We start from the raw sequence: 140,956 nt of genomic DNA, 5'->3' as shown, positions 1-140,956 counted from the left end.
AGGAGCATGGGATATATATTTTCTTTTGGCTGGCCCCTAACAGTCACACTGGTTATGTTTCTGGCTGACCCCTGGCTCACACAGCTGACTCTGAGTGGCACTCTAACTTGAAAGTCTGGTTGACCCCTGAGTCACCTGGCTGATACCTATTGAACTCCCAACTGCCCACACGGGACCCTGGCTACCCAAACTAACCCTCTCCTGCGCTTCAGGGCTAGCATTGGTGGAGTGGGGAAACCCTGGCCCTGTTTTCTTTTGTTACCTCTCCTACATGGAGGGATAGATTTGAGGGGAAACAGTCCAGGTAAGAATTCTTATCCTTAGAGGGGAGGATAAGGTGGTTCTAGGGTAATATGTCCGGGGCACTTGGCAAGGCAGTGTCTACCCACCCAATCCCCAGGTGGGCCATGTCTCACAGGTCTCAGAATGAGCCCATTTTCACAGCTACTGTCAATAAGATGACAGGGGCCCCTGTCTTTTTTGTGTCTCTCTGACATAAAAGCATGCATTGAACACCGCTATGTACTGGTAGGCAAACACAGGAAGATGTCAAGTCTGCCCCACTGTCCCCAGCAGAGCAAACAGGGAGTCACCTACTTGGCTGTAGTGGGTGGGTAGGCCTGAGAAGCTCCCTGTCCCCCCAGACCATGTGGCCAGGCACCCCACCATAAACCTTTACAACCTCCTCTGCTTTCCTGGATCTCACACATTCCCTCTCCATGTGTGAGCCCTGCTGAGTTACTTGGCATAGAAAATGTCCCCAAGGGCACCATAAATGTCATCAGCAGTAGATGCTATCAGTGACAGTTACCAACATCCAGAGCTGGCCACCCAGCCCACAGCCCTGTACTGGGGCCAACTGGAGACTGGGTGGGGACAGCTCATCACTCCGCCCCTCTGGCTGCAAACTTCACGAAGCTCTAATCATCTCTGGGCTGGCCTTGCCACCTTCCTTTACCCCCAAGCGGGGTTTCAGCCACCTTGGCCTGAGCCCAGGCACCACAGAGGAACACAGGTCTATGTGGATGCTGGGTCACTGGGGACCCGGGCTCTGCAGAAATGAGTTCCAGACAACCACAGAGCACCACAGTTCCTTCCCCATGGAGCAAGATCTCCAAAGGCCACAGATCAGCTTCATAGTCCTGCCCCCAAGGCGCCTAGGGCCGAGTAGATAGGACAGAAGGGAAGTTCCTAGGGCAAGTCCCAGAAGCTCCTGGGTCCTACTCCAGGCAGGATGCCTCTGGCTAAATGTCAAGCCCAGAGCTCCACACTCTATCAGCCTTCACTTCCTCATGGGAGCCAAACTCCTGGCCTGCCTGGGCTCCGCATCTCTCAGTACACAGCTGTATACATTTGTCCAGCTCCCTCCACATTGCTCCTGCCTATCTCCCTGCCAGGCCCAGGCTGTGAGTCCTAGCAGCCCATATCCCAAATGCATGGCTCCAGTCCCTTGCTTGAGAGGCAGGTGGCACTTTCAGGATCAGAGGCTTATTCCAGGCATAATAGACACGTGGTTCTCACCTTGATCATAGTTTGAAGGATGATGTGGGAGGTCCTTCTGTATGTGTTGTTTTATTGGTTGATGAATAAAGCTGTTTCAGCAAATGACTCGGGCATATTTCTAGCTAGCACTTATATCTTGAATTAACCCATTTCTATTAATCTGTGTATTGCCATGAGGCTGTGGCTCACCAGTAAAGGTCTGACATCTCCCTGACTCTGCCCTCTCTCTCTTTCTCTCTCTCTCTCTCTTTCTCCTCTCTCTCTCCTGATTTCCTGCCTGGCTTTACTCTGCTAAGCAGAGTTGGCCCAAACAACTTTATTCATTAGCCAATGGTAATAAAACATATTCACAGCATACAGAGGGGAATCCCACATCAGAAGGACACCCTGGCCAGTTGTTCAAGCAGTGTGAAGCTCCCATTGCTAGCAGTACACAAAAGTCTAACGTGTTCTGACACGCTTCCACGGGAGTCCAGGGGGCCACATCCCAGCCAGTTTCCCTACAGAGCAATGTTTGTGTAAATCCCTGTTCTTCAGCTTGTCTCTTAGATGCAAGGGTGTGCCTCTGGGGGTGAGCTTGCCTCCAGATAAGGACCCCCACCAGTGGGAGGAGTAGGAGCCTCTGGGAGTCCTCCCTGGCTCCACCCTGGGATGAACCCCTCTAACATGAGGCTCTGGCCCCCCACAGTCAACCAGCACCACCTCTTCCTTCTCCTTGGTCAGTCAGTGGCTCCTCGGCTGTACTATTCACATGGCCAACAACCTTAATGCTCTGGCTGGATCCCCAGGCCAAACCTCACCACAATTAGGCTCTCAGCTAGGAAATCCTGTCACTGCATCAGGAGACCAGACTTTGTCCCCTGCCAGCCCCTTCCCCATCCTTGTCCTGCTTCCATACCAGGACTCCTCTGCAGCATCTCGCTGGACCCCTGCTCTCTGCACTTGTGCCCCAGATGGCTCTCCTCGGGGAACCACCTCTCTCTTATGCCATCGGTTGTCACCTCTTATTCTCTTTCTTATTTACCTTGGATAGGGTTTTTTGTGTGTGTGTTTGTTTTTCTTTTTTATTATATGTATTTATTATGTATACAATATTTTGTCTGTGTGTATGTCTGCAGGCTAGAAGAGGGCACCAGACCTCATTACCGATGGTTGTTAGCCACCATGTGGTTGCTGGGAATTGAACTCAGGACCTTTGGAAGAGCAGGCAATGGTCTTAACCACTGAGCCATCTCTCCAGCCCTTGTTTTTGTTTTTCAAGACAGGGTTTCTCAGTGTGTCCCTGCCTGTCCTGGAACTCACGCTGTAGACCAGGTTGGCCTCAAACTCAGAAGTTCGGGTGCTGGGATTAAAGGTATGTGCTGGAGCATCTCGTCATTGCTTTCTTGCTGCCTCCTAACTCTGCAGGTGGATAGGATCTTTTGTTCTATTGTGCTTTGTTGTGATTTGTCCACCAAGGAACTGATTCCTCAGGAGCCTGATGGTAAGAGGTAGGACCTTGATGATCCCAGCAGGAAGTGGTTGAGTCACTGGGGTCCTCCCCTTGGGATGAATTAGGGATGTTTTCATGGGATCCCAGTTTGTTGAAGCCAGACACTGTGTTGGGATGAAGTCATGATCCTCCTCGCACTAGTCACCCTATGGCCACTCTGGTGACCTCATGCTGGCCAAGCCTGGCCAATATGGCAGTTCATACCTAGTATCCGTCCTCCCTACCAGCAGCTCCCCAGGCCTGTGCCATTCTGAGCTGACCCAGGGTCTGTCACTCTGACATGTCCATGACTTAGTGTGTCTCCCTGCCATGGCAGGGGCTCCATGTGCCAACCTCACAGAGCCTCTTCTCTTCATGTGATCGTGGTGATGGGATCGAGGCTAGTAAGGCTCACTTAAAGACCAAGTGGATTGTGTGAAGATGGTTGGGGACATGTTCCCCCTGTGAGACACACTTCCCTTCACAAAGGCATATCCTTAAGTGCTAATACTGACATCCTTAATCTCAGTTTTTGCAGCAGGAGAATAAGCAAGGCTCTTGATAAGTGCTTACTGGATGGATGGGTGGAGGGATGGAGAGAAAAGAAGGAAAGATAAAAAGAGAAAATAAACAGTGAGAAAAATAAGAGAAAGGAGAAAAAGAGACACATTTTAAAAAACAGAAAAGGAAGAAAGAGAACAAGAAGGGATGGGAGGATGGCTCAAGTCATCCTGCTGAGTTGCCTGCTGATTGCCCCGTCAGCCTAGCTGAATCAGAGAGCTCTAGGTTCACTGAGAGACCCTGTCTCAAAAAAGTGGGGTGGAAAGCCCTGGAGAAAGACACCAGACACCGCCCTCTGGTCTCCACACACAGTGCGCAGACAACCACATCTGTGCACAGACATGCAGCACACACACTGTGCACGGACAACCACATCTGTGCACAGACATGCAGCACACACATACACTACATACACTTTTTTTTGGGGGGGAGTCTATCACTCAAATGAAAAAGAGGGAGAAGGGGCTGGAGAGGCGGCTCAATGTTTAAGAGCACTTGTTGCCCTGGCAGAGCCCTGGATTTGGTTCCCAGCACCCACATGGTAACTCACAACCAGCTGTAACTCCAGTTCCAGGGGATCCGATTCCTTCTTCTGCTTCTGCAAGCTCCAGGCACACGCAGAGTGCACACAAACATCCGTGCACATAAAATGAAAGTACATTTTTAAAAAGAAGGGAGCTAGAGAGAGAGCTGCGTGGTTAAAAAAAAACACCTGCTGCTCTTGCAGAGGATCCAGGTTCAATTCCCTGCATTCACAGAGTGGCTCACAAACCGTCCGCAACTCCAGATACCCTCACCTGCCCTCCATGGGCACACACGGGCCACATATACATATATGGCAAAACACCCATATGTATAAAATAAAAACAAATCTTAAAAAAGGAAAAGGAAGAAGAGGGAAAAGGCCAAGGAGAGAAAAAGGAAAGTGAGACAGAGGAGTGAGAAGGGGGTAAGGGTGTCTCCTGGGCAGAGGGGTTTCAGCGGCTGAGCCCCAGCCATCTCTAGGAAGAGGATCAGCAAGGACTCAGCACCATCTGTCCCAACTCCCCAACCTCAGCTCTGTCAGATCTGCTCCTACACGGCCTCAGGCTCCCAGCTCCACCAGCCTTCTGTTCACCACGCAGAGCTATTTTCCCATGTATGTGTGTGTGTTCTCATATAGGAGTATACATGTATGATAGTGCTCATATATGTGTGTTCATGTCCATGTGGAAGTCAGAGATTGACACCGGAGGAGACAACTTAACTCGCCCTGACTTGGGCATCATGTAATGTCTGTGTGGGAAGAGCATAGCACAGTACCCTATTAATGTGCATACTTTGTACCTATCAATACACAATTTATGTTGATCTCTGTTTTATAAAAAGCTGTCTTGGTAGGTGTGAATATTTGGGCTGGAAAGACCTGTTCCTTGGACTATCTAGGTTTGTTTTGGTATGGGGGATTGAACTCAGAGCCTCACACAAGCCAAGCAAGCACTGTGCAACTGAGCTACATCTCAGCCTTATTTTAAGACAAGTTCTCACTAAATTGCCTGGGTCAGCCTTGAACTCTTGATCTTCCTGCCTCAGCGTCCGCCCGTAGTAGCTGGGATCACAGGCCTGTGCCATGAACCTGACTTCAAGCTTAGCTGCAGCTGAGATTTAATTTGCACAACGTGCCTGACCCCCAGAACTTCATGTGGCCATCACAGAAAAACATGGTTTTGTTTTTCCCAACTAAATCTACTCATACAGATAATCTTTTTAAATTTTAAAAATCTGTTTATAGGCCAGGCAGTGGTGGCACACACCTTTAATCCCAGCACTGGGGAGACAGAGGCAGGTAGATCTCTGTGAGTTCAAGGCCAGCTTGGTCTACAAGAGCTAGTTCCAGGACAGGCACCAAAACTTCAGCGAAACCCTGGCTCAAAAAACCAAAAACCAAAACAAAACAACAACAAAAAAGACCCAACTTATTTAGGGGTTGGAGATTGTCTTGCACATGCTAAGCTGGTGTTCTGTCCCTGATCCACATCTCCAGCCAGTATTGGTTTGTCGTGAGTCACATGTGCAACAGAAACAAAGGGTAGCGCTGGAGCCCACACTTTCTCTAGCTTTCCTCCATCAGCTTCAGCGTGTGGCTTCCCTACTCATGAGCTCAAGATAGCTGCTGTGACTTTGTCATCAGATCTCGTGTTCCAGACAGAAAGTAGGTGAAGGGTGAAGTGTTCCGCAGAAGGGCGACCTCTCAGCATCTGGTCTTTGTCTGCTCATCAGAGGAGGGACTTTCAGACTTGTCATCCCTCGCTCAGAAAGGTGTCAGGTGGTCACGAGGCTGGCAGGTGGCCAAGAGAAGCTGACTTGGTTGTTTTTCGCTTGATTTCTTTAATGGGGTATGTGTGTGTGTGTGTGTGTGTGTGTGTGTGCTTGTGCTTGTGCATGTGCGCACTCCCACCATGGCACACGCATAGATGCCAAAGGATAACTTTGGGAAACTGGTTCTCCCCGTCCACCTTGTGGGTTCTGGTGATTAAATTCAGATCAGGCTTGGTGGCAAGCGCTACTCGCTGAGCCATCTTGGGGTTGGAAACTTTGTAACCGGCTATATGATTAAAAGTTTTGGCTTTGGGAGTGCCTCGGATCTCAGGGGTTGGAATTTTCAGATTAGGGATGTTTACCCCATCTGCCAAACGTCCTCTACTCTAAAACATGTCTAATCTCTGAATAGCCCTTTGGTCCCAAGCTCTCCAGGTGAGGAGTGCTCTGCGCAGCATACTGAACGCCGACCATTAGTGATGCTAAAAACCGCAAACACACAGAGTCCTCACACAACGGCATCTGGTCCTGGAGATGACAGAATTGGGCTTACTAGTGTATGACATAACCGTTTCTAGCAGAAGGCCCCAGAGGAGAGGGGCTTCCTTATCACGTCCTCCATCAAGGAACAAGGGAAGAACAAGGGGAACATGACAGTTACCCTTGTTACAGTCAGTGTGCTTCTGGCCCCGTACCATAGAAGAGGAGCAAATGGGGACAGAGCGCCTAGATCGTCAACTTCAAGATGGACAGGAAAACAACAGATGTCTGTGTTCTGAGAGCAAAGAAGACCTGACTCTGGGCCCGCTGGAGGGTTTGGTCCTAGACAGGCTGCTCCTCCGTGGACTGTTGCCATCATTTGTTGTGATCCTCCACAGGGAGGATCTTGGTTTAGAAAATTGGAGGAGCTGGGCGGTAGTGTGCACCCCTCAATCCCAACTCGGGAGGCAGAGGCAGGTGGAGCTCTGAGTTTGAGGCCAGCCTGGTCTACAGAGTGAGTTAGGGCAGCAGACATACACAAAGAAACCCTGCCTTGAAAAACAAAAAACAAACAAACCAAAAGGAAGTTGGAGGAGACTCTCTGGAGTTGCCACCCTATGCCAGGCACATGCCCTAAGGTCCTGTGCCCACACCCTTGCCTCACCCCAACCCGACTACCCTAAGCTCCTACAGGGCTCTTCTTACACCTCAGGGCATATCTTCTAGAGGCCCTCTCTGTGCCCCCACTCCACACCCCTGCCCTGACCTCTCTGCCCTCCCCACCTCCTCTCTCTGCTCCTCCTGGAATGTCCTCCTCTTCTCCTGCTTCCCTTCCTCTCTCCCCTCTCTCCCTCTCCTCATTTCTTTGCCCTCTCACTTTCCTTCCCACTCCTGTCCTTATTCCTGCCACCTACTGACAGACTGCAGCAGGAACAGCCCTGCACCCCTAGCCCCGGCGGTTTCCATGGATCTGGGCCCAATACAAACAGCCCAGGACCCCCCACCTTCAGCCTGGCCTTGGGAGTAGGGTTGGGTGGGCAGATGAGGTCATTGCCACAGGCCCCCCAGCAGGCCAGCAGGCCTGTGAGGGGAAGAAGTGTTTGTTTGGTCTTGTTTCCCTGGCAACTCGCTGGACCCCTCCCCCACTCCCATCCGCGAGCAGGCCGGCAAAGCTGCGGAGAGGACCACTGCCCTTTTCCAGGCCAGACCTTGCTGTGCTGAGACCCCGGGCCATAATTCAGAGCTGCCAGAAAGGACCTGTAACCCCACTTCTAGAGATAGAGGTTGGAAAATGAAGGCAAGACCAACCCTGCCCAGGGCTGAGGATCACCCTAAAGCTCCACCTGCTGTCCCTGGGTGACAGCATCTCTCTAGGACAACAGGTTGGGGTCAGCTCCAACCTTCCAGGAACAGAGCCGGCAGCGGATGAAGGATGGGACGGAACAGTGCCCCAGTGTGGCTAGTCTCCAAGCAGCTCCAGGGGCTAGGGTACCAGAAAGCCCCTGCACATGTGCCTCCGCCCCAGCCCCAGCCCCAGCCCCAGTCCCACAAAGTGAGCAGCAAGTCTCTTCGAGGTTCTCTTGTGTGCTGAGGGATCATGGTGGGGGGGCTCTCCCAGGTCAGACCAGGTCAACTCAGTCTCCAGTAAGCTGGGAGCGGGGGCACACAGGGCTTGAGTGTGCACATATGGGAAGACTAGACCCCAGCCCCAACTCAACTTGTTCATAATTTTCCACTGTTAGCACTTCCAACCCTGACATCCTGTGGGAGCTTACCATGAGCAACCCGGGCCAGGAACTGGGGTCCTCATGATCCTCAACACATCCAGGGTAACCAAAGGCTCACTTCAGGTTATAGGGGCTCCAGGGTCCAGCCTCCTCCTTTGCTTTCTCCCAGCCTGTCCTTTATCTATCTCATCTTATTCTTCCCCTTTCTCCCCCTTCTCCTTTCTCTTTCTCCCCACATCTTCCCTTTCTCTCTTCCCTCCTCCTCTCTACCTTCATCCTCGGTGTCTGAAATCAGCCTTACAGACAAGACGGGATCCAACCCAATACCTTCCCACTGCTGCACACTCAAGCCTTTCTGAGACATTACCTAAGTGCCTCCTTCTTACCTAATCCCCCAGCCATCTCCCACACCAGCCAGCCCCGCTGGGAGGAGAGCCAGATGCCTGCCCCGGTCCTGGTCCCAGCTCAGGGAGTTGCCTGGTTGGTCTCTGGCTGGCCCCTAGCACCTGCAGGCTCTGGGCCTGTGTCTCTACCTATGAAGGACCCTAGGGTCATACCACTGAAGAATCATCTCCTGGGATCCACCCCTTGTCTGTGCTCACTGGCCAGCACTCATGGTTGGATACCCTGCCGTGTAAGAATTGCTGGGGAACCTCTTCTCCAACCAAGAGTATGAAGTCCCTTTCAGGATTCAAGGGTGTCTTGTCCACTTGGGGCAGTAACTCAATGGGAGAGGTCTTTCTTCTAGCCTCAGTGGTCAATGGGAGCCCAGCCACTGAGAAAATCAGATGGAGGTGGATCTAAACCTCACTGTGGCGGATGGTTGTGCAAGGCAAAGACTGTGTAGGGGCTAAGGAAGTGAGCTACAGCCTGCACTGTGCCCCTACTGCAACCATATGCACACAAACAAATATGCATGCAGACACGTCACACATGCAGACACAATGTGCCACACACATATCTATGCACACATATACATGAAAGGACAGGCTTATGGGTGCCACGTGCAGTCACAAGTTAAAGAGATATGTGGACACAGACATGGGACATGGCTCCTATGTGTACATGCACAAACACATACAGACAGATCTACGGATACGGCCCCTCTGAACACATATAGACATCTGTGGGCACACAGACCTAGGCATACACACATAGGCATACTTACACTCACAGGGTCATGCTCATTGATCCTGAAAGAATAAGATGCTAGATGCCTAAGGGACATTATGCAAAAATGATACGGCCTACATACCTGGCAGCCAAGACTCCAAGAGAATGACCAGGACCCCCTGGGGGTGGACAATCTATATGCCTGAGTGGAAACAGATTAGACTACCTGATGGCGGGTCCTGCCTGTCCAGCAACTTTGCACAGATGGGTTCAGCCAGCACTCACAGTACCTACCCAGAAAAATGACCCCATGAAGCCCGCCAAAACCCCAGGAAGGAACCATGACCTCCTTACCCCTGCTGTCTGTCAGTCACAGGGTCCTGAGGATCTGAAGGGGAACACAGCTGGTGGGCTTCAGTCTGTGACCAGAGAGGTTCAGTGAAGGACCAGCATGGAGGCAGGGCTACAGATCTGAACATCTTGATCAAGTAGATGCTCCATAGTCCCTTAGACCTAGGAGGGTCCCTTCCTAGGCCACAGGATTAGAGAAGGCTTCCTTGAAGAGCCTCAACTCCCACCCAGCCTCAGCACAGGAGACAGAGACCGGCATCTGGGATGGCCACACAGACTAGGGTGATCAGTCCTTCACGGTTAGCAAGTCTCTTCACCCTGGGTCCTCCTGACAGAAAGATACTTTTTCCTTCTTTTCTTCCTCCTCCCATATTCTCTTTCAGTCTGAACCCTCCTCCCCATCCCCAGGCCTCCCTTTCCCTCCTCCTCCTGCACCCCCAGGCCTCCCTTTCCCTCCTCCTCCTGTACCCCCAGGCCTCCCTTTCCCTCCTCCTCCTGTACCCCCAGGCCTCCCTTTCCCTCCTCCTCCTGCACCCCCAGGCCTCCCTTTCCCTCCTCCTCCTGCACCCCCAGGCCTCCCTTTCCCTCCTCCTCCTGCACCCCCAGGCCTCCCTTTCCCTCCTCCTCCTGCACCCCCAGGCCTCCCTTTCCCTCCTCCTCCTGCACCCCCAGGCCTCCCTTTCCCTCCTCCTCCTGCACCCCCCAGGCCTTTCCCACATCTTCTTCTTCCCTGTCCTCTCAGGTTCCCCCACGACCTCTGTGAAAGAAGCAGACTCAGGTTGTCTATAATTTAAAATACATTTATTTAGTGTTTCCATTTGTTTCTGGTTTTGTTACACAAAGCTGTTAAATAAATACATTCTCTGCAGTCACTCAGGTTCACACCTACTCGCCACACAGATGAGGTAGAGAAATCACAGGCTGCACAGGACTCCACACACAGACCGCGCTCCCTTGTGTGTCCGTCGCCCTGCCAGGGAGGCCAGCAGCAGGCCTCGGAGCCAGCATACACTGGGTGGCCAGAGGGAGCGGGGCAGTTGCTCACCCGACTGCCCACAGAAAAGAAGATCCAAGAGGCTCTGGCCTGTGGGAGTTGCTTCATCCAGAAAGACATTCTAGTATATATTTATACAGAAACAAACCAGCCGGCAGACATTTTCATTCTGCCTTGTTTTAAAAAATACTTTTCTGAATATTGAGGACATAGAGCTAAATGTGGTATTCGATAAAAATATTCTTTCTCTGAACTGGCAGGCTCCTTTCTCCGGAGCTAACAGGGATGAAGCTCCAGACGGTAGTGACAGCGTGACTGGGTACAGACTTCCGAGAAGTGCGAGGTGCCCTCCCTACCCACCAGTCGCTGTGTATGCCGCTCAGGTTCTCATCCTGGGAACGTGGCATCCGTCGGTGGGCTATCACAAACCACAGGAGAATAAACTTTGCTATTTACACATCCAAGAGGGACCAGAGGCCCTCATCCACATAAATAGGTTTCCTTTTAAGACACAGTCTTACCACCACCCCAGGCTTGGGCATTCTGGACCCCTGGAACTCCAGGGGAGCCACCCCTTCCTCAGTAGTTCCTGCCTCACTGCCCACACTCTAGCCCACACATCCACGGGATTCCCACACAAACCTAAGGCTGGGCTTTCTGGGAACCAAGGAGTCACCATATTGCAGAGGGCACAGGCCAACTGGATGCTGGCCACGACAGCTCGAGTACATACACTCACATTCTCACACAATCCATGCACGCACACGCAACACCAGCTCAGTGTAGACATCAGCAAGACCTGGTGACAGCAAGTGTGTCTGTCCCTCCATACCTCCCTTGGTGACACAGAGCAAGCGTGGCTTCCTGAGATGGACATTCGAAAAGCTAATCCTGCCTCTGTCACCACGCCCATGCCTCCAGCACCCTAGACCCCACAATCCATATCCAGCAACCTGGTCACTACACCTGCAGGGTACAGAACCACACCAAGGGCCTCTGAACCCCAGGTAAGGTAGGATGGGGGGAGGTTCCCAAAAGCCCTGAGGGCCATGATTAGGCCCCATTGCTTCATTTCTTTCCAAACATGACATTGATTTAGTGGTTTCGAACTAGAGCAAGCAGGGAGAATACAGAGGGACGGAAGGCGGGGCTTGGTTGGCCCGGGGGCAGGTCAGAGGAAAGAGCCACAGATTAGGAGGCAAGGGGATAGAGAAAATAATAATTACTATATTAGTTAAATAATAATAATTTAAAAGTCTCTGATACTCCAAGGAAGTGCTCAGGGTCAGAGGGCCAGAGGCTGGGCCCTGGAGACGGAGTGGCTGCCCTCTCCTAGTGGTTTGGCTCTCTGAAGACAGTGCTGGCACCAGGCTGCTGGCCCAGAAGGGCAGCCATGTGATTATGATGGTGCACCTGCCCTCCAAGCCTCAGAGGAAGCCAAGAGGCAGGGAGGGGGCAGTTGACACACTGGTCCCTGACAAGGGCTGTACTCTAGGGACTGGTGTGTCAGGGAGGAGGCAACTGAGAAAGCATTACTGCAACGCTCTCGGGTCAAGGGGAGGAAGCTCGGGCCCAAGGCATAAGCAAAAGGGTTGAGGAGGCCAGACAGGGGCCAGCCCTGCCCTCTGGGCCTTTGAGAAGGAAGACAGCCAACCAGCTGTCGGCATACCAGGACCCAAGTGTGCTAGGGGCACCTCTCCTTCCTTGCAGACCTTCTGTGTTGTTTGTGACACCTGTGCCCCAGGCAGCAGGATAGGCTGGCCCTGCAGGGCTCACTCTGCAGGTTAAGACCCCGTGCACTATGTGCAGAGACTACAATCCCTGCGGAAAGGCTGGCAGAGGCCAGGGTCAGCTCCTGCGGGTGGAGAATTCTTCTGGTGCTGTGTACAAAGCCCATGCCGCTCGTGGCAGGGCCACGGGGCCTGAGGTCAGCCCTTGCAGGTGTAGACTTCCTCCCTCTGTGTACACTGCCTGCACTCCACGTAGCAGCACCAGCGCACCTGGCATTGGCAGGGCCTCGTCACCACACGGCTCTGGGTGTTGTGGCCACGGCCACAACAGATACTCTCGCAGTTCTTCTCACGGTGGCACCTGCGGCCTGCAGTGCCAGGGGAAAAGCGGCCAGCCAGGCAGAAGCTGGGCGAGTCGTCCAGGTGGACCAGCTCCGGCGTTCGGGGCAGTGGGTCACCACCTCCTGACCCAGAGGCCCGGCCCCGTGGTGGGGAGATGGCGCCGGCCTCGCCCGTGGCTTCATTGGTGGTGCTGCCCACCTTGAGCGCCGTCTCATATTTGTGTTTCAGGTGCTTGCCCACTTCGTGGAAGGGCGCCAGCTGCCGCCAACAGGTCCGCACTGTGCAGGAGCCAGACACGCCATGGCATTTGCAGGTGGTCTCTACTCCAGCCTTTATCACCTGCAGTGGGGAGTGGAAGCATGAGGAGCATGCCAGGAAGGCCCAGAAACATCAGAGAGGCCCCAACCTCTGCCTACCTTTATTGCCCACTGCGCAACCCTTGGCCAGCAGGGGTCAGCACTGTGCAGCACACAGGAAGCCCAGCAGCCAGGATCACAGGCTGGCTCTTTCCCTTCCAGTCAGGACTGCCAAGAGACAGAGGCCTTAAGGCCAGTGCCTTGATTTCCAGGACGGACCTCTACACCTCTAGGAGCACAGGCTGGCCCACAACCCTTTGAGACACTTCCTGGCTAACCTTATAACCATTCCTGCCCTACCATCAATAATTCCAGCCCTGCCAGGGACTCCTACTTCTGATCTTAGCAGTGGCTCATTGGGCCGGTGAAGACAAGGCTCCCTCGGGGCTGTCTTGGCTGATCACAATCCTCCTCAGTACCCAGCTCCACGAGGACATACAAACTCAAGCCCTACCCCCTTGAGGGCCAGCCTATGAGGGGTGGATGCGGATGCACAGGAAGGGGGGAAAATATGCTTCAAGAAAGGTAACTTCTTAAGGAAATGCTGCTCCTAGAAGAGCTTCCAGGGCTGACTTCCCAGGAGAGGCTGCACCCCGTGCCCCATGGTAGGAGCAGGCATGGCTGAACACCAAAATTCCAAGTCTGGGTAAACTGCCAGGGAACCCTGGCCAGGCCCTTCCCTTCTCAGGGCTCTGCCTGAGGGATCTTCTGCCTGGCCTCTCATGCCCAGGGTCCTTTCAAATGCTGTTTCAAATCTCAGAGAGTTGTGGGGCAGAAGAATGTCAGGGAGGGGGGAACCTCTTCCCAGGTGGACCCCAAGCCAAAGCTGAGCTCCCAAGCTGGCCCCCAGGAGCGTCCATTGGAGAGGGATTAAGAAATGGAGCTACTTCCTCACTCTCCTGCCAGGCAACCAGAGTCCCACTTAAGCACGCTTTCCTGAGAAAGCAGGGCAGATTTAATTAAAGCACGGCTGCCGGGGAGCAGTAAGCTGAGGGAGCACGTTCACACATTCTGACTTTTCATTAATAGCTCAAAAGGGTAAGGTGGGGAGGGAGGGTCCAGCAGGAAAGAAAAGAACAGCTCGGCCTTGAAGATTGAATCTGCCCTCCCGGGCTTCCCTCCCCACTAGCCTAGCCCTGAGAAGGCCCTGGCTGCAAAGGAGGCAGACCAATCCTTTAATAAGTGGGGGATTCAGAACTCCGATTACTCAATAACAAGGAGCTCAGGGCAGGAGGGGCTCTAATTACCTTGCTGTCCTCCTTAGACTGGAGATACAGAGCCAGGCAAGGGGAGGAGGAAAGGCCCCCAGCTCCCAAGGAGGGTATGGACCCTGTTTTCCCAAGTGCAGGCTAGAGTCTAACATTTGGGTCATTCAAAGATGAGGTGGGGGTGCTTGGGGTTCTATCTTGTTCCCATTCAGCAAAGGTAAACCAGGAGCTTCAGGGACGTGATATCCAAGACATTCAAGAGGCCAAGCAACTCCAGAGTTTGGCCATGCTCCCCAAAGACCTTCTAGAGAGCTACTAAAATCCCCCTTTTGCCTGTTTTCAGAGTTGGGTCTCCATCTTTCAGAACAGAGTCTTGGCTACACACATTACTGGGCACCCTGGGCAAATGGTTCTGTACCCTTAGCTCTTCCTTGGAACCTCCCATCTACTAGACTGTGGCTACCTTCTACTTCTGTGGTGACTCTGTAAGTCACTTTAGCCCGTCGGATACAAACCACCAGCTTCTGGGGCAGCCTGTCCATAGAGACGATCCCAGGCCCTTGCCTTGCCAGGAACAGGAGCAGAGAGTGAAGAAGACCCTTCCCTCAACCACCACAAGGCACCTCCATGACCAGTGACCCCATCTGTCCCGTAGCTCAGCAGGATTCCAGGACCCTGCCTGGCTGGAACTGCATGGCTACAAGAGCCAGCTCCTGCCCCCTCCCAGCCCCTCTTCTTCTTGGGCCCCACCCACTCACACTACACTCCCCCAGCTAGTCACCGGCTCTTCATCCACTCCATGCCCAGCCTCCCTGGACCCAGCTGCTCTCACCTGCCCTATGTAGGTCTACTTAGTGCCTGATGCTAAAATACTCACTGAGGCCCAGCTCCTCTCAGACCTGACAGTGCCCCCATCCTGCCCTGCGCCCCACCCATCCTGCCCCTGCACCCCACCCAGCTTGCCTTCACACCCACGAGGTTGTTATGGAAGTCCACTCGGGCTCGCAGATCCTTGCTAGAGCGCCGGCCCAGGAACTCCTTGACAAACTTGCTGCTGTACTTGAGGTTGTCTCCACAGCCACCCCACTGCCAGGCCTCACGGTTTTCCAGGTCTGGGGCCTCGTCACAGGTACAGCGTTCCATGCGCCCTGCGCTGCACGCCTTGGCCAGTGCGTGCGTCAGGCCCGCAGAGGAGATGGCATAGAGGAAGGCGGTCTCCTTGAAGCCTGGGGACAGCAGTTGAGTTAGTGAGGCCCAGTGGACAGGCAGGCACGGCAGTTTTGCAACCCACAGCCCAGTTTCACATGTGTGCTGGCTAGGTTAGGGGTTGGGGCATGTGCCTTTGGTAGGCACCTGGAGAGAAATGCCGAGGTTTCAGTAGTGTAGGACAGGTTAAGGAGTGGGTAAAGCTTCAGAGCCTACTGTGGTACCTCTAGCCTGGTAGTCACAGATCTCAACCAGGTCCCCAAAGTCTTGGCCTGTTCCTGGGGTCCTTGACAAATCCAGCCTTAGACCTGTGTCTCTACTAACCTGTGTATCATATTTTATCCATCCATCCATCCATCCATCCATCCATCCATCCATCAATCCATCCACCTACCTATCTTCAGCATCATCTACCTATCAATCATTTATTTGTATATTTCCTATTACCTACCATGTCTATATATCATCTATTTATTATCAATCATCTATCATCTACATATACAGGCAAGTACTCTACCACTGAATTAACCCCTATTCCCTCAAGTCTCCAGTTTTTATGAAGAGACTCCCATGAGCTCCTGTGCCCAGTGGAAGAAGGGGCAAGTAGGAGGATTTGCCCGAGGTGCGAGGCTTTCCGTCAAAGCTGATGGTAAGCTGCCACCTGCACACCTGTGCCAGGGAGAGATTGGAGGGTATGGCTGAAGGGGAGCCAGCAAGAGCTTACCTCGCTTGAGCAGGCTGGCTCGGTAGCGGCCCTCCAGGGTGCAGTTCCAGCGCTCAAAGCGGAACTGGTACTGGCACTCCAGGGCACTCATGCTCACGGCCTCCACCAGCGTCTCGGCCACACCCGGGTCCCTGCGGCACATGCGACGCTGCTTGCGCTCCAGCTTCAGCCTGTCACAGGCCTTGTAATGTGCTTGGGCTGCAGCCTCAGCCTCCAGCGTCAGGGGGAGGATAGTCAGGGGTTCGCTGCCTGTTAGTCTAGGGACAGAGAGGAGAGAGTGAGTGTCCATCACAGTGGGGGAGGACTGTCTGGGCTGTCTCCCCGGGAACAGAGGAACCAGTACACTCAGCCAATCAGGCAGTGCATAGAGACCTTCCCTGAAGCTGCCTGCTGTCACACCTATCAGCACTGCCTGTCCCCTACAGAATGCCTAAGGGACCCCCGTGGAACCCAAGGCCCTCCTGGTGCCCAGGCATGGCCTCTAACAGCTTTGCAGTTGTCCCGACAGTTACGGTTGACTCCAGCATTGACGGAGAAAGACAGTCCCCAGTCACTCTCGAGAGCACAGCAGTGTAGGACTCTACGGTGGGAAAGGGGCCAGGACCCCAGGCTATGTCCATACTGCCCTCCTCCCCTGGGTTATTACCAGCCAGAAGTGTCCTGGTCTCCCTCTTCTCCCTGACCCCCTGAAGCCTCTCTGGACGCCATGTGATCTGACTATGGTAGTGTCTCGGCCTCAGGACCGTGGGCACACTGGCCCCTGGAGAAGCAAGCCCCAAACCTTCACTGTTAGTGGCACTCTAAGGGTTATGTGGAGAGCTAGCTTTTAGACAGGTAGAGGGGAACAACAAACAAGAAGCAAAAACAGAAAGGAAAAAAGGGATAGGAACGAATGCTGAAAGAGACTGTATAGCATCCCCGATGCCTGGAGAGCCTGGACATGTCCAGACAGCATCAGTCCATGCTCTGCCTGAGGGGACTGAAGACAGGGTGCCCCTGAATTCCACCATGTAAACAGGGACTTGAAGAGACCAGGGCCAGCCTGCCCCTCTACCATCCTGCTGGGGCTGACTTTCTCTCAGAACCTTTTTTTTTTTTTTTTTTTTAACTCTGGATGGACTCAGTGCAGATATCTGGAAGGCATGTCATCAGAATGACAACATTCAGGGGCACAGAAATAGGGCTAGGATTTGGGGGTTTGGAGTGTCTGGGTGAGGGGGCTTGGAAGGAGGCGGGGACCACCTAGTCAGGGCAAGGTTGCTAGGAGACCACAAAAATAGCCCATGTGAGTGCTGGAAGAAAAGACGAAGGGTCATAAGATCACTAAGATGAAGTGTGTCTTTCCCTGAGACTGAGTGCAGGTGTAAGGGGTGGATGTATCTGAATACCTAAAAGAACTAAAAATTTTTGGGGTGTTGCAAAGGGCCCAGAAATAAGAGGACAACAGACAATCTTGAAAGCTGTTTTCAACTTATTTCCCAGAATAAACCTAACTCTATGACTGTGTGTGAGTATGTGTGCGCACATGTGTGCGCGTGTGTGCACATGTGTGGATAATCACAAAAAGCAGACAGAAGTAAGAGGTCCTAGTGTGGTGCTCTCTGAAAGTGACTGCATTATGCTCTGTGTGTAAAATGCCCTGGGCTCATGCTTTGGTCTCCCGCAGGTGGCACTGTTTTGGGAGCCTTCCGCAGCTCCAGGAAGTGTGGCATGGCTGGTAGATATAGGCCGTAGGGGTGGCCTTGGATGCCGAGGCTCACATCCTTGGCCTCCTGGCCCAGAGTGAGGTAAACAGCCTTGGCCACACTGTTTCACCACGCCTCACCCACCACGACGGACTGAAACCCTCTGACACAGTGAGCCTGAACACATCCCCCCTTCAGTTGTTTCTGTTGGGTATTTCAGACACTGGGATGCAAGCATCACCAACATAATAGATGCCAGTCATGCACTGTGTCCCAAAAAGCTAGAAAGATTTTGAAAATGGAAGAACTAAGGTATTTTAGTAGACTGCTTAGTCTTCAAAACCAAACAACACCTGCAATATGAAAGCATCACTGACTCCCCCTTAGTCGACACAATTTTTTTTTATGTATTAGTTGAAAAATAATGAAAATAGTTGGGCAGTGGTGGCGCACGCCTTTATTCCTAGCACTCAAGAGGCAGAGGCAGGCAATTCTCTGTGAGTTCAAGGCTAGCCTGGTCTACAGATCAAGTGCCAGGATAGCCAGGGCTACACAGAAAGAACTTGTTAAAAAAAATTTTCACAAGAGAGGACTGGTGCAGGGGTCAATGAGATGGCTCAGTAGGTTAAGGCGCTTGCTGCCAAGCCTGCCAGCCTAAGTCTGATACCAGAACCCACATGGTGGAGGGAGAGAACCAATTCCTGAGAGTTGTCATGAGACACCCACACGCATTCTGTGGCACACATGTGTGCTCCCCACCCCCAACACACAACACTTTAAAAAAATAAAATACAACTGCTCTTAGATCACAGGTGCCCATCTTCACTGAAAATAAAGAAACCAGCACATGATGGCACAGGCAGATCCCAAACATCCCAACCACTTAGGAGGCTGAGGGAGGAGTATTACGAGTTCGATGTCATCCTAGGCCAAAAAACGTGACCCAGACAGAAAAACAGAAAGAGGGAAAGGAGATGAGAAGAGAAGAGAAGAGAAGAGAAGAGAAGAGAAGAGAAGAGAAGAGAAGAGAAGAAGAGAGGTGAGGAGAGATTTGAGCTCCAGAAGGTCTGTGCTGGCCAATTTTATGTCAACTTGACACAAGCTAGGATCGCTGGAGAGGAGGGACCTCAGCTGAGAAAATGCCTCCATAAGATCAACTATAGGCAATCCTGTAGAGCATTTTCTCAATTAGTGATTGATGGGGGAGGGCCAGCCCATTGTGGGTGGGGCCACCCCTGGGCTGAGGTCCTGAGTTCTATAAGAAAGCAGTCTGAGCAAGCCATGAGGAGCAAGCCAGTAAGCAGCACCCTTCCATGGCCTCTACATCAGCTCCTGCCTCCAGGGTCCTGCTGTCTGAGTTCCTGTCCTGACGTCCTGATACACAGTGATGAGAAATAAGCCTAATAATCCCTCTTCTTCCCAAGTTGCTTTGGTCATAATGTTCCACCACAGCAAAAGTAGCCCTAACCAAGACAAGGTCCCCACGTAGAAAAGTTTGACTTTACAATGGCACAAAAGTGACAGGAATCCAGGAAAGATGGTACTGTGGATTTGCTTTTTGCTTTTTCCTGTGCACTGTGCAGCACAAAGCTCCTTGCAGCTGGCCCCAGGATCCTAAGAGAAACACCAATGCTCAGAAGTGACATAGGAGGTCAGCTTACGAAGAAACAGGCTTGGTGTTGATTCTGACCCACTAAGCTAGGCTCCAGTGTGTGCTGGCCTGAGCTGGGATGTTGGGAGGGTGGGTACATTCCATGCATTTTGGACTAATAACATGCCATAGGTTTCTCGGGACATAAGATATTAAGATTTTAAGTCACTGTGCCGCATGGCCCTCACACGCGACAGGATGCAGTGCTGGAAGAGTGTGCAAGAAGGAAGCAGGGAAGGGCTGGGTCTGCCTCATCCACTGTGCCCTGGTGTGAGCAGCCCTGTGCCAACATGGAGCCCACCCAACGCCCCACAGATGCCATGCCCCGCAGCCTGCAGACGGGCTTGGAGACAGAGGGAAACACTCAGGACAGGCCACCTGGGGAGGGGGAGCACATTCTTTCCCGCACAGCTGTGTGCGTCCCTGGGCACAGATGGCTTTTTTGCAAACACGTGGCAAGTGCCTGCCTCTATGGCTGTCTACCCAGAGGTTGTGGCCCTGGAGCCCAGACAGCATCCCCTGTATCCTGTCCTGGCATGGCATAGGCCCTACCCACCAGACCAGCTGCCTGCCACACACAGAGCACCTGCTGCCAGGCTCAATGCAGCTGCCGCCCAGCCCTAGTGGTGTCTGGCCTAACATGGCAGACAGAGCCAGCTGCACAGCTCAGCACAGTCACCCAGCTGGGCACACACATCTTTCCAGGCAGGGGTGTGGGTTTCTCTTTCTACATGGTCTTTCTGGCAACTAAAGTCCATACATACCATGTCTGTCTATGATTCTGTATCTCTCTACACATAGGTCCCTTATTCTGATCAGACAGACAGACAGACACACACCAATTACAGTGGGTTACACAGGGGGCTGAGGTTGCAGCTTCACTGGCAGAGTGCCTGTCTGGCATACAAAACCATGGGTTCTATAGATCGGGCATGAGAGCACACATCTGTAATTCCAGCACTTGGGCAGTAGAGGTAGGAGGATCAGAACTCGGCTACAAAGTGAGACTGAGGCCTGTCAGAGTGACAGAGACCCTGTCTCAGAAGAGACGGTTCGAGGGTTTAGAGCACTTGTTGCTCTTGCAGAGGACTGAGTTTTAATTCCCAGAATGCATATGGTGACTTACAATCATCCATAAATCCAGGGGATCTGACACCCTCTTCTGACCTCCACGGGCACTAGACGTGTGTGGTATACATACCCTCATGCAGACAAAACACTCATACACATAAAATAAAATAAATAAACCTAGAAGATGACGAAGACCAAAAGTGAATTACAATGACCTAAATCCTAGTCTAAAGTAACTACTAAAAATAAAAGGGAAATGACTAATCTTGGTAGTTTTGTTTGTTGTCTTCACATGGCCCTATAAGCACACCAAATGGAAGTAACAACAGAAAACAGGACTGTATCAAGGCAAGATGCTTCTACAGGACAAGGAAGCAATCCACAGAGAAAGAGACACCAGCAGAGCAGGAGGAAACACTTTAAGGAGCTGGCGTCCAATTTAGTAGCAAGAAATAACCCCTTGAAAACTATCCAAGGTGGGCTGGAGAGATGGTTCAGTAATTGAGAGCACTCTGTTCCTCCGAATGACCTGGGTTCAATTCCCAGCATCCACATGGCAGCTAACAGCTGTCTGTAATTCATCTCTAGGAACCCAATGCTCTCTTCAGGCCTCTGTGGGTGCTGTCTGGTCACAGTCCACAAGCATACTTGCAGGCAAAACACCAGTACACATAAAAAACAAAAACAACAGCAACTAACCAAGGAGATGACTCCAAAACAGACCTCATACAAGGAAAACATTCCTTGCTCCTCATGATTAGGGAAATGTCAATCAAAACCTCAATAAGAACCACTGGAAAGGATGGAAATTAGTATAGCCATTGTGGAAGAAAGCAGGGAGGTCCCTAAAGACAAAACCAAACTAGTACTATCGTAAGATCCTCTGTCTTTGTTACTCCTCTAGGGCTATGATACAACACCATAACCAAGGCAATTTATAGAGTTTATTGATGGCTCACAGTTCCAGAAGGTGACTCCATGATCATTAATGGCAGGGAACATAGCAGCAGGCAGATAGGCATGGTGTTGGAGCAGTAGCTGAGGCTGAGACACAACCATGAGGCAGAGCAGTAACTGGAAATAGCATGGGGTTCTGAAGCCTCAAAGCCCAGTGATACACCCACTTGCAACAAGGCCATGGCTCCTAATCCTCCCCAAACAGTTCCAAGTGTGGACTGAATATTCAAACATATGAGCCTAAGGGTCATGCTCATTCCAACCACCGTTCCAGCTACCCTACTGGGCATACATCTAAGGGAAATGGACTCACTACATCGAAGACACCTACATCTCTGTTTACTGCATTGTCACAAGAACGGACAAATGGAAGCATCCTTGGTGTCCATCAACTTCTACACAGACAGCAAGAGCACAGCACACCCACATCATGCAGGAGATCATGTCATTTATGTTTATTTATGGCATTCGTTTAGGAACTGAAGATCATTATGTTAGTGGAGTTAGTCAAGTACAGAAAGACAAGTACACTCAGAAGAGCAAGGAGAAAAAGCTCAATACAGAAGTAGTGGACAGTGGTTACCAGGTGTGCTGGGCAAGACGTTGGTAAAAAGATACAAAATCTCGATGAAGGAGGTGGAAGTTTGAGGTCTATCTACTGCAGGGTGACTATTGGAGCAGTCTGTGCAGAGCCAGTGAGGTCATCACAGAACAGAAGCTGGACAGTGCCCACCCTCATAGAGCATGTGGGAATACAGGCTCTTGAACACCGAGTTCACTGCCTTGAGACCTCCAGAAGGGAGAGGGCTGGTTCTATTTTTAATTTACTTGGGAATGGTTTAACTATTTTATGCTCCCACTAACTGTGCAAGGATATCTTTTCCACCCCAATGCCATTTTTTTTCCTTTGCTTCCATATAGCGGTGAGAGTCCTCAGCATAGTGTCACGGCATCAGCTGACTATATCCCACACTCAGCCTCCCAGCCCATATCATTGTGGTCTTTGGCTAGCTAAGAGTTGATCTGGGCCCCTGCAGCAGGTATAAAAACATACAGCCAAGCCCTCTAAGAGCTGACAGAAATACAGTCAAATCAACGTCACAAATCTGTCATCCAGATGCAGCCAACCTGACACAAGAATGGCCCCAAAGACATTAGAGAACAGAGAGGCAAGAGCTGGAACAGGTACCCACACATGTGCCCAGACTTTGGACCACTTCATGAAGGAAATGAGGCAGCTAGCATCTTCCCAGTGTCTACGAGGCTGAATCAGACAGTCTGTGTCACTCCGGAACATCAAAGGCCAGCTCTTGACATCACACCATTCGTGACAGGACCAGACACATTGAACAGGGTGCAACAGCTCTCTGGGTCTTCTTCCAGACACATCAGGGAAAGCCACACATAATCAAGAGTTGCTTGCATCTTTTGGGGAGTGAACACCCCCCTTATCTGCAGAGGAGAGGCACAGAAGGCCACAGCTTTGGCGGTGCCTCTATTCTGGAGCAAAGCCCAGAGAACTCGCCTTGGTCAGGGTGGCTCTACCTTCTGCATGACTAGACTCTGCCTGGGGGCCTCACCTGTGTGCCCTTCTCTTCCATGCTCTTTCTGTTGAGTCTCAGTTCTTAGTGAACCTTCTGTTGATATGCCCTGGAAGAGCTGACATCCGATGGAAGAATTTAAGAACAGCTTGAGCCAATTCTTTGGGAGAGTTCTCACTCCACTTTGCCACCTCTTCTCTTGTCACCTGTCACACTCATACTGATATAAATCACCTCCCACTAAATCCACACACTTAAGGACTGTTGATGTATCATTTACAGATACGTGTAATAATAGCATCAAATTCAGGACTTCCTCCATAACTGAGTGTGGTGGTGCATACCTTTAATTCCAGGGTTTGGGAAACAAGAGGCTGGCAGATCCCTGAGTTCAAGGCCAGCCTGGACAATAGGTCTAGTTCTAGGATAGCCAAGGCTACAGTGTTAAATCCTATCTCAAAATAAACAAACAAGCAAGCAAACAGAAACATTTACTTAGATAAACATTTATTTGTTTGTTTGTTTATTTATTTATTTATTTATTTATTTTTGGTTTTTCGAGACAGGGTTTCTCTGTGGTTTTGGAGCCTGTCCTGGAACTAGCTCTTGTAGACCAGGCTGGTCTCCAACTCACAGAGATCCGCCTGCCTCTGCCTCCCAAGTGCTGGGATTAAAGGCGTGCGCCACCACCGCCCGGCAAACATATATTTATTTAGGAGCTGGAGAGTTGGCTCTGTAGTTAAAAGGACTTATTGTTCTTACACATAACCCAGGCTTAGTTCCCAGCACCTGCATGGCAGCTCACAACTGTCTGTAGCTCCAGTTTCAGGGGATCTGACTCCCTCTTCCAGCCTCCATGGTTACTTTTATGTATGTGGGACACATACACATGCAGACAAAACAGCATTGACATAAAATAAAAACATTAAAAATTTTAATTTCTTTGTCTGGGGTGGTGGTGGTGTCTGTGTGCCACAGAGCATGTGTGGAGGTCAGAGGACAACTCGCAGTTGGTTCCTTCCTTCCACTACGTGGGTCTTGGGGTTCAAACTCAGTCCACCAGGTTTGGCAACCAGCACCCTTACCTGGTGAGCCAGCCCTCTACCTTATGTTTTGAGACAGGGTCTCTCACTGAATCTAGAGCTTGCCAAGGAGGGCAGAATGCCTAGCCAGCAAGCCCTAGGAACCTTCCAGTCTGTGTCTCCAACCCTGGGGTAAGAGGTATACACACACACACACACACACACACACACACACACACCCCTTCATGCCTGTATTTTTACATAGGTCCTAGGGGATCCAGGGCCCTGTGCTTGCACAGGAAGCACTTCACCAAGTGAGTGCTTCACATGAATGGAGCCAGGACACAGCTGTCCTTTGTGGCTGGTTTATTTCACTCGGTCACGCTCTCCTGGCTCACCCACGATAAAGAATATTGAGAGTCCTTTACTTTAGTAGGAAACATTCCCTTGTGTGGAAGGACATGCTGCTTGTTTATTCACTGATGGATGGGCACTGGGATTGTTCCTGCCTTTTAGAGATCCTGTAGACCTGTTTTGTTGCTCGTGGGTGTGTCCCTGGGATGGAATTGCTGGGCCAGGGACCTTCTAGGAACTGTCAGCGTGTTCTCCAAAGCAGCTGCCCCGCCTTACATCATCAGACAGGGTTTCTGAGTTCTCCTGGCCCTTCATCCAGGTGCAGCCACGGCCACACTCTGCCTCCAGGAGAGCGACTCTGCCACGGTCAGTTGTCTTCCCACGGCTGCCTTTGTATTTGTTTAAAAGGTTCTCACTGCTCCTGGCGGACTTCCGCTCAGTGCTTCCAAGCCTCACTCCACCTCAAACTCAAGCACAGAAGGCATCAACGGTCACCATTCCAGTCATGGCTAACCTGCAGCTTCATCTCCAGCCCCAGCAGGCCACACAGAGCCCACGTCACAGCACCATGGACCAATACAGAGCCCGGGTCACAGCCTTAGATCATACAGAGTCTGAGTCAGAAGCATACATGGATCAACACGGAATCCAACTCATAACCTGAGTTCATCCTACAGAGCTCACATCACCACGTCAGACAGCTATACAGAGCCAAGTCACAGTCTTGGGCTTTCACACAGACTCTGCCTCCCAATTCAAGGCTGTGCCGGAGTCTAAACCCGGTCCGATTTTTGTCTCTCTAGATTTCCCCGCTGTCTGTGTCCGAGTTGGTGTGTTTCCGCTCATGCTCTCAACTCCCACATCCTGATGTTTTGATGAGTGTCTCACTAGGAGCCTTCATCACACTGTGCTGGCTCACTTGCTGTTTGCTCAGTCTAACCGTGGAGTGCTGACCCTAATAAGGTCATGGTCTTGGCTTGCTGCTTTCTTTCATCCAGGTGTGGACCACACCTGTCCGCTTTAAACCTTCTCTTTATTCATTTTAGGGACTCCCCCCCCCCAACTTCCCCTCTTTTCATTTGCAGTTTAGTAGTTAATATCCCCCCCCCATTTTCTCAGCTCTCCTTGACAGAAGGTTGTCACTCATTCAAGCCCAATGCAAGTTTAAGTCACCTGTTCACATCCTTGCCACCAAGGATATGCTATTATGTACTTTAGGTACAGCTCAGGGCCAAGGAAACATCAGGTTAGTCAGCATTGTCTCCCCTGTCACTTCACAGAGGCCATTCTCTCTGTACTTCTAAGGATGGGGTGGGAGAGCCGCCAAAGTGAGTGTCAGCCCCTTGGCTCCCATGAACATCGTGTCATGTGTGTCTTGTTCTCTCTGGCTCTTCCACAACTGTCTTCAGTATTCACAGATGTACCATAATTGAATAAAATCCTGTGAAATTCACTCTTATTTTCTGTCTGGGTTTTACCCATCCACTGTTTCTTCTGCATGGCTTTATTTTCCCTCAGAACATCAGCCCTGTCCGGCTCAGCTCTCTCCTCTGCTTTGGACCTTCCCAGCAGGGAAGTAGCGCCCCTGTCCCACATCTGTCTGCCTCTCCACCAGCTCTGGGTAATTTCTTCTGACCGGCTCCCAGCGTGCTAATTCCCTTCAGCTGTTTTGAATCTGCTTCTCAATCCATCTGTCACTGGCACTTTCCCCCCTGGTTGTTTGGTGTTTCCAAACTGCTGGGTCAGTTTTTTTGTGGGTTCTCTTTGTACAGAGATTCCTAGCCTATCTGCTTTCATCGCAATTCCCCCACCCTCTACTTAAAGCACAGCAAGCATGAGTGTGGTGCTCTAGAGCCTGGTGTGGCTGTGGCTGCCTTTCCACGCGTGCCTGGTTACCCTGGCTATGTGCTGGTTGTTGTCTTTGACATGAACAATGTGAAATGAAGTATAAAACATGGAGATGGGGGTAAATGGTGACCCCACAAGACAGACATCTACCCAGAGCCTCAAGGAGCCATCTGGAATCTGCAGCTATCATGAAGGTCAGAGTCCTGAAGTCCAGTCCCCCGAAATGAGCAGAGGGCGTCCTTGTAAGCAGTGCTGGAGAGATGACTCAGCGGGTCCAAGGCTTGCTGTACAAGCATGAGGACCTAAGTTCAGAGCTGCAGCACTCATGTGAAGGCCTGGCATGGTGGCATGCGTCTGCAATGCCAGTGCTGAGGTGGGGTGGCTGAGCTAGGTGGATCCCTAGGTCCTGATGGCCAATCTAGCTTAATGACGAGCTTCAGGTTCAGCAGGAGATCCTGTCTCAAAACACAGTGTGGAGGATGGCATCTGGTGTGGACATCTGGCCTCTACATGCACATTCACATGTACGCATGCACTTACGTGTGCACATGCGCAAAGACACGCCACACAAAAGAAAACAGTGAGGGACCCCGGAGGAGACAGGAAGGATTTGCACAGGGCCTTTGGGAAGAGCCAATACCTTAAATTCAGACCTCTAGTCTCCAGAACTGACAGAGAACAAATTCTTGCTGCATTAACACACCACGCTGGTGTGTAGTCACTTGTACAGACTGGAATCCAACAACAGCCCACAGAAATGTTTCCCATGTCAGGTAGTCAGGTCGCTGTAGCCATGATAGTCTCAAGCTCAGAATAAGTTAAATCCAAGCAAGACTGGACCCTGGGCTGTGCTGGAGACTCAGATCATCATCAGGTGCCCTAGTGCTTGTTGGGAAGTCTTCACTGAGTGTTCCCTGCTATGTCAGGCACTGGCCCGGGCCGTCCTTTCTCCTGTGAGAGGCTCCAAGCCAACACTGTTTAATCTTTCTGGGTCTATATCTATGGGCTTCGCCTTATTGGCCTTTGATAGTTTTGACATTAACCATCCTCATACATGTATATGCACATACACACATACACACCAATATACACAGGAAACCCTACAGAAACATGCATACAGGTGCACGCGCACACATACCAAGACACATACAACACAAACGCATTCACAAAGAAACACACTCGTTCACGCACTTTTACACATGCCCATAGGCATACATGTACACACACACACACACACACACACACACACACACACACACAAATCCAGCTTCAACTCATTTCAACAAGATGGTGTGGTCCATCTCAGTTGCTGCAACTAAGGTACTTGTGCCCACAGATGTTCTCATTTTGATGGGCTGGTCGGTGTGTTCACTCCATACACAGACAGGACTCTATAGGACAGAGGCTAAAGTAACGTGGCCAAGACGCACTGTCTAGAAGGAGAAGCCAGGTAAGACCGGGATCCAACAGCAGCTCCCAACCTAGCCACAAACAGACCTGACTTAAGATTGCATCCTTGGCAAGAAACCCAACATGGTCTCCAGGGGATGCCCACACAACCCCAGTAACCCAAGCCATCCCAACCTGGCTCTCCTGCCTTCTCCATCATTCAAGTGGCAGCCATATAAGATATAAGATCAGCTTGAAAGAAGGAAGACGTTTGTAGCACACTGAACCACATGAGACAGAACTGCCAATCCAACCCACAAAGTTCCACGGAGTAGAACCCACGTAAGACTGTTGATCCCCGAGGGTGCTGAAAGGTGGGCTATCAAGAACCTGCCCCTCACTGGTTTGCAGGAACTTAGCGGAGACCCTTTTAGCTCTTTAGAGAGCTCATAGTCAGTGACTGCTCCTGAGTCTTGGACAGGCCTGAGGTTGTGATAGCTGAAGGACCTAGGAGCTTCTGTGGAGCACTAGCTGGTGATCAAGAGCTGAGGATAGCTCAAGACGGAAGTGCATCTCAATTCTGAAGCCCAAGCTGTTCCCCCAAACAGGAGCAGGGCAGACAGATGGGCAGTCCCCCTTATGACAGCAAGCCCCCAGAGTTGCTCCCACAGTCCTCCATCCCACCAACAAGCCAGGCCACCCCTGGGCCACCCTGCCAGGGAACCAGCTCTCTCCTGGGCCAGGGTGGAGGGAGCCAAGGGTACAGTTCCAGAAGCCACAGCGCCCAGCCGAGGAAACCTCAGCTCCGCCAGACAGCATTTAATTTCTGTGTGAAACAAAATCAAAACAAATTCCAGCACTGAGAGACGGAACTGAGATTAACCCTCCGCCCTCTCGCAGCCCAGCTTCCAGCCCGAGAACCTCCAAGTCCCTGGGGGTGGCAATGCGCCCAGGACAAGGCCAGAGATGTTTTCCACAGAGACACTGGTCGAAGGCTGCAAACGGGCAACCATCCAGTCTCCCTCCCTCACTGCCCACTGCCCTGAAGGAGCCAAGCTCCTGGGGACTGTGGGGTAGACAAGTACCATCCAGCTACCACCCTGGGATCCAAGGTGCTGTCCAGCAGACCCCATCCATCACAGGCACGCATGTTGTGGGGCCCCAGTGCCGTGCTGGCCCCTGGGAAGATAGGAGCAGAACTTCCCAGAACAGCTACCTCTGAGGCCAGCGACAGCCTTCAGAAAGGCCAGCCACAGGCCTTAGGCAATGAAAGCAGGCAGATCTGTGCGCCCCTCAGCAGCCATGACCTTACACAGCAGTTCTCCCGGGAGCTCTATACCCCTAGCTTCCCAGCCTTGTGACTAGGGTGCTCCCATCTCCATATCCCCATCTGCCAGGATGCAGATGGCCCCAATATCCTCAGGCTCCCGGAGCTCCTAGCAAGCATCTTGTCCCGGGCCAGACCTCCAGCCCACTTCCCCTAGCTGCTCCGACCTCAGGTATTGAGATGAAAAACAAACGCAGAACTTGCGGCTTGCCTTTTCCATCGCCTCGTCCGGCTGCCTGACCCAAGGTACTTAGGCTGCCAGCTGGGCAGCTGGGTTTCCTCCTGTGGGCAGGGGCATAGGGCCAGCAGGGACCTTGCCAGAGGGGCCAGGCCTGTGGGTCACAGGGGCAGGGCAGTCTGCAGCCACCCAGATCGGCGAGGACAGTGAGCCTATCCCCTGACACCTGCCATGGGGGCAGTCAGCCATAGGTGTACGTTCTGATTTTCCCAGATGGCCTCATAGAGCATGGCTGCCCATGAGTGTTCATCCACATGCCCAGGCCACTTCCTCATAATGACCTCAGACATGCCAGAAGGTAGGGTGGCATGCCAGCTGGGGAGCCATGAGCTTGGAGCAGGCAGCCACACCTCTTCTAAGACACATTTAGTAGGTGAAGTCAGGACTCCAGTCAGGTTAGGAGACCAGGCTAGACTATGAGATCAATAAGAAAGGCAGACACCCCCAGGGGAACAGAGGGTCCTCCACTGGCCTTAGAACCTAGGGGATACCGTGAACAGCTAAGAAGAGACTCATAGGAGACCCTCCTGTATGCTCCAGAGCTGAATCAGGCAAAGAGCAATACATCTGGTCTGTCATGGAAACAGTAAGCTAGGCAAAAGCTGATTTCACCCCAACTTCCTAGCAAGAATCTCCCCCCTAAACAGTCCACTTATGTGTTTCAAGGGGCCTGGCTTCATCTACAGGCACCTAAGGCTCATGCCAGAAGCTTCCCTGACTACACAGACAACTGTGCCTTGCCCAGAGCCTGCTGCAGCCAGCCGGGCACCAGCAGGGCACCCGCCACACGGTACAATACACAAAGGCAGCGGGTGCCCGGCAGGCTGGACTCAGAGGGCAAGTGCAGGGAGCCTGTCAACAGGTGTCGTCTTTCCAGCAAGGAGCCAGGCGGGCTTGGCTACCCCGCCTCCACCTACCCCTTATCAGCTCATCACACTCCAGGGTTCAGGGCCTCCCCGGGAGGAATCTATCCTTGTACATTCTTTCCTAGGATACAAATTACCTGCACACCTTACCCATGATGGCCAAACCTGGGAGTTGGCAGAGAGGCAAAGGCTCAGGCAGAAGGTGCCTGGGGCCTTAGGCCACCTAAATGCTGCCCGGCACCTACCAGGTCCTGTCCAGGACAGGCACCCCGAGCCACAAAGGCAGGAGGCAGAGCGTATGGTGAGGACAGGAGTAAGATTAGGTCAGCTGTCTCCCCATCCAGACGGCTGCCGGCTGTGAGTAGGACATCTGCTCACACAGCTGAGGGGGGCCAGGTGGCCCCGGGCTGGCCTCACCTTAAATCCCACCACATTGCTGCTGAACACCATTTCCTATTCCCTCAAGGCACACGAGGGACACTGCGCACACTAGTCCGGGGGTCTGAGCTCGACTAGTGTGAGGGTGTCCAAGGCAAAACCCGCCCCCCCCCCAATTCCAGGAACATGCAGATGGGAGACTCAGGGGCAACTGGAGTGGGAAGGTGTAAGGGGTTGCTAAGGCAGAATGAAGATAACTAGCTCCTACCTGGGGCTAATGCCACACCTGCCACACAGCCTAGCTGGGAAGCCAGGCAACTCCAACTTCAGCTGGCCACTTGTGGGGGCGGGGAAAGGTTGTTGTTCAGGGAGCTGCAAAGGAATGCTGGTTCCACCTCCACCTCAGCAGGCCACAGGGAGCTCTTCTCTCCTCATCCACATCCTCTGCCAAAAGGTCTCACCCACAGAGCCCCTTGGCAGAGGCCTCCAAGGCCAGCCTCTCTGCGCCCATTGCTGCCCTACAAAGCCCCACTGCCTGGGTGCCACACTTTGCTGACCTTCCAAAGACCTGTGAGCATCCTGGAGTGTTCTGAGCCCAGCAGCTCCGTGGATACACCTGACCCCAAGTACAACTGCCAACCCTGACCTAGGCCTGACCTTCCAATCTGCCCCTAAGCCTCCATGGATTCCTCAATTCATGCCTACTCGGCTCCTGGCTGGACCCAGACCCCTGGTTTCTTTGTAACCTCTTTCTCGCCTCAACACATACAGTGAAGGCTCCATATAGCTCTCAGGCCCAGCATCCTGTCTGGAACCCTTCCCAGCCTTCCCTGACTCTAGGGGCTACCGGGTGCCTCTAGTCCAAACAGCCATCAGGTTTGGGCAGATGGCCACAGGGTACTCCCATCCAGGCTCCAGGCTCCTGCCCTTCTGACCTGAGGGGATCTTTCTCTTCTAGTTTTCTGAACACCCAGAATTCCTATGAATAAAGGATGCCGCCTTCACCCTTACAGTCAGGCTGGGGCAGGCACAAGAACGGCAGGTAAGGATTACCACCACCTCTGTGTATGGAATGAAAGAACCCATTTGCTTTCCAGTCAAAAAATAAAACTTCTCTATCTAGGAGAGATCCAGAATATGTAAAGAGCTCTCATGTACAACAACAAACCAAATAACCCAACTTTTAAAAGGGCAAAAGAACTGAACAGATGGTTCTCCAAAGGAGGGATGCAAAGAAGCCTGCAAAAGCCATGCCCCTTAATCCCTTTAATTTCAGCACTCCAGAACAGTCAGGCAGATCTCTCTGAGTTGGAAGCCAGCCTGGTTTATACTAGTTAGTGAGTTCGAGGACAACCAGGCTAAATAATGAAGAGACCCCGTCTAAAAAAAAAAAAAAGAAGAAGAAAAGAAAAGAACACAACAAAACCCCAGCCAACCAAACATACAGCCTACAAAAGGCAACCAGTGTCGTCAGCCATCAAAGCCACAAGGAGACACGCTTCACACCCGCTAGGATGACTAGAATTAAAAACAACAATGAGAAAAACAGAATGTGTGCGGTGATGACATGGAGAAACTGGACCCCTGTACTTTTATGGGAGGGATATAAAATACTGTAACTACTTGGGAAAACATTTTGGCAGTTCCTCAAGAAGTGTAAAATAGAATTGCCTGAGGACCTGGCAATTCCACTTCTAGATAGGAACTCCCCAAGAACTGAAAACACAGATATGTTGGGGGGGGGGTACATCCACAGTCACAGCGACATCACTAGAAATAACCAAATGGTGGAAACGACCCAAAGAGCCATCAACTGACAAACAGGTTTGCTGTTGTACAATCAATTTGGCCATAAAAAGAAGTGAAACACTGATCCATGCAACAACATGGATGAGCCTCCAAAAATACGACACCCGATGAAAGAAGCCAGATACAAAAGGCCACGGAGCGTATGGTCCCACTTCTACAAGGAGTCCAGAGTAGGAAAATCCATGGAGACAGAAAGATTAGTGGTTGCCAGGGGCTGGAGGGAGGGGAGCGGGGAGTGACTGCTGAGTGGGTATGAGGTTTCTGGGGTGAGGAAAATGTTCTGGAATTAGACAGTGGTGATGGTTGACAGTTTTGTGAATATACCCCAAACCACTGAGCTGGGGGGCGTTTCTTGGGATGTGAGTTATATTCAATAACAAAAAGAGGGCCTTCGTAGGCTCTGATCCCACACAGCCCCAAAGAGTCCCTAGTGATCCCAAGTGAGGCTGCCTTTCAGAAGGGGACATACAGGCATTCCCTGGGAGAAATCGACGTACACGGCCAGAACAGAGAAATGAAGCGAGTCTTAAGGCTTATAGCGCACTTCCTAGTTCTTTACAAGAAAACAGGGTGAAAGTCTCCAAGCTCCCAGAAGCCTCTGCAGGAGCTCTTAATCCCTACCTCCACTTAGTCTGGGGCCTCCTTTCTAGATGCCAGGGCAGTTTAGCGGGGAAACAGTGTCCCGGGTCTGTTCCTGACCCCTGCGGCTCACACCAAGCCTCTAACCCGTCGATTTCCAGAGAGGGGTAGAGGGTGAACGAAGCAAAGCCTCCAGAGGGTCTGTGTCTGTGTCCCCAACCCACATGTGACCTCCGACCAGCCTCTGGAACACAGGCCTGCAGCAGGCAGCAGCTCTGGAAGAAACTACTGGAACTGCCACCTGCTGATCCGCTCAACCGACTGGGATGCAAAGCTGAGCCAAGGGAAGAAGAGAGGGGAGCCCCTTCCCCATGGCTGGTGGCCAGCCTGGAGGGGTCCAGCAGCAGGGTGGCCAGAGGCCTCTAGAAGGGAAGGGCAGCCAGCGCTGTAGGGTTGGGTTGCAGCTCTGGGAGGGGGTGGGGAGGGCTCCTGTAGCCACGTGACCCTCCCCCGGGCCAGCCTCTCCTCTCTGGGTTCCTGGGCTGTAACTGGAGCCGTGTTCCTGCCTGGGAGCCTCCGTGCCAGGCAGAGCTTTGGAGAGGGGGAAGGGAGAGGAGAGCCCCAGATTCCAACTCCTTCTCCCTACTCTCTACTCCCTCTCTAGTTGGGAAGCACAGCACATTCTCACGGTGGCACCCACAGGCTCCCCCTCCAGCTCCAGGCCGCCAGGCCTTTCAGGGTTTCCAGACTCATCTCCTTCCTTGATCGAGGCAGGGGTGGGCCCCCCCTGGACACAGAACAGCCTAGGACACACCTTGTGCCCCCAACAATACATACATACAACAACAACATCCAAAGAGCAACACTATACATACTCCTCAAAAGTCAGCTTGAGAGAGGCCCAAGTCAGCTAGCCATCCTCCTAGGCTCTTGGTTCAACAGGTATCCACTCTGCTCATCTTTGGTCTATTAGAGTTCTTCCTCCAAACCAAGAAAGTGGGTCTCTCTGGCAGCTGCTGGAGAAGAGCACTCAGCTTTCCTTGAGGAGCCCTTTGGGGCAGAGAGCTAGGAAGAGGTTGGCCCAAGCCATAGCAATACTGATGTCTTCAGTACCTACCTGCTTGGGAGCCAGCTGCCCTGTGCTTAAACCCTGCCATTGAATCAAAGGGTGCCAAGACCCCTACAGCAGCCTAGCCAGAAGACTTCACCAAGGCACAAGGTCTAGAGACAACAAGGAGAGGATGAGAAAGAGAGACAGACGAGGGGCAGTGCAGCCAGTACCCTAACCCCATCATCTGTAAATTCTGAATCCTGGGGCCACAAGACCAGCAGCAAGAGATCCCAGAAGGAGCCAAGTGGCCGCCCATGCAAGCCCAGGGCGTGTCAGGAGCCCGGCTGGGCCAGAAGAGAAGAAGGCACAGCTGGCTGATGGGCTGCTGTGACTCACGGCGGACCTGTGGCCAGACGGCCATCCTCAGCCCTCCCTCTTGCCCGCGGGTGAGGCTTAGGGCTGCACAGATGGCGTGCAGGGGCGTGCCAGGCCAAGGCCCAGGGGCTGGATCCACAGTGGAAGCCAGGGAAGCCAGGGTGGGAGAGACCCTGGGAACCGAGACATGGAACTGACCCTGGAAGACAACCCAGAAGAAATGGATAGACAAGGAGAAACGAGGAGAAAGAAAAACACAAAGGGAAATTTTCCCATGAAAATATTTTATTTTCTTTGAGAACAGGATACACCTGCAGGGCTTCTCGGCCCAGCCGCCTCTCCCTGCCCTGGCGGGTGCCAGATTCCTGGACCAACGGGGCCCTCTGCCGGCCACAAAGCTACGAGCGGGCACCGCAAGCCAGGGGCGAGGGAACAGGTGACCGGCGAAGGGCGGCGGCCCAAGAGCAGTTCAGGGCACCTAGGACCAGGGTTGCGATCTGAGGGGCCAACCAGGGCTCCCAGGGTGCGGGGGTGAGAAGCAGGGAGGGCGGAGAAAGATGGGACGCTGCCTCTCATGGTGCCACCCAGGACCTCGGCGAACTCAAAGTGCAGAGGGTATCCCTCTAAAGACCGCTGGGTTCAGGCATCCCAGACCTGGGAAAGGAGTAGAAGGGGAGGGACGAAAGGAACTAAAGGCGAAGAAACACGCCCAACAACGCGGCAAAACTGCTAGCGCAGAGACAAGCGAGTACGGGCGGCGACCCCGCGGGACAGCGGCGGCGATCACCCCCCGGACCAGGTCTCCCAGACGTGTTCCCGAGGGCCGAGGTCGGAGTCGGGCTCGGGCGGGCGCCAGAAGAAAGCGCAAGAAAAATAAATTTCTCCAGCTTGGAGGGTTTTTTTTCTCCCCTTTGGGGCTCAGTGCAAGGAACATCTGGATTTTGTACGTGTTTTTTTGTTGTTGTTAAATTAACTTTTCCAGAAGAGAAGGGGGGTAGTGGGCAGGGGCCAGGGAGGCTCCAGCCTTTTGGCAGGAATACCGCGGCCTAAGGCGGCTGCGGCGACTCGGGAGTCACCGTGGACCGCGGCCCCTCGCAAGCCCGTCGGGGACACCGGCCCCTCTACCTAGGGCGCACGGCGGGCAACGACCTGCGGACCGAGAGGCGCGCTCGCTGCCAACTAACAACTCCAAGCCACCCGTGCACCCCGCCGAGCACCTGGCGGGTGCTGCCCCGGACTCGATGCCCCCGTCCGGCCCCGCCGCCCTCGCCCGCCCTCGCGCGGCCGCCCGCCGCGGGCACCTACCCGAAGTAGGCGGCCGAAGGGCGCAGCGCGGCGAGCAGCAGCGTCAGCCCGAAGGCCGCGGCCAGCCAGCGCGCCAGAAGGGACCCATCCAGCATCTTGCCGCGCCGCGGCGGCAGACCATCGCGCTCCGGGCTCCGCGCAGGGCGCGCCGCGACCGCCGCCCTCTTATAGCGTCCGCAGCCGCGGCCGCGGGGCGGGGCGCCGGCCAGCTGGGCCTGGCCCGCCCGCGCCCCGGAGGAGGGGTCACGCCGGCGCCGGGGGCGGGCCGAAACCCGAGCTGCGCGCCCGCCGCCGCCGCCGAGCCGCTCGGCTCGCGGGGCGGGACTGGGGCGCGCCGTGGGGAGGGCTGGGCACGTGGCGCGGTGGGAACCCCGGCCGAGTAACGGAGCCAGGAGGAGCGGCGGGGCGGGGACCGGGTGACCGAGCAAGGGTAGACCCCGGGGCTAGGCGTCTGCAGCCGGGACACAAGTGCGAGCTCCGGAGAGTCTCCCGACAGTTGGGGCCGGCTGTTGGCCGCCGGGAAAGGCATCCGAGAGTCGAAGAAACTTGGACGACTGTGCTTGAGGGGTGGTGACTGGATGTCTTGGGGGCGATTTTAGCTACCGGATTACAGCGCTGGGGCGTAAATCCACTCGCGGGAGATGTTGCCAAGGAGGGAGCCACTGCTGAAAGCTGGGGTGCTGTGGCTGGAGGAATGGAAAAGCGACCCCTCGAGGGAGATCAAAAAGGCATTTCTGCAGAGCGGGGTTGTGGATAACATGGGGCGATATGGTCCTTAGGTTCCCTCTCACGACCAGCTGCAAATTTCACTGACACGGGGACCTCATCTCCCCCAAACAGGGCGGAAGATGAAGGGGGACTGCTGCTGACCGTGACTGGTGTCTGTGAAGCCCAGAGCTGTGACTCATCCTCATAGACTGCATCATCTGATAAGTAAGACCTGAACTAAGATGCAGAGAAACACAAGTGCCCAGAGCACCCAGGAAGCTACTTACAAGTTCCCTGAAAGGGGGGTGGTAGGATTTATGCAGGGACATACTAAGCGCTGGAGAACAAGACTGAAGAGTTGGGTTCCTTGGGGACCAACCATATGTCAGCCTTCCATGCTCGAGATGCACTTCTGTGCAAGACAGAGACCCACACACACACCAGAGCCAGGCTGACAAAACTCAGGGGCCACTAACACCAGTGAGCCTCACTGACCAGGGCTTGAAGGGGCAAGCTCCACTCCGGTGGAAGGCAAACCTCCCTACAGGCCAGCACCTTCTGAACTTCAAGGGGATGATTCTGGCTGAACAGAATTCCGCAGCTAAGGACTGGAGCGCCTCTGGGAGGCTGGGCTGTCTAGCTGAGCACAGCTACAGCTCAGTCACCTGTCACAGGAAGGGTGCTCCAAAGGAACCAAAAGAGGAAATGAGAGAGGAAAAAAAAAATCACATCAGCCTCCACCGGGGCCAGAGCCAAGCAGGTTACTCCTGTGGGTGTGGACCACCCAAGCGAATATGCTGTGTCCTGACAGAAGTTTCCAGATGTGGTGGGTGTTTGGCTGGATGAGGGGTGGAGCGAGCCCATCACTTCCTCTCTGAGCCTTGGTTTTCCCATCAAAGGCCCACTTTAGTGAGCAGTGTCTTTCACTCACGTTGTAGCCTGTACTCTGCCTTCCTAATGGGTGTGGTAGACTCGCATCACCCCCCCCCATTGCTGGGAACGCTTCCTTCTCCACCCACTTAGCCGTCCAGTGGTGCTTCTGCAGCAAAATGAACCCAGAAGGCAGCCCCAGCCTCCGCAGCTTTGGGGGCCTCGGCATCAGGAAGACTTCCACCTGGAGGCCTGGCTTCTGCTCCTGGGAAGAGGCAGGAGACTGGAGACCCTGAGCGATGACATATTTAAAGGCACGAGATTGCGTCCAAGAAAAATGATGTGTGAGATTGTAAACGAGTGTCGCCAGGCACTGCAGGCGATACAGACTCGGCGAGAGTGGAGCTGGCACCTCGGCCACCCAGCAAGTGCTGAGGAAGGAGGCAACAGCCAGGCAGCCCAGCACAGAGAGGCCTGGTTTCAGCCCCGGCCCTCTGTGGAGATGGGGTGTTAATAAGGATGACCTGTCTTTTAGATACTGGGGAGGGTTGATCATGACGGGGAGGTAGGGGCAGCTTATCTCTGAATGACCTGTCAAACTCAGAGCCCCGGCCCACCTCTAGAGGGCCAAGGCAAGTGGGTGGCAGGATGCATGCCCGGCATAAGAATGCCAGCTCTGTGCCTGAGGGCTACCCCAACCTTCCATTCCCATAGATGGGGAGATGGCAGTGGATGGTGGAGATACCACAGCTGTCCTACCTTCAACAGAACTTCGGGAGACGCGTGCCCCCAGCATACTCTCAAGCTGCATGCTGTCTCACCCAGGGCTAGGGCAGCCTTGCTCCGCAACATAGCTGCACGGCACGGTGGCTTTTCTCTGTCCCTCACAGGTCTTTGAGGTACTTCTTCATATAGAGCTCTGCCCTCCCACATACCCCCAAAGGAGCACCCCAGCCTACCTGTCCCTCTACATCTGCCCAGACTGTCACCAGTCAGCCCAGCACCGGGGCAGGGCAGAGAGAGCACCTGCCTGTGGAGGTTCTGCCCCCTTCCCCCCATGTCAATGTCTCTGCTGAAGACAGGTAGAAAGGAGGGGCCGCTGAGGAAGAGAGTGAAGAGATTCAGGAAACAGAAGATTCTGGCACTTTTCTGGTGTTGGTCAAAATGTGTGCCTGAAGGAACCACAAAGCGGTAGAAAGTGAATCGCTAAAGGAGCCTTGCTGGGTGGGAAACCGAGACCCCTGAGTTTGGTAGCACTCACCTGCCTAAGGTGCAGCAGGCGAGCAAGGGAAGCTTCCTCCTCCCTTTCCTCTTCCCTCCCATCTCTGCCCTCTTTCTTTCCTACCCTTCTTCCCTTTCCCCAGGTAGATGATCTCTTGGCTTTGCAGAGTGTGGGAAGGGCAGCCTGCTGGAGAAGGCCATCTCCTCCCAAATACTGTGCCCTGGCGAATGGCCAAGTGGCCCTCTGGTTTCCTTTTGGGTACAGAGTTGGAAGGCTCACTGTCATCTCCCTCAGTGACCACCTGGGCCTATGTAGCCATCCAAATACAGGGCAGGGGCCAGATGCTGCCGTGTTCACGACTGAGTCTGGTTGAAGATCTGAGCTGAGTTCACAACTCTTTGATGGATCCTCTGGCGTGAGCCCACTCACAGGCCCAGAACCCCCAAGTTAAGGGACGATCAGGTCCCTTTGACAAAGGACCCTGCTAGCTGCTCAGCCTGCCTCTAGCTCTTTTCCAAGGAGACCAGCCACGAAGGGAAAGGGAATGACCAGATATTTTCAAGATTACTGGGCTCAGTGTTTCTGAACTCACATGGATTCCTAGGGACCCGAAGGGTCACTGTCTTCCACTGAGAAAATAGACTTGAGAGGGACAAGTGCCAATGCTGCCTCAGCTCCACCCACTTCACAGGGGGTTCCGTGGACCCCACGGACGTCCTGTTACCATTCCTGCAGACCAGGGTTGCATCAGCACAGTAGGCAGGAAGAGGTTAAAGGAGTGGGATTTGTCCCGGTCCCGTACACTTGCTAGCATTTGGAACCAGGGGAGCCAATCTCGGGTGGTCTGGGAGGAGTGGGGCAAGGGGCCACTTATCAGGAAACACTGCCTAATTGAGAAGGTTGGGCAGGGGTCTCCCTGGGGGAGAAGTCAAAACCACGCATGAGTCATTTGAAATGAAGCTGGACAGAGTGTGAGGAGAAACGAACCCACCCAGATTGCCAGACACGGACAGAATGAGCTCATAGCTGTGATAGTGTGTGGTGGTGGTGGTGGTGGTGGTAGTGGTGGTGGTGGTGTGTGTGTGTGTGTGTGTGTGTATGGGGGGGTGGAGAGGGAGAGAGAGGGAGAGAAACACAGCCACAGTCAAGCATGGGAAGCTAAATTGCAAGGCTAGGCTGCCCTCTGCTGGTCAGTGAGAGAATGACCAGTGTCCTAACCAATGTCCTGGCTACCATCCCAGCCTGCATGTGCATACCTACTGTCTGGGCAGCACCCAGTCCAAGACCTGGCTTGGGATTGGGACAGATGCCAGGCAAGAGGCAGACTTGTCGAGAAAAACATTCATCCACACTACTAAATCCTCTGGGAATACAAGTGTAAGAAATTTGTTTTTTCCCCCCTTTATGTAAGACTTTTATTAAATTGTCTTTACAAAGCAATGTTCAGACTCCAGACACAACTCCCAGGCTCTGTTTTGCTGTGGGTATTGGCTGGGGCACAGAAAATGGCTTCCAACTCTTCTGTTGTGAAGGTGGGGTCTCATTGCTTGGTTTCACAATGCTTGTGTTACCAGGCAGGAATGTCTCAGTCTGGCATCGTGCACTCCAGAGAAGGATGAGCTCTTCTTTGATGCCCACAACACCTGGCTGAGCACATGGTGATAGCGGTGTAGACAGGATAGGATCTCCAATGTGGATCGCCAACCCTCATGGCCTTTGTCCGCAGTGTTCCCCCATCCCAACCTCAAAGCCCTTGGCTTCGCCTTCTTTGGTGACCCACAGAACACTATAACCAAAAAACCCCTTCCATGATCTTCCTTTCTTCCTTCCTTCCTTCCTTCCTTCCTTCCTTCCTTCCTTCCTTTCTTTCTTTCTTTCTTTCTTTCTGTTGTTGTTATTGCTTTTCTGGCCTTGAATTTGCTATGTAGCTAAGAATAATCTTAAATTTTCATCTTGCCAACTCTCTTCACAAATGCTGGGATTAGCTGGACATCATGCCAGTTTATGTAGTTCTAGGCACTGAGTCCAAGGCTTTGTGGCATGCTGGGCAAACACTCTGTCAATGAATTTCTCTACCCCCTCCAGCCCCCATCTCTTCTTCTTCCTCTTCCTCCTCTCCCTCTTCTTTGTTGTTGGTTTTTTAAAACAGGGTCCTGTATATCTCAGGCTGGCCTTGAACTCCTGAACCTCTTGCCTTCACCTCAGATGTGGAAATTACAGCTTTGCACCACTCTGCTCAGCTTCATCCCAAGAGTTTCTGACCGTGGGACGGTGGTGGTGCACACCTTTAATCCCAGCACTTGGGAGGCAGAGGCAGGAGGATCTCTGTGAGTTTGAAGCCAGCCTGGTCTACAGAATGAGTTCCTGGACATTCAAGGCTACACAGAGAAATCTTGTCTCAAAAACAACATAAAACACAAGTTCTGCCTAAGTAATGCACACATATTTTTTATGACTGCACTTTCAGTGTGAGGCTCCATAGGCCCTCAAAGATTTTGCTCATTTATCAATAGTTTCTTTCTTTGTTTTAAGGTTTTACTTTTTCATACAGTTCTCCTTCAGTGAGGGAAAGCGAGAGGAGAGAGAGAGAGAGAGAGAGAGAGAGAGAGAGAGAGAGAGAGAGAGAGAGAGAGAGAGAGAGAGAGGAAGGAGGAGGAGGAGGAGGAGGAGGAGGAGGAGGAGGAGGAGGAGGAGGAGGAGGAGGAGGAGGAGAATTCAAATCAGAATTTCTGGGCAGCATCCTGGAAAGGCCAGTGTGGAGGAGTGAGACAGGAACAGAATGCAGGATAATCCATGTATAGTAGAACAAGCCTGTAATCCCAACACTTAAGGATGAGGCATGAGATCATGAGATCTCAAGCTCAGGACTAGACCCTTATCTTAAATGGCAAGACTATCTTTTTTAAAAATTCAAGAGAGGATAGAAAAATGCCTCAGCAGTTAGGAGCACCGGCTGTTCTTTCAGAGGACACAAGTTAGAGTCTCAGTAGCCATATAGTGGCCCACGGCCTCTGTAGTTCGAGTCCCAGGGTCTCTGATGCCCACTTTTGACCTCTCAGGGCACCAGGCATGCAGTGGTGCACAGACACACATGTAGAAAAAACACATATGCATGCACACACACATATTTAAATAAGTTGGGTTTAAGCAGGGCAGTGGTGGCACACGCCTTTAATCCCAGCATTCAAGAGACAGAGGCAGGTGGGTCTCTGTAAGCTCAAAGCCAACCTGACCTACATAAAAGTTCCAAGAAGTGGGTTTGGTGAGATGGCTTCACGGTTAAGGGCACACTGGTTGCTCTTCAGGGATCCCGGTTGGATTTCCATCACATACATGGCAACTCATAATCCAACTCTAGTCCCAGGGGCTCATTTTAGTTCTTCATGAACACAGGGCACACACCTACTGCAAATCATATATACAGTCAAACATTCAGAAGATAAAGAGTAACTTTTTGGGGGGGGGAGTTTGAGGCAGGGTTTCCCTGTGTAACAGTCCTAGCTGTTCTGGAACTAGCTCTTGTAGACCAGGCTAGCCTCGAACTCACAGGGATTCACCTGCTTCTGCCTCCTGAGTGCTAGGATTAAAGGCATGCGCCACCACAGCCCGACAAGAGTAACCTTTTTTAAATTTTAAAAATCAAGAAACTTAGCAAACTGCCAATGGAAGAGACACAGGAAAGACCACACTATGATGTGAGCTGACCTGGCAATCACATCTGCACCTCTTGAGTGCCAGCGTTGATCTGGTTGATCTGGCTGTTGTGAAAGACCAAGGTCACCCTTCTCTCAGGTGTCATTCCTCAGGACTATTTTTTTTTAGATTTATTTATTTATTATGTATACAGTGTTCTGACTGCATGTAGGCCTTCAGGCCAGAAGAAGGCACCAGGTCTCATTACGGGTGACTGTCAGCCACCACGTGCTTGTTGGGAATTGAACTCAGGACCTCTGGAAGAGCAGGCAATGCTCTTCCTCTGAGTCATCTCTCCAGCCCCCTCCTGAGGGTTTTTTAAAAGATTTATTTATTTTGATTTTCCACGTATAAGTGTTTTGCCTGCACATGTGTGTTTGATGTCACTGGAGGCCAAAAGAGGGTGTCAGATGCCCTGGGACTGGACTTACAGACTGTTGTAAACTGCAGGTGGATGCTGAAGCCAAACCCGTGTTCTTTGCAAAAGCAAAAGGTGCTCTTTCCAGTTGACCATGTCTCCAGCCCAGCCATGCAGCTGTCTTTTGTACTACCAGTCTGCCTTTCCCTGTCCCTCGTGTCTCCCCCACACCCGGACTATCAATTTGTGCCACCTGGCCGTTTGTGTGGATGCTGACCTTGCTCCCTGTGCCTCTACAGCAGATACTTCACCGACTGAGCTAGCTCCCCAAGCCCTCTTTGCGCTCATTCTGTCTTCTCTTGGATGGTCCAGGAGGAACACGTGAGGAGAGGGAAGGCCCCTGGAAAGATGTGCTGAATCCGATACGGGGTGAGTGTGTCCCTCAGGTTCAAGCTTTGGGAGCTTGACCCTCTATGTAGCATTATTGGACAGCGTTAAGAAACGGTGCCTAGAAGCTGGTGAGATGGTTCAGCAGTTAAGAGCGTTTGTTACCCTTGCAGAGGACCCAGTCTGGCGCAGCTCCTGTCTTTAACTCCAGTTCCAGGAGAGCTAATGCCCTCTTGTGGACTCTGCAGGCACTGCACAAGTGTGGTGTGCAGACATTTCAAAATAAGTCTATGAAATAAATACATCTAAGAGGAAAAAAAGAAAGGATGTCTAAGCAAGGCTTAGGGGGGCTGTCACGCTTGCAATTCCAGCACAAAGCATGTGTCCTTTCTGACCACAGTGTCATAAAATGAGAAGTAAAATAAGAACCGGCTGGGAAACATCCCTTTAATAACAGTAGTCAGAAGATAGCAGCAGGAAGACTGAAGATATGGGGCCAGAGTTTGTTGTTGTTTTGCCAATCGTGGTGGCACAGACCTTTAATCCAGAAATCAGGAGACAAACAGCCTAGTTTTACATAGTGAGTTCCAGGCCAGTCGGGCTACATAGTGAGACTCTGCCAAAAAAATAAAAATAAACAAACAAAACCAAAAATATATATATTTTTTTATTTTTGAAACGTGAGGTCAAGAAAGTAGAAAGTGGCTGATTCATTGAAACTTTAAAGTGGCAGAGATATTTATGGTTCTAGTTGGTATCCAAGACTTTGTCTTTAAATCCCTCAATCTCCCTGGTCTCCTGATTTTCAACAAAATCTCTTCTGCCTAGACATGCCCCTGTAGTGATTTCATCTTCCCTCTCCAGAGGCCAGATGGGCTGCGGGATGCAGGACGTTCAGCCTTCCAACCTGTTTCTTAACTAAACCTCTTTCCTTTGGTGTTGTCTATGGGAAGATGGACAAATTCAAGAAGTAAAGGAAAGCCGGGCGATGGTGGCACACGCCTTTAATCCCAGCACTCGGGAGGCAGAGGCAGGCGGATCTCTGTGAGTTCGAGACCAGCCTGGTCTACAGAGCTAGTTCCAGGACAGGCTCCAAAACCACAGAGAAACCCTGTCTTGAAAAACCAAAAAAAAAAAAAAAGAAGAAGTAAAGGAAAGATGGAGAAGGTATAACCCCCGGGCCCTCCCCCAAAGAGAGAAACAGATTACAGAGAAATGAAACAGGATGGGAGGAGATGGAGTGAAGGCTCTGGAGGTGCCAAGGGCTCAAGTTCAGACCCCAATGTGTGTGTGTGTGTGTGTGTGTGTGTGTGTGTGTGTGTGTGTTCGCGTGTGCATGTGCGTGCGCGCGCGCGCAGAGGGGGGGAGAGGTGCAGTTAAGGGGAGGGGTCAGGTGTAGGCTATGTCAGTAGACAAGAATGGAGCCTTCCTGGGGTGTGGTATGCAAACCCCAGCGCTAATGGTGAGGTATTGGGGAAGTCTCGATCACATGGCACCGTCCTACCGTCTGCAGAATGGATTTTGTGTCGTATCGTCCCCCCACCTCCGTGACTTGATCTTTCTCCTGGGTTTAACTCTGGGCTGGAAATATTCCTAATGACAGAGCGAGAACAGTTCCACTGCAACAAGAGACAACACTGCCCCCTGCAGGCCCTAACTTGTACCCGTCCCTCATGAAGCTTGAGCTTACCTTGGCCTGGTAAGGTCCCCAGCTTAGTTTTTGTTCTGGCCAAAACAAGCTTGGCCCACAACTTCCAGGCCGTGGAGACAGAAGGGTTTAAAGCTGAGCTCACATCCTAAAGGTATGTCTGGCTTTCTCCCTGCTCTTGAATGGCTGGTCCACAGACGGAAGATGCAGGGGTAGGGTCTTGATACCTTGGTCTCCCTTAACCAGATGATAGCCCACGGGTGAGTCCAGTGACTTTCCCTGTCTGCCCCTTGCCCCACACTCCTGTTCTCTAGGACCAGGGCCCACACAGTCTACTTGCATGGGAGCGCCTCGGCCTCAGGCTCTGATTGACGCCTCCGCTGAGAGCCCTCGAGGCGGGTCTGGCCTAGTAACGGTGGGGCAGGAGAAAGTCAGAGCACAAGGGGACTTTTCCATTGTTCTTCACTCCTGCTTTAAGAGAAACATTTTTAGTTTCCCAATCGCGTGTAGGGCACACAGCACTTGTCTTTCTGTGTCTGGCTTAACTCCTCTATATACTGTCCTGTAATCCAGGTCACGTCACAAAAGGCACCCATTTTTACAGTCAGCAGATAGGGAGAGTGGACTACATTTCTCTTTAGCCATTCATCAGTCATGACCACTTGGATTGCTCCTGCTTCTTGGGCACTGTTGAATGGTGGTGTGGTAGACATGAGCTTGCTGACACCTCTTTGGCAGATTGGCTTCATTTCGTTTGCACACACACACAGCTAGTCTAGGGCACTAACCTGGCTCACACAGAGCCTGGCACGTAGCAGGGAGGCGTTTTTGTCACCACTGTCATGAGATGCATCAACCGCACAAAGCAAAATCTGACTTGGGCCACGGGAATGTTGAAAGTAGTAAGAGGAGACACCACCAAATCCATCCATCCCTAAAGGGATGGATTACCGCAAAGGGACAGGACACTGAGGATCCTTTCCAAGCTGCTTTGCCCCAGCAACTCCACGGGGTGGCAGTGTTGGCTGAAAAAGCACAACCGCGTCACTAAGAAAGGCTGAGTGGTCTCATGACTTCCTGCCACAGCCAGGGAACCAGAACTCCAGACAGGAATCTACAGATTCTGACCTGCTGGGACAGAAGTCTGGGTTCTAGAAAGCCTTCATGCTGTGATTTTTCTTAATCCAATTTCCATTTTTAAAAATCATTATGTAATGCTCCAACTATGGTCCTTGTTTCAATAATCAGAAAATTCCAGGATTCAAAGGTGTTCCGTCTACCCAGCTGCTTGGGCCCCAGGATCTCACAGCTCATCCACCCACAAGGGATTTGATGCTAGCTAGCTCCACTGACAAGCTGGAGTGTCCTGCGCCAGTAGAACTGAGATTCTGTCTGATTTTGTCTTCTGCATGGAGATCCACAATGCCACACCCCTGCAAGGAGGGTTCAGACAACTTGGAGTTTGCTCTCGGAGAAGAAGGCTGCGAAGTATCCAGCATTCCAGCAGACAGAAGGGACCCCCAGACCAGGGTCTAGAGTAGATCTCACTCTGCCACCTCACTGTGAGCCTGATTTTCCTACATGAGGAGGTGCTAGCCTGAGCCTCTGGTGACGTCCATGAGTCTGAGATAGCATCAGTATGATATGAATGCATTTCATGGGTTGAAATTTAATCTTCATTATGGGGTCCTAAGAGGGTAGAAATCTAATTGACTGTGATGTTCAGAGGGGTGGAATATAACCCTCAGAGAGGTGGGGACAACCTCCAGGGCACCGGGAGAGCTGCTGCCCCGTGTCCACAGAGCCCTGACAGAGGCCCAGGCCTACAGCAGTGCGGTTACTGTTCTCGTCCTCCCAGGGCCTTGGAGAAATCTTCTCACTGGAAGGCTGTATTGCACTAAGAATTTCCCCAGGAACCAAGAGAGCACGGAGTCGGAACTAGAGGAGGGAGATATACAGTAGCTCCCTGTAACCTTGGGGAACACTTTAAGAAAAACCGTGAATGCATGAAATCAACAATAGCAACCACATCCTGCATATATTAATTCCCCCTCACATACCTGTGATGAAGGTGAATTTATAAATGAGGCATACTAGGAGCTAAACAACCAAACTCAGATGAACTGGAGCTGCTTCCCGCCTCACGGCTCTGAAGACAGAAGACTCAGTCTTGTGCAGCTCTGAGCAGCCTCAGCAGAGAATCATTTTTCTTTCCTTATTGATTACTTTTACTGTTTCAATCAAAGGAAACACTTTCTAGCTTCTATCTGCATACTTGAATCCCAGCATCACTACTCTTTTGGGCTATCGAGGAAAGGAAGGGCCACTTGAATGGATTCTATCCATCTCCTAAGACTTAAGGAGAGGGTAGAGTCCACAGCATGGGGTCTTGGACAATGGGGTAACGAGGTAATGCCCATTCTGCATGAGGCAGATTCATCACACAGCATGCAAGGGAGCAAAATTTAAAGCTCATAAATCGCTTATTTCTGGAATTTTCCCCGCAGTATTTCTGGACTGTTGTTAATTGAGAGAGACTGAAACCAGAGAAAGTAAAACTTTGAATAAAGGTTGAAGGGAGGCGACTGTAAGCATTACTGTAAATGAAGAAAACAAAGCACTCGGAGCCAGTGGCATCATGACCAAGTCATCCATAGCTATATTACAATCAGCCTTGGATACAGGAGCTTTCTGTCTCAAAATAAATAAGAGGGAAGGAAGGAAGAAGGGCAGGCCCAATGTAAGAAATAGACAATCTGATAGAAGAAACACACTGACTAAGTCAGTAGGAGGAGATGCCAAAGCAAGGGGAATGGTTGAGGAAGCAGAACACCCAGAAAGCTGGTGGGCACAACATCTCAAATGGGACGGCTGCTAGGGCTGTACCTGCCCCGCACAAAACCAGACAGCAAGCAAGAATCCAGCCTGAATAGAGCACCGCATGAGCTGGCAACAACCGCAATGCATGCTGGGGAAAGGGTATAGAATAGACATAGACCGTGCAAGCAGCAACCTCGCACAGAAGACCAAGTGAATTGAGCCTCATAGACAGAGCACCCTGGGCTGGAAGCCTTGCTTGCAAGGGCCCTGCAAAGACATGTCCATGTCAGTGATAGCCACAAACATGGCCAAGGAAGTGGCAATGCTGTTGGTTCCTGAGAAGACGCAGGTGCAGGGGGCAGGGGAGAGACAAAGACGTGGAGAGAAGGGACAAGAAGAAAAAGCAGTCCCCGATGAACAGGATGCTCACTAGCTATGAAGAAAAGAACACACCATTAACAGGATAGAGTAATCCACACAGAAAGGCTAAGTGACTTAACAGAGGGTAGATGTGGGTAGAGGGAGAGCAGAGTCCAAGGTCAGGAAAGTTCAGTCTTCAAGGACAGATCCAGGAGCAGACGTGACTGAATCCCTTCCTGTCAGTCCCACCCACCCACACATCTGGGGCACAGTTCCACCTGCTTGCTCTAGTGCTGTCTTTCTTGAAGTGTGTGCCAAGGCAGCCCAGCGGGCCCCAGAAAGCTCCCAGTGTGGTGTAGAATGGTTTCTGCTCTCCAGGGAGGAATCTCTCTATTACATACAGGTATATTTCGTCTAAGTACAGATGGTTCCAATTTCCTCCCAAAGATTTTGTCTGTGTGAGGCTGGCCTTGAAGGCTGTTGCTACCACTAAAAGCAAAGACGGTGTGCACAGCAGCTTGCAGGCTCCACAGTGCAGAGCGATCAAGGTGCTGCCTTTGGTAGGAGGGGAACTACAGTTCATGGAGGGGAGGATGGAATCAGTAGGGGCAGTGGTACATGTTTTTGCTCCTAGAATTCAGGTGGCAGAGATAGGCAGACATTTATTTATTTATTTATTTATTTATTTATTATGTATACAATATTCTGTTTGTGTGTATGCCTGCAGGCCAGAAGAGGGCACCAGACCCCATTACAGATGGTTGTGAGCCACCATGTGGTTGCTGGGAATTGAACTCAAGACCTTTGGAAGAGCAGGCAATGCTCTTAACTGCTGAGCCATCTCTCCAGACCTAAGGCAGACATCTTTGAGTTAAGGTCACCCTAGTTTACACAGCAAGTTCCAGGATAGCCAGGATTGCATAAAGAGACCTTGTCTCAAACAGCAATAAAAGATGAACTTAAAGTAGCACGTGTGGCTGGAGAGATGGTTAAGTGGTTAAGAACACTTCCTGAGGACCCAGGTTCTAGTCTCAGCATCCACACAGTGGCTTGCAACCATCTATTCCAATTCCAGAAGAACTGGCACCCTCTTTCTAGCCTCTATAGACACTGCATGTACATGGCACACACACACACACACACACACATATACATGTAAACAAAAAATAAAAAGGCGGCTCAAAAGATGATTCAGTGATGAAGAACATTTGCTGCTCTTGCAGAGGACCTGGGTTCAGTTCCCAGAACCCACATGGTGGCTCACAAGCATCTGTAGCTCAAGTTCCAGGGAATGTAATATAATTAGAAGTTCCACTTCTAATCTCTTTGGGTACCAGGCACAAATGTGATTGTGATAAACATGCATACATTCAGGGAAACACTTAATATCCGTAAAATATAAAGTAATAAAATAAAAATATCACAATAACATGTGTTGACTGTGGATGTATTTCACTGTCAGCATACTTGCATGCTGAGTTTGGTCCCCAGCACCACACACACACATACACAAACATACATACACATACATACATACGTACACACATACAAACACATACATAAACACACACACATATATATACATACACACATTCACACACACCTGAATCAGTATGCATTTCTTTCAATCTATGTGGATTTTTTTTTGAGGTTTCAATATTTTATTCAAGTTTTATTTTAAGTGATGTTAATTACAGCATTTGAAGGGGAGGAGCTAATTCCACACAAATGGAAGACTCTCTAATGTACCCATTAAACTGCTAAAAAAAAAAAAAAAAAGAGTGGTGTGGCTTTAACAGGTCACTTTAGATCCCTAGTGTTGTCATGGTGACCACAATCACTTGCCCAGCTTAAAGCTGTCTCATACTCTAGTGCAATGGTGAGAGAGAGAGACAGAGACAGAGAGAGACAGAGACAGAGAGAGAGAGAAGAAAAAAGAAGAGAGAAAAGAAAAAAACCATGCCACAACACAAGAAAGAATGAAGTCCTAAATGATGGCTCCATCGGCCCACTCTCTCCACCCTAAAATGGCACAAAGGAAATAGCTAACCAGAAGAGTGCTTTTGGTGTAAAACAGGTAACTGGGCAAGGACAGGAAGAGGCCATGGAGATCTGTCTGGGAAAGGCCCTCTCACACAGGTATGTGTACACATGCTTCTCAGCAGTTAGGATCGAGACACCAAGGTTGCTCAGGAAGTCACAATTTCACCTGTGGACTCGATACAGATTTACAAAGGGCCCGCATATTCCGAGCTTCCACTTGTGGCCTGGCATCTCTAGAGGGTCTCCTCCCCAGACCACGTCTACAGCTAAAAGGACCCTTTCAGGAATGGGGTGTCTGCTGTACCTCTGAAATGGTAAACACCAGAAAGCCGAGTCATCCTTAACCTGGAGATCTAACGTGGTATTTATCGATTCTCGCATCCCCAACGTACAACATTAAAAGGTTCACTAAATTCTGAAGGTAGCTATACTGCAAAATAGTTTAAAATTAATGATTGTACAATATTCATTTATGCTTGAAATTCCAGTCCTAGACCAAGCTTGTGGCCACCTGCATTGACGTTCTTGCCATCCAGCAGAGCTGACAGCGTCAGCTTAATACCTGGCTTGAGGGTCTGAGTGTACCCTAAGCCTATCAGGCTAGAGTTGTTCTCTTTGGCCGAAAAGCAGGCGTCAGGGTCAACCTGGTACTTGGCTGCTATCCCAAAGCGAGTGTTACTGTTCCCCCGCTGTCCAGGCGAGATTGACAGCGGTCTCCAACTTCTTGTTCACCTTCTGGTAGATGGAGACACCAAACTCCGTCCCATCATTCACATTAGTATGAAGCTGAAATTCATCCATCTTGTAGCCAACTGCAAAGTTGCTCTGGGTCACTCGGGACTTGGAGGTCTCAAAATTCATTTGGTAGCCAGCTAGCCAGCCCTCATAGCCAAGTACCAGGGCACCCCGGATCGAGGGCCCAGCGATGTCAAAGTCCACATCACAGCCCAGGTTGATATGCTCCCTCTTATACCCTGTCTTGATTTTAGCATTTTTTTTTTCCCAGTGTTAGGTGAGAAGGATGAGCGCGAGCTGGTCTTCCACGGTGATCTCGGTACCCAGGGTGTTGTCTGTGTTCCACTTTTCTGTAAACATCAGGCCGTACTCAGTCCATCGATACTTGGTTTCCAGACTGCCGTTCACTTTGGTGGTCTCTGTGTTGGCAGAGCCTGAGCTGGTAAATTCCAATCCATTCTCCGACTTCGTTTTCAAATCAAGTTTTATTAAGCCAAAGCCATAGCCCTTGGTGAAGACATCCCTGGCAGACTTGCCAAGATCAGCATATGTGGGAGGCACAGCCATCTTCTGGGAGGTGGTGACGGCGGGAGGGAGCAGCGACAGCTACGGCGGGGGCTGCTGCGAGGAGGCTGCGAGCGCAAGGAGCCCTATGTGGATTTTTTGAAGGCAACTTCTGAATATTTCTTGGATCTAATTTCTCACTGCTTCCTTTAGCCTGGATGCAGATGAGCTCCAAGGACCCATTCCTGTAAAAAGGTCATGAGAAGGGCTCATAGGATTAGTGAGGGGAACTCCTGCAGGCTGCAGGGTAGGGAGGGAGGGGGCTGCCTCCTCTGTCCTCGAAATCCCATTCTGCCTGCTTACTAATTACTTCATTGGGACAAAAATGATTTTTCCTCCAGGACCACTCATACCTAGTGGAGTCTTGTCTTATCAAATCCATGGCTAGTTCTTTGCAGCTCAGCTCCAAAGTGGTTTCCATAGAAAAAATTCAAATGCCCTCCGACACCACAAACCATTTGTAATACTGGCTCAACGTCCTCACCCACATCTCTGCCCCATCCTAGCTCAGCTCTCTCAGTTATGCCCTAGGAGGTCTGTAGTTAAAGACACTTGGTCTCAGGCTGGCCTCGAACTCACAAAGATCTGCCTGCCTCTGTCTCCCGCATGCTGGGATTAAAGGCCTGAACACCCGGTTCCATTTCATGTTCTTATTTTAAAATGTTTTACTAGTTGAAAATTTCATGCATTCATACAATATGTATTGATCGTGCCCACCCACTCTTCCTCACTTCTTTTTTTTTTTTTTTTTTTTTTTTTGGTTTTTCGAGACAGGGTTTCTCTGTGGTTTTGGAGCCTGTCCTGGAACTAGCTCTTGTAGACCAGGCTGGTCTCGAACTCACAGAGATCCGCCTGCCTCTGCCTCCCGAGTGCTGGGATTAAAGGCGTGCGCCACCACTGCCCGGCTTTGGTTTTTCGAGACAGGGTTTCTCTGTGGCTTTGGAGCCTTGTCCTGGAACTAGCTCTTGTAGACCAGGCTGGTCTCGAACTCACAGATATCCGCCTGCCTCTGCCTCCCAAGTGCTGGGATTAAAGGCGTGCGCCACCACCGCCCGGCTTCTTCCTCACTTCTGCTCTACCCCGTGTGCCCTGTCTGTCTCCCAACTTCATGTCACCTTTTTCTTTAAGCTGTCATTAGTAATCACTGAGTCCAGTTAGTGCTGCACATGTGGGCAAGGGCTTGGGCATCTCCTGTGACTTGTGGAGCCTGCCAGTAGCTGGTAACTCTTCAGACAGTATCTTCAGAGGAAGGGTTCCGACGCCTCGTATATGCTTCCAAAATTCTTTCCAAGGCACTAAACTAATGCCTGAAGCTAATCCTCAGCATTTGTGTGAAGGACACCTGCCAGCAGAGAGCCTGCCTGGACACCGCGAGTACACATTATCTTCAAAAAAAAATCTATAGATTTCATAAAAAGATGAAATTTTGGTCGCTCAAAAGAAAAGAGAGAGAGAGAAAGAGAGAGAGAGAGAGAGAGAGAGAGAGAGAGAGAGAGAGAGAGGAGAGAGAGGAGAGAGAGAGAGAGAGAGAGAGAGAGAGAGAGAGAGAGAGAGAGAGAGAGAGAGAGAGAGAGAGAGAGAGACTTGGTCTCACCTTCCAGTATCCGCCATGTTGTATTCACCAAGTGCCCACCCACCCTTGTGACCAGGGTACAGATATTCTATCTCCTTACTTTCGTGGTTTGGCAGCATACTGGCTGGTTAAGCTCCTTCTGAGACAGCAGAGGGCGCTCCTAGGAACACGCTGACCCCCAGACAAGAAGGAACCCACAGGCAATGCAAGTGCATCCAGTAAAGGAGACAAAATGCAGGTGTGTTGTGGACTGCACAGCCTCCAAAGCCAGACTGCTAGTCAAAGAGCAAGCAAGAAACACTGGAAGTGATGGCACAGAGCTTCTGCAAAACAGAGGCTGAGGCAAAAGTCCAAGGCCAGACAGAGTTAGAGAGTGAGGGGAAGAGAGGCAGGAAGGAAAAGGCAGTGGTGAGCCAGGGAAGGAGGAATGCAGAAATAGAGGGGTGGAAGAGAGAATCCCAGAGGTTCTGGTGTAGTAGAAAAACCCTCTACTGCAATGGTCCACACCAACCGGGAAGCCGTCTCCCAGGCTCCACCGAGGCTGCCATTCTGCTGCCCGGTGATGAGATCCAGAAAAGGGCAGGGCCTCTCATATCTTGGTGGTTGCATACTAGCTGAGCAAACCTGGCATGGGGTCCTTGGAGGGCTAGCAATCCCTCAAACTTCTCCCCCTACCTGGGAAACCAAAGCGCTCTCTTCTCCCCTTCCCTCTAGCTGGTTGTGTAGGGGCCAACACTACTGCAGGGGGTCAAGAAGAGCCTCTCCCTGCACTGTCCTGGATGTCCCAGTCCCAAAACAACTCCCACCTGCCCTGGCTGGCTTTGCTCCATCGTCCTGAAGACATGGTGTGATCATTCAACTCCCCAGCAAAAGTCCAGCAGGACAGAGCCCCACCTGCAAACCCTGGAGGGGGCAGAGCTCAATCCTCACATGGGCTCTCAGTTCCAGCTCTCCCTGTACTGATAGGAGGTGGGGTACTGGCCCTTCACAGGTGGAACACAGGTGGCCTCTTACAGAAGGTGCCGAGAAACCTTTGTAGACATGAGTGGGAAGGGGGGCCTGAGGAAAGAGTACCTTTCAGATTCCATTCGGTGGAATCTGAAAAAGTTCTGTGGAGAACAAGGATGCACCCTGCTGGTGGGTACTTAGGGTAACCCTGTGTCTGGAGAGCCAGCAACCTCTGGAACGCTCCTCACCAATGCTCTAATCCCCAGACCACAGCACTGGGAAGGTGGAGGGGCTGGGAGTTTTCTGTTTGGACTCAGGTTTCCACACCATCCACAGCCCCGGTTCTCCCAGCGATTCGATAATTGGGTGGGATTTTCACTGAAAAAGGGACAGTTCAAAGTACTGATGAGCCAGCTCTCCTTCTGCCTCATTCCAGAGTTCTTTCCTCCTTCCCTCTGAGGATAGGGGTCTAACAGTGACTCAGACTAGGAAGGGTGGATGGAGGCCAGACTTACTTCAACCAAGTGGCCTCACAATAAACTTGGGTTTCCTGGTGCCATCTCCAGGTGACTCCTGGAGCCAGGGTCTATAAAACCACGGATGACATCCTCAACATAATGACCTCCCTTTACTGACGGTAACCAAATATGGACTTTGGGTGGGCAGATCCCGGGGAGCAGCCTGTTTCTTCATTCTGTACTAAACTTACAGAAACAGCAGGCCACCTCCTGCTCTGAGAAACAACGCAGCACAGGGTGCTCCCCCCATCCCACACCACCACCACAGACCACTTTATGCTCCCAACCCCAAGCCCCAGGGTGAGTCATAACTCAAGACCAAGGGTTCTAGAAATGGACAGTACACCATTAACAAGCCCGAAACTTGCTGGGCCGTGGTGGCTCTTTCTTCAATCTGAAATGTCACGAAATTCCTGCTGAGCTTCCTTCCTTCATAGCCTCAAGTGCCTGGTGGGAGGTGTTTCTTACCTGTCATACCTTTAGGTGCCCCAGGGAGAAGCTGGGCGCATCCAAACTCGTACTTTATTCTCAAATTACAAAACTTCTTAGGGTCTTTCCCTGGACTACAAAATTCTGCACACGGCTCAGTCAGGAGGAATCAGAGTGTGTGACTTTGGAAAATTCTCTTTGCCTGTCCAATCGACAAAATAATAAGGCTTGCCAAAATCGTCAGTTTGGTTTTTTTTTTTTTTTCTTTTTTCCTGAATAGGCTGATACTGCCTTGAACAGAACTAGAAGTGGTGGTTCCAGAATCTGAGCCCAAGAACAGCAGCTTCCTTCCAGTGGGCTTCTGTGTTCCCTTCCCTGGTTGGATGTGAGGGAGAGTGTTGAGGGATCAGTTCTTGAGCTTGGAGTCCCTAACTGCTACCTGCCCAGAGGGTTCCACAGTGGTCCCTGCTCCGGGCAGGTGGCTACAGAGCAGTAGGAGTCATGGACGAGAGGAGCTTCCACGCTGCCAAGAACAAGAGACAGGATGTAGCAGAACATTAAAAAATAATTTTTTTTTTTTTTAAAAAAGCGCTGGAGTGGTGGCTGTGTGTCTTTCTTGCCGTGAGCTCTGGGCGCCCAGGGTTGGAGATCCAGAGCCTAGCAGAGTGACCCCGATGGGTTGCGATCCAGAAAGAACCAAGACCAAGGACTGTGCCATGGGATTCCCCGCTGGCATAGCGCGGCGTTGGAAGGCCACTAACCCCATGCACAAGAACACCCCATGCACACCTGGGCAAATCCAACACCCTGTGCACCCCGGCGCGCATTGTACACCGGCACATACCTGCAGTGCCCCAGCACCCCGCGCTCACCCCAGTACCCCTCCAGGAACACCAACGCACTCTGGCACAGCGCACACACCTTCAACACTTCAGTGCCGGGCGCGCTCTCATTCACCCTAGGACCTCGCGCACCCACGGCCGCGGGAGGGGCCAGCGCCGCGAGGCTCCAAATCCCCAGGGCCCCGCCCGCCCCCCTCCCGCCCCGCCCCAGCCCTAGCCCCGGCGGGCGCCCCCCGCGGCGCTGCCCCGCCCCCGCCGCCCCGCGCCGCCCAGGGCCTCGGCCCGCCGCCCGGCCGCCGGCCCACCTGGCGCAGCGCCGCCCTCGGAGCCCGCGTACCGGTGCACACCCGGGAACCCCGCGCACCCCGCTGCCACAGAGGGCCCAGCGCCACTGCAGCCGCGCCACTTCACAGGGCCCGGCAAGCCCCGGCGCCCGCGCTCTCGGGGCGGACTCTCCGCCCTGCGCGCTCAAGCCCGCGATGGCTCCTCTCGGATACTTCTTAGTGCTCTGCAGCCTGAAGCAGGCGCTGGGCAGCTACCCGATCTGGTGGTGAGTGAGTCTATTTGCGTTCGCCCCGGCCCCAGTGCCACCCTAGGGCAGCCGCCCCCTGGGGCAGGGCCCCCACCGTTGCTTTGCGCACAGGCTGCGGGCTGGTTGTTTTTCTTGACTGCCACTTGGACCTGTTCGGGCCGCAGCTGGGACGCGGGTGGCGGAGCTTCCGGGGACATTGATTCCCCTGGCAGGCGGGGAGGGAGGGCAGTGACGGTCCATGCTGTCCCTGGCGTCGAACAAGAACGATAGAAAGCGGGTCAGCACATGACACTAATGCCGAGGCGATGGTCGAGGAAAGAGTGTAGAAGGGTAGCAGCGCGATGAAGAGGGAGACTCTTCTTAGGCACCGCATCATACACACACACACACACACACACACACACACACACACACACAAGCACACACTTTAAAACAAAGTCGGCGAGACAAGACCGAACAGCTCGGGGCAGCGCAGTTACGTAAAGACAGTCCGAGACCGGGCGGGGAGTGGCGCGGAGCCTGCGGCAAGGCGCACCGGGGCCAGCTGGGAAGCCCTGCGCGCTTCCCCAACGCCGTCACCGTCGCGTCTTCGTGACTGTCGGGGTGGGTGTAGGGGTTCATCTGCTGTCCACAACCTGTATCTGCTTGGCAAGGAAACGCTGCTGCGGGGAGGGATGAGAAGTAGGTAAAGCAAGGGATATGAGTGTCCCGGAGTGAGACCGGGTCCTGGAGAGGCTGGACAGCATCCTCCACTCCAGACTGGGCGCACTATGAGGAGACCCTTCTCAGCCTGGGGATGGAGAGATTGAGGAAAGGAAAGGTCCTGGTTCGCAGGCCCCATGTCCTCCTCGCATACCCTTAGCGGAGGATAAGTTGGGGCACCCATTCCTCGGGGTGTGTGACAGTCCCCCTCCCTGTATGGAGCTCAGACTTAAGGCCACGATCAGATGTGCAGATCCCTCGAACACAGCGCTAGAGGAATGCGGGCGCCAAGGGGCCGGGGCGCGCCGCTGGTGGAGACTCAGTTGGACAGAAGCCTCTCCACAAACATGCGCACCACCCCCCAGGAACACTCTCCGACAGCTTGCCTGGAATTATAATAATTACGCCGAGGGGAAGGGGGGACCCAGCAAGCCGAAGTACATCTAATCCGATAATCATTTTTCTCTTCGAGATACTTCAGGAGAGGAGCTGAGGAGCCCGGGGTGGGGATGCAGGGCCAGCGCCGCTGCAGGGATGGAGGGTGAGCAGCAGCCGGGAATCGGCTAGGGGCTGGAGAAGTTGCTGGGGCAGCAGACGCGTTCTACAGGGATCTAGCTGAGCCTCGGCTCTCGTGAGTTGAGCAGCACCTGTGGCACCTATGGCCTTCGGGAGCGCGGGCTGCGACCGGCGCTGCGTCTAGGAGCGCGGACACTTTGGGACGCGTCCCGCCGGTCTCTGGGAGCCAGGGGCAGCGCGTCCGAGAGAGCCCCGCGGGCTGCCCGCTCCTACATCAGGCTTCTAATTAGAACCCGCCGCCGCTGAATTCCTGGGCTCAAGAGGAAGCGCCTTCGCCCCCGCTCTACTCCCATAAAGAAGGGCCTTGTCGCCAGCCTGCTGGCTACCCTGGGATTTTTGTCCCTGAGGTCGTAGGGGGTCTCTAGTCGGGTCCACCCAACCCAACTGAAGCATAGCTTCCTTTTCACCTGAGCTGTTAGCCCCCCTCGGGTGCGCCCGGCATTCTCCAGGTGAGAGGGGAGGGGTGTGAAAAAAGTGAGGCCCCTAGCCTCCTCACCCCTCCCATCAAAGGACTGGGGCAGCCCTTTGGCCTCAGAAAGTGATGCGGAAGTCCACCTGGTATTCATAGGGATGGGTGACAAGAGTCACCTCTCCGCCCACCCCTACTCCCACTTTGTTCTCGGTAGGATTCTCACACTTAACAATTCTGCTTCCTGAGAAGCAGCCCCCCTCACTCGGGGATGCTGGCTTCCTGGGAACAAGATCGAGTTCCCATCCTGCCTCCTCGCCCCGGCAGGCTCGAAGTGTCAGCTATATCGGGCTTGCTGACAGAATGGAGAGGAGTCCCCTAAAAAGAGTAGCAGTGGCTGCGGTCACTTTATCTAGCATGATAGCTGGCTCTTTAATAAAGGTTGCTTTGCGTTTTCTACCTATCCAAGCTTCAAGTGTCTCCTCTTTTCTCCTGCCTACACTCTGGGTTTAGATGAGACATAGCCCGAGAAGCGGGGGGGGGGGGGGGGGGGGGGGGAGGACATCGTGGTCACTACTGAGTGGGCTACTGGTGAGCTCCACACAGAGGCAAAACTCTCTCTCTCTCTCTCTCTCTCTCTCTCTCTCTCTCTCTCTCTCTCTCTCTCTCTCTCTCCCCTCCCTATGATTTGTTACATTTACCCTCAACCAACCCATTGATTGTTTTACTTCACCTTCCATGGAGTCTGTGCCTCCCTCCCCTCTTCTTCTGGTCCCCAGCTCCCTTCACCTATGAAAGTGAAAGTGAATGACAGAGACCTCCTCACCTGAAGGAACCAAACCTGGAAATCTCAAATCAGGAGTAACTAGGCTTTTGAAACTGGTGTGGCTCTTAGGGGGAAGGAGGGAGAGAGGAGAAAGTTACTCCCCCTCCCTCCCCCCCCCCCCCCCGCTCTGGCTCTGCTCTGGGACCAGGAATGTCCACCACCTCCCCAGGACCTGCTTTTGGGGGATGATGTGTTCACCAATGCCAGTCCTGATACCACAGAGAGGCAGGCCCATCAAGTTACGACCTCCAAGACTGTCTCTTCTGGGATCTTCAGGTGCTGGGGCAAGGGGCAGGCAAGCGGACTTGACCAAGTCCCACAGAAGATCTCTGCCTTTCCCATCCACAGTATTAGAACTGATTGGAAAAAGCCCAAGGGAAGAGAAGAAATTCCATGAGGGTTAAAAGGATGTGGATTCCTTCAGAGGACAGTCCCCAAAGACACTGAAAGAACTCAGATGTGCCCCCCCCCTCGCTTCTGCTCTTACCATCTCCTGTCCAAGAGGTCAGCCTTGTGGCTGACTCCTGGCTTCTCCCTAGACTCTGAGCTAATCTCATGACTGCGAATTGACCTTATTCAAACTTACAAATTCCTCTGTGCCCACCCCTACCCCCACAGTCACTCTTCTGCATTCCCACCCTCGCTGGCCACTTCTTACCTCCATTCTCAATTCTCAGCCCACGCTTACCCCGTGCCCTCACTGCCACCCAGATTTCCTGTTTAGGAGCTGCTTCCCTCCTCCTTGCTCCTCTGCTGGCGGGAAAATCCTGTGTCCCAGCTCCCCTTTCTCCCTTCTTCATTGGGGCTCCTCTCCTGACACTGCCGAGTCGGTAGGGCCAGTGCCCAGATCTCTCACAGTTCCTCAATAGCTTCTACCAGTGTCCTTTCTGGGGTTCTCCCGAGTACCCCTGAGGCTATGTACTGTGTCCCAAGAACATTTTAGGGAGCCCCATCTCTTTAGGACCAACTCTAACTCCTCTCCTCAGCTCATGGGTCCCTCTGGCTTTTCACACTTCTGCAGCCCTGCTCCCATGCACTGCTGGGCAGACAGCCTCCTAGGAGCCAGTGCCCTTAGCCCTCTTTCTATCCCCCTTGTGGCCTAGTGACGGCTGCCAGCAGTATTCCCCACTGTGGGGACAAAATTTCCTGGTGGAACACACACGGTAGGTGAGAGAGGGAGTAATGGGAGGGGGGTACTGTGGCCCTGGGAGTGGGTCTAAGGTAGAGGGAAGGTTACAGATGAGGAGGGTGGTACATGTAGAATCATCAGGTTGCCATGGTGAGCAGGCTGCTGTATGGCGCAGAAAAAGAGATGAGAAAGCTTAGCTGAACGGAGACAGGTAGACTGAGGAAGAGTCAAGCTAAATTTCTTGGCTTGTTACGGGCAGGTGTCTACTCCCAGAGCTCTCGTTATTTATGAGCCTTCACCCCAGTCCAGCCCACGAAGCCTGCTTCTCCTTCACCTTCTTGCTCCTTCCTCCTCTGCCCACCTCTGTCTCTCGGTTCTCTATCTTTCTGTTCTCTTGCTCCCTCCTTCCCTTCCCCCTTCTTCCTTCCTTCTATCATCTCTCTTGATCAGTAACTAATATAAGACTCACAAAGCAGGAGAAAGCAAGACATTAAGCGAATTGCCACCACCATGAGTACTAAAGCTCCTAGGGCACTGGACTGGGTGTAGTCTCCCCAGAGCTGCCAATCATCAAACTTCGTCATTGACCCCAAAAGAAATATTCAAGGCCAGCCCTTTCCAGTGCCCAGCTTGCCCAGCTCCTTCAGACACTGGTTCTGATACCCTCCAAATGCTATTGGGGGGGGGATCTCCAAGGCTGGGTGTCTTCCTTTCACCAGGCTTCACGCTCATTTAAAATTACTTTCTATCTCATTTGCATAAAGCTTCCTAGATAACCTTTGTGGTCAGAGCAGAGGGTGAGTCAATACAGTAGCAGTGAGTAGACTCTTAGGCCATTGTTAATGGCCTGGAAACATCCCCCACATAGCAGACATTTGGTCCCTTGTACAAACCTTTAGCCTGGAGGGTCAGAAAATTTCAGTTCCTTGGCAACCCAGCCATCCTTCTTCTTGGTGTGGTCCAGAATTCAGGAAACCTAACTCAGATTTGTCACCTTGGTCCTCAGAATATGATCAGTGTTTCTTGATGCATAACCAGAGCCTACCTGTGAAAGAACCGCTTGTCTGTGAAGAAATGGAACCTGGAATTAAAAGCCCGCGCACGTATGTGCATGCATGTGTGTGTGTATGCATGTGTGTGTGTGGTGGAAGGAGAGGTTCATGATAGCACGTATGTGCATGCATGCGTGTATGCATGTGTATGTATGCATGAGTGTATGCATGTGTGTATGCATGTGTATGTATGCATGAGTGTATGCATGTGTGTGTGCATGCATGCGTGTGTGTGTATGCATGTGTGTGTCTGGTGGAGGGAGAGGTTCATGATAGCACAGCAGCTTAATGTCAGTGTACCAACAAGCCCAAGTCTCCTCTGGTTGATCTAGGAGGCATCTAACCCTGTGTGCCAGCCTGAAATCACTCATGAGCGGAGTTTCTCCCCCACCTCTACTCTGGGGACCCAGGCGTGAGGACTGCCGGCCCAGCCTTGGGAATTTCTGCATTGCCTTCTTTTCTGGAAATCTGAAGAATTAGGCTATTTGGCTGAGAGGCTTTGGTGAGGACCATTTGGATCTCTGATGGTCCTCTGGAGAAGGAGGTTCTGCCTTCTGTCTGGCCCCAGTAGCCGTGCCCAAGGGAGTAGCTAACGGACAGGAGGCCTCATGGTGTGAAAGGGCTTCCCGAGGGTTTAACCTGGTACCAGCCTTGCAATCTGGGAGATAATGAGCTGCAGAATTCGAGGCTGAGGAAGGGAGCTGGACACCCTCCTGCACTTGCAAAGGCTGAAACTTCCAGTATGCTGCTAATAGTGCAAGGGTCACATGGCACAGCCCTCGCCCCCAACTCCACCATGTGCACCTGAAGGAACTATGTCCTTGTGGTGAGCTGATGGACACATACTGTAAAAAGTCCTGGGACTAAATCTCAGCAAGGCACAGGCCCATGATCAGAGAGGCCTCAGCCACACAGGCCACCTGTCCCAGGAGCATTCCTCTTCCTTGACAAACAGCACACTCCCTACATCTACCATCAGGGCTGTGACACCATCAAGCAGACTCACTAGTCAAGCTGTCAGGGTGGTTTCCTGACCTTGCTTTTTGCCCTCTTCAGCCCATCAGTAAGGCTGTGTTGAATGGACAGAGTCCTTCCTGTGGAAACCGAAGGCTGCACCTGAGCACAAGAGGACACAGGGACACGTTTTAATATTCCTAAAACCTTCCCCCATCCCACCACATGACAACCCTGCAGCCCTGAGACCTAGGTCTCCCTCCAGGGCTCCTCAGGTGACACCCTGGAGGTGTCAGATCCATTGGTGCTTCCACATTCCTTCGGTAGCAGAACGTGCTGCTGCCGCCCAGGGAGGCTGGCAAACACATGGCCGCCGGCGCGGGAGCCTCCCGCCTGCCAGGACTCGCTCAAAGTATGTGTCAGTAATCCTGCTGGCCCGGCGGGGCAGGACAGGCGCTGGCTGGGAAGGCTTCAGGCAGGGCCCTGTGCAGCCTGGAGTGAGGACGTGGGACCCCTCCCCAACTCAGAAAGTGCTAGAATCTCAAGGAGGGCTCCTACTTTCTGGGGATGCTGTCCATCTGTGAGAAGATCGCTGATCCTTAAGGAATCTCAGGAACACAGGTACCCTGGGGGCAGCTTTCCATCCCGTTGATTCCTGGGCATCTCATTCAAAAGAGTGTGCTTTGGCTGTCCGTGAGAGAGTGAGTCCCATACCCTGGGTCTAGGGTATGAGAGCCTGGTGATGTCACCGAGAGACTCAGTACTCCAGAGAGAAAGGCCCAAATAGCATGGATACTCCATCAACCCACAACATACTAGCCCAGGACCCTTAACAGCAGAGTCCTCTCTACCCATGATCCTCCTTGTTCCCTCTGGGCCTGGGCAGAGCCTTGGGAATCCCACCTGTCAGGATCCAACTCAGTGTTTACTGTACCTGATTCCATTCTAGCAGAGAACCAGAGAAGTCAGACAAGTGAGGCACCCCCTGCATCAGATCCAGATGCAGGGAGAGGTAGACGGTCCCAGACAGGCAGGTAGCAGGGCCCCCAGTGTACAGGGCTACCCTGGGAGAGAGGCCGCAGAGGCTCTGTCCCTGGGATATGGCTCAGTCCCTCTAAACTCAGAAAAGCAATGGAGACTTTGGAGTAGACAGTTTATATGTCCCACTCCTATTCTAAAGCTACAGTGAAAATAAGCCGGGCAGTGTTGGCACACGCCGATAATCCCAGCACTTGGGAGGCAGAGGCAGGCGGATCTCTGTGAGTTCGATGCCAGCCTGGTCTACAAGAGCTAGTTCCAGGACAGGCTCCAAAGCTACAAAGAAACCCTGTCTTGAAAAACAAAAAAAGTTACACTTAAAATAAAGTCTGACCACCTTGATGGATAGATAGGAAACTGAGGCCCAGGATACGAAAGGGTGTCATAGTAAGCAAGTGGATGGGTGGATCGTAAACACTGTAACCTGGGTCCCTCACCTATGCCTGTCCAAATGCAAGCAGCATCAGCACCCGTGCCAAGTTGCCTCCTCACGCAGCCCCTCTGTGTCTGCCCACAAGTTTCCACCATCAATGGCAGTGGGTCCCCTGCTTGTTCTTGGAGACTCAACACTAACTAACATGAAGCCAGTGCCATGGCACAAGGATGGGAAAATTCACTCGAGATCAAATAGAAGCTGGAGACCCTTGGCCCAGGGAGGCCAGTGCTGGCCCAGGCTAGGCTGGCCTGCTGCCCATCTCACAGTCCTGGACCAGCCTCCTTCCTCCCCTGCATGTCACAGCCAGCGTTTCTGCTATATCCCTGGCCAGGTGCCCGGCCTTTCAACAGGAGCAAGGGAAGGAGGAGGGAGAAAAACCATTAGTGTTTGCCGGCTGCAGGCGTGGCTCACGTGGCTGCAGCCACAGGATGAAACCTTGAGTCTAGGGATGGGGCTTTATTCCAAAACGGAGTTCTGCATGCTCCAAGTTGAAGGCGATGCCTACTCCTTTAAAAACAAACTATGATTAAGTAATAATAAAAAAATTAACAGCATTAATGAAAGTAAAGGCAAAAGGAGTCTGTGATCTGATCGGCATGACACAGGTATTTTCATTGGTGTGGGTTGTTCTTGTTTGACCCACAGATACATGCTTTTGCAAGGTTAAAAAGTTCCAGTACTGCTTCCTATGGCTTGGTTTAAACACCTGCATTTTGGGAACTTTTTGATGGTGGCCTTGGCAGTTGCATGGGGGTCTATAGTCCTCAGGGGCCACAGTCTGTTACCTAAGTGTGGCTGCCAGTTCTTCTGCTGAGATCCCAGGAAAGGCTTGTGGGGAGATATGGCCATACCTCTCAGAGGAATGGTAGGGGAACCCTCTGACTTGGGGGGGGGGGTGTCCAGAGGACTTTGTAATGTGACATCCAGTTGGACAGTTAAAATTCTAGCTGGAAGTCGAGACTGGAGGCTTCTCCCAAGAGGCTGTCCTCCACCCTGGTTGGCAGAGAGAGGGGAAATGGAATGAATTCCTCCTGTAGTGAATCACCAAGGCCAGGTGCAGAGAAATGGGTGCAGTGAGGGCGTGCCGGCCTCCCAACTTCTCCCCAGGCCCAGGCAGGGCCCTCCTGCCCTAGCTGTTTCCATCACCCCAAGGCAGGGTTCAGACCTTACAGTGACCTCCCAACCAGAGGAGCTGGATATGGATTAGGAGGGACTGATTACGAGATCCTAGTCTCAATTCTCTCCTGGGTGAAAGATGGGGTCACAGGGCTCTTTGTCCTTGTCGGGACACTCCTTTTCGCACATCAGAAGCGTCTCCGTGAAAGGTCTTGGAGCTCAGGGTGGGCACTAGGGACTTAATAAAGACTAGGTTCATATTGGCCAGGACCTCCAGCTTGTCTGTTTAGCTTGTGGCCATCTCTTGGGGGCTGTGAGCAGACAAATGTGACTGGCTTACTGCCAGGGCTCAGGTTTCATTGGTTCCTGTCTTTTCTTCAACTCCTGGTATCTCTTGGGAGTTTAGACCCGATATGACTTGGCCTTTAAGAAGGACTGGGGCCGGGCGGTGGTGGCGCACGCCTTTAATCCCAGCACTTGGGAGGCAGAGGCAGGCGGATCTCTGTGAGTTCGAGACCAGCCTGGTCTACAAGAGCTAGTTCCAGGACAGGCTCCAAAACCACAGAGAAACCCTGTCTCGAAAAACCAAAAAAAAAAAAAAAAAAAAAAAAGAAGGACTGGGGACTCCAGAGAGGCCAGTGGGATTCCAGATGAAGGAACCTAGGGGAAACTGTGTCCATGGATAACTCCTAGGAGAATGGGGTAGAAAGAGCAGTTGGTAAAGGCCCTTCAGACCCGACAAAGACGCTCCGATGCTTTGCATTTGAACTTACGCCTTAGAAGGTTCCTTGTCTGCGCAGCGTCTTTAGAGCCATGGAACAATCAAGCTGGAAGAAGCCTCCGATAAACGGTTCAAAAGCCATGTTTCCAGCCAGGCAGTGGTGGTGCATGCCTTTAATTCCAGCAGTTGAGAGGCAGAGGCAGGCAGATCTCTGAGTTCGAGGACATCCTGATCTACAGAGCAAGTTCCAGAGCAGCCAGGGCTACACAGAGAAACCCTGTCTCAAAAAACCAAACCAACAAACAGACAAAAAAAAACATGTTTCTGGCAATGGGCCCACCATGCTCTAACCCAGTCACCTCCTATTTAGCAACAGACACTACAAGAGTCTCAAAGGGCAGATCAGGCTAGACCAGCACAGTGTGTGAGATGAGACGTAATGGTTGTGGCCACCACACTCATCTCTCTTGATGACTCTCCCTTGGTGAAAGTAGTGCTATTGCTGTATAGGGAAGCAGGCCACCTTTGTAATGCTATGTCACTGTAGTATGGTGGCTACACATGAGCTCTGTTTGATGTATGTCTTTGTACTGGATTCATTCAGAAATGTTATTTGCTTGGATTGGAGCTTAATACATTTTAAGAACGTCATAGTGTATTGGGGCCCAGAAGATAGCTCAGTCAGTAACTGAAGTACCTGCTATACAAGCATGAGAATCTTTGTTTGATCCTCGGAACACACACAAAAAGTGGAAGGAATATAGTGGCATAGTTTTGAAATACGAGTATTGAGGAGGTAGAGACAGGCAGGCCCCTGGGGCTCACTGATCAGTCAGCCTAGTCTAGTCAGTGAGCCAGAAGTTCCAATGAGAGGCCCTGTAACAAAATACAAGGCACAAGATTGACCCCTTGGGAGCCAATGTAATGGAACTACTGTCTTTGCTGTTTTTGCCATATTAACCTGAAATCTTGGCACAGGTTCTACTCACGAAGCCTTGGCTTCTTGTCCCAGGGGGCCTTGGGTTTACCTGTCCTAGTTTGTCTAGCTGGAGGGAATCACAGGCAGGGTCTACAAAGACATCATCCATGAGCTTCCACCCAGGGGCCCAGGAGACCTGGAGCAGAGCACAGGCAGAAACAGGGCAGGAGTAATGAAAAGCAAATGCAGTATGAGGTGATCTGTGCAAAGAAAGGTCCTGAGAAGCAGCAGAAAGGAACAGATGTTCACAGGCTAGCTCAACGAGGTAGTGGCATGTGCCCCCAGAGCTGGGGCACAAGGTGCCCTAGGAAGGTGGTGGCATCTTTCTTCTTCTTCTTCTTCTTCTTCTTCTTCTTCTTCTTCTTCTTCTTCTTCTTCTTCTTCTTCTTCTTCTTCTTCTTCTTCTTCTTCTTCTTCTTCTTCTCCTTCTCCTCCTTCTCCTCCTCCTCCTCCTCCTCTTCTTCCTCCTTCTCCCCTCTTCTCCCTCCTCCCTCTTCCTCTTCTTCCTCCTCCCCCTTCTCCTCCTCCTTCTTCTTTCTTTTGTCTGGGTGCCAGGATTCATGGTAGGGTAGGAGAATCTGGTGTAAATGAGAAGGACAGTGATGTGCTCTTTGATTCTTGCCAAAGTAGAACAGATGCCCACAGAATCAAGAAACTTTTGCAGCTCACAGGCATCAGCCAGACTGGGGACGACAATTCTCACCTCACTCACATTGTTGAAGGGGTCATTTTGTACGTTTTTAGGACTGTGTTTTTGTTTGTTTGTTTTTTTAGAGACAGGTGTTTTCCTTGTGTAGCTTTGGAGCCTGTCCTGATACTAGCTCTGTAGACCAGGCTGGCCTTGAACTCACAGAGATCCACCTGCTTCTACCTCCCAGTGCTAGGATTAAAGACATGTGCCACCACCCAGTATAGGGCTGAGTTTTCCAGGAATGGCTGGCTGTGGCTCTGGGGCAGCCCCTGACAGTCCTTCTGTGGTCTTGGGACAGGACCACTCAGTCTCGTAGCTAGAAACTTCGAGGCAAACTCCATACGTCAGACCCAACTTCTGAAAGCACGCATAGCTAGACAAACTTAGACCTCCAGACCTTGGTGTGTGCCTCCAAAGTCTCAGTAGGAGGTTCTAGGCATACTTCTGGACCTCAGAACTATGGGAACACATCAGGGTTTGGGGTGCTGCCAGATTCTGGGCTTGGAAAAGTTCTGGAGAGAGGGGACCCAAGCAGGAAGTTGTTTGTCCTAGTAAGCATCTACTTCCTCTGGGTGTGGAGTGGTCCAGCCTCTCAGTCTATAGTGGTAGAGACTGGTGGACATTCGAACATTGGAGTCATATTCCAAACGGGATGGGAAATGGAGTTCTCATTCCCAGTTCTGCTGATTGCCGTGAGGGCAACACGATGCCTTTACAGCCACGGTTTCTAACACCACAGAGAGACGGGAGCTACCTTCATGGTGGGTGATGATAGCTTGAGAAGAAATTACGGATGCTCTTGCTGTTTACAGTATATAGACGTCCAGCGCACACCGTAGCATGAACCCTACAAAATACAAACTCGCTGTCCTTCCTGTAGCTCAATTGGTGTGGTTCCTCATGGTTGTATTGTCTCCACTTTTCCATCTGGGCTATTTTAGTTTTTAATTTCTATTCTATTCTATTTATTTATGTAGTTATTGTATGTATCTACTTGTATTTGTGCACATGCCACAACATGCTTATGGGGTGTCAGAGGACAACGTCAGAAATCTGTTCTCTCTTTCCATGGTGTGGATTCTAAGGATCAAACTGACGTTTGTCAGACTTGGCAGTAGGCCCCTTTACCCACTGATAAAGCAGATGAAGTGCTCTTGGCTTTTACGTTGTAGTCAGTCTCCCCTCATGCTGGTGTTAAGAAAGTATAAATCAGGTGTGGTGGTACACATTTGGGATCCCAGATTAGGGTGGCTGAGCCTAGAGAATCATGAGTTTGAGGGTAGCCTGGGCTACCTAGCAAGAGCGTGTTGCTCAGTAATGGTTGCCTGGCCGGGCATTAGTCAAGAAGGGGACGGAGGAGAAAGAGACACTCAGTAAATGGTAAGCTGGCCAAATGTCTGGGAGGACACTTGAAATAGCACTGGAAAGAATCAGAAGCTTAAGGTCATCCTTGGCTACATACGGAGTTAGAGACCATTCTGAGATACATGAGACCCTGTCTCAAAAAGCATAAAGAAAAATAAATTAGTAAATTGATGTTTAGCTTTGTACAGCTATCCCTCATCCCAGCACTCGGGAGGCAGAGGCAGATGGATCTCTGTGAACCTGAGGCTAGCCTGGTCTACAGGGTGAGATCGAGGATGTAGTTTGGTTAGTAGAGGTTTTGCTGGTACACGTAAAATCCACACCTGCGATCTTAGCACTCAAGAGGTGGAGGTAGGAGGATGAAGATCTCAAGGTCACCCTTAGCAATGTGACAAATTGGAAGTTAGTCTGAGACCCTGTCTCAGAAAACAAAAAACAGAGAGGGGGGAGGGAGAAGGGAGGAGGAAGTAATTAAACAAACTAAAACAAAACTAGATTGACCATCAAAAAAATCACAACCCAATTGAAATCCCGATATTAATGACTCCGTCATACAGCAGGCACCCTACCCCTTGCTCAGCCCTCTGTGTTCTGCTCACAAATCTTTCATGCCTGGGCTTTCCTGATGGTCTAGCTCTCAAGGAACAAGAAATGATCCAGGCTATGATTCAAGAGACTTAAGGAGCCCTTGGGTCCAGAGAAGGCTCTCTTCTACCTCCTTAAATCCATGAAGGAAAGCAGGAGGATCCTGCTGGAGATGCCCACACCCTAGCCTACCAGGGGAGGTGGCAAGCAGGGACCTGCCCAGAGGAGGGGAGGTAGAACAGGCTGACTCAGCATCCCCAGGAAGTGGGCTGGGAGCAGCCATGGACCTGGGAAGTCCCCTCTGTGCCTTCCCTGGGGTGAGAAGGGGCTGAGGTCTGACAACTCTATGTCACCTGCAGCAGTTTCACGGCTATGTGCCTCTGCCGCATCCTCTTCTTTAGCTCATCTCCTGGCCCCACATCAGCACCCTGAATGAGCCCTGACTTCTGGCATCTAAGAAAGGAGACTACCCACTCTTGGGAACTGGCCTCTGGTCCTGGGCCATTCCTATTGTGAAAACAGGCATGGTCAGATTCTCGTTTTCCGCTATTTAAGAAACTCGTAGTCTAAGTCTCCTGGTTAACTGCATTTGGAAATGAGGATGGCCCCTCTTTTGGGAGGATAGGCAGATGCCCTTACCCCTTCTCTGGGAGCCATGGCCACAGCTCAGTGGGTAGAAAGACTGCCTAGCATGGATGAAGCCTGTGTTTGATCAACAGTACTGCAGAAACAAGTGTGGTGGTGCACAGACACACAGGGAAAGCACCCAGACCATAAGATAAAATAAAAACAAATGCTTTAAAAGAAAAAAGAAAAGAAAAGAAAGAAACAGCACTCAGGAAGCAGATGCAGACAGATCTCTGTGAGTTTTAAGTCAACCTGGTGTACATAGCAAGGTCCATGAGAGTCAGGGATATATAGAGAGACCCTATCTCAAAAAACAAAAAAGAAAGGAAGGAAGGAAGGAAGGGAGAGAGGAAAGAGAGAGAGAGAGAGAGAGAGAGAGAGAGAGAGAGAGAGAGAGAGAAACATTGCCTAACTAAGGGGAAATTCTGCTTTCCCACAGATGGGAGAGTCTCGGGGTGAGTGCGGGTGCGGAGGACAATCGAGGACTGGTGGAAGGAGAGACAAAGTCCTTCTGGATCTACTGTACTAGGAGGAAAGCAGAGGGGCCTGACAAGACATGTTGGGACCTTCTGGCTTTAAGGTGTTCAGCCAAAAGTGCACGGTGAAAAGGCATAGCAGTGGGTTTCCTCCTTGGTCTAGTCTCTCTCTCTACTCTGGAAACCTGACCAAGCCCTTTCTCTCTGCCATCCTTGAGGACAAGAAGCACAGATCCCAGTCCACTCCATATGCCTGCATGGCAACCCTCAAGCCAGGACCTTGGACAGTGATCTCTGCCAAGTGTCTGCTTTCCCCATTCTCAAAGGTGCCCATATGGTCCATCTAGTGCCTGCTGGGGCACACAGCCATGGTGATCTGCACCTAGAGAGGAGAATACAAGCTAATTCCTACTCCAGGCAGGGAAGGGGACACCTTTGAACCAGACTAAATACATAAGACTCAAAGCTACTGAGAACAGTCCCTGCCTGCACCAAGCCTGCCTTCCTGTGAACATGCCTATCATAAGCAGATGTGCATGTAAGAAACCTACCCACCTAGCCCACAGGCCTTATCCATACCAAGACAGAGAGGAGGAAGGAGCAAAGAACAGGCCCTCCCTGTCATGAGGTGAACACAGGGACACAGACTGAACAGGTTCCTTGAGTGCTTCCAGAGATAGGAGAGGCCAGCACTATGTGGAGTAGACCCCAGAGATGGATGTGTTGGGGATGTGAAAACCATGAATTGGGACTGGAGGTACTTGATGGGATGTAAGCGTCATTTGAGGAAGCCATAGCTATGAGAAAACTCTGCTCTTCCCTCGTGACCAGTACCCAAAGACCTAATCAATCTTTCTTTTAAGTTGTGGTTCAAAAAAAGATGGCTAAGCTGGGTGGTGGTGGAACAGGCCTTTAATTTCAGCACTTGGAGACAGAGGTAGGCAGATCTCTGTGAGTTCAAGGCCAGCCTGGTTTACAAGATGGCTGTGGTGATGCCTGCAATCCCAGCAGTAGAAGTCTAAGGATCATTAAGTTCCAGCCTGGACTACATAGCAAATCCCAGGCTAGCCTCAGTTACAGAATGAGTTTTAATAGTGAGTGTTTCTAAAAAGCGGTGATGATAGCCGGGCGTGGTGGCCCACAGCTTCAATCCCAGCATTCAGGAGGCAGAGGCAGGTGGATCTCTGTGAGTTTGAGAACAGTGTGATCTACAGAGTGAGTTCAGGACAGCCAGACCTACACAGAGAAACCCTATCTTAAAAAACAAAACAAACAAACAAACAAAACAAAACAAGCAAAAACAGGGAAAAAAGAGAAAGTATTTGGAGAAATCCCTGCACATGTGCTAAATGTGTGTGTGGTCTTCCTGCATCGGTATTCCCTGCAGTATAGTGTGACCCCACTGCGTTAGGAACATTGTCATCTAGGTTTGGCATGTACAGAAGGGTGTGCAGACTGTGTGCAAATACCATGCTATTTCATACAAAAGACCTTAATATCTGCTGTGCATAGTGCACGTGTGTGTGCATGCACACACGTGTATGTGTGTATGTATGTGTGTGTATGTAGGCCAAAGGTTGCTGTAGGGTGTCTTCCTCTGTCACTCTCTTTGTTTTGGAGACAGGGTCTCTCACTGAACCCAGACCTCACTATCTAGACTGGCTGTCTCTCTTCCCATTCACCCTTGGTGCTATGGTTATTGATATGTGCCAATCTGGTTTTTACATGGATGCTAAGAATCCTGTCTCAGGACCTCATGCCTGCCTGGCCTTTACCTCCAGCCTTCTACCCATGCCCTACTCCACTTTGAGGACATCTGTTTTTATATCTTGGGGTGAATAGTCCAAAGTGGGAAGGAGTTAATTTAGTGCAAATTTCATACCTTGCCTTGGAAGCTGGTGTCTTCCCTGCCCCAGATCTGACCATTCCCCTCCTTAGGGAAGACCCTGAACTAGTCACTGCCATCTGCTCTGGGGTCCACTGAGACCCCTTAGCCACCATCCTCATCCTCTGCTCTCCATCCGTCTCTGCATCCTCCAGTGCCACAGGCTCAGGGTCCCTGGACCTCTACAGGGCAGGAATACTGGGCTGGTTTCTACACACAGTAAACGGTGACAGCTTGATATCTGATCCCCATCTCAGTTACATACTCAGCAGCATCCTGTCTCTAGGTATCCTTCATGGTAGAAGCAGCACCAGTCCCAGCACGGTATGTACACAGCCAAGTGTCTGTTTCCAGTGATGCCCTCACTAACCGCCTTGTCTTCCCACCAGGTCCTTGGCTGTGGGACCCCAGTACTCCTCTCTGAGCACTCAGCCCATCCTGTGCGCCAGCATCCCAGGTCTGGTGCCCAAGCAGCTGCGCTTCTGCAGGAACTATGTGGAAATCATGCCCAGCGTGGCCGAAGGTGTCAAGGCTGGCATTCAGGAGTGCCAGCACCAGTTCCGAGGCCGGCGTTGGAACTGCACCACCGTCAGCAACAGCCTGGCAATCTTTGGCCCTGTTCTGGACAAAGGTAACCTGGGCGGTTAGGATCATCTCTATGTGGGCATCACAAGGCCTTTCAAACTCCACCTGGCTGGGTTTCTGCCCTCCTCCCCCCAACCAATGCTTCAGGAGGGCCTCTGAGTGGGGGGGGGGGAGGAACTAGGGTGGGAGAGGCTTGGAGTGTGTTGGGAAGGTATGCCAGCTAGCAGGGCTTAGGGCTTCTCGGCTGATTTGGAAAGGAGAACATGGCAGGAGGGCTGGGTGTTGGTTAGCCTGCTGGCAAAGAGCAAATTATCCTAAAGTGTAGTGGTTAAGGCAATAATTACCATGTGTTGACCTCCTGCTGCCGGGGGTCAGGGGCTGGGCTGTCTCTGCTTCCCGGTGCGTCCCATCCACATGCAAGTCCACGTGAGGCTGGCTCAGCACCAGGTGCAAGAGAGGGCTCTGAATAGGGCCAAGACTTCTTTCTGTGGCTTCTGGGACTCAGGACAGAGGCAGAGAGGCAGAATCAGAGAGACCAAGAGAAGGAGAAACAAAGACATGGAGGAGGATTGGGGACAGAAGGGGAGAGAACACACACCAAATGAAAGCTTTCTTGCCTTAAAAGAGAGAGAGAGAGAGAGAGAGAGAGAGAGAGAGAGAGAGAGAGAGAGAGAGAGGAGGGAGAGAGAGAGAGAGAGAGAGAGAGAGAGAGAGAGAGAGAGAGAGAGGAGAGAGAGAGAGAGAGAGAGAGAGGAGAGGGGGGGGGGAAATCCTATAATTTAAATCACTTTAGAACATACAATCTCAGCACACTTAGCACACCCACAGAATTGCGACACCACCTCTTCTAATTCCAAAATATTTTCATCATCTCAAAAGGAAACCCCAAACCCATTACGCAGTGCCCCTGGCAACCACTGGTTTGCTTCCTACCCCTGTGGTTTTCTTATTCTGGACATTTCCTCTCTGTGTAATTATGCACTCTGTGGCCCTTTGTAGCTGGCTCCTTTCACTGAGTGTGAGGTTTACAAAGTTCATCTATGTTACCACACACATATCAATGCTTCATTCCTTTAACGGCTGAATACTATTCCATTATATGGTGTGTGTGTGTGTGTGTGTGTGTGTGTGTGTGTGTGTGTGTGTGTGTATACACCTTAGAATTTTATATGTAAAAATTTATATGTATAGGATGATGCCATCTGTGAATTTTGTTTCTTTTTTTAAGTTCTATAGGCATATATTCATTGCACTGGATTTTAAGAGGACATTTTAATACACATGTAGAAAGTATTTTGACGTGACCTAATTCTCTTGGCTAGGACATCATTCCCCTGTGGAAGCAGTGGAGAGTGGGTAGACCAAAACTGTGAGCAATGGATGTCTGTGGTTGGTGAGCCTCCCAGCCTCAGGTGCTTGCTGCAGAGGCCAAAATGCACTCAGCCCTTTGTGAGCCCCCCAACCCTATGCATCTGCTGGATGTTTCCAAACTCGAGGTACAAAATGGAACAGCAACCAGGGCTTTGCGAGTCTGACTTGGAAGCCTGGACACTGGACACTGTCCTCAAGAACAGTCTTGTGGAGAGGGAGCTGGGGCTGGGCACCTGCGGCAGTCTCACTGTGACCTTGAAGGTATTTAAATTCTTTCTTCCAGTCAGATCAAGGTAGACGACAGTGCCAGGAGCCTTTGGGGGTTCAGTTCCTCTGCTCCCTGAAGTCTGATACCCTGACTCTGTTTCCAACAATCTGCTGTGGGTGTGGCTCCACCCAGTTCCATCAGCCTCCATCCTCAGCCCAGCTGTTCACCTCATATAATGACATCCTGCTGTCAGCCCTGACCCTATGGTTCCTCTGACCCCTTTCACCCAACACCACCACCCACCATTGGTTTTCTCTCCTGGTTACATCCAGAAGTGTCAGCGTCCCTACCTATCTATAAAATGGGAAACTAATTGCAGTTTGCAGCTTCAGAGCTGCCAGTCAGGCTAATTATGCGGTCGCTCCCCACAGGAACAGTCACTGCAGCACACAGGCAAGCTAGGGTTCCAAGAGTGGTATGCCGAAAATGACTTGCAGTATGTGTACATGTGGCCCATCCTGGGTATTCATGGCAATGTGATCTAGGTGCGTGCAGCAATACAAATGCTAGTGTGTACACATGTCTTCCTACTTGACTGTGTACAAGCAGCACGTGTGTATTTTGTTGTTTTTTTTTTTGTTTGTTTGCTTTTTGTTTTTGTTTTGCTACAACAGTGGACCTGATACAAACAACTTGAAGAGGGAAGACTGGCTTCAAAGAATTCAGTCCATGGCTGCATGGTTACATGACTGCACTGCTGCATGGTTACATGGCTGCATGGCCGCATGGCTACATGGCTGCATGACTGCATGGTTACATGGCTGCATGGTTACATGGCTGCATGGCCACATGGCTGCATGACTGCATGGTTACGTGGCTGCGTGGTTACATGGCTGCATGGCTGCATGGTTACATGGCTGCATGGTTACATGACTGCATGGTTGCAGGGTTACATGGCTGCATGACTACATGGCTGTATGGCTGCATGGTTACATGGCTGCATGGTTATATGGCTGCATGGCTGCATGGTTACATGACTACATGGTTGCAGGGTTACATGTTTACATGGCTGCATGGTTGCATGGTTACATGGCTGCATGGTTGCATGGTTACATGGCTGCATGGTTGCATGGTAAAATGGCTGCATGGTTACATGACTGCATGGTTGCAGGGTTACATGGTTACATGGCTACATGGTTACATGGCTGCATGATTACATGGCTGCATGGCTACATGATTACATGGCTACATGGCTGCATGGTTACATTGTTTCATAGTTACACAGCTCTGCTGCTTCAGGCAAGGCGGTTGGAATGCATTACACACAGCTGCTTACTTCACTGCAACCTGGAAGCAGAGAAAGCAACAGAAAGGGGCCAGGCAGGGATGAAGATACCTTCCCAGGGCATGTCTCCAGCATGCTTCTACCCTCTCCCCCCAACTAGGCCCCATCTCTCAAAAACAACCTGACATTATGACCCTGTCACATCTGTTAATTACTTCCCAGCCTGGGATCCGATCCCCTCTCCCCACCTCTTCAGCGGGCAACATTTCAGTTCACAGCATCATGGTATTCTGGCAGTGGTGCGTACATGCATGTGCACGCATGGCTTCTGTGTGGGGCTGCACTCACATGCAAACCCATATATGGCTACATGCAGTGGCACCTGGGGTTTGCGGCATGCGCACATGTATGTGGAGCATGCACATGTATTTTCAGTGTGCATGCAGAACAGCTGCTTTTTACATGGGTCTCAGTACCTTGTCATGTTCATGGTCCCCAGGCAGGAGACATGTGTACAGGGAACCCAAAGTTCAGCATGGAGGTTCTCAGGACCTTGTTTCTCTGATAAAAAGAAAGCAGAAGGGACTTTGGGGGAAGGTGGATGCCTGTTCCGTTTGAAGGCTCCACAGGTAATAAAGGATGGCTGTGTTGAGTGGGTGAGGAGAGATGACCAACATTTCCCAATACCTGTGGTTGGAATCTGGGGTGTCCTCCACAGGCTCATGTTCTGGACGCTCAGTCCCCAGCCTGTGACCTGATTTTGAAGACTGTGGGGCCTTTAGATTCTGTGGTCTGACTGGCAGGCATAGACAAGAGAGGTTGGCCTTTGAAAATTTCAGCCTCTAGCGTGTGCAGCAGTGAGCAAGCCTGGCTCCTCTTACCACAGCCAGAACCTCTCGCCCTCCTACCTCTCTGTAATGGATTGAAACAACTAGAATCCTGAGCCAAAGGATTCCAAAAACATTTTTTTCTGTTGAGTATTTTATCACAGCAGTTAGTAACTCATGCATCCACCTCCACTGGGGAGTCTGTGGAAGCATGCTACTAGCCCCGTAATGCATCCACCTCCACCGGGGAGTCTGTGGGAGCATGCTACCAGCCCCGTAATGCATCCACCTCCACAGGGGAGTCTGTGGAAGCATGCTACCAGCCCCGTAATGCATCCACCTCCACAGGGGAGTCTGTGGAAGCATGCTACAAGCCCCGTAATGCATCCACCTCCACCGGGGAGTCTGTGGAAGCATGCAACCAACCCTATAATGCATCCACCTCCACCAGGGAGTCTGTGGGAGCATGCTACCAGCCCTATAATGCATCCACCTCCACTGAGGAGTCTGTGGGAGCATGCTATGCTACTAGTCCCATAATGATAAGGTGTGTCTCTCACAGGAGCAAGGAAGGCACCCACATAACCCACCAACTGTGTTTTAACACTGAGGAAGCGACAAACTTTTATATTCCCATTGCTGACAGATGGGGGTTTAGGACTCAGTTCCCCCATTCCACCAGGACTTCCTGTTTTCTTGTAGGTGCCTCAGTGGATGTGAACATTTTTTCTTGAACTTTCGGTTATATGTGTCCTCTTTTGAAAAATACCTATTCTGTTCTTGTTTTTTAAAAGTAATTTATTTTATGTGCATTTGGTGTTTTGCCTACGTACGTATGTATGAAGATGCTGGATCCCCTTGAACTGGAGTTACAGACAGTTGTGAGCTGCCATGTGGGTGCTGGGAATTGAACTCAGGACCTCTGGAAGAGTAGCCGTGCTCTTAACTACTGAGCCATCTCTTCAGCACCCCCTATTCTGTTCTTTTATTTGTTTTTAATGGGTTTATTTGTATTTGGTTTGGGTTATTTGTGGGTTTTTTTTTTTTTAAATAACAGTTTTAGTTTCTCTCTCTCTCTCTCTGTGTGTGTGTGTGTGTGTGTGTGTGTGTGTGTGTGTGTGTGTGTGTGATTTATGCCTCAGCACATATGTGGAAGTCAGAAAATAGGGATCTGTTCTCTCTTCCTATGATGTGGGTCCCAGGGACTGAACTTGGATCATCAGGCTTGGTGGCAAGCTCCTTTACCCGCTGAACCATCTTGCTGAGCCTGATAATTTGGTTTTAAGAGTCCTTTATGTATCATATAACGGATATAACATATATATATAATATAAATAAAGGGCTCATACATACATGTGTACATATGAGTATATGTATCTACATACTATATAATCAACAGTCACCTCTCAACAGCCTTTTAGCAGACAACACTTCTTTGCAAGTCCCTCATCCACTACATAACTTACCAATATTTTCCCACAATTTGTGGGCTCTTTCTTTATCCTTGGCACTGGGTTTCATGTAGCCCAGGCTGCCCTCAAGTTCCTAATTTTCTTGCCTCCACCTCTTGAGTGCTGAGATTAATAAGCTTGCTTTAATACATTTTCTTGTAAGAGTCTTATAGCCTCAAGGCAGATGTGATGGCCTGTGACTTTATTCCCAGTACTCAGGAGGCAGTGATCTCTGTTAAGTTCAGGAATGGCCTTGTCTATATAGAGTTCCAGGCCAGTCAGGGCTACACAGTGAGAGTCTATATTTAAAAAAAAAATTAATTTTAAAAATAAATAAAAATAAAAGGTAGAGTCCTATAGCTTTAACTCTGGCATTTAAGTCTATTATTTTGTTTTAATCTAAAAAATATTTATTTTATAGGTATGGGTGTTTTGCACGCATATGTGTGTGTGTGTGTACCACATGCCTGGTACTCACAGAGGCCAGAAAATCACCTAGGATTGGAGTTACAGATGGTTGTGAGCTGCCATGTAGATGCTGGAAATTGAACCCGGGTCCTCTGGAAGAGCAGCCAGTGTTCTTGAACACTAAACCATCTCTCCAGCTCCATTTGATATTTTTTGAGTAAATTATTTTTGTTTATGGTATGAGAATGGGATCCAACTTCATTCTTTTCCACGTGGAAATGCAACTATTCAAACGCCATTTATTGGAAAGGGCATTGTTTCCTCATTGAGTGGTCTTGGTTCACTCATCAAAAATCAACTGGCTCTATTTGCATGTATCTATGTGCAGGTTTTCTGCTCTATTCCATTGGTCTGTAAGATCATCTTCATACTAATGCCATGCTGTTTTCATGTCTATAGCTTTGTAGTGTAGTTTTTTCCCCCTCAAGATTGTTTTGGTTATTTGAGGCCATTTATACTCCAAATGCATGTTAGGATTCACTTATAATTTTTTAAAGATTTATTTATTAATTTTTGTGAATAAATATTTTGCCTGCATGCATGTATGTGTATCATGTATGTTCTTGGTGCCCACAGAAGTCAAAGAGGGCATCAGATCCCCTAGAACTAGAGTTATAGACAGTTGTGAACTGCCATGTGGCGTTGAGAACCAAACCGAGATCTTCTGAAAGAACAACCAGAGCTCTTAACTCCTGAGCCATCTCTCCAGCTACCACTTGTAAAAATACTTAGTGATCTTAGGGATTGTGTAGGACCTGAAGGAGGAGGAATACTGCCACGCTAATAGTGTTAAGTCTCCTGATCCATGAACATGGGATGTCTTCATGGCCCTGCTTCCCTTACGTGATTCTTGATAGTTTCCATCTATGTCTTGTACATTGCCTTTTAAATTAGTGGTTACTAAGTATTCCTTCCATTTTTGTTCTATTGTAAATGATCTCTCTCTGTCTCTCTCTCTGTCTCTCTCTGTCTCTCTCTGTCTCTCTCTCTCTCTCTCTGTTTGATTTTGCTTTGGTTTTTCAGGGTTTCTCTGTGTAGTCCTGGCTGTCTTGGAACTTGCTTTGTAGACTAGGCTGGCCTCAAATCCACACTCACAGAGTTCCACCTGCCTCCCAAGTGCTAGAATTAAAGATGTGCACCACCACCCAGCTCTTTCTTAAAATTAATTACTGTTATTCACATGAGTGTTTTGCTTGCACATGTCTGTGCACCACACACATGCCTGGTGCCAAGGAGGTCAGAAGAGGGACTCAGAGTTGCAGACAGTTGTGAGCTGCCATGGGTGCTGGGAACTGGACCTCGGTCCTCTGCGAGAGCAACAAGTGCTCTTAACCACCCCAGCCCTATCTTGCTTTTCTCACAGTGTAGACCAGGCTGACCTCGAACTCACAGAGATCCTCCTACCTCTGCTTCCCGAGTGCTGGGATTAAAGGCATATGTCACCACTACCTGGCAAGGATCTTTTAATATATTTTTTATTTTATTTTATGTGTGTGTGTGTGCATGCACAAGTATGCAAGGGTCTGTGGAGGTCAAAAGGGGTCGTTGGATCCCCTGGAACTGGAGTTACAGATGGTTGTGGAGTGCCATGTGGATGTTGGGTCTTCTGCAAGAACAGTTCACATTCTTACCTGCGGAGCCATCTTTCCAGCCCTGAGAGAAATTTGTTTGTATTAAATAATCTACTCTTTTGATCTTTTGGAATGATGTCAAAAATTTTATGACAATCTATTATGAAAAGGTTTCTAGATGGGACGTGGTGGCACACATCCTTAATCCTGGTACTTAGGCAGAAGCAGGTGGATCTTTTGAGATATCATCTTACTATGTTGCCCAAGTTCTTGAATACCCCAATTCAGGCACTCCTACTGCCTCAACCTTCCAAGTAGCCGAGACTATAGACCCAAGCCATCTGTTCATCTTTCTTCCTTAAGTTTTGTGGAAAACAGAACTGGAAGGGACCAGAGTTTCCCAAGGTGCTGTAGCTAGTGGCAGCACCCCGTCCTTGATTTCTAGGACAAATTCTTCAGGGCTGAGCACACTCTAGAAGGACCCAGAAATCTTCCAGAGCCAGAGCTGGGACGTGAGAGGTTCTGCCAGTGGGTGTAGCATACGATAGTAACCCCTCATCGCACACTTCTGGTGCACACAGACCGTGCGTGTGTGACCAGCATCCTATGGGTACACCCAAGTGTGCGCTGGCATGTGAGTGTGTGGGATGGCTGAAAGGCAAGGTGCTGGTGCCTGAGGGTATCCTGGAGGGCTTCCCTGGGGAGATGGCACTTAGTCTGGACCATGAGGGACTTTCTCCTTTCTTCGCTTTCTTTGAGGAGGCCGAGACAGTCGTTCCCAAGAGCTGTTTGGGAATTCCGCATACAGAAGTTGGTAGAATCCTAAGTCAGGACACTGAAGGAAAATGAGAGCTCATCACCCTGGCTGCAGACTCTCCAGGCAGACAGTAGTATGATCACCCTGGGGAGGCCCAGGTGAGAGGAGCAGAAGGGCCAGGAAGGCAGCAGGCCTCACCAGTATGGTTGAACTGTTTCTGGCATGGCAGGAGCAGTGAGGAGAGTAGGTACGAGGGCTGAGGAAAGAGACAAGCTGTTCCTGAGGTGAGCAACCCATCACATTCATGTTGTTGGGTGAGGGTAGGGAAGTTGCAGAGTATTGAGGGTCTCCCCAGGAGGCTCTCGAACAAACACTCCAGGCTGTTTAGGGACAAGCAGCTGCCACAGGTACTTAGGCGGTTCTGCCCCAGAGAGCAGCTAGTCATGTCAGTTTTGGGGTTGAGGGCTGCACCTGCCCACATTCCTCCACCTCCCTCTCCTCCTAGAAGCCACCTTTGAGATAGAGTGTAGGGTGCCTGGCTTCAGGAGCCCATCCACTTTCCCCTAGCAGCACTGGAGGGTTTCCTGCTGGAGGGCAGCCTGCACCCCTGCACAGGAGAGCAGCCTGCACCCCTGCACAGTCCTCTCTGTGGTTTGCTGCTTCCTCCTTTCACTTTGTCCCCTCCACTCCCCCAAAGTCCTCATCCTCCCTCTCCTTATGTCCCCCTCCCTGTGTCCCCCTCCCTAGTTCTTATTCTCCTTCTCTTCTGGTGGCCAGGGGAGGAAGGAACCCTCCATGTGCCCCCAGAAAGGCTGGCTCCAGAAGCCCTTGTGCCCCCCACCCCCTGCCTGCACGCTGGCCTCAAAGTAATCAATCTGATTGGATTAGGGTCAGGGCAACCCTAATCGTGTCAAAGGTTACCCTAGGCTTTGTGGCAGGGACCACAGGGGTGCCTGGCCACCCCTGCCGAGGTGGCCTCTGTTGAACAGGGTTTAACATCTACCAGCCAGCCTTGAGGAAAGGAGCCAGCCTCTTGCATCCATGTAAGCGTGTATATGAGATTGTGCATCCATGTGTTATATACAAATGTGTGTGCATGTGTTTTATATATACATGTGTGTAGGAGTGTCTTAGGTGGGCATGTGCACTTGGGAATGTGAATGTGTTTAGTGTGCATATTAGCTAATATTTCTACATATGTGTCCATTCCTAAACATGTGTCAGTGTGCATCTGTGTGGCTGTGCCTGACTTACATGGGTATGTATGTGACTAGATGAATGTGTGTGCTGTGTATAAATGTGTGCAGGTGTCTGCATGTACCAGTGTACATGTACATTTGTGCACCTGTGTGTGCCTGCATCTATACTGCATGTACATATGTAGATGTGTAAATGGAAGTTACACACAAATATACATACATGTGTGCTCACATGCATTGTATACACACATGTGAGCGTCCAAGTGTCTCTGTGTAGGTGTGTCCATGTACACTGTACATGTGTGTGTGCATATGTGTGTGCACTGAGCATGCATGTGTGAATGAGGGCCTGTGTGAACACATGACAAAGTGTGTGTTCACCTCTGACCCAGTACCATCCACCCTGTATCTGTCTGACCTGAGACCTGGGCTGAGCCTGAGGAAGAAGCTCCAGCCCCTGGATGCTGAGCTAGAGTCTAGATTGCTCTGCCTTTTCATCTAAAGGTAGCAGGGAACTAACTACCTGCCTTGGGTCAGGAAGCATTCGAAGAATTTTGAGTACAGGATGATTTTGAGCAGTTTATAAGTCCCTTGGGGCAGTCCCTAGGCACTCAGAAGCAGGCAATAGGTGACTCTCCTGTCTTGACCTCTGGCAAGGTAAAATGGGTGGGGTGGTTGCAGGCAAAAGCTGGGCAGGGTAGCGGTCACAGGATGGAGGTCAATGAAACAGCTTGTCTGGCTAGGAAGGAGGCTGGTGAGAGGTGCAGAGGCTGCGGGGTCTCAGAGTCCAGGGCAAGGCTCTTAACGTGTGGCCTTGTAAGGGGACTGATTCTCCTGGCTGAGCGAGACAGTTACATCTAGAACATAAAAGAGCTTGGCCTGGAGTCTGGAGCCTGGAACCCACAGTCATGGAAACCGGGGTCTCTTCCTCTACCTACTGAGGTGACAGAGGTGGGTGCTTATAGACCTTAGGTTCTCAGTGTCTGCTGGGTATTTAGATCCCTGCCTTTGGTCAAGCCAGGGAGGAACTTATTTTTTTTTCCCCTAACTTACTCCCTGATCTACTTGGGGTCTGAGCAGGGAACTATAGCTTGGCTTCCTCCCCTCCCCCAGGCATGCCCCCTTCCTGATGACTGGCCTCAGCATCATGGCCCCTCAGGGGGTGGTCCTCCACCTCTCTGTGTGTGCTCAGCCTATGGAAGGACCAGCTCCAATGGGGCCAGTCCGCGAGACTGCCGGAGCCTAGGGCCCTGGAGGGACAGAAAGGGCAGCTTTTTAGGGAAGCATAGTCCCCAAATCCAGGTTGCGACCCCTGACCCCCCCATCCGAAAGTGTTACCATTTACGATGCGTTGGGGGTGGGGGCTCCCCTGGCTCTGGGGGCCTCTCCGGTATATCATTAACTCTCCGCTGTGGGAGGGGGGACCCCGGCCGACATCCCACTGAGCTCGGCTCTGAGCACAATGTCCCTGCGAGGACGACAAGATTAAGCACAAGGGAAAAGTGAAAATGCTGTTGGCGATTCACACGCCCTTCGGGGTGTTGAATTAAAGCGTCTGAAAGAGGATTTCCCCTCGCGCCCGACGGCGCGGCGGGCAGCGCATACTTCCAGGTTGCTATGACTGGCCGGCGATCGCCTAATCACCGGCCAGGGGGAATTTCATATAAAATATCGCTGGCCATTGTGGGGCTAACGCGGCGTGACAGTGTCGCACAAAGCCGGATTCATCAGCCCCAGCAGGTCAGCCAGGCGCCCGGCCGCGCGGGCCCGGGCGGTGTCAGGGGCCGCGGCCACGGTGGGGCACCGGCGCATTCCGCTCTCAGGTGGCTCCGGGGCCTTTTGTGCCGCCGTGTGATTACCAAATGCCACCGCGACACCCCCTCCGGGCCGCACGGCTCCTCGAGGCCAGGAAAAGGGCCTGGGGAAGGAGGGACGGTGGGCAACCTCGGAGGGGAGACGCCAGGGCGGGGCCTGGGGCTGCAAGCTACCAGCTGTGGCTGCACCGATCCTCCTGTCTGCCCTCTGCCTGCTGTGCTGAACGCTGGAGGGGGAAAAATAGTGGGTGTACGGTGCAGGGTGGCATAGGTAAGGGTACCCCTCTGCCTCCTGGGATTTTCTGGTTCTAGCCCCATGCAGGGTGGCTTCAACAGGTAGCTGGCCCTAAACACATACATAACATAACATACTATCCTAAATATATATGCACCAAACTTTGGTGCACCCAATTTCTTCTAAAAAAATAAAAGTAGTACTGAATTTAAAGGTACAGATTAACATCAACCCATTAATAGTAGGTAAACATACACACACATACATACAGGATGACTTTAAATGGATCCTCCTGCTTCTACCTTCCAGCTGCTGGGAGCTGGAGAGATGGCTCAGCAGTTAAGAACACTGATTGCGCCGGGCGGTGGTGGCGCACGCCTTTAATCCCAGCACTTGGGAGGCAGAGGCAGGTGAATCTCTGTGAGTTCGAGACCAGCCTGGTCTACAAGAGCTAGTTCCAGGACAGGCTCCAAAGCCACAGAGAAACCCTGTCTCGAAAAACCAAAAAAAAAAAAAAAAAAAAAAGAACACTGATTGCTCTTCCAGAAGAACCGGGTTCAATTCCAGTGCCCACGCAGCAGCTCACAATTGTCTGTAACTCCACTTCCAGGGGACCTGACACCCTCACACAGACACACATGCAGGCCAAACACTCAGTGCACATAGAACTAAAATAACTAAAGCAAATAAGAAAAAGGATGCCCCACCATGCTCAGCTCATCCCTGGTTCTTGAGAGCAGACACCTTGAGTATCGCTCATCTTGCATTTCTAGTTCTGAGCCTAGGGCCTAGCTCATTATGGCCGCTCATATTCTGGGAAGTTGGGTGGCTGGGTAGATGGGTGGTAGATGGCTGGAGGAATAGAGGATAATGGATGGGTGGATAGGTGGATGGATAGTAGGTGGATAATGGGTAGATGATAGGCAGATAGTAGACAGATAACTGAATGGATGGTGTTTGGTGGAGGATGGGCAGATGATAGTGAAACAGATGGATGGGCCTGAAGAACGTCTAGATGAGTAATGCTTGGCTTAAACCCAGTAAGACCACAGCAAGGCTGGTCTCTGGGATTGTTTCTTCAGGCGGAATTCACTTCCCACCTCCCAGGATCTGACTGAAGAGACACTGGCCTCAATTCATAACCCTCCCACCTCAACGTTCCTGTTGCTGGCATTTCAGGCATGAGCCATGACACCTAACTTGGAATTTGCTTCTCTTATAGAACAGTTTCTTCAGGGAATTCCTTTTCTTCATCTTTACCTATACCCGATGAATAGGCAGTTTTGGGACTGAAGACAGTAGGTATCTAGCCCCCAAATCTCATCTCAGCTCTGCCTCAGATGACTCCCGCAAATCGGCAGCCCTTGCCTGTAAGTCTTGAACTCAGCAGTCCACAGGCACCCACCTCTTCTTCATCCGAGGTCCAACACCCATTCGAAATGAGGCATGTGGCTACTGCTGGAACTGGTTCGCTTGTATCCAGGAGTGAAGGCTTCCCTCAGCCTTCCCCTTTCTGCTGGCCACTTCTGCTGAGTCAACAGAAGCTGAAACCACTAACGAAGCTGTTGCTGTGGCGGAAGACTTGGCAGTGTTGACTAAGCCACCGTGTCACTGTGTCTTCCCCCAGGGTCTTGGGAGAGCCCTATTCCCATTCTCTCTCTGCAAGGGAGATAGCTCCGGGACAGGGGTTTATTCACAGTGTTTTTCTAAAACCCTGTATGAGTCTAACGAAAGTAATAGATTTCTTCTCTGAGAAAACATGTCTGTTCCCAAGACCCCTGAAGTATGTGAATCTTAAGTCTTGCCCCTGATTCCTGGATGGAACCAGTCTTGCTGGATTAAAATTCTTGCCATCATAGGACATCACCTGAACATTCTGGAGCTTTTTTTCTGGATATCCTACAGACATGTTCTTGATTATTATTAAATATCTTAAACATAGAGATGTATTTGCAGGAATGGTGTAGAACTCTAAGGTCCCCTCACACAGCCTTCCACACTGCTGTGGTACAAGATCTCACTGTATTCATCAAAACTGTGATCTTGCCAGACATAGTTGCGCACGCCTTTAATCCCAGAACTTGGAAGGCAGAGGCAGGCAGATCTCTGAGGGTCCAAGACCAGCATAGTCTATAAAACAAGTTCCAGAGCAGCTAGTGCTGTTACACAGAGAAACCCTGTTTCAAAAAACAAATCAGAACGCCAAAAACAAAAAGCTGATCTGTCGCGAAAGCCGGTGTGACCTGGATGACCCACTTCATGCCTCTGTGTCCCTTGAACTCCACTATCCTTCCCTTCGTCACCATTTTGAAGGGAGAACCTTAATCAGGCTTTAGCTGTTGCCTCCAAACCCTCAAATGCAGACAATACATTTAGAGCAAGAAAATCTTGACAACAAGGCAGTCCTTCTTGGGAGGCAGATGGTATCTAGTCCCTGCTTGGAATGTGGACTCCATCCCTTGCTTGAGGTGGTGTCGGCCAGATGGGTGCATTTCTGCAATCCAAGTGCATAAGAGGGAGGCAGGAGAAGCACGAATTCCAGGCCAGCCTGGGCTATGAAAACCTGTTTCAAAGCAAAAATAAAAACAATGGTGTGTGCCAGGTTTCTCCAACATAGAGTCAAATAGTTCTCCCTGGTCACTGACCAGCATCTTGGGGAGGAACTCCTTAAAACTCTGTGGCTGCAACTTGCATTCAACCTTCGTTTGCCATAATGTACCATTTCATGTTCACCTGGCCGGTGGGCTTTGCAGCCTGCAGTTCCTCTCCTGGCCTCTCCAATGGAGTTTTTGGACCTATCTGTAGAGGATTCTTTGTCTTTATTTCTTCCCCAGCCAATTGAAAGTCAGCTCCAGAGCCTACCTTGCCCTGGCTTGATCAGGAGCCCCACCTCCTCATTTGATGCGAGGGGAAATTGAGATTCAGTGGCAAAGGGAGCACTTTTCAGCTGACTGGTGACGGAGCTGAGCAAGAATGAGCTGCTGTCCTCTGCAAGTCTAAACTCTGAGTTGCTCTCTCTGGCTCCTGAGCGCCCTTCCCCTCAAGTGTGTCTACCAGTTCCAGGCTGTTTGCTTGGGTCCTGATAAGCTGGGAGCCTGAAGCCCTTGTTCTGGGCAGGGCAAGGGCAAGGCCTAGAGTGCTGGTCCCCCTTATCTTTTAGAGCCAAGAAGGGAGAGGGAGGGGCATCTGGGTGACACTTGGGCTGGATAAGGTAACCTAGGGCTCCTTCAGACTTGGAATGTGAGGGTGCAGACAGGGAAGCAGGATTCTGACTGCACCCAGGAGGAAGGTACTTCAAGGGCTCTGCCCCAGACTCTCTGCAGGAGAGTCTGCCTCTGGCGAAAGCCTTAGAGGCACGGGGAGCCTGCTGTCCTTTGACTCCTTCAAAGATAAAATAGGGGTGGAGATGCAGCTCAATTGGTATAGTCTTTGCCTAGTGCGGATAAATCCCCCAGGTTCCATCCAGCACTACTTAAAACAGGTGTGGTCGCCCACAGGTGTAATTCCAGCACCTGGTGGCGTTCAGGGTCATCCTAGGGAAGCTGCAGGCAAAGGAGTCCCTGCCTTAAAAAACAAATAGAAAAAATGAGGATAGAGCCGTACTGAGCGGAGGGCAGGAGGGGTAGTGGGTGTGTTTAGTGAGGCTGGTGTTTACTCACGGCACCTCAGCTCCAGGCTGTCGTCAGGAAAGGAAAACAGGGCGGAGGGCTTTTCAAGAATGTGGGGGAATGGGGGCGTGCACACCTTTAATCCCAACACTCAGAGGCAGGTGGATCTCTGTGAGTTTGAGGTCAGCCTGGTCTGCAAAGCAAGTTCCAGGACAGCCAGAGCTGTTGCACAGAGAAACCCTGCCTTGAAAACCACACACTCCACCCCACCCCTATCCAACCCCCCCCCCCCAAAAAAAAAACTGGGAATGAGTGGAGTGTCTGTTGTGGTTCCAGTTCCATTCAAGAGCACACAGTGTGGTAGGGTCTCAGGTGGGGGTTGCCTCCCCAGAGTAGACTTACTGCCCTTTCAGCCCAGAACTTCTGCCCTTCTTCTTGATATCACAGACAGCTAAGGGGTAACCTGTGTTCTGGAATGGAAATACACAGTGGACAAGATCCAGTCCCCACCCTTGGAGATGGTCTGGGATGAAAATTAATCCAGCAGACTGAACCCCTGTTGAGGAATAGCCACAGCTGGCATTCCAGGGAGCCAGAGGCCACACATTGGTTAGACAGTGCCCAGGTTAGACAGACTGCCATGCTGCAGAGAGGAGCAGGGGCATCCTTAGCCCAGGGAAGAACAAGGCTGACTGTGGCAAGAGGCCAGTGACTGCCTGAGAGGAGGAAAGCAAGGCCAGCAGCAAGGAAGCTTTACATAACTTTAGCAGGATCATGTATCGCACTGGCGCTGGGCTCGGAGCTGGGCAGCTGTGTGCCTGGCAGTAGAGGCAATTGAAGGCAGGGTGGTAGTCCAACTAGGAGCTTCTCTGTGGTGCTGGTGGAAGATGGACTCTGCGCTCATCTTCTGGTGTCCAGAGTGACTGTTTCTAGCCAGCCAACTTCCTGTGGGAAGTAGTGGGAAGAGGCTGGGCTCCTAGATGGTACAGTAGCTGTCTAGGCTCTGGCAGTGCCCCAGGTTGGGGACAGAGTGGCTGGAGTCTACCGAGGGCCATCCAGGGAGAGGAGCTCATCCATAGGGGGGGCCATCAGCTCCATGAGGGCTTTGCCAGCCAGCTAGAGGTAACCACAGCACACACTGTGTTCTTCGTATGAAAGCGAATGTGCATTCTCTGTTCTGTGTGTGTGGATGTATGCTTAATGTGTGGGCAAATCTGAATGTGTGTAGTTGTTCACAGTTCCTCTGTCCCTGCCTTTGAAACACACAGAGTCCCATGAGTTTAACCTCTTAGCTATGGCTTGTGGAAGCATGGGAAGTAGTTGCCCGCTTGTGTGGAGGAGGCACTGAGGAGACCACAACTCTCTGTAAAGTCTCATAATCTCCTAGATTGGGAGTTTCTATGCAGGAGCTCAGTGACACCACCCCACTTCTACTAGAGGGTCCCCAGCCCGAGAGAGCCTGTGTATAGCTCCCCCTACAGGTCTGTGGGGCTTTCAGTCTGGAATGGTTTCTAGACAGATTTGTAAAATCTCTGCTAGTCAACGTGTCAGATGCATGTCCTTCCTGCTCAGAACACCATGTTTATCATACAGCAAGCCCTCCTTATCTAGTGTATCAAGTAGAGGAGAGGGCACCTTCTCCCGTAAGGGGCTCTTATTCACCGCTGGGGGAGGTACGAGTTAATATAATTATAGAAATCAGTTTGAGGACTCTCAAAAGTAGAACTACCATGTGACTCCACCGTTTCCACTGATGGACCTATACCCAGAGAACTCCAAACTCTGCCGTAAGGATATTTGCATGCCAAATGCTTATTGCTGCTTAATCACGATAGCAAAGAATTGTAATTAACGTAGTTGTCTAGCAACGGATGAAGGGATAATGGAATTTTTGTGCGTTTGTAAAAAGTGGAATACTGTTCACCTCTGATTTTTTTGTTGTCGTTGTTTACTGTCTTTTTAGTTAATATGATCTGATTGATCATTTCAACATCCACCCTTGTGCTTTGCCCACTCATTCTGAGGCCCCTGGTCTAGACCTGCAGTCAGGGATGATGCCAAGGTCTAGGTGGTTGTCTTTCCTGTATATGCAGGCCTGTTGTAAAGCTTCATGTCATGTTAGGCACAGTAAGCTTTTTTTTTTTTTTAAAGATTTATTTATTTATTAAGCATACAATGTACTGCTGGCAAGGAAGGCACCAGGTCTCATTACAGATGGTTGGGAGCCACCATGTGGTTGCTGGGAATTGAACTCGGGACCTCTGGAAGAGCAGCCAGTGCTCTTACCCTCTGAGCCATCTCTCCAGCCCCCACAGTAAGCTTTAATGGTCAATCCAAACAGAACAGTTATAGCATAGCCGGGGTGAGTTCCATGGTCTCTCTCATTGATAAGTTTTCTTTATGGGCTGTTGGTCTACCTGTTTTTGTAGCTGGGTGATAAAACTAATGTTTCTTCTCGCCTTCTCCTCCTTCTGAGTTCCACAGGTGCCAGTCTTTATAGCTTCAGCATGTGGTTTCTCTTTCCTTTTACTAAGTTGGCAACTTTCTCTCACTCTGTGGTTTTTCTTGGACATATCTAAATTACCAGTTTTACCGCTCTTGATTTCAGAGCCACCAGTGGGTAAAACAAGAATGGCTTAGTCACAAGCATTGTGATGTTGAAACTGGTGACTGTCTATCTGATCCCCAGACAACCCCTGAGAGACTACAGTGTGAGTTACATACATCTAACATGGATACTCTGCACAAGGGGTTACATATGTCGCAGGAAGGAACAGCACAGGACAATATGAGACTTCACCACATGGCTCAAAACAATATGCAATTTAAGACAGGTGGATCTCTGTAAGTTGAAGGCCAGCCTGGTCTATAGAGTGAGTTCCACGACAGGCTCCAAAGCTACAGAGAAACACTGTCTTGAAAAAACAAAACAAATATGCAATTTAAAAAGTTAGTTATTTCTGGAATTTTCCTTGTGTATGTCTTGCGTACGTGGTGCTGGGGATGGAAACTAGAGCCCCACTCAGACAAGCAGCCTTCCACTAGCTCTCTCTCTCTCTCTGGGCCCCCAAATGTTCCATGTAATGCTTTCAAATTGTGACAAGCTATGGGTAACTGAAGCCTCTGATAAGCAGGAGTCCTGTATTGCCAAACTGACTCTCACATGATGGATGTTTCCTTCCACCCACCTCCTGCGCAAGGCTGCATTTCCTTCACTGCCTTCCTAATCCTCGCTCTCAGTCATTCCTGCGTGTGCTTGAGATAGCGCCTTATTGATTTGCATTGCGCCGTGACTCATGGTACTGAGCTTCAGACTGGGTCCTTCTGGAACTCTGGTGTGTTACCCAAGGATTCACTAGAAAACAGAAGCGGTAGAATGATCTCTCTATATATTAGAATGGGGTTTAGTAGTGCTGACAGGCCGTGGTCTGGCTAGTACAATGACTGTCTTCCAACAGAAAGTCCAAGAACCCAATAGTTATCTGGTTCACAAGGCTGGATGTCTCAGCGGTCTTCAGTATACGCTGGAATCCCAGAGAAGTAGGCTCTAATACCAGTGAAGGAATGGATTTACCAATGAGAGTGAGGGCAAGCAGGCAAAAGAGTGAGCTTCCTTCTTTCGTGTTCTTTATGTAGGCTGCTACCAGAAGGTGTAGCCCAGATTTGGGTGTGTTTTCTGACCTTAAATGATACAATCAAGAAAAATCCCAGGTGGTGGTGGCACACACCATTAATCCCAGCACTCAGGAGGCAGAGGCGGGCGGATCTCTGTATGTTCCAGGGTAGCTAGGGCTATGTAGAGAGAGTGAGAGACCCTATCTTAAAAAGAAAAAAAAAAAAAAAAAAAGCCAGGCAGTGGTGGTGTATGGCTTTTATCCCAGCGCTCAGGAAGCAGATGCAGGTAGATCTCTGAGCTGATTCCAGGGCAGGTAGCCAGGGCTACAGGACTACACAGAGGAACCCTGACTTGAAAAACAAAACAAGCCAAAAACCCCTCCCAGGTGTACCCAGCAGCTTCAGTTTTAGTTAATTCCAATAGTCAACTTGACAACCCAGAAGAGCTATCCTGGTTGGCCTTGAACTCAAAGCAATCCTCCTGCCTCTCTTCTAAGTGCAGGTTTCAAAATCTTTTATTACCTTTATTTTATTTATAGCGTTAAAGATCTAATTTATCTTGTTCTGAGACAGGGTCTCCTGTAGCCCAGGTTAGCCTTGAACATTCTGCAGCTGAGGATGAACCTGAAGAGTCGCTTGTCAGTCACCACCTCTGGAGTCACTGGGATTCCATTATAGGCCTGTGTGTCTTCACCATCTCATTACAGGCAGGGCTGGGGCTTGGTCCCAGGCTCCTTTGGCATGCCAACCTGCTTCTCTTCCCACTGTAGCACATTATTATATTTTATTTATCTGATTTTTGAGGCAGTCTCACGTAGCCTAAGCTAGCCTCTATGACCTTGCATTTTTAATCCTCCTGCTTCCCCCTCCCCGATGCTGGAATTAGAGTGCAGACTATGGCCAGCTTATGTGAGACTAAGGATAAGGACCTAGGGCTCCCTGCATGCTAGGCAAGCACTCTACCAGCCCCTATTTATTTTTATTACATAATTGTATGTATTTTAAGGTGTTGTGTGATATTTCAGTATAGGATTATATTAAAAATGATTCAGTCAGGGATCTTAGCATGTTCACTGAAAATGTTCATAAACCCTTTTAAGCATTGCTTTTTTTTTTTTTTTTTTTTCTTTTTCGACACAGGGTTTCTCTGTGTAACAGCCCTGGCTGTTCTGGAACTTGCTTTGTAGACCAGGCTGGCCTCGAACTCAATTAGATCCTCCTGCCTCTGCCTCCCAAGTGCATGTGCCACTACCGCCCAACTTAAGCATTTTTTTAAAAATACAGTGTGTTTTCCACTCTCCTCATACTACTGTTCAGTAGCATACCAGAACCTTTCCCTCCTCTTTAACTGAAGTTTAGACCCAGTGGTTAACCTCTCTCTACCTTGTCTTGCCATCCCTGGTCTCTGTTAGCTAACCCATTCTACTTCCTGCTATGAAACGATGCTTTTAGGTTCCACCCCATCTTTCTGTGCCTGACTCGTTCACTTAGTGTAACGTTCTCTGGGTTTGTCAGTTTGGGTACAAGTAGCAAAATCTCACTCTTATTCCTGACTAAAAATGTCTCATTGTGCACATTGCAGAGCTATGATAACCAAAGCCGTACAGCGTTGGTACAGAGCAGACACGAGCCGACGGATCAGAATAGCAGCGCCTCAAGGAATAAATCCACATATTTACACCGCATTGTTTCTCAGAAAAAATGTATAAAGAACATACATTTGAGAAAGGACAATCTCTGATAAATGGTGCCAGGAAACTGGATATCAATAGCCACACATGGAAGAATGAAACCAGACTCCTATATTCTACACACAAACACCAACTCAGTGTAAGACCTGAAACTACTAAGGAAAAAAACTTAGGGCTGGGCCTGGTGATGATCTTTTAATCCCAACAATTAGAAGGCAGAGGCAGGCAGATCTCTGAGTTTGAGACCACTCTGGTCTACATAGAGCATCCCACACCAGCCATTGCTCTACAGTGAGACCCTGTCTTAACAAAACGTGTGTGCGCACACACACACACATGAATGTACTTAGGGAAAACCCTTGGGAAATGGATGATTAGGGCCAATATTTTTCAGAGAAGACCCTTAGAAGCACGATGGTAAGATCCTGTGTGTGCTGAGTTCTCAGTCCTGTTTCTTGGATTCCTTCCTTTGGAATGCAGCCTCCTCACCTGGCCTCCTTACCTGCCATCTCCTTCCTTTGCAGCCACCCGGGAATCAGCCTTTGTCCATGCCATTGCCTCTGCTGGAGTGGCCTTTGCAGTGACACGCTCGTGTGCAGAGGGCTCAGCAGCCATCTGTGGGTGCAGTAGCCGCCTCCAGGGCTCCCCAGGCGAGGGCTGGAAGTGGGGCGGCTGTAGTGAGGACATTGAGTTTGGTGGAATGGTGTCTCGGGAGTTTGCCGACGCCAGGGAGAACCGGCCAGATGCCCGCTCTGCCATGAACCGCCACAACAACGAGGCTGGGCGCCAGGTATGTACGCAGAACTCCGGGATTTCACTGGGGTGATCAGAGCGGGAGAACAGGGTGAAGGAGAGACTGCTCTTGGTGACCAGGCTGCAGGTCTGCTTTCCTTCTATCAAGGGACATAGTGACACTACTCAACTGTACCTCAAGTGTCCAGTGTGCTCCCAAGCTCACCTGTGGAGTTAGGGTCCTTGGGAAGGAAACAAGTGGAGGGAGGCTGCCATAAAGCATGTGGTGTCCAAGGGTTCTGCACACATAAAAGGACAAGACACGGAAGGGAAAACAGAGGGGAGAGGCAGACAAATGGATAGATAGATACAGTAGATATAGATTGAACTGATACAGAGAATTATAGCGCAGAGATGATACAGGCTATTGAGACGGAGGGAGGGGGAAAAGAGAATATGAGAACATGAGAATCTGGAACAGGACAGGAAACCATGATAACAGCATTTTGAAGGTCCCTTCCTCTGGCTCTGCCTGGATAGAGCCTTGTATTTACCTTTCTCTGGCTATCCCTGGCCTTCGGGGGCTGATGCTGAGATTTCAGGGGAAAGTGAAGGTCTGAACTTCCCTACATAGACAAGTTTCACTGCAGTAGCTCATCCTCGAATCTGGTTAGTGTCCCTCACACCCAGAGTCCCGCTTCCCTTCCCAGAGAACGAGGCTGGATCAGTAGGAAGTGCTCTGTGGTACAGAAGAGCCAAGGAATGAGTCAGGAGCTGGAGTGGATGTCGTCAGGCATCTTGAGAAGCGGAGCTGACTGTGGAGATGAAAACAGAGACGTTTCTTGAAAGTGTATTTCATAAGCGTTTTGAAGTGGATATGATGGGGCAGGCCTGTAATCCCAACACTCATCAGAGGTGAGGCAGGATACAGATGTTCAAGGTTGGCTTCTATTGCACAGTGTTTGAGGCCAGCCTTGTACATGAGACACTGTCTCCAAAAGCAAGCAAGCATTTCATAACTGATGGTTCCTCTGCCCAGCTCCTGTCGTCAGGCACCTGCTTACACTGTAGCAGACATTTGGATACGCCAAGCGTGCTTGAGGACAAGCTGTCACAGTGACACTTAACTCTGTACATCAGGAACCTCAGTGTCTCAGACCTTCCATCTCTGCCTAAAACTCAACACTTGCTCAATCCACTTACCCTTCAGACAAAGGATAGGATATTCTCCTCTGGGGAACCCAGCTTTCTCAGAATGAATGGTGGGGAGGGGGTTCCTAAAGCACGGCAGTTGGGTCACTTTATAGTGAGTATTGAAGGTGATAATTGCCTCCTACCTGCAGGAATTTCCAGAAAGCAGCGGGAGGTGATGGGGGTCGTTGTGGTGCAGGTCTTTAATCTTAGCAGGCAGAGGCGAGTGGGTCTCTGTGAGTTTGAGGTCAGCCTGAACTACTTAGAGAGTTCCAAGCCAGCGGGAAGCTACATATAGAGACCCTGCCCCCACTCCCGCTCCCCACACCGAAAATCACACACACACAAAAAAAAAAAAACCAGAATTTTCAGAAAGCACACAATAAAACAAACAACAACCAAGAGTTTAACTAGATGTGATGATTCAGGCCAGCAATCCCAGCACTTGGGAGGTTGAGGCAGGAGGGTCATTTAAGCCTGGGCTATATTGTGAGTTTGAGGCCAGGTTGGGTTACACAGTGAGACCTTGTCAAAAAAAAAAAAAAAAAAAAAAAAAAAAAAAAAAAAAAAACAGAAAACAAAACCACAACTTTTTAATTTAAAAACAAACAGGGAGGAAAAAGAGGAAAACTTCACAAAAACTATTGGTATCCCCAGAGAGATCAACCACTGTCCTGACTGTCCTGTGACAATGGAACAATGTGTCAATTTTAAAAAGGAATGATAAAGAAGAGTTCTTAGAAATTAAAAATATGGGGCTTACAATAATGGTGTGGCAGATAAACGTACTTGCCTCCGAGGCTGACAACCTGAGTTTGATCTCCAGAACCCATCAAGTAGAAGGAAGAACCAACTCCTCCTGCAAGCTCTCCTCTGACTTTCACACCCTGTGATGTGCATGTGTGCATTTATATATGCACATAATAAATGGTGGGGGTTTGTTTGTTTTCTAGACAGGGTCTCTCTATGTAGTCCTGGGGGTCCTGAAATTCACTTTGTTGACCAGGCTGGTCTTGAACTCAGAGATTTGCTTGCTGGGGTTTAAGGTATGTGCCTTCAGTGCTCTAAAAGAAACTGTTGGGCAGTGGTGGCACACGCCTTTAATTCCAGCACTTGAGAGGCAGAGGCAGGTGGATCTCTGTGAGTTTAAGGCCAACCTGATCTACAAAGCGAGTTCCAGGACAGACATGACTGTTATACTGAGAAATCCTGTCTGGAAAACCAAAAGCCTAACAACAACAATAATGATAATAATAATAATGTAAAAGTATGATAAAAAGCACATTTCATCAAGAGTTTTGGGGGTTATGTTCATGAGAGACAAGGGAGGACATGAAGAGGAAGCTAGCAAAGACAAAGGCAGAAAGCCTCCCTAGAACGGAAGTTTTAGCTCACACAGGCCCAGCTCAAGGATGGGGAAAGAAGGGTAAAGTGAGCTCAGGGCTCACAAGCCCTGGCTGCACTTTTTAGAGCAGTTGTTCTCAACTAGAGGTTTGCAACTCATTTGGGTGGTGCGACCCTTTCACAGGAGTCACCTAAGACCAATTGCACACCAGATATTTACATTACAATTCATAACAGTAGCAAAATTACAGTTATGAAGTAGCAATGAAAATAATTTTATGGTTGGGGGTCACCACAACATGAGGAACTGTATTAAAGGGTCACAGCATCAGGAAGGTTGAGAACCACCATTTTAGGGGATTAGCATTTAGTTCTTGCACCTACACAGGGTGGCTCATAACTGGCTGGAACTCCAGCTCCAAGACACCTGCTACCCTGCTCGAAAAACAAAAAGGGGGGGAAAAGCCCCCTTTCCCAAGATATATTATGAAATTCAAAGCCTGTAATCTAAAGCAACCCTCCAAGCTTCAGAGAGAATATACTTGATGTTCCTGCAAAAGATGGGGCATCCAAAAGTCACTGGAAGCCAGAAGGGAATAGAGCGACAACTTTTAGGACTGTGAGCAACAAAGCGTTCTTAAATCGAGAATTTCATTCCCAGCTACACTATGAAAGGGGGCACAGTAGATAGAAAAGATTTGTCTTCACAGTCCCATTTCACAAAGCTGACCAGACGGCAGAAAGATGTCTTGAAGGTGAAATGAGTAAAATATCTTTTTGTTTTAATATTTTTATTACATTTAGTCTGTTTGTGTGTGTGTGTGGATGCATGTTCCACAGTGTGTGTGTCGGGGGGTAGATGCATGTTCCACAGTGTATGTGTGTGTATATGCATGTTCTACAGTGTGTGCGTGCATGATGCGTGCGTTAATGTGTGTGTGTGTGTGTGTGTGTGGTAGATTCATGTTCCATAGTGTGTGTGTATGCATGTTCTACAGCGTATGCGTGCATGTGTGCGTGCGTGCATTTGTGTGTGTGTGTGTGTGTGTGTGATAGATTCATGTTCCACAGTGTGTGTGTGTGCGTGTTAGATGCGTGTTCCACAATGTGTGTGTAGAAGTTAGGGGACAGTTTCAGGAGTCGGTTTTCTCGTGCAGGGAGCCACATAGTTCCCTGTCAGTCAGACCTTGCCAGACTGAGCTACCTCACCGGCCCTTTTTGTTTGCTTTTCGATACCAATTCAAGATGGGCTTGAATTCTCTACACAGCTAAGAATGACCATCTTCCAAACTCCTGCGTCCCCTTTTTACGTGCTGGGACTATGGACCTGTGCCACTACATTCAAATTATGAGATGCTAGGGATCAAACCCAGGCTGCATGCCCAGCATGCTAGGCAAGTGTCCTCCCCACTGAGTTTGATCCCCAGTCCTGATGCTTGGACAGCATAAGAGGATGAGAAAATACAGGGCTGACCCTATGGCGGGTGTGTTAATCACATAACAGAATGCTGTGTGGGAAAGGAAATGTCACCTTAGAGTCTGCTTACGCAGCCATTGCCCTTGGCAGTGAGTATTGAAGGGAGAGATCATCCTACAGTTTTTAGGGTGAAAGGGGTTGGAAGGTTTGGCTGTGCAGGGAGAGCTGAGAGTAGTAAATTTCAACACTTCACACTAAGAGAGCAACAGGCAACACCTTCCATTCAAAAATCAAGAAGCAACAAGTGCGGTGACAGCCCTGCATACTTCAAGGCACTGCCTTGCATGGTCAGGAATTATGCCACACAGACGAGCTTTGTCCAGGATCCCTACTTTCACCAGCAGGTCTCCGCTGCTATTGAGATCATTGACCAAGTAAAACAAAAACAAGAAGACTGAGGAAGGAGAGACGGGAAGAGCCTCCCGCAGAAAGCTTGGCTGCGGAAGAGAAGAATGTGGTATTAGATAAGCCGGACAAGCCGGGCATGGGGTTTTTCTACTGTGCCCGTGGGCCAGTTCCATAAGAAGGTGAAGAAGCAGCTGAGAGTTAGATGAGGTGCAAGCAGGTCTGAACCCAGAGTGATTGAAGCCTTAAGCCGAAGCTTTCCAATACAAATCCTTGCAAACCACAGCCCGAGCTGCTTGGATAGGTGAGCTCTCAGGTAGGTGTACTGAAAGAATACCCAGTTAAAATGCACTTGGGAGTCTTTTGAAAGAGTCTTACAGTGTAGCTCAGACTAGCCTCCAACTCTCGATCCCCCAGCCTTAGCATCCACCTATAATCATGTGCCATCATGATGGGTAGGTCTTCCTCTTCTATCACAACCCTCTCTCCTTCCTTCCTTCCATCCAGGAGTGCATACAGAATAAACAGGGGAATGATGAAGCTTGAGAGAACTTTCCAGACCCTAGACTCTTGACTCCTGGGGTCTGACAGGTGAATTGTCACTCTAGGGAAGGTAGGAGCCAAGGTATACATGGAGATGGTCTGTGCCTCAGTTTCCTGTCTCTGTTTAAAATATTTTAACTGGAAAAAATATATATATAAAGAAAATACTTTAACTGATCAGGCGGTGGTGGTGCATGCCTTTAATCCCAGCACTTGGGAGGCAGAGGCAGGTGGATTTCTATGAGTTCAAGGCTAGCCTGATCTAAAAGAGCTAGTTCCAGGACAAGTTCCAAAGCTACAGAGAAACCCTGTCTCGAAAAAACCCAAAAATAAAAAAGAAAGAAAGAAAAGAAAAGAAATCCTGTCTCAAAACAAAAACAAAATTAAAATATTCTAACTGCCATTGTAATTGAACACACTTACAGGGCACAATGAGACCTTTCAATATGGGAATATAAAAATCATGACCAGATGAGGGTAGGAAGCATTCCTAACACCTGAAAAAGTATTTCGGCCAGGTATGGTGGTACGTATCTGCAATCCCAACACTTGGAGGCACAGGCAGAATTGCCACAAGTTCAAGGCTAGCCTGGGCTATGTACTGAGTTCCAGATCAGCCAGCACCACATAGTGAGAACCTGTCTCAAAATGAAAAAGAATTTTTTTTTTCTGTTTGAACATTGAAAACCTCCCACTCATCGTTTGAGGCCGCTCTTTGTCTGCTGTGGTGGTCACTTTGTGCTATAGACTCTCAAGGGTATACACTTCCCTTTCAGTAAAGACCCCTTCAAGTCTTAGCCTCACCACACTTGGGCCCGAGCACCCAGCATGAGAACTGGGACCACAGCCAGGTCTAAGCAGTAACTACCCCCATGGCCAGCTTGTTATTTCAACAGTGCGGTGGATGTTGACTATGGATGCAATATTCCGCATGCTTTTCTTTCACTGAGCCTTAAACTGTGTGTGTTTTGCACAGTGTTTCTTGGAATGTAAAAGGAAAGGTGCAAGAAGGTGTCCAGAGCAGGTGTCTGTGGGCTAGGAAGGAAGGCTAGAAGTCTGGAGTGAAGGAACAGGGAGTAGTCCCTGTGTGTCGTAAGGAGGGCTTGGAATCTGAGGACAATGGACAGGGCCACTGCAGACAGTTCTGGTGGTTGTATGTCCCCCTTGTCTCCACCCCATTCCCTAAAGAAAGGGAGGCAGAATTCCCTTCTTGAAGCACCTCTACTTCTTCCACTAAGGAAGGAACAAGGTGGGGCCCGGCGGTGGTGGCACACACTTTAATCCTAGCAACTCGGGGAGGCAGAGGCAGGCCGAACTCAGTGCATTCAAGGTCAGCTTGCTCTACAAAGTGAGTTCCAGAACAGCCAGAGGAGTGAGATCTCCATTGTCAATACAGAAAGCGTCTGTTCATTGAGGTCCCTGTGAGTATAGGGACCACTCTTAGCACCCCTGCTTCATACTCCTAGTCTTCACACCAAGGCCATAGCATCTGCTCTAGACAGCTCCCCACATCTCCCCTCCAGCATCCCCACACTGACCACTTGAAGCTTTCTGCACTGTATCCTAAACACCCCTGGAAAGAGAATTGTCTGGGCCTCCATGGGGAAGGAAGCTCCCAGGCCCCTGAGGCCTTGGATCTGGCAGGGCAGACCCAGGTCACCATAGAAAAGGTAGTGCCCACAAAGAGGAGTCTCGGGGGCTTCCTGAGTAGGTGGGCTGCAACCCTCTGGTTGAGCCACCCCAGGCACAGACACAGGCTTATGTGCTTGCCTCCTCAGGCCATTGCCAGCCACATGCACCTCAAGTGCAAATGCCACGGACTATCTGGCAGCTGCGAAGTGAAGACCTGCTGGTGGTCGCAGCCCGACTTCCGCACTGTCGGGGATTTTCTCAAAGACAAATACGACAGCGCCTCGGAGATGGTGGTGGAGAAACACCGCGAGTCTCGTGGCTGGGTGGAGACCCTGAGACCGCGTTACACGTACTTCAAGGTGCCCACAGAGCGCGACCTGGTCTACTATGAGGCCTCGCCCAACTTCTGTGAGCCGAACCCTGAAACCGGCTCCTTCGGGACGCGCGACCGCACCTGCAACGTGAGCTCGCATGGCATAGATGGGTGTGACCTGCTGTGCTGCGGGCGCGGCCACAACGCGCGCACTGAGCGACGAAGGGAGAAGTGCCACTGTGTTTTCCACTGGTGCTGCTACGTCAGCTGCCAGGAGTGTACACGCGTCTATGACGTGCACACCTGCAAGTAGGAGGGTTCCTAACGGAGGGAGCAGGGCTCATACTTAGGGGCAGGGTTCCTACCTGGGGGCGGGGTTCCTACTTGGAGGGGCCTCATACCTGAGGATCTAGTTCCTACTTGAGGATAGGGCTCCTACCTGTGAGCGGCTCCTTCCTACGGATCCGGTTTCTACCTTTAGCTGGGGCTCCTACTTGGGGTCTGGGTTCCTTTTTAGCGGAGAGGCTCCTGCCTGGGATACGGGTTTCTACCTAGGGTGGGACTCTACCTAGGGATGGAATTCCAATCTGGGATGGCGGTCCTACCCCGTATGGGTTGGGCTCCTCTCTTGACCCAACGGCTCAAAACGGGACAAGTGAGCAGCTCCCTCAACTAGGTGGGGTTCGTGGATGGGCGGGGAGGACTGGGGTCCCTCCTTCCAGAGCCTGCTGCTCTAGATAGATTGAGAGTGTGCTTCAGGGTGGGCCCTACTTGGCTTGGGGATCCAGGGGGGGCGGGACTTCACCTTGAGTGGGTGGAACTTCTGGGAACGAAGAAAGGAAGCAGACTCCCTTCCGTTGGGGTGAGGCTAGGCTTCATTGAGGACCCATGGGACAGAACTCCAGGGAGGGAGGAGATCCCAAATAATCCTAGGCTCTGAGCTGGCAATTCAGCTACCACATCCCCGTGTGCAGATCCACCTGCTTCATCTATTCTTAGCCATGAGAATGGCAGAATGAGCCATGAAGAACTCAGGGGTGATGCCAGATTCCATCCCCATACCTGGGAACCCCTTTCTAGGCACCCCTTGTGCCTGGGCGTTCCTACCCTCCTTACCAGATCTCTCCTGAGGGAGATTTGCAGTCTCCCAGAGTTCAAGTGGGCAAGCACTGAGTAGAGAGGGTATTTCCGGGATGGGCGCTGCTAAGAAGGATCCTGGGGCCTGGCATCTTCCCACCATAGCCTGTCTCTGCCCTGTACTCGACACTCAGATCTCCTCCCAGGAAACCTTCTCAGCTCACCTGGTCAGTGATGCCCAGGCCCCAACGGTGCTCAGAGATGTTGACCTCACTTTGAGTTCTATGAACTACTTAGGGCATTAGAACACAGGCTGCAGAGACAAGGTGTCTCCTGGAGCACCCCAGGTTCAGGACTGATCCCCAGAGACTGCTGTTGAGGCAATGGTCACCAGGTCTGTTGGCCACCAGCCTGTCCCCAAGCTTCTCTTGCGTCTGTCTGGCCTGGAAGTGAGAAACTGCAGGCCGTCTGCCACAAGAACTTCCTGAATCGCTGCCACTGTGAATTGTCCCCACCTCTAGGCAGGGGAGGGGATGTGGCCACATAGGAGTGTGCCCCAAGAGCTCGGAAGAGAAGCTACACACGGTGACTGTCTTCTGCCTGGAACTTTGCATTCGGGGCTGTAATTTTATTTCCAATGCTGCTATATCCACCATCACTGGAATTAGACAAACGTGACTTTTTTCTTTTTTTCTTTTCTTTCTATGAAAGAAATTATTTTAGTTTATAGTATGTTTGTTTCAAATAATGGGGAAAGTAAAAAAGAAAAAGAAAAACCCAAGTCTGTGGTTTGTACTAGATTTTCCCTTTTATTAGCATGTTTTACTTGCACATACTGATGGAGTTTGTTACGGCATCCTGTGCTGATCCCCTGAGTGTAATTCGCATTTCCCTGTCCTTGTTATTTGTGGTACGTCTGCACTGTGTTGGGGACCTGAGGATGCCAGCTCAGGGGCTATGTTGGAGGAGGCCACTCGTTAGTTCCCAGCCACTTAACCCCGAAATAATCACCAGTAACTGTATTATTTAAATCACTGCTTGGCCCATTAGCTCTAGCTTCTTATTGGCTAACTCTTACATCTTAATTTGACCCATTTCCATTAATCTGTGTATCACTACAAGGTCATGACCTACCAGCAAAGTTTCAGCACATCTGTCTCCACAGCTGCGGCTCCTTGGCTTCTCTCTGACTCTGCCTCCTTTCTCCCAGCATTCAGTTTAGTTTTCCCCACCTAGCTAAGTTCTGCCCTGCTATAGGTCCAAAGCAGTTTCTTTATTCATTAATGATCATCACAGCATACAGAGGGAAATCCCACATCAGGACTGGGTTTCAAAACCAAGTAGAGACCATCAACAAGCCTCCAGGGAAGTCTTTGGGCCCAGAATTCCAAGAAGAAAGAATAGAAATAGCTAAGTCAGAAAACGAACTAGTCAATTGCAGCAAAATCTGGTACAGAGCAGATTTGAGAGCTTGGATAGAGAGTACAGGTGGGGTTTTAAGAAAGTAGGGGAACTGGGGAGCCATACAATAATTAGGATACTTTGATAACCCCAGTGAACAGATGAGGAGCCTGGGTCACAAGAGAAGAAGCTTGCCCAAGACCGCCTCACACATTGGTGATGCAGGAGAAACATGGAATAAACCATCTCCCCATGAATCCATAGTCACATAGCTGATATCCCAAGATCACTGTATTTAGGGTATGGCAGCCCTTGGGATGTGAGGACAGTGGTCTAATTTGCTGTTGGTGGCCTTTAAGTGTAGAGTCAACTGGATCCTAGAAGCACACTCCAGTCCTTAGATGGGGCTGGACACCAGAAATGTCTCAGATTCCCACCCAAAGGAAGCTCTGGATGGGGGTGGTCTTTGTCCAGGAGCTGCCATACTCCCATTCGCCTTCACAAGGAACCCAAAGCCTCAGCCAAGCCACGTAGGGTTAATCATCCTATCGGCGACCTGAGTGGTTAGGGATGGGATGTAGGGCACCATGGAAGTGAGCTAGATGTCTCTCTCAAAGCCATACTTCTCTCAAGACCACAACTCTGCCTAAGCATGCCCTACCATGTCTCTGCTCCTTTCTCTGCTCCTCCCATGACCATCCCTATGCTGTCCCCACCTCTGGGTCCTGCCCTAATGTCCAGATAACCAGAGCAATGATGTCCTGAGGAAGCTGAAAGCATCAGGTCTGACCTCTCAAAAACCTGAGTTGGCCGTGTGCTGCAGTGCACGCCTTTAATCCCAGCACTCAGGAGGCAGAGGCGGGTGGATCTCTGTGAGTTCAAAGCTACTCTGACCTACAAAGTGAATTCCAGGACAGCCAGGGTGGTTACACAGAGAAACCCTGTTGTCGTCGTCCCCCCAAAAAAAGGCCTAGGAAGAGAGGCAGTGGGGTGAGGGGAGACACAGGCAGGGCCTTCCGGGCCCATCTGACCGAGCACCGTAAGCAAATCTGTGAGATTAGTTCATGCTGACTGCTAAAAGCCAAGGCTGCTGTCCACATGTCACTTGCCCATTGCCCTGGTAGCCCAACATTATGTCACACTGGCTGAAACTACACTCTGAAGGCCATTCGTCAGAGTAGTCTGCCACTGGCTTTGTGGCAGGGCCATTTAAGGAGGTCCTTAAACCTTCAAAGCAGTCACAAGCAGTCCTAAGACCCCACTGGACTCCCTTGTATCCTTAAAAAAGTGTACCAGGAAGGAGCCCACATGTCCTGGGCATAAAGACATGTTCCTGGTCTGTACATGGCTCCCACTGCACACCCCAGGTACATCTTTTGTCCACCCAACCTGCTAGCTAAGCCTGTGCACTCACCCCTTCGAGGGCCCAGATTCAACCTGTAGGTGGCTGATCCATGACCTGAGACAGCTCAGTCTACCACCCTGAATATACAGTCGTTGTCCCCCTGCCACCTGGTCACATTGTCATTCCAAACACCAAGGTATCCAGAGTCCCTCCCAGTAGGCCACACAAAGAATAGCTAGCCTGGCCTGCCGCTATAGACCTATAATTCCAGCTGCCGCAGAAGCTAAGGCAGGAGGATCACAAATTCAGGACTGTCTGAAATACAGAACAAGACCTTAGTAAGTCCCTGTCTCAAATGAAGGTCTGGGATGTACCTCAATGGCAGAATGCTTTCCTAACCCGTGTGAGGGAGGCTCTGGACTCTACCACAGCACTGGAAAAAGATCACAGGCTATGAGACACTGACAGCTGAGTGGTCTTGGGAAAGAAGGGCTGTGCTGGAGCTCTCTAGCCCTGGAGAACTAGCTAGGTCTGTTCAGGGCTTCTGGAGGAGCAGAGTGTAGGCCCGGATTCTGAACTCTCAGTGCCCCTTCCTTGGCCTTCTGGTTCCCTGCGTCTTAGCAGGTAGGCACCCTACACATAGCTCCCTCTCCTCAGCCTCAGGGCTTGCTGTGCCCCTGCTAGTGCATTCCAGGCAGGCCACCCACTCAGGGCTGCAGGTGTACGTCAGGCCCTGACCTACTATTGGCAGGGACTACCTAGGAATTCGCAGAAGGGCAAGGGTCAGTGGGGCCAGTTGGCTGCAAGTGAACACTCTACAAAGAGGATGCCCTGTTCAGGGCCAGCCAAAACAGAACAGGCGCCCAGTCTCCCCTCAGGTGAGTGAGTCACTAGCAGGTTAGGGGCAGGTTCCGGAAGAGTCCACTTAGCCTGCTGGGCCATCTTGGATGCTAACAATAATAAAGCCATCAGTCCCTAGGGCAGTGACGAGAGTCCTCAGTTAAGCCTGTCCGACAGATGAGTAGCTCCTCTGGTTGGCACCCTGGGCAGGAGCCACCCTAATTGGCACCTGCTGCCCCGGTGCCCAGATGAAAGGGACAGACTCGACTGGGAGGCGGCAGGGCAGTGGCACAACCAACAGGTCATGGGGACCTGAGAAGTCAGGGTCCAATGGGTATTGGGAGGAGAGGTTGTCTTAAGAAACTAGCGGGGTCCAGGTGCCACATAGATTTTGGGGATACAGAGCCCATATGCTCAGGCAGAAGACAGGTCACTTTAGAGGGTTAAAGAGCCCACATACCTCAAGATATAAGTCTGGGAAGCTTAGAGTACCTAGGCCTAGAGAGGAAGTCGCATTGGCCCAAGGGCATGCCAGGCATCCAGGTGGGCTCTGGTGTCTGGGTGCAAGTTTCTGAGCAGCAGCCCCCACAGGCCCAGTATGAGAGACTACCATGATGATGGTCTTAGCTGTCCAGAGGCAACACACTAGGCTGTGGTCCTTATGGCTTAGTGTAAGAAGAAAGGGAGAGAGTCCATAAATGGAGCATCCACAGCCCATGGGAACATGAGACAGACCGCAGACAATGGCCTAGCCATGAGGAGCTAGGAGGTAAAACCCCACACTCATTGCCTGTCAAGAGCAAGCTCCACTCCTCTCTGGGTCTCAGTTTCCCTCCTTGCAGAAGGAAGTGGGATGAACTGCAACCCCCTGTCTTAGGGATAGGAAGCCCTAGGCCCCACTCAGCTTACAGCTGTGGGCCTCAGAAGCTGCCTCTCTGGTGAATTTACAGCCCCTCCCGCTGCCCCGAAGAAGGAGGAAATGAGCTGGGGGCCTGTTCACAGGTAGTTGAGACAGCACCCGAATAACCATATAAAAGGGCCGGAGGCTGGGGGGCCCCACCCAGCCAGGACAAGCTTGGCCATCCCCTTGCAAATCTCACACTCAGTAGCTTTGAAGTACTGGAAAGGGTGTGGCCAGCCCCCACCTTGGGCCCCCACTGACCCTCCCTCTTTCTGTCACCCCCTCCCCTAGACGCCCACTTTCTGGGTCCTGGGGCTCAGTTTCCTCTCTTCAGAGACAGACTGGAGGTTGTCACCATGGCCTGTCACCTCCAAGAAAACCTACTCTCAGGACAGTTGGGGTGCAACCAGCTATGGTTCCCACACCTGGCTTGGGACTGAGAAAGTAGGCCTAGCTTTCCATGAAGATTTGGTGAGGTGTAGGCAAGTGTATGGCAAGAAACTGGAGTCCTCAATCCAAGCAGTCTTGGCTGCTGCAGGGTCTGGCATAGTCTCCTCCAGGAAACACCTGAGAACAAACAGGCAGCCAGAAGGAAATTTTGGGAAGACCCTAGAGCCTTCCTGAAAGTAGACCATCCACTGTTGGGGTGAGAGAAAACTGAGGTGTAGGGGTACCACAGCCCTAGGAACCCTTCACCCGACCTGGCATGTTGCACAGATGATGCCAAGCCTGGTTTGCTGTATGGGTCCCGGTTGACTTAATGTCTGTGAAGTTCTGATTCTGTGTGACTGAGGTGATGGGTTCTTATAGCTGGCCAACCCTAAGTCCTACCAAGCCTGCCCCAGCCATAAGGATCTACCCAGAAGCAACGTTGGGACACAATACTGCCCTGGAGTCCAGTTAGTGGCCTGGAACAGATTCTTCTCCCTCTGGCTCTACCCTGCAGCATGCCATAGGCCCCAGGTCCTGCCCCCCCATCAGTCATTCACCTTCTCCCACAGCCTGCTCCCTTCAGGAGTCCCCCATTTTCCTTCCAGAAACACCTCCAAGAGGTACCCAAGAACAACACACTCTGAGATGATAGCATTCTAGGTCATCATTTCTTCAGTGACCTCCAATTTCCAGAGCCAGAGTAGAAACCAGGTACGCCACTGCCCCCGAAGCTCTAGGGGACCAGCAAACCATTCTACCAGAGCCCAGTATTAGAGAGAGGCATGAGTCCTGCCCACATAGCCCAGTTGGCTAGTGTCTCTCTCTAGAACTGAGTTGGACCACACTTGATTGCTACTCCTGGGCTATGTGGGAAGGCTTTCAAGAGACCAGCAAGGTGCTGTTTCTGCCCCCTGAGCTTTAATTCTGAGATGCCAAACAGATGCCAAAACAAGGAGTGGTGGTCAGGGCAGCAAGGAAGCCCTGGAAAGGGCCCTGACTCCAGGAGCCTGGGCACTGCCTACCCTTCCCACCCTGCCCTGCTCTGCTTGGCCAGGCAGCTGGGATGGAGCTGCAAGCTGTCAGAAGGTGCTAATTGTTGTTTAGCTCTGAGCCAGCTCCTTGCTCTGGTCTTTTTTTCCACCCTCTCTCACTTTTTTATTTGAGCGTCTAGAACTCCTGGTAAACAGTCATTTGGCTCTCAGAGCCCTGCAAATTGGTGTTTATGGTGTGAAGATGAGGAGGACCCAAGACTAGTCCACCCAAACACAGGCCAGTAAGGAGGGAGGAGAGAGTGAAGGAGGTATGGGCCCAGCAGGGACTGGGCACCCTCTGTGCCCTATCCAGGTCCAGCTCTGCTGGTTGATCCAGGAGAATATCCAGGAAGAGGCTCCCTAATCCTTAGCAGTGGGGAGACTGGAAGTTGCAGGAACTGGGGCAGAACCTGAGGCTCTGAGGGTAGAGGGAGGGAGGGATGAAGAAAAAGAGGGAAGGCAAGAGAAAGAGAGAGGGAGGGAGGAAGGGAGGGAAAGAGGGAGAATTCATGCGCATAGGCCCTTCTTACCCAGTGGCCTCACAGATTTGAGACAGGAATGTATGACTTCTGTGTGGTGCTTGTGGGGTGCAGGGTGTGGAAGGCAGGTGCCAGAGGAATTCCAAGCCTGAGCAGATGGCTGGGAGGGCTTCTTGGGAGAAGGGGACTTCCCCAGTTGTTGGCCTCTCACTGTGGAGAGCAGGCAGGCCTGTGCAGAACCCTCAGGCTCCTTGGCAATGGTGGCTCAGCAGGTTCCCTTCACCCCAAGCTCCTCAGCTCCCTCTGCTGCAGGAAGTCCAAATGCTACTGCAGCTTCCCTCTGCCCCTTCTCCATGCCTGGCACAGACTGGAGACACTCTGCCACCTCACAGTGCCCATCTTTCTAAAGCAAGTTGACTCTTGACCAGCCCACCAGACACACTGCTCGGGAAGGGTGAGTCCCGAAACTCTAAGGAGACCATTTGACGTCTGTAGTTTGGAGTAGACCCTGGGGATTACACAGGCTTCTCTCCCGACTGTTTTTATTGTCCAGGTCTGGGTTGGGGCAATAAAGTGAAGTGCCAGCTTGCACCTCAGGGACCAGGGACCAATCTTATGGGTGTCATGACCCAGGCAACATTCCATATGCCATGGACCTGATCCCACGTGTCCTCTGCTCAAGGATATCCCATGGCTCCCTTGTGTCTACCAGATGAAATTAAACTCCTCAGCCTATGCACCTCACAGTCTGGTCCTTTAAATTTAGTCATTTCTCTATGGAGTGAGCGGCTGTCCTACCCAGGAGCCATGACATACATCCTGCTTCTGACTGCAATTGACTCCCAGTGTATCCTTCAATCCCCCAGATGCTCTTTGACCCCCGCACCGTTCTCAACACTTCTAAAAGAAGTCTCAGGTCTCTGAGCCTTTTCTCTTCTGGATCCTAAACTTTCAATGACTCCTGCTGACTCTGGAACTGATTCCAACCCCTTGACCTTCCCCTTCCCACATCCAGGAGCCCATCACTGTCCCTGGGGACATCCGAAGTACCAGCTTGACCTTAGGGAGCTATGTGGAAATAAAAAGGGTAGGTGGATTCTGATGTCACTGCAACCTTGCTCATTCCTAGGGGCTTCAAAACATACACAGCTGAACTAAGGGTCACATTTCCAAGTGACCTAGCTACCAGAGGAACCCACATCCCTGATAGTAGGAAGGGGCTGCCCCAAAACGAAGGCCCTGCCAGGTCCTTGTTGTCATATCATGGAAGGTTGCCTGACAGATACGATGGGTGCACAGTGCATGTGGCAAGCACGGAAGGGAGGAGTGTGAAGGTGGAGAAGGTGCAAGAGAGGACCTTGCAGGTGGGGTGAAGCAGGTGGAGAAGGTGCGGAAGAGGACCTTGCAGGTGGGGTGAAGCAGGTGGAGAAGGTGCGGGAGAGGACCTTGCAGGTGGGGTGAAGCAGATGGAGAAGGTGCAGGAGAGGACCTTGCAGGTGGAGAAAGTGCAGACAAGGAGATGTAAGTCCTGAAGGTGCAGGAGAGGATGGTGTAGCCGCCAACACAAGTAAATGCTGAAAACCCCTCTCACAATAGAGACCACGGGTGTGGAGGCTCAGTTGAATCTGAAAGTGGAAGGCAGAGTAGTGATGACCTTAAGTCCTGTCTCTGTGTCCCCAGAGCCTGATCTGTAAGCCACAGTGGGGAAAACTGAGGCAATTAGAACATCAGAGTATCTTAGGACAAGAATTTCCTCAAGACTCCCAACATGTGAGTATGATGTTGTTGTCAAGGGTACTGGACAGCTCTAGGCTCGGAGACCACCTGAGGAGACATGGGAAGGCCAGCCCCTGGGCACAGTCCAGACTTCACCACAGACCCAGCCTGGGGCACAGGTGTTAGGGGTGGGGCTCACGTTGGCGGGAGTGCTGGGTGCAGATGCCTCAGCTGGGCTTTTTAATTAACCTCTGCTGGCTGCTCAGAAGGGCCCCAATTAAGTACAGAATGCAATGGCAGAGTGGGGTCAAAGAGAGGAGCTGGTTTTAATTAAAGTGCAGTGGCCTGGGCAGGAGCGCCCCCGCCTGACCGCCTCCTCAACAGGTCCTACCCAGCTCAAAGGCGGTCACGTGACGGGTAGATGACAGAACTCTCCAGTCTCGTCTGGCTGAGATCCCACTAGATAACAACAGAACCAAGGGCTGCCTTGTCTAGCCTGTGTGGCCACTGCCAGGCAGCCCCTCTCTGAGCCACCTTGTCCCCTCTGACCTCTTCTCATTCGTCACCTGACCTGAAATAACCATCTGGTACCCATTCAATAAGCCGGTCCCTGGTATAATAAGCATCTGTGGTATGTCTACTTTAGGAGCAGCAGAAAGAATAAAACAAATAATCACATCCAATGTGCATGGGCAGTGGAATTGAGCCAGACAGGGAGGGGTGGAGGACAGCCTTGTAAAGGAGCAGAAAGCAGCAGGAAGAAGAGAGAGCTTCCCTGGAGAGGGCAGAGCCTAGTCAAATCCTAAGCAGTACCTGAGCAGGACTGAGTTGCTTGGGTATCAGCAAGGACAAAGTCTACGAGCAAAAGTTAAAGGGAAAGCCAGACTTTTCTCCAAATGACCAGAAGCCTGCTGAGGACTCTCAACATAATCAGCTCCCCGGGAAACGTAAGGACAAACCATGAGAGAGTGTTGGTGAGATAGCTCAGCAAGTATAAAGGATGCTTTGCCGTTAAGTCTGAAAACCTGGAACCCACACAGTGAGAGGAGAGAGCTGACTTCCACCAGTTATCCTCTGATCTCTGCACACAAAATGCTTGCACATGCTTATACACACGTGCACACACGCACAAGCACACACACAATCAATCAATCAACCAATGTAATAAAAGTTAAAAAATGAGGAGCTATCATCTCTTGCCTCCTAGGATGCCTGATATACCAGCAAAGCAACGGGGGATGGTTGCACATGCCTGTGATCCCAGCACTAGGGAGTGAAGGCAGGAGCATTAGAAGTTCAAAGACATCCTCAGCTACATACGGATTTGGGCCTGCCTGAGCTACACAAGATCCTCTTTCAAAGCAACAGCAGCAACAACAAAATTGGATGCTGAGGTGAAAGTAGAGTTCCTTCTGCAAATTCCATGCAGTTGTTCCCTCACCTATTACAATGGCCCTAATTAAGATCTGTCTTAGCATTCTTTCTGTGAAAAAAGTTGATGTAAGAAAATGCTATGGGTGTTTTACTACACACACACACACACACACACATATACAGAGAGAGAGATAGGAGAGAAACACCAAGGGGGATAAGGGCTGTGGGGCTTCATGGGGTTTCTTGTAAGGAGAAACATTAGTTAGGCAGCTGACCCTCTACAAATCTCACTGGCTAGGAAGACAGGAAGTCCTCTAGTACCTTGGCCCAAGTGCAGGTCCTGAGCATCAGTACATCCTGATGCAATTGACCCTAACCACGCCTCTGAGAACACTCTCAGGCCGGGGTCTGCCAGGCAGGTTTGCATGTCCTGCCCCCACAGCCTCAGTTTGAGTAACCGCTTTGAGTAACTGCAGCTATGGGCCAACATTCTCCACGCCTGGCTTCCTCCAGACATGGGACTTTGGGGAGTGATGAATGAAGGATGAGGAATGGGGGGGGGGCTTCTCCAGAGCCACTGTGAGCCCCTCTCACCTGCCTGAGAAACTCATGTTCCCCCAGCTCAGCCCTGCCAAACCTGAGTGCCCAAGTACCAGTCACCAAAAAGCCTTGTGCCAGGTGATGCTCTTTTGGTTCAGTTGAGGTTCCAGGTAGGAGTTTCTCAGAAGAAACCGGCTTTGGCCCCCTGCACTAGTCCCTGAAAACAGTTCACATTCAGAATGAGGCTCCTAGCTGCCCAGTTAACGGGCAATGCCCAGATGAGCAGATGGCTGGGAGCAGCCTGTTACTTTGTGGCTACTGTGGATAGGGGATACAGGGAGAAGCAAGAAGCATGCTCCCGGGACACCCCAAGGAGTGACTCCAAAGACAGGATATTGGTGATCAAGCATGATGGTCATTTTAAGCCCTAAGGTTTGCAGGTACCTGCGAGTAAGCAGTGGGAATCAGACAGGGCAGATGTGGTTTGGAAGTGTGCTGGAAACCCGCTCCTTGAATCATATATTGATCGTGTCTGAAGGCAGTGCGCTGGGAAAGTAATTTGGGTCAGGAGAGGTAGTGAGGATGGGGACTCATGGCAGTGTGAGCTGCTTTAGCAGGAGAGGAAGAGAGAGATCTGAGTTTACTTGGTCTGTGTCCCTTGGGTACCCTGAAGGTGGCTGAGAATGTCGGGCCCTGTATCAAGCTGGTGTCTTCATGGGATCTGTGGGAGTGTTCTTCTGACTTCTGAAGGTCCTGGCTAGTAGACATCTGCTCTAGAAAAAGACAATGGGTCCTTTCTTACCCTAGGCTCCTGAAATCCCAGAAGTCTAGGCTGGCTAGCCCTGGTCCACCCAGAAGAAAAATCAGATATACAGAGCTGGAGGTGGTGGTGTGTGCCTGTAATCCCCACACTTAGGAGGTAGAGACAGACAGGAGGACCAGGAGTTCAAGGTCATCTTTGGCTACATAGTATGTTCTGGGCTAGCCTGGGTTACATAAGACCATCTTAAACAAATTGGATTACTGCAGGTAAAAGGACAGTTGGGGATCATGGGAAAGAACCAGAATCAGCTGCCCCTGTCAAATAATTCAGGGACACAGGAAAGACACCCTTGTGGACAACAGGTCCAGATTGAGGCTTGGCGGACAGGGTCCTGAGATGCAGGGTGAAATTTAAGAAATGTTTTAAATATTTCTTGGGTCCAGTGGGTTATATCAAGACACACACACATATGTACATATAATGTGTGTATACATATTCTAAAGTTAAGTTTTGCACACCTGATATACAGTAACACATGTGTATGTGTACACACATGCATTTTCTTATGAGAAAATGAGCACATTGTCCCTCCCTTTGTAAAAGAAACCCCTCACAGGGACTCTCCTTACAGAGTCAGCTTCCTTTGTCCTCTTGTTTTCTTCTTTAAGGGATAGTTGGCCCTAGGATTCTAGGAAGATTAACTATCCCCAGTGGACAGGAATTAGGAGACTGTTAGCATAGAACTTCCTGGGGGCTGCACCCTTAGAGGCCTGGGCTAAGGTCAGTGACTGAGCTACAGGTGAAGGCTACTCTCTATTAACAGAGCTGGCTATCCAAAGTGAAGCCCATGCTGTCTCCTGTGGAGGCAAATCTGAGCTGGGTACCAGTGAGCTCAGGCTCAGATGTTGATGGGTACATCATGGTGTCTACTCTGCTCCCAGAGTGTATACTGTAGAAGTATGGTGTAGCCTGTGTGTACACTCCCCAGGTCCACAGTGTCATTCCCCTTGGATCCTCTCTGGTCAAACACTGGGGTCCTGGAATGCTAGGTTACAGATCTGAAAGGTTGTCCACCAAGAATGTTCCCTGGAGTGGGCAACATCCTGATTACCCCCAGAATAGACAGAAACGCAAGTTCTTGGATCTGATGAACAGGAAGCTCCAGGTTTGAGGCCCAGAGTGTCTGTAGCCTGGATATCTGGGTGCAGAGCAGCTCCATACTGAAGCTGGAACACACACCACTCACCACCTGAAGAGCAGGATCACACTCCTGGCGGGTAGTCCGCTGCTGGCCTCTGTCTATATTCATAGCAGGGTTGAAGTTTGTCTGCACACAGCAGGAACCTCTCCAGCCAGCTGACGAGGTCTGGTAAGGACCTAAGACACATATACATCATGACAAAAGAAAACAGAGGCCTTTAATCCCAGCACTTGGGGGATGGGGAGTGGGGGGCAGAGGCAGGCGCACCTCTATGAGGTCGAGGCCAGCCTGGTCTGCAGAACGAGTTCCAGGATAGCTAGGGCTGTTGCAAGAGAAACTGTGTCTGGAAAAACCAAGCCAAACCAAATCGAGGCCATTACCAAACACTTACTTGCGTGTTACACATTGTTTGTGGGGTGATAGGTATTTTATTATCCCAATGGAACCAACAAAGCTGGAATATCCAGCTTCATTTTTAATTTTTGGTTTTTCGAGACAGGATTTTTCTGTGTAGGCCTGCCTGGCTTAGAACTCGCTCTGTAGACCAGGCTGACCTCTAACACAGAGATCCACCTGCCTCTGCCTCCCAAGGGCTGGGATTAAAGGCATGCACGGGGAGTGACAGGCAGTAGGAGGCTCTGAAGAAGGGTCTTAAACAGAAAAGACAAAGGCAGTTTCTCCTGTAGTCTCATGTCACAGTCAGCACAGGAGACTTCTGGGATCCGGAAAAGTGTGAAGACTGTTGCTCACCAGAAATTTCGCAGTTTGTTCTCAGTAGTGGACATCAGCAGAAATCTTCTGATTTAGTTCAGCCCTGGGGCTCTCTGCCTGAAGCATCAGATCCCAAGTTTGGGGGATTAGTCTCTGAGATATCCCCCACTTCAGTGCTGAAGTAGGCCCAGGGTGCATCCCCTTTTCTTCTAACGACCAGTACTTATAAACCAGGCTCCCTCTACCCTTCCTTGGGTTGCACTGATCAAGCAGCTCAAAGAACTTGTGTTAACTGGTTTAGCATGAGAATAATTACCAAGGATACAGATGAAGATATGTAAAAGGTCGGGTATATGGAAGGGGTGGGACTTTTATGTCCTCCCTCGGCACCCCTCCCCTGGGATCCTCTGCACATTCAGCTCCTAGGAAGTTCTGAGAGTCTCTAGGGGTTTTATCGACACTTCATTGCATGGGGTGATTGGTTAAACCACTGGCCATCAGTGATCACCTCAACATTCAGCCCTTCTTCCTTCTCTGGGGGCTGAAATGAGGCTGAAGGTCCCCAACCTCTGAGGCAGCCCTGGTCTCTCAGTGACCAGCTCCACCTAGAAGCTCTCCAGGGGTTGCTGGCCAGCAGAGGGCTCTTCAACACATGGAATATACTTCGCTTCCAGATTCCTCGGATTTTAGGAGCTATAGTCTAGAAACAGAAAGTTGGTTTTTTTTGTTTTGTTTTGTTTTTTCCCCCTCAGTTTCTAAAGCCTGGAGAAAGGAGCGTGATAAAAATTAGGAAAAAATCCCAGCACTTGGGAGGCAGAGGTGGCTGGATCTCTGTGAGTTCAAGGCCAACCAGGTCTAGTCTCAAATTCCAGGACAGCCAGGGCTAAGCAAAGAAACTGTGACTTACAAAAACAAACAAACAAACAAAGGATTAGGGAAGGAAGGACTTTCCCTGTAACCCTCCCTCTGCAGAAGTCATTAAGGATATAAAGTTTCTCTTGCAATCAGGTACTAGAGCCAGGGTTTTGATTGTAGGAGCCCATCGAACAAAAGACAGAATACCAAGTGCAGTTCAAGTGAGACTCAGTGCTGTTCAGAATTTCCCTAAAGGCGTGTGAAGTTACTTTTTCAGCCAGTTAGCCTACTCAGAGACCCATGCTAAAAAGGGCTTTTGAGAGCTTGAGGGCAGGCAAAGTAGGTCAGGAAACCCTATGGTGCACTCCAATCCTCCCAGTGTATAAAACCTCCCAACAGGCCAGATTGCCGGTGCAGTGGTGAGCTCCCTGGGAATCCGTGATGGGATCCCATAGGAATCCCAGAGACCACTGTAGTCTGTAAAATAACCAAAGGACCCGAGTCCTAAGAGGCCACAGGGCTGGAAACAGTCAAATGTGGAGGTTAAACTCCTTATCTCTGGGCTCAAACTCGCATCAGTAGCCTGACATGAATGCCACCCATCTTCCATACAGAGGCTGCATCAGCTGTCTGGGGGACTGGATGGGGTCCTCGAGACACAGAGTTCCTTTCACCTCCTGTCTCTGGTCCTTACACTAGGTAAGGTTGTCTTTCTAGAAACCTGGAGAAGCCAGGCCACTTGGCATCCATGTCCCTGACTAGGTCCTCAGGATCAGGTTGGTCTAAAGGGAACGGTCTGGACTTTGCCCTGGTGTATGATCAGCTGAAAGGGAGGCGAGACGCCATAGGCACTCCTAGCTTCCCAGTACAGGTAGCTGAGGATCCTGGACCTCTGGACGCACTCCTTTCAGGCAGCTCACTTCGCCCCCTCCTGGCCAGAGCCGGCCCATGCAGGGACCTCAGAGAGGAAATGCACTCCTGGTCTCGAAGCAATCTTTTTAGCCTCAGTTTACCCAAGCAACTGACATTCCCTGGTAGGGTCTGTCCTCAGACATGCCCACTCAGGGCTCCCACAGATATGTATGCCCGTTTTGCTCCCCCCGCCCGCCCACCGGGACAGGGCCCAAAACAGAAGCACAAAGAAGGAAGTACGTTTCTTAACTTGGGAGTGGGCATACAGCAATCTGTTTCATCATTTTCGAAACTTCATCTTACATAAATCCCATCCTGTCTCTCCATTTTTTTTTCATTTTGCTAAACTCTTCCCCCAAAATAAAGTTTCTTTGGTTTTCTATTTCTTTTAAAAATTTTGGAGGTTTTATTTTTTAAAAAGTAAAGATTTTATTTAAAATCTCTTCTTTGTTGTTGTTGGGTTTTGCTTTGGTTTTGTGAGACAGAGTGTCTCTGTGAAACAGTCCTGGCTGTACTGGAACTCACTCTGTTGACCAGGCTGACTTCAAATTCAGAGATTTGTCTGCCTCTGCCTCCCAAGTGCTAGGATTAAAGGTGTGCATCACCACCACCCGGCTTTTTTTGTTTGTTTTTATGAGCATCGGTGTTTTGCCTGTATGTATGTCTGTGTGAGGGTGTCAGATCTTAAGAGTTACAGACAGGTGTAAACTGCCATGTGGGTTGGGTGCTGGGAATTGAACCTGGGGCCTCTAGAAGAGCAATCAGTACCCTTAAAAAAGGGCTGGAGAGATGGCTCAGTGGTTAAGAGTACTGCCTGCTCTTCCAAAGGTCCTGAGTTCAATCCCTGGCAGCCACATGGTGGCTCACAATCATCTGTAATAAGGTCTGGTGCCCTCTTCTGGCCTGCAGACATACATACAGACAGAATATAGTATATATAATAAATAAATAAAAAAGAATTTAAAATACCCTTTTAAATTGATTTTATTGAGCTCTACATTTTTCTCTGCTCCTCTCCCCTCCCCTTCAACCCTCTCCCATGGTCCCCATGCTCCCAATTTACTCAGGAGATCTTGTCTTTTTCTACTTCCCATGTAGATTAGATCCATGTATGTCTTAGGGTCCTTATTGTTGTCTAGATTCTCTGGGATTGTGATTTGTAGGTTGGTTTTCTTTGCCTTATGTTTAAAAACCACTTATGAGTGAGTACATACGATATTTGTCTTTTTGGGTCTGGGTTACCTCACTCAATACGAGTTTTCTAGATCCATTCATTTGCCTGCAAATTTCAAGATGTCATTATTTTTTCTGCTGTGTAGTAGTACTCCATTGTGTAAATGTATCATATTTTCCTTATCCATTCTTCGGTCAAGGGGCGTTTAGGTTGTTTTCAGGTTCTGGCTATGACAAACAATGCTACTATGAACATAGTTGAGCACATGTCCTTGTGGTACGATTGAGCATCCTTTGGATATATACCCAAAAGTAGTATTACTGGGTCTTGAGGAAGGTTATTTCCTAATTTTCTGAGAAATCACCATACTGATATTCAAAGAGGCTGTACCAGCTTGCACTCCCACCAGCAATGGAGGAGTGTTCCCTTTACCCCACATCCTCTCCAACATAAGTTGTCATCAGTGTTTTAAATCTTGGCCATTCTGACTATTGTAAGATGGAATCTCAGAGTTGTTTTGATTTCCATTTCTCTGATGGCTAAGGATTTTGAGCATTTCCTTAAGTGTCTTTCAGCCATTTTAGATTCCTCTGTTGAGAGTTCTCTGTTTAGGTCTGTACTCCATTTTTTAAAGGATACCTTTTAATTGTGTGTGTGTGTGTGTGTGTGTGTGTGTGTGTGTGCGTGCGCACAGGTGCATGTGGAAGCCAGAGGCATCAGATCCCCCAGAATTGGAGTTATAGGCAGCTGGGAGCTGGGGACAGACCTTGGGTTCTCTGAGAGAGCAGTATGTACTGTTAAGGGGTGAGTCATCTCCTCAGTACAGTTTCCTCTTTAATACACACTTGGGGCTGGAGAGATGGTTCTGTGCATCAGACTTCTTGATGCTCTTGTAGAAGCCCTGAGTTTGGTTCCCAGCACCTGCATGGCAGCTCATAAACACCAATAATCCCAGTTCCAATGGAACTGACCCCTCTTCTGGCATCCTTGGGCACCAGGCACCCACATGGTATACATACATATTTGCAGGCACTCACATACAAAAGTAAAATAAATAAATCTTGAAAAAGATATATACACTTAGTGAATATACAATTCAACAAAATTTATGTGCAATATGAAAATTTCACTGGATGTTTAACCTGACCTTATCTAGGTTTTAGTAGTAAGGTCCACTTCAAATTCGTCTACAGTGGCTATTAAGTTTTTAACTGGCACGAGTAATTAGTTATGGGGTACATGGTAAGTTTTTGGGCATGACTAGAATGTACAGTGGTCAGATTAGGATAAATGGAGGGACTAGCACTCCATCTCTATTATGCCACAATTTTGTCTCTTTAGGAACAGAAAGAGAATTTGGTTCCTGGCTGGTAACTATTGTGATGTTTTACTCTTTTGACTTTTTGAGGGACCCACCACCCAGTGCCCAAGTAAATCACACACAGAGGCTTATTCTTAGTTATGAATGCCTGGTTTTAGTTTGACTTGCTTCTTGCCAGCTTTTCTTATCTTATGTTAACCTTTTTACCTTTTTCCTCTGGGCTTTTATCTTTATTTCTGTATACCTTTACTTCTTTCTCTGTAGCTTGCTGTGTAGCTGGGTGGCTGGTCCCTGATGTCCTCCTCCTCTTGTTTCTCTTCTTTTTTCTCTCCTCCCAGATTTCGCTTTCTATTTTTTTAAAAAAATATTTATTTATTTATTTATTTATTTATTTATTTATTATGTATACAATATTCTGTCTGTGTGCATGTCTGCAGGCCAGAAGAGGGCACCAGACCTCTTTACAGATGGTTGTGAGCCACCATGTGGTTGCTGGGAATTGAATTCAGGACCTTTGGAAGAGCAGACAATGCTCTTAACCACTGAGTCATCTCTCCAGCCTCCCCTCGCTTTCTATTTATAATCTCTGCCTGCTAGCCCCACCTATCCTTGCTCCTGCCTCGCTATTGGCCTTTCGTTCCCCCACCCCCAGAAAAGGCTTCTCTGTGTCACAGCCCTAACTGTCCTAGAACTAGCTCTCCTAGACCAGGCTGGCCTCAAACTCACAGAGATCAGCCCGCCTCTGCCACCCGAGTTGTAGGATTAAAGACATGCACCACCAGGGTGACAGGCTTATATGGCTGGGATCACAGGTCTCTGGGATATCCTGCAATTTCTCCAGGGCATGAAGAGCCAGCATCGCCCAAGGCTTTACATGAATACTTGTGTGTTGAGGGTGGGAAAGAACAGGCAGCTACCCCCATAGAAATTTACAGACGTGGCACTTAAAAGGGTAGCCCAAAACAGTGAGGATGCCCGGTAGCTTGTGCCTGGACACAGGAGTGACTGATCTAGGCCCAGGTAACAGAACTGTCTCCTGCCAACTCAACAGATTCAAAAATAAATAATAATAATGATTAAAAAAAAAGCTCTAGGTCCCTCAACATCTCTTGCCTGTGGGACTCTTCACAACAAATGGGGTGGTAAAACTGGACAGGGTGGACAGAGCTTGGGTCTGAGTCCTGCAGAGATGGGGGAGACGCAGAATGCTGCTGCTTCTGATCAGGCAGGGAAGGCTTCCCAGGGCGATGGAACAGGCTCTTCCTCGCCTGCACCCTCCAGGAGTCCCCTCTCCACATCAGGGGCAACCTAGAGTACCCTCTCAGGCAGCGCTAACCCCACGCAAGACTCTGGTTCCCTGGGTCAGCTCTGAGAGTGCACAAAGGTCCAAAGCCAGTGGAGAGACATGGCGAGTATCTGACACTTGGTCTGCGCCTCTTTCCGCTTTAGCACCCGTCAGTCACATCATTATCTTCAGTGCTCAGGGCCAGCTGAAACATCAGACTCTGGAGACCTCTGAGAGGGACATCACACCCCCTCGGTGCTGACACGACCTTCCCACTCTGACCTTGGCGCTCCATAACAGAACGCTTAATGTCCTCAACCCCGCATACGCGGAATGGGCTGGAATTGCGCAGGAAGACGCGCGTGCGCACGCGTCGCTGGACACGGAAATCCACACACCACACCCTTGCGCGTTCTAGTCCGGGGAGCCGGTGTGCTAGTCCCCGCCGCGATCCGGAAGCAAAGCGACTTTGGCTCCGCCCCATGAAGGCTACCCGGTGCGGACGCGCAAGCGCCATTTATATAGGGGCGGGGCTTCAGGAGTGCCCGCCCTCTTCCCCCGGCGTGCCCCGCGGCAGGCGCTGACGTGGCTGCCGTCAGCGCCGCCATCTTGTGGGAGCGAAACCAACGCCTGGCTGGGAGCAGCCGCCGCGGAGGTGAGGCGCGGGGAGCGCTGGGGCCGAGGCTGGGGAGGCCACGGGCTGACCATCGTGGGCGTCGAGGGGCGCTCAGTGCAGGCTGCTAAGGGCCGGGTCTGGTCAGGCGGGCCGGGATCTGTGTCCAGTGGACCTGGCGACAGGCCGGGCAGAGGATCGGGGCTCCCCCAGTCCCGCGTCGCCCACGGCTGCTCGGCCCTCCCCCACTCCGCGGCCCATACGCCTGGCCGCCCGCCGCGGGCCGCAGCCCGGAAGTCCGGCCTGGACGCCGGCTCCTCTCCAGGAAGCCAGGTTTCCTGCTGTTCCTCTCAGCGCCTCTCCTAGGTTCCGCGGCCCGGGAGCCCGGCTACGGGGGTCTTCCTGCTAGAAGGGCTGGTCGGCGACGTCAGAGACGGCACGGGCCTTGGGGCGGGGGAAACTGAGGCTTGGGTGGCCCTGAGACGGCGTCAAGGTCACTCAGGTACCGAGGTCTTCCTCCTCTTGTTTCTCGAGCCCGGTTCCCGTCGGCCCGGAGGATCGGAGCTTTAGGAGGGGACGGGATGGGGCAGGTAGATAGGGGCCTGGGACTGCTGAACCCGGTGCTGGGATCTAGCAAGCGCATATGTGGATCTCAAGGGATCCCGGGGTGCCCACTCTGCCCCCCTGTGAGCCGTGATTTGGGCCCCACACTTCACCGGCCAGATCTTCATTGAGGTTTGCACTCCGGGGCTTGGTGGCCTCTGGAGGAATTGAGCCTCGTTTCGCCTCTTGACGGACCCCCTTGCTGCTGTTTTGGGTGGGTTAGAAGGGCCCTTCTGAGTTGAGGAGTCTTTAGCCTGGCCGTGGGACAGTCTGCTTCCAGTCCCTGAGCAATCTGCAGCTAACAGAGGCCAGATCCAGTACCCCGGTCCGACTGTCCAGTCAGGGTGGTCATGCCATGCCGAACTGAATGGAGCTGATGGCGCTGAGCCGTTGTATGGTACCTAAGTGCCAGGGAATCAGCTCTCGTCAAGGAGGAATTCTCCCTCCGACAAGTGGCTGTTTTGCGAGGCAAGGAAGGGGCAGTCACCGGAGAGCCCAGTAGTTGGTGCCACAGCCAATGTTGGAGTAGTCCGTTGCTGTTCTTGTTTCACATCTAGTGGTCAGCACTTTTCCCTGCAGGCTGATTCTGGTGTTTCCTGCAGTGTGGGTCAGAAAGAAGAAAGCTGGGATGCCGTGGTGCTTTGGTGCTGGTTCCATGTCCTTCCTCTGTAATCAGTGTCGACAGCATCTACCATGGAATGTCCTCACTTTTGAGCTTTCAGTAGCAGTGTCGCTAACGGCCTAGACTGAGATTTGATGAACAGTGTTACTACCTGGTTTCTCTGTTTCTCCAGAGTTGAGTGTGGGAAGGGCCGGTCACAGATGTGTGAGCTACATTGTTGGAACTGCATTGTCTCCTTGTCATCATAAAGGTTTCTCTTAATGGACTGTCTATCACTTATCCTTAGGTATCTGTTGAACACGAGTCACTAGATCACCACACTGCTCTCTTGCTTGTGAGGCAAATGTGCAGAATTGCTACTTCAAAAAGGTTTAAGAGCTAGGGGTAGAATGCTTTTCTTGGCCCGCGTGAAGCCCTTGGTTTGGCTCTCCAGCACAGCACAGACACAAGGTTTAACTGTGAATAACAGCTGACTCATACTCGGTCTACTCATCCTGAAAGGAAAGGAGCAGTAACTAGTTCTGTGCCCCTCACACACAGTTCTGATTGTAAATCATGTAGCTGTGATGCCCACTATGCCTCTTGCACAATAGTGCCTTGTAGAGAGAGTGTTTAAAATCTTTGCTCCACTGGGTTGCTACCTCTGCCCAGGATCAGGCAGGCTTCAAACTACAACTTTTTTAAGGTAAAGGTAAATTAGGCCTGTAGCAACTATGGCGGCCCAGTGTCAGGCAGCCTAACCAAGAGAAAAAACTTGTTGTGCAGGTTCATGCAATAGCTTGTTAAGAATGGTTTGAGAGTGTTGGGTCAATGTTTTTCAGGTTCTTTGAATTAAATGTTACCTTGATATGCAGGGTTTTTTTGAGACAAGGTTTCTCTGTGTAGTCCTGGCTGTCCTGGAACTCTCTCTCTCTCTGTGTAGACCAGGCTGGTCTCAAACTCAGAGATCTGTCTGCCTCTGTCTCCCGAGTGCTGGGATTAAAGGTGTGTGCCACCACTGCCCAGCTTGATGTGCAGGTTTAAATCTACTCTTAATCACAGGGCCTTTGTATGTCATTTGCACTGAGGAGCCCATCAGACCTCAGCCTGCTGTAGGTTGCAGTGCATTCATGGTCTGTCCCTGTTGCCTCTTATGAATTTCTTTGACTTTTGATCTTCATGAAATTGTCAGAGATGGTGAGGAGCGAAATAGGAAAATTCCTTTGTGTTGAGATCTGACACTAAGAGCGCTTTTGCGTGTGTGTGTGTGTGTGTGTGTGTGTGTGTTGTATCTACTATTGAAAAGATTTGACACTGCCTGCTGAGAAGTACAGGATAGCTGGTGTGTGTGTGTGTGCACATTAGTGTTGTCACTACACACTGAGATTTGTGTCCAGTATTGAAGATACAGGTAATAATAGCTTGTGGTGTTGCTTGTCAATGTCCTGAAAGGTAACTCAGCCTTCCCAGGTGGGTCAAATGGCCTGGCTGGAAAACTTGTTATTGTGGGCACATCCAAGCTCTTTATTTCCAGGAGGACCTTTTAGATGGTCACTACCCGTCCTGCGTCAGATGTAAAGAAGTGGTAAGACTGTTTAGGGCCCAGCCTCCACTACATTCTTATTTGATTCTGTTTCCTGATTATTTTTTTATTATTATTCAACATTGGTAATTAGGAAGAGCATCACTCCCTGCAGGCCCTGATAATAGGGAAAGTTTTGAGTGATAAGGGGAATTGACAGAAAATAGGATGCTAGGCCTATATTTTATTGGTACTGTTCATGGGGAAAAGTTTAACAGTGTAGTAGAGTTTTGCTCTAAACTTGATGCTCCTGCCTCAGCCCCTGGAGATAAAAGCCTGCTGGGATTACAGGTGTGTGCCCCCATGTTAGGCAGAATGTTTTTACAGACAGCAGATGGGGTGATTACGTTTATATGGCAAGCAGCTCACCATATTTCTGAGAATCTGGGAATTGCTGCTGAATAGAATGAGTAAAGTGGGACTTGGTTATTATCGCTGCACATTTCAGGAAGTGAGAAGTGTGTGATAGAAAACCTTCTTAATATCTATCTATAAAGGTAAGTATACCTGTTAAAGGGATGCTAGCAAGCTAGAGCTCTTTCCAAAAGGCTCTTTGTGCTTGATGACTGTGTGTTAAACAATAACTTTTTGTTAGTATCAGTTGTCGAAATATTTTTGTCTGCCTGGCAGTGGTGGCACACACCTTTAATCCCAGCACTTGGGAGGCAGAGGCAGGCAGATCTCTGTGAGTTTGAGGCCAGCCTGGTCTACAGAGTTAGTTCTAGGACAGCTAGGACTGCTTTACAGAGAAACCATGTCTTGAACTCCCCCATACTTTTTTTCTTTCTTTTTTTTTTATTTTTTTATTTTTTTTTATTTTTCAATGTCATATACTGAAACAGGGAAGTTTGTGGCCCAGATCTGTAGGTGTCCTCTGACAAGTTTTCCTTTCTTTCTCTCCCCTCCTTCTAAGTTCTGTTGGTATGATTTAGGTGCTTGTGGCCAAGAAAAGGGTTTTTAGATTTTGGTGAGGCTCATTGCTGAAGAAGGAGAGTGAAGAGTGCTAGATGGCCTAAAGTGTGTTTTCCTCTGAAGCCTCCTGTTCTGTAGATAAGAATGCACTTTTTCTTTGAGTCCATCAGCTTGTATTTAAAATATTTCATCTTCTAATGACTTCGGTGGTGAAATTCTGCTTGGCATTTTCAGCTTTTAACAGTTGTCTTCTGTTAAGGTCATATCAGACTTTGGACAGACTGAGGTGATCAGCTGAAATGTGTGCTTAGAGCTAGCAGTTCTTGGGGTAGGTTTGATACATACCTTGCTTCCTCTATAGTTTTGCCTTCAGTTCCCAGGTCTCTACACACCTGAGTCTCTAGATGTTACTGGTGTAGGGATTTTCACACAGATGCACAACTGAGCATAGTTTAAAATAGTGCAACATTGCTTGTTGACTGTGTAGTTTCCCTGACAGTCATTAGGATTATTCTCTCTGCTAGTGTGTAATCTTTATTTCAGTTCTAGAGCCTTGATAAACCTTTTTTTTTTTTTTTTAATTTTTTTACGGTTTATTTAGCTTTATTTTATGTGCATTGGTGTGAAGGTGTCAGATCCCCTGGAACTGGATTTTCAGACAGTTGTGAGCTGCCATGTGGGCGCTGGGATTTGAACCCGGGTCCTCAGGAGGAGCAGTCAGTGCTCTTAACCGCTGAGCCATCTCTCCAGCCCCCCCCCCCTTTTTTTTTTTAAAGGAAAAAAACAACAACATTGCTTTCTCTCTAATAAGGAATCACCTGTGAGGGGTCTAGTGGAGGAGGTGACCTTAGCATTGGACGGACACAAAGCTACTTGCCATGCATGTTCTTGTGTTCATCCTGACACTCCTAGAGTGATATGGCAGGACCCTGGGGCTTATCCAAGGAGGCAGAAATGTCATCTCACAGGTGTTATTTATGCAGAGATGTGATAGAAAAAGTTTGGCAAGTTTGAGGCAGGTACTAGAGGCCTCTTAGTAGCCCAGGACAACTGACACAAGGGCTCTGAGCTGGGTAAATGGACTCTGAGTTTGGAAACTAGAGGGAGCAGTGTGGGAGGGTAGGACTAGAGAGAGTGGTCCTGGTCTCTGGAGCAGCTTTGCAGTCCTCAGAAAGGATATTTTCAAATCTGTAGGAACCCTTTGGTTCTCTCAGGAGGAAGGCAATGCTCTCTGGCACTTAGCCACTTGTGTGGTTTTCGTGTAGTTGGAAAATCCCTCTGTGATAGCCTAAGCTTGATCACAGAAAGATAAAGCAGTTCTTTGGCATAATTTTAACAGATGTTCCAAGTCTTCCAGGAACCCCAGCTTTAACCACCTTATAAGTCAAGGGCAGTGAATTTTGTTCAGCGCCTCACAAAAAGCTGTTCTCCATTCAGGAAAAAAGTTAAGTCTTTGAGGTGGCATGCCCTTGAGATTACTGTGCTTGGCATTTAGTACCTCAGTAGCTAGCCACCTCCCTTTGTCCTGTGTATAAGAATGGCTGGGCCTAGCATTAAAGCTTAGTTTCACTAGATATTAACTTCCCTTTGTATCCCTGTGATGTCATTGTTGAGGCAGACTCATGGGGATCTTCAGTCTTGTGCAAATGTCAGGTTGTCTATTGGCTTCATTTCCAGACGACAAATTTAGTGAATTAAAGGGTGTGGTGGGAGCCAGGCGGTGGTGGTGCACGCCTTTAATCCCAGCACTCGGGAGGCAGAGGCAGGCGGATCTCTGTGAGTTTGAGGCCAGCCTGGTCTACGAGAGCTAGTTTCAGGACAGGCTCCAAAGCTACAGAGAAACCCTGTCTTGAAAAACTAAAAAAAAAAAAAAAAAAGATGAGGGTGTAGTGGGTACCAAACAGTCTCATGGCTACTGAATGTGAGGGATGAGGGTCCTAACATCACTGGTGTCACTTAGCCACCTGATCAGTTCAGTTGTTGAGTTAGTTCGGGGTAGTAGCAAGTCTCCATGGTTTGAGTCTGAAGAACTGGGTGGAAATTTGGGGAGGAGGGAGATTTTGGTGGAAAAGCTGGATATGACAACATGGAGGATCCTTACCCAGAGAATGGGGCCAATTGTTAGAGAATGCACTAGGTGCTGGTCACATGAGGGGAGGACTGAAAACTAAGGCAAGGAGGCATCAACAGGTATGTGTTTCAGAGAAAAGCTTTTCTGACGTCGGGATAGTGGAGAAATAGAAGTTGAGTAGCGTGTGGTCAGCAGTGCCTGGCTAAGTGAGAACAGTGGACCTGGGGGATGTGGTCTTTGTCCTATGTGTGTGCCTCACTCCAGCTGGGTGGGGTAAGACTACAGTCAAGCTGAGGGAGCCTAGTGACAGCTCAGCCTTCCTGTACACTTCATTCTTTTGTTTCCTCCTGAAGAACAAGTGTTCAGAAGAAGGGCAGGGCACTCCCTACCCTCTGAATCAAAGTTCCCTGAAGGTAGAAATAAAGGTTTTTGTTTTAATAAAAAATACATTTTGTTAATGTTTTTAATTTTTTAATTGTGTGTATGTGTGTGAGTGGAATGTTGAAGCAGGTGGAGGTGTATCAGAAGCTTCTGGAGCTGTATTACAGACAGTTGTAAGCGACCTGACATAAGTGCTGGGAATTGAACTCTGGCCCTCTGCAAGAGTAGTATTTGACAGCTGAGCTATCCCTAGCCCTCATTTTTGTTGTCATGAGACTATCTCAAGCTATAGCCCAGGCTGTCCCTGAAACTCAGCACAGTCCTACCTCCGTTTCCAGAGTGCTAGGGTTACAGATTTGAGCCATCATGGCACCAGAAGTCAAGTTTTGAAGATTGACTTACTTAATACATTCCCCAGTAGCAATCAGCCTCTTTGTCTGAAGTAGGGCTAGACAGAGCATTAAAGTTGAGTTTTAGTAGAAGAGTGCCCTGCCCACTGTAGCTGATTTGAGGAAGAGCTTGTTTTAAGAAAGCACCATAAACTAGCTTTTGGTTGTTCCAGTTCCCTTTTTCTTCAGTATGAAAAAAGCCTGGGGGGGGAGGGGGATGGAGAATGTGTGTTCATTCGTTTGTGCCTTAGTATTGGGGGTAGGGAGCTCATAAAGAAAGAGATAAGTTGGTATGGTTGTTGCATTATTTTGATTTGCCTTGCAACAGAAATTGGAGTCCTGGTTACCAGCTCTTCCGGGTCCTTCTGCTCCTCCTGAGCACAGGAGTGGTGATATTTAATTTGGGTGTGATATTTGTCTTGTATTTGTGTCTATTCTGCCCTCTGTGAGGAACAGAGGAGCAGGGTGCCATGGAGAAGCCACAGCCACCCTGAGGCTCAGGCTCATTGCTTCAGCAGGAGCCCTCAGTGGTTTGAGAAAGTGCATATTAACAATAAGTCCTCTGTGGATCTCAAGGTAGGAGATCAGGGTATGATCTTGGGTCATTTCCCCTCAGTTCCAGTCTACAGGTACTGTCTCCTGTAAACAAGTGCATGGTCCATCCACATGCTCAAGAAGGATGAGGCGTAAAGGGCTAGCTAGGGTCTGGACCTTACTAAGAGTCAGGGTGGGGTCTTCCCTGGAAGCACCAGACTGATCCCAGGCTGGTAGTCTTGTGGCCATGTTGAGTAGGCTAAGGTATGAAGACTGCTAGTCAGAACAGTGGCTGCAGGGTCACTAGGGAGGGCTGGACTGAACCTTGTCTCCTGACTTCAGTCATGCTGGTTTCACTTGCATCTTGTGTTGTCCTGGTACTGTACTTTCTACCATTTTAGATGTGTTTCTGGGATGGTGCTTGTTTCTGTTTCTTGCTTTGTTTTGTCTAAAGTTTGGGGGAGCAAACCTAATGCTCTGCTGCTGAGCTGTTTCCAAGTTTTGGAGTTTTTCCAATGAGATAAATACCCCTGCCAAAGTAGAAATATGGTAGCAGTATATGTTAGGCAGTGGTTCTCAACCTTCCTAATGGTGGACCCTTTAATACTATACTGTTCCTCGTGTTGTGGTGACCCCCCAACCATAACATTATTTTGTTGCTACTTCATAACTGTAATTTTGCTACTGTTTTGAATTATAAATATCTGATAAGCAAGATATCTGGTATAAGACCCCTAAAGGGATCTTGACCTACAGGTTGAACTCCTATGTTAGGGTGTGGATTCTGTTACTCCTGGGTAGGTGCTTTGAGCATACAGTGCTGCAGGAAAGTCCAGAAAATGTGGATTTTATTCTGGAAGCCCCAACTCCTAGTTACAAGTCAGTATTAGTTGCTGAGAGGAAGACAAGACACAAAGAACAACAATCTGCTATAAGAACATGTGCAAAGATACATGGCAAGATGTTTCCCCATTGGAGCCTTTACAAGTTCCAAAAATGGTATTTCATAAATTCCTTATTGTAGCTCTAGTTACAGGCCATGTGGTAGCCCAGTTGTTAGTATTTGCTTAGAACTGCTAATATATAGAGTTAATGTGGCTGTGAATGTTTGATGGCATATTTTGAGAGTAGTTATGTTAAGAAATGGTAATGCTTAAAAGTAGAATAAAGGGATAAGCGACATAAAGACAAGGTTTAGTGTCCTTGTTACTATAGTTCAAAAACTCAGCTCAGAGAGATTTGCATGAATGTGGGTCTAACTTCATTTTCACTCATCACCCCAACTATCCACATCAGACCAGGTGGGTTTCCCCTTCCCTTAACTCAGAAGACAAGAAGCTTCAGGGAGGCAGTGTGCAGAACAGGCATGTGTTCCAGCTCCTGTCCTGGCACATGCTATTGAGTCACAGTTTTGCCCTTAAAGGAGTGCCTGCCTGTCCTAGTATCAGCACATTCGGTTTTCCTCTTAAGCAAACTTTATGAAATAATGACAAAATGTAGAACAGTATTGGATTGTATGAACATACTAGACCTACACACAAGCCTGCCTGAAATGTTTTACTGAGGGGAATGGGAAGACCTGAGGCTTTAGAAACAGAAATACTCAATCCCCGTTGATGTACAGAAAGCACTATACACAGATGTTAACATTTGGCCATATTGCATATGACACTAAAGAAGCCTGCTTTTTGTTACAGGCATCCAGTTTTGGTTCAGGTTTTCGTGTATCTGATTTTGTCATTGTTGGAATACTGGTATTCATTACTAAAAACTTTTTTGTTGTTGTTGTTTTGTTTTGTTTTTTGTTTTTCGAGACAGGGTTTCTCTGTGGCTTTGGAGCCTGTCCTGGAACTAGCTCTTGTAGACCCGGATGGTCTCGAACTCACAGAGATCCGCCTGCCTCCGCCTCCCGAGTGCTGGGATTAAAGGCGTGCGCCACCACCGCCCGGCCATTACTAAAAACTTTAGTTAAAAAGTGTTCTATAGTGTGTTCAGGTTCTTTCAAAATTTCAAGATTTGGTAATTTTCCTCATATGACAGCTGAGTATACAATATTGATCTGTGTGGTTGAACATATGTAATTAATTTTGAGACAGAATCTCACTGTGTAGCATTGACTGCCTTGGAGCTCACTAAGTAGACTTTTTTTTTTTTTTTTTTTTTTTTTTGGTTTTTCAAGACAGGGTTTCTCTGTGGCTTTGGTTCCTGTCCTGGAACTAGCTCTTGTAGACCCGGATGGTCTCGAACTCACAGAGATCCGCCTGCCTCTGCCTCCCGAGTGCTGGGATTAAAGGCGTGCGCCACCACCGCCCGGCGGAGCTCACTAAGTAAACCAGGCTAGCTAGCCTTGAGCTTATAGAGATCCTCCTGCCTCTGATTCCCAAGTGCTAAGATGAAAGATATATGCCACCATGCCAAGCTAAATATATGTAATTTATTCTGCAGTGAATTTGTCTTTTTGTTTGTTTGTTTGTTTTTGTTTTTGTTTTTGTTTTTTTTCGAGACAGGGTTTCTCTGTGGTTTTGGAGCCTGTCCTGGAACTAGCTCTTGTAGACCAGGCTGGTCTCGAACTCACAGAGATCCGCCTGCCTCTGCCTCCCAAGTGCTGGGATTAAAGGCGTGTAAATTTGTCTTAAAGCAGGGAGAAACTAAGGAGTTGACTAAGTCAGGAAATGTTTATTACCCAAGAACTTTGTAACTAAGCCATTCCAGCTGAATTAGTGTGCTCCAGGGTCAGTGAGAGATCTTGTCCTTTTCTTTAAAAAAAAAAAAAAAAGTATGTTTTGCCTACATGTATTGCACAGTGCCTGCAGAGACCAGAAGAGGGTTCCACATCTGGAACTAGAGTTAAGAACAGTTGTAATCTGTCATGTGGGTGTTGGGAATGGAATTGGTGTCCTGCAACAGTGGTAAATATACCCACTGAGCCCTCTATCTAGCTCCCTAAAAGGAACTGACTTTGAAAATGTCACCAACTTTTCATTCAGGTAGTATGAGTCCTTTTCAGGAAAGAACATTGTGCAGCCCAGAGAAATAGTGTCAACAGTTGCAAAGCCTACACAATCTGGTTTAGAGATTGTCTGACTTGTGCTTGGGCCTCCCTAAGTCTGGTGAGGATGGTGGACCCTCCTGGCTGCCAAACCAGTCAGGTTGCATTCATTCGTCGTCGTGGAGTAGGTGTGGACTCACTCCTGTTTTCTCACCTGCATTCAAGAGGCCAGGAAGGCCCTGTTACTGATAGAGCGGTGTGGGGAGTGTGGTTGCCACTGTCCTCTCCTCCCTAAAGAATGAACTTTCTTGATCCCTTTCCAATTTGGTGGTTGTGTGTCTGCCTTCCTAAGCCAGTCGCTTTGGTGACTTGAGAGGTAGAATAAACCAGCAAGAGCTCTCTGGGAAGTCTGTTTTCACTGCCTGCTAATGGAGTAATGCAGAGGAACTTGAAAAGCAGGTTTGGCTTGTTCATGGGATTGTAGAGGGAAGGTGACAGGATCTTGCCTGTGCACACGCAGTGAGGGCCTGTGCCCAGAGCCCCTTGTGGTGATTGGCCCATGTAGCCACTGTGCTTTTCCCTCTGTGGGTGCTTTCTTGGTTTTGGGTTTGTTCTAAAAGCTGTAGATGTGGCGTCACGAGGACACTAAGAATGCTGATGCATGCATAAGTGCTGATAAGGCTGCTGTGGGGGGGTGGGGATGGATCTACATGCTTGTTTGTTGAGTGTCTTAAATCAGGAGCTCATCTCATCATTGAATTGTGTGACTGCTTTTCCCTTCGGTGATTCTTGTTAGAAAGAAAAAAGGAAAATGTTTGCTGTTGTTTCCATAGCTCATCTGTAGAAAAGGCAGGTTAGGCAGAGCACAGTCAGCCAGCTGTGGACCATGCCAGATCACGTGTAAGAAAGCAGCACTGGATTGCCAGTAGTCATGGACAGTGAGGCAGTCATGCATCTGTGCAATCAAACTTGGCTGAGATCCCTGCCACTGGAATCAGTTATTCAGGGTGTCTGCCTGCTACTGTAGGGACTTAATTAAGAGTACGGATACCCCTCCCCTCTGTGTTCTTGTGGGTTTTGTTGTTGTTTGGGGGAGGTGTTTCTTTTTGAGACAAGGTCTTATGTAGTTCAGCTTAGCCTTGACTAGCCATCCCACTATTTATTACCAAAGATTGATTATTCTTGAACTCTGCCTCAACCTTACATGTGCTGGAATCATAGGTGAGCACTATCACATATAGCAGATACTATTGGTTTCTACATAGCACCTGAACATAAAGAACTGTCTTATATACTCCATCTGCCTCACCAGCCTCCCATGCACACCCTGGGCACCACTGTTTCTCCATTGATAATCACTTGTGATTTGGAAGGAAGGTGGAATTTTTTTGTGATTGTTGTTTGAGGTGGAGTTTCTCTTTCTAACAGTCCTGGTTGTCCTGGAACTCACTTTGTAGACCAGGCTGGCCTTGAACTTACAGAGGTCTGCCTATCTCAGCTGGAATTAGAGGCGTGCACCACCACCATCTGGCTAGAAGGTGGAATTTTTTGCATGGACAAGTAGTTAGCCATCTGCTTCTGTAGGGCTTTTTTGCTTAAAGTAAATTGTGTGTTGCCTCCTTAGATTTTTGCCTGTACTTGTTCGCTCTCCCAATTCCCCAACATCACCAGACCTCCTGATAGAAACAGCTAAGTGATGTGCTCCCTGCTCTATGGCAACTAGTGACTCTCTTCTTAATTCATCTTGGGCTCCTTCTGCCTGGTTTGAATTCTCAGGGACGCTTTGCCATGTTGAAATTAGTTTTTCTTCCCTATCTGTAATTGATAGCAGTTAAAGGTCAAGAGCCATAATCTCAGAATTTTTAAAGAGTATTGCCTGAGAGTTATCCTCCCACCAATACTGCATTGCCAGAGTGTTTTGGCAGCAGGCCTCAGCTCTTAGGGCATGTGTTCCTCCTAGCTAAGAATCTTCTCTCTGTAGTTTTGTCAATCTGTCTTGTCCATCTGTCTTTTCTTCTCACTTCCTTCCACTCTCCTATCTTGTCTTCCTGTCCCCCCAACCCCTCTCTCTTCTTGGCCATTGGTTTCATTTTTTCAGTTTTTGTAAAGCAAGGTCTCACACTAGTTCAGGCGGGCTTCAAACTTGAAATCTGCCAGCTTTTCAGCCTAGTGCTGGGATTACAGGCGTGACTCAACATGCCCAGATTTTTCTTCTTTTTTTCTTTGACAATCTCACTAGATGTTCTAGCCTCGTACTTTCTGTCCCTTTCTGTCCTCCTGCCTCTGCCTCCCAAATATTTGAATTACAGCCATCTTCTTGTGTCTTATGTTTGTTTATATATTTTTTTAATTATTCTTTCTGGGAGCCTTTTTTTTTTTTTTTCCCCTTTTTGGTTTTTCAAGACAGGGTTTCTCTGCAGCTTTGGAACCTGTCCTGGAACTAGCTCTTGTAAACCAGGCTGGCCTCGAATTTAGAGAGATCCACCTGCTTCTGCTTCCTGAGTGCTGGGATTAAAGGTGTGTACCATTACCACCCGGCGGAAGCCTTCATTTTTAATATACCCTGAAGTTTGTATATAGGAAATGGAACCTCTCTGTTGGGCAGGTGTTTGGTTCTTAAAGTTCCACTCCCAAGAATGGATAAGGACTGTAATGAAATGGGCTTTGAAAATAGGTTCACATTTGCTTTACCATATAAGACCCATGCCATTCCTTTCTGGCGTATACAGCTGAAGGCTATATCTTAGAGCCAAACATTTAACTTGCCAGGCCGTGATTTAAGGTGTCCAACTCATACGTTGTTACTAAGTTACCCAGCTTGTGATGTTCTGTTATAGTAGCACAGACAGACAATATATAGAGAAGTGTTGTCATCCTGTCTTACACCATGCTTGTTCATTTTCTTGTGGTTAGCATAGACGTATCTCTTTCTGAAGGCTCCATGGCCTTCTATTTGCTTTTACTATTTATTAGGAGCTAACAATCAGCGTTTAAGAAAGCAGTAAAATACATTTGAATGAAAAACAAGTGAAGAATAAAAGTGGCCACCAGATGATGAGACCAGAGCCCTGGAAGCCTTACTATCCTTTGCAGAAGCCCTTAACATCTGATAGGCTCTGGTACATTCGTGCCAGCTTACTTGATTGGCACCCCTAGTGTTTCTTTTTTGCCAGTGGGCCCTACTGAATGTATACATGCCCTTGCAGCAACACATTCTCACATTTGCCTGTCCTCATAGAGCATCCTTTTATATAGGTCTTCAAAGGAATGTTTTGCCATCATTTTACTGTTTCAGTCTCTACCTTCTTGGGCTGCTTGAGATGGATAGAACATTGCCTTAACAACTGTCTCCCATGACCTGGATGACACCGCAGTCTTTCTGGGCTTGTCCTGCTGTCACCAAGGGGTGATGAAATATACAGCCTGTAATATTGAGCCTAGAGTGTGACCAACTCTCTAGTAATTTGTAGTACTTTTGACACTTTGAAGTAAGAGATGTAAGGTGGTTCTTTCCGATCTTGTCAAGAACTCTGTTAGACTGTAAGAGGCCTCATGTATCTCTCAAAGCACTCTTTTTGGAGAGCAAGCATGCCAGCTCCCAAGTGTGAGTGTGCACAGCTCTAGTTAGATGTTCGGATAAGTGAACAGACTTGGGAAACAAGGGGTTGTTCTGATATCTGTGCCTTCCTAGGCTAGTATATGGCCTTTAGATGACCTAGGACATCTATCTGGTGGACAAAGTTCATTTTCTCCCCTCCCCCATGAGATTTCTCAGGAGGGTTGATGGGAGGTGTGGGGTGGGAGACTCCTGGGTAGGTGTGTCTCTGTCCTGCCCCAGGGCCTAAACTGGCAGCACATAACAGGACTGTAACAACTTGCTTCCTCAGGTCTCTGGCCAGTATTGCTTCCACCTGTCCACAAGCATGGGGAATATCTTTGCAAACCTCTTCAAGGGCCTTTTTGGCAAAAAAGAAATGCGCATTCTCATGGTGGGCCTGGATGCTGCAGGGAAGACAACAATTCTATACAAACTGAAGCTGGGTGAAATTGTGACCACCATTCCCACCATTGGTGAGAAGTTGGGCCAGGACCAGGGTGGGGGTTGGGTTTGGGGTTCTGGAATACAGAGGGCACTCAGCTATAACCTTGCCCTCAGGTTTCAACGTGGAGACAGTTGAGTACAAGAATATCAGCTTCACTGTGTGGGATGTGGGCGGCCAGGACAAGATCCGGCCACTGTGGCGCCACTACTTCCAGAACACCCAAGGTGAGGGGCCAGTTCTTTTCCTGGATTCCTCTTGTTTGCCTCAAAGGGATGCACTTGTTCGCTGAGCCTCATGGCCTTGCCAGTCTCAGGGCATAGTGCCACACTAAGTATCATAGCCGGTGGGAGGACTGGATCCCTGGCCTGTGGGTGGATCAGGTGAAGGGGGTGTTTGGTATGTGCAGTAATGTAGCTGTGTTGCAGGCTTGATCTTCGTAGTGGACAGCAATGATAGAGAGCGTGTGAATGAGGCCCGTGAAGAGCTCATGAGGATGCTAGCTGAAGATGAGCTCCGGGATGCCGTTCTCTTGGTGTTTGCCAATAAGCAGGTAGGCACCAGCAAGTTCCTTCCCTGATGGAGAGCCTGTGTCAGGGAAGAGAGAGGGTGGGTGAGAGGATGCCCTGGGTGACTGACTGCTGTGAGTCCCTGCCACTAATTCCTCCTTTCCCTCAGGACCTTCCCAATGCCATGAATGCGGCCGAAATCACAGACAAGCTGGGGCTACACTCTCTACGCCACAGGAACTGGTACATTCAGGCCACCTGTGCCACCAGCGGGGACGGGCTCTATGAAGGACTAGACTGGCTGTCCAATCAGCTCCGGAACCAGAAGTGAACCAGACCCCTTCCCCCCCTCACTTCCTCTTCTCCGCCCTCCGCTTTCCTCTCATGTGGCAAACGTGCGACTCTGTGGTCCTGAGTGCCAGAAGCTGTCTCCATGGGTTGGTCACAGTGTGCATCGCACCGTGCTGTACATGTGCAGACGCAGCCTGCAGCCAGGTTTTTATTTAATGTAAATAGTTTCTGTTTCCACTGAGGCAGTTTCTGGTACTCCTATGCAATATTACTTAGCTTTTTTATTGTAAAAAGAGAATCAACTCACTGTCAGTACTGAGAAGGGATTTGGGTGTAGGGGCACCTGGCCTCCGGGAGCCATTGGGCTGTAGACTGGTGTCAGTATCCATTTGGTGGTTGGTTTTTACCCAAACTCAGTGCATTTTTTAAAATAGTTAAAAAAAAAAAATACAGGACAAGAACACTTGAACACACAGAACGGAGACTATGCCTAGTGTAGGTTTTGCAGTAATGGCCTGAATGCTAGTCCACTGGATCACCTGTTCCCCCGTGGAAACAGGAGAGAAGGTGGACAAACCACCATCCGCTGCATGGTCACAGTAGAGCCCCCGTGACTCGCCTGTCTTTGGGTCACCTGCATTCCATAGCATTGTGCTTGTACTTGTGCTCACGTGGTCACCTAGGGGTGGGCTGGGAGCCATTGTGGGGTGCAGGGCCCGGCTTCTATTTGGTGTGCGGCTGGGCCAGGTGGCAGTCTACATACCCAGCTTACTCTTGGGCCCACTTGGACGCGCTGGCAGGAGGCCTGGGTCTCACCAGCAGGAGCGCATGCAAGCTGGGAGGGTCGATCCATTCCAGACCACATCCTGGAGCACCCCCATCTCCATGTGTGAAGTAGCTTTCTCCCTCAGCCTGCAAGGGTCCGATTTGCCATCGAAAGACGACCTCTACTTTTTTCTTTTGTATTTTGATAAACACTGAAGAAGCTGGAGCTGTTAAATTTATCTTGGGGAAATCTCAGAACTGGTTTATTTGGTGTTGTGGAACCTCTTACTGCTTTCAATACACAATTAGTAATCAACTGTTTTGTATACTTGTTTTCAGTTTTCATTTCGACAAGCACTGTAATTATAGCTATTAGAATAAAGTCTCTTAACTATTTGATGGGCTTGTGTGTCAGTGTCACCACTGCCAGGCTGCCTCCTGAGAGAGCCCTTTTAATGCGAGAGAAAGCAGGTACTCTCTGAGTCATGGTAGAAGTCAGTGAGACCTGGGTGTCTTGGCTCCCCTCACATCTCAGGGTCACTACCAGCCTCCATGCTTTATGACAACTGAGGTGTGGTGTGCCTCCTGTCCCTTTAGTAGGCAGCCAGTCTTGGTGTGGTACATATCTCTGGGTGGGTGTGGCTACTAGGAGATCCAAAGTCTACCATCATGAATGGGCCCTCTGCCTAAGTGGACAGACCTTCGCCCCCTTTGAGTGGTGTTTTAGATAACTAATCTTCACTCGTGCTTAGGTGGCCACCTGCAGGACACAGGTCAACATACAAGCCACAGCTTGAGTCTCAGAACACTTTGAGGTCGGCCCAACAGTACACATACCCAATATAGCTTTACAGTCAGAAGAGAACAACTTGCTATATAGATTTCAGCCCGATTTCTACTGTCTGCCCATATGTTCACACAGGCTCTAAAATTGCTGTTGTCTGCTGAACACTGTCTCTGCCTAGGTAGGAACCAAACTGTGTTGGGGGAGTTCCTGCAGAAATAAACTCTCAGACAAGATTTACATATTTCAGATGAAGGTACCAGAGACGAAAGGCATCAAATGAATCAAACCTGCTGCAGGAACTCTCCCAGCAAGATTGCACCTCTTGGACAGACAGCAGATGCATTCATATTCACAAGTTTGTTCTTCCAACTTCTTGGCCATTTGTATGGTCTTAAGGCAGCCTCAAACACAGGATTCTGGTTCCTAGACCCAGTGTCCTCAGGCATACTGGATGGATACCCCATGCTGGGGCCACAGGCTCCCAGCCTAACCTGCCTGCCCTCAGTGAGATGATACACTCTACTTTTAAAATACATTTACTTATGTACAAAGTGGGTTGATACAAAAAGTAGAAGTAACCAGATGTACACACAGACACACTCCTAAACCTCAAGAGCCTGGACTGTGGCAGCAGAGACAGGAGTCTGACCTTAGTCTACTGGGAAATTATATCTTCCTTGGCATGGGGGCAAGCAAGGGCACTACCCTCAGAATCGCTAGACTCTGGTCACCCAGGACCTACTCCTCAGCAACCTGGAGTTGTTGCCACAAGCTGCCTCCAAATGACAAGATAGATATCCCAAGGTCCAGCAAGCTTGGCTCAGAATCCTACCAGGGAGTAGCCACCTGCCTTATCCCAGATAGGGATGTGACTTGGTTAGTTTGGGCAAGTAGGAAGGGGGCTGGTAGCCGCTTAGCATCCAACGACTACTCTTTATAGACCCCACAGAGCTTGGTGATGGGCAGGGTCCCAGCTCAGGGCAACCAGGGCTCTGGTGTCCTTTGGTCTAGCCAATTCTCAGTCATCAGAGCCTCTGTCTTGTCGTCTGCGAGATGGGCTCCTTCCACTGTCCTGGCTATGTCCCCGCTTCCTCTTAGAGCAGGGGGAGATGTCAGAATCATGTCTCTGGTGTCTGGGCCTAGGAAGACAAGGACAACCAGACACTTGAAGCGTCTCTCACTTTGCCAAGGATCCCAACAGGCCTGGCCAGCTCTCCCCCCACTTCCTTAGTGCCCCCCCAAATAGAGTTGGGCCTAGCCTACCGAGCAGGAGAGGGAGAAGATGGGCAGCTGTCAGTCTCCCTTTTGTGTTCTTTGTCTTTCTTCTTCTTGTGTTTCTTGTGTTTCTTCTTCTTTTTCTTTTTTTCTTTCTTGCTTTTTTTATGGCTCTCTGTACTGTAAGAAAGAACATAAAGGGTCTAAGTGTGAAGAACTGGAGTATAGCAGCTGAAAGCTGAGGGCAAGGCAAGGATAGGATAGCGCAGGGTCTGTACCATAGCACTGTACACTGATAATGTCTACATGTTGTGAGTTTATATTGGTAAGTGAGCCTAATATTAGGCTCCGCATCCAATCCACAAGGCTAAGCTTCCCTTTGGAATGTTGCCAACCTATGCGCCCGCGCCCCTCCCCCCTTGGGGAGAGCCAGCTTCTCACTATAAAGCCTTGTCTGATCTGGAACTCTCTATTTTACGTAAGTACAAAGTTGAGTTGTCACAAAAGTAGAAGTAACCAGACAGTCACACACAGCTAAATCCCCAAGGCCTGGAAGCCAGCTGGCGGGAACTCTCAAGAGGTCAGCCTGCCTCTCCGTCCACCAAGTGCTAGGATTAAAAGAAAAGCACCACCGTTCCTAGCATCACACTTTAACTGCTCCACCTTCCATCAAACTGGCCGGCATCAGGGCCCTGTCTGAGTGGCACCTGCCTGTTGGATCACCAATGGCAGCTACTGAAACTCCATCCCACTTTCAGGTTCCTGGGCATCTGAATGGACAGGCATATCCAGCCTGAAGGTGGAGGCCCAACAATTTCAGTAAAGCCAAAAGAACTAAGGATGCTTGACTCCTTCAAAAAATGACCCAATGCTCAGCCTCCCAGTACGACACCTATGGGTCTGGACATCATTCTCTTCTGTGAGTACACTGTTTCTGAAGTGTCCCCATACCCACGCTTGGCACAGCTCACATAGGATGCCAGCAAGAAACTCATCAGTGCATAACACAGGTAGAACAGGCACTCAGACTCACTCCAGTTCAGCCTTGTCCTCAGCACGAGGCTTCTTCCTGGCAGCAGATGGGGCGGTGCTTGGGCCTTCGCTGTCCACGCGGTGGTGCTATATGAGAAGCGCAGCTGTGGGGAGGGACACCCAGCACCCAGGGAGTCCCACCCCACACCTCCCCAGACACCCCCAAGCCCAGGATTGGAATTTACAGGGTTTACCGTGAACACTGACAGCCCGAGCTTGGCAGCCTCTTTGTCTTCCCGGGATAGTGCCACACGGCCTGCGGAGCCACTGCAGAAGACAGAGCGGTGAGGACAGTTCTGGACCACCGCCCAGTCTTGCCCCCTTTTCCCCAACCCGCCGCACCTGGCGCTGCCCAGACCCAGCAGCCGGTCCACGCCCTTCTCTTCAGGGTCACCTCCTTCCCGTTTGCAGATCTCCACGAAGTCCTGAGGAAAGGGGCGGAGGGGGTGGAGTTCTAGGCCGGTACAGATGGAGCCCCGCCCGCCCTGCGGACCCCGAACCCGCAGCCCAGACTCACCTCCTTGCTCAGGCCGGTGGGCTGTTTCCTCACGTTCTTGTAACCGCTGCGAGGGTCGAGGGTTGCACGTCAAGGGGCATGCGCCCCGTGGCCTTCCGCCCCTGCCCTGCCCACATCTAGCCCCGCCCCGGGGCCACCCAGATTCCTCCCCGGAGCTCGCAGTCGCCCCGCAGCCCAGGCACTCACAGTGCGGCTAGCAGCGCCTCGCGCTCCGCCTCACGCACAGCCGCCAGCTCTTCCTCACGGCTCGGGCCGGCACACGGCGCGCGGTCCTTCGCGTACCAGGTGAGGTCGCGGCCCTTCTGCCAGCGGCCCACTGGCGCCATCAACGAGTTGCCTAGGTAGTTCTCCCTCTGCTTGTCGGTCTTCACATCCTCCCAGTTAAACTGATCCTGCCCGCCACGCACGCCGCCGCGACTGGAGCCGAACATGGCGTCGGAGCCGCTGCACAATCTCCAGTACCCGCAGCCCCGAGCTGCCGGACTCCCGCACCCCTCGGCCCCCGGATGCCCGCCGTGACGTCACACGTGCGCCTGCGCCTCTCACTAAATCCGCGCGCCTGCGCAGTGCCTGATTCGGACCGCCTCAGAGGAGGTCCATCTTTCCACCCTGTGTTAAGTCAGTACTACACCCGTAGGCGCATCCTTTATCCCATTACGACGTGCGGCTGCGCACTAGCTTCTCGAAAAAAGGGCTGCTGTGTGACCTCACATGTCGATCTTCGGTGAATTGGGATGTCAACAAACCTTGGTGACACCAGGAGGGACCGGGGACGGGCGCCGCGGGTCTTGTGCTTGGCGCCTTTCCTTCTCCTGGAGAGCCAGGCGTACTAACCCTAAAGGACTGGGGTCCCAGGTAAAATGAAAGTGGCAAGTGAAATAGTGGCAAAACTCCCGGGAACACTGAGGGACGGATAAAGTCGCCAAAGAAACACAAATCAACTCCTCTGTGACACAAGTTAAAGGCCATAAAGTCCAAGCAATAAGCCCTAAACCAGAGCAACCTGTGTTCTCTGCAGGTGAGACTTTACTGAGAAGTACGAAGAACAGAGCTAATTGCATTGTTTTGATGGAGCATGATCAAGACAAAAGTCAAGTTCGTTGAAGACAGATTTAGCTGTCATTTGACCCTAAGTCATTAGTTGAAACTGGCAGACAATAAATGATCAAGTCGATGTCTGGACTAAAGCCTAAATGATGAATTATTCTGTATTATAGTGTCAGCCCTAACTGCCCGTAATAGTCTGTGTGGCAAACTACACCCTTACAAGTTGGTCTCAAAATCAGAGATCCACCTGCCTCTGCCTCCCTGGTGCTGGTATTAAAAGGCGTGTGCCACCATCACCCAGCTCCCATTGTCATGTTTAAATCATCTACTAGGCTTGTTCTTGAAGGATAGGCCGTTGAGGTAACGAGATAGAGCCTCACAGATTAGTGCTCATATGAAGGGAGCCCTGGAGAACTCTCTTGCCTTCTGTCACTTGAGTATAAAATGAGATGTCGACTGTTGAGAACCCAGGACAGATCCTTTGTCTGAACTCAATAGTGCTGGCATCTGGATGACTTAAGGGCGGTGAAGTTCTTTTGTTTGTGTTGGCGTTTCAATAAGGTTAAGTGAGGATACAATGAATTTGACATGAAGATGGAAACAACCCATGTTGATATTCCTCAAAAAGGGAATTTGGAATGTCAACAGATGTGGGAAGGAACACAGAAATGCCTGGGCCCTTCCTCAGCTTCTACAGAACAAGGTAAATGATGTTCCTATAACTCAGATATTCTTCTGAAGACAATCATTGTGATTTCGATAGCCTTGAATATGCTGGCCTGTGAAGCAGGCTCCTCCAAGCTGCAAATTTGTAACTTTTTTTTCTCTCTCTCTCTTTTTTTTTTTAAGATTTATTTATTTATTATGCATAGTGTTCTGCCTGCATGTATGCCTGCATGTCAGAAGAGGGCGCCAGATCTCATTACAGATGGTTTTGAGCCACCATGTGGTTGCTGGGAATTGAACTCAGGACCCCTGAAAGAACAGCCAGTGCTCCATTTTAACCACTGAGCCATCTCTCCAGCCCAATTTTGTAACTCTTGTTATCAATGGAGGTGGGAAAAAAAAAAAGCAAGCCTTGCTCCCTGGTTTCCAGTTCTTCCCGTATTAATCAAGAGAGGCAACTTGGCT

The 140,956-nt window shown here is 50.3% G+C and overlaps 4 protein-coding genes and 1 pseudogene across 6 annotated transcripts; 2 read left to right on the top strand and 3 right to left on the bottom strand.

The window, feature by feature from the left end:
• Positions 1 to 10,327: 10,327 nt before the first annotated feature.
• Wnt9a (Wnt family member 9A) lies at positions 10,328 to 35,703 on the bottom strand. Its single transcript, XM_057774863.1, has 4 exons — positions 35,511 to 35,703; positions 16,065 to 16,321; positions 15,098 to 15,360; positions 10,328 to 12,909 (listed from the first exon to the last, which is right to left on the bottom strand). Exons 1-4 carry the CDS (start codon positions 35,603 to 35,605, stop codon positions 12,427 to 12,429), a joined length of 1,098 nt encoding a protein of 365 aa, XP_057630846.1. The 5' UTR covers positions 35,606 to 35,703; the 3' UTR covers positions 10,328 to 12,426.
• A 13,773-nt stretch (positions 35,704 to 49,476) lies between these two features.
• LOC130877575 (voltage-dependent anion-selective channel protein 1-like) lies at positions 49,477 to 50,941 on the bottom strand (annotated as a pseudogene).
• A 4,583-nt stretch (positions 50,942 to 55,524) lies between these two features.
• Wnt3a (Wnt family member 3A) lies at positions 55,525 to 101,339 on the top strand. 2 transcript variants are annotated; one of them, XM_057775856.1, is made up of 4 exons: positions 55,525 to 55,775; positions 71,717 to 71,958; positions 92,537 to 92,802; positions 99,423 to 101,339. In XM_057775856.1, the coding sequence occupies exons 1-4, from the start codon at positions 55,708 to 55,710 to the stop codon at positions 99,900 to 99,902; spliced, it is 1,056 nt and encodes a 351-aa protein (XP_057631839.1). In that variant the 5' UTR covers positions 55,525 to 55,707; the 3' UTR covers positions 99,903 to 101,339. The 2 variants fall into 2 exon arrangements, with proteins under 2 accessions (XP_057631839.1, XP_057631838.1); XM_057775855.1 differs by having other exon boundaries at positions 55,525 to 55,778.
• Positions 101,340 to 119,520: 18,181 nt separating this feature from the next.
• On the top strand, positions 119,521 to 135,623 carry Arf1 (ADP ribosylation factor 1). 2 transcript variants are annotated; one of them, XM_057773884.1, is made up of 5 exons: positions 119,521 to 119,602; positions 133,510 to 133,693; positions 133,779 to 133,889; positions 134,091 to 134,215; positions 134,341 to 135,623. In XM_057773884.1, exons 2-5 carry the CDS (start codon positions 133,546 to 133,548, stop codon positions 134,500 to 134,502), a joined length of 546 nt encoding a protein of 181 aa, XP_057629867.1. In that variant the 5' UTR covers positions 119,521 to 119,602; positions 133,510 to 133,545; the 3' UTR covers positions 134,503 to 135,623. The 2 variants fall into 2 exon arrangements, with proteins under 2 accessions (XP_057629867.1, XP_057629868.1); XM_057773885.1 differs by lacking the exon at positions 119,521 to 119,602 and adding an exon at positions 119,681 to 120,062.
• Positions 135,495 to 139,292, bottom strand: C7H1orf35 (chromosome 7 C1orf35 homolog). Its single transcript, XM_057773883.1, has 7 exons — positions 138,965 to 139,292; positions 138,779 to 138,824; positions 138,604 to 138,686; positions 138,456 to 138,528; positions 138,263 to 138,348; positions 137,278 to 137,409; positions 135,495 to 137,153 (listed from the first exon to the last, which is right to left on the bottom strand). The coding sequence occupies exons 1-7, from the start codon at positions 139,207 to 139,209 to the stop codon at positions 137,033 to 137,035; spliced, it is 786 nt and encodes a 261-aa protein (XP_057629866.1). The 5' UTR covers positions 139,210 to 139,292; the 3' UTR covers positions 135,495 to 137,032.
• Between the last annotated feature and the right edge of the window lie 1,664 nt (positions 139,293 to 140,956).

The sequence above is a fragment of the Chionomys nivalis genome, chromosome 7 (genome assembly GCF_950005125.1).
Source record: "Chionomys nivalis chromosome 7, mChiNiv1.1, whole genome shotgun sequence".
Classification (NCBI taxonomy): Eukaryota; Metazoa; Chordata; class Mammalia; order Rodentia; family Cricetidae; genus Chionomys; species Chionomys nivalis.
This window is presented reverse-complemented; position numbering and strand designations above follow the sequence as displayed.

Coding starts and splice junctions, on each gene's coding strand:
- Arf1 (XM_057773884.1), top strand. CDS start 133,546: ATGGGGAATATCTTTGCAAACCTCTTCAAGGGCCTTTTTGGCAAAAAA. Junction 133,694..133,778: donor GACCACCATTCCCACCATTG/GTGAGAAGTTGG, acceptor CCTTGCCCTCAG/GTTTCAACGTGGAGACAGTT. Junction 134,216..134,340: donor TGGTGTTTGCCAATAAGCAG/GTAGGCACCAGC, acceptor CCTTTCCCTCAG/GACCTTCCCAATGCCATGAA.
- C7H1orf35 (XM_057773883.1), bottom strand. CDS start 139,209: ATGTTCGGCTCCAGTCGCGGCGGCGTGCGTGGCGGGCAGGATCAGTTT. Junction 138,687..138,778: donor CCACCGGCCTGAGCAAGGAG/GTGAGTCTGGGC, acceptor CCCTTTCCTCAG/GACTTCGTGGAGATCTGCAA. Junction 137,154..137,277: donor TCTTCTCCCTCTCCTGCTCG/GTAGGCTAGGCC, acceptor TTGTCTTCCTAG/GCCCAGACACCAGAGACATG.
- Wnt9a (XM_057774863.1), bottom strand. CDS start 35,605: ATGCTGGATGGGTCCCTTCTGGCGCGCTGGCTGGCCGCGGCCTTCGGG. Junction 15,361..16,064: donor AGCCAGCCTGCTCAAGCGAG/GTAAGCTCTTGC, acceptor TGCTGTCCCCAG/GCTTCAAGGAGACCGCCTTC. Junction 12,910..15,097: donor ACAACCTCGTGGGTGTGAAG/GCAAGCTGGGTG, acceptor TCCCCACTGCAG/GTGATAAAGGCTGGAGTAGA.
- Wnt3a (XM_057775855.1), top strand. CDS start 55,708: ATGGCTCCTCTCGGATACTTCTTAGTGCTCTGCAGCCTGAAGCAGGCG. Junction 55,779..71,716: donor GGCAGCTACCCGATCTGGTG/GTGAGTGAGTCT, acceptor TCTTCCCACCAG/GTCCTTGGCTGTGGGACCCC. Junction 92,803..99,422: donor ACAACGAGGCTGGGCGCCAG/GTATGTACGCAG, acceptor TTGCCTCCTCAG/GCCATTGCCAGCCACATGCA.